Source organism: Oryzias latipes, chromosome 13 (assembly GCF_002234675.1).
Source record: "Oryzias latipes chromosome 13, ASM223467v1".
NCBI lineage: Eukaryota > Metazoa > Chordata > Actinopteri > Beloniformes > Adrianichthyidae > Oryzias > Oryzias latipes.
In genome coordinates this window covers 4,111,310-4,232,754 of record NC_019871.2, presented here as the reverse complement: position 1 = coordinate 4,232,754, position 121,445 = coordinate 4,111,310, and the positions used below count along the sequence as shown (strand labels likewise).

The 121,445-nt window shown below is 42.9% G+C and overlaps 5 protein-coding genes across 13 annotated transcripts; 2 read left to right on the top strand and 3 right to left on the bottom strand.

Moving 5' to 3' along the window:
• Positions 1 to 767: 767 nt before the first annotated feature.
• LOC101163264 (MAP/microtubule affinity-regulating kinase 4) lies at positions 768 to 63,675 on the top strand. Of its 3 annotated transcripts, none has more exons than XM_023961590.1 (18): positions 768 to 2,435; positions 25,904 to 26,101; positions 27,705 to 27,758; positions 39,720 to 39,768; positions 39,862 to 39,927; positions 41,144 to 41,214; positions 41,541 to 41,597; positions 41,715 to 41,951; positions 42,176 to 42,295; positions 42,478 to 42,577; positions 43,649 to 43,758; positions 45,353 to 45,536; positions 45,622 to 45,842; positions 46,138 to 46,235; positions 52,266 to 52,544; positions 54,093 to 54,175; positions 57,387 to 57,431; positions 60,556 to 60,732. In XM_023961590.1, the coding sequence occupies exons 1-18, from the start codon at positions 2,388 to 2,390 to the stop codon at positions 60,618 to 60,620; spliced, it is 2,085 nt and encodes a 694-aa protein (XP_023817358.1). In that variant the 5' UTR covers positions 768 to 2,387; the 3' UTR covers positions 60,621 to 60,732. The 3 variants fall into 3 exon arrangements, with proteins under 3 accessions (XP_023817358.1, XP_023817357.1, XP_023817359.1); XM_023961591.1 differs by having other exon boundaries at positions 769 to 2,435; positions 54,093 to 54,171; positions 60,556 to 60,667; XM_023961589.1 differs by lacking the exon at positions 54,093 to 54,175 and having other exon boundaries at positions 60,556 to 63,675.
• LOC101163677 (creatine kinase M-type) lies at positions 63,400 to 66,657 on the bottom strand. Its single transcript, XM_011482235.3, has 9 exons — positions 66,526 to 66,657; positions 65,470 to 65,582; positions 65,287 to 65,383; positions 65,054 to 65,208; positions 64,844 to 64,976; positions 64,597 to 64,768; positions 64,213 to 64,336; positions 63,955 to 64,144; positions 63,400 to 63,880 (listed from the first exon to the last, which is right to left on the bottom strand). The coding sequence occupies exons 2-9, from the start codon at positions 65,560 to 65,562 to the stop codon at positions 63,702 to 63,704; spliced, it is 1,143 nt and encodes a 380-aa protein (XP_011480537.1). The 5' UTR covers positions 65,563 to 65,582; positions 66,526 to 66,657; the 3' UTR covers positions 63,400 to 63,701.
• Positions 66,658 to 77,699: 11,042 nt separating this feature from the next.
• On the top strand, positions 77,700 to 87,390 carry LOC101163426 (kinesin light chain 1). Of its 3 annotated transcripts, XM_020708049.2 has the most exons (15): positions 77,731 to 77,973; positions 79,794 to 80,042; positions 80,299 to 80,364; positions 80,593 to 80,757; positions 80,870 to 80,945; positions 83,037 to 83,179; positions 83,255 to 83,337; positions 83,418 to 83,505; positions 83,608 to 83,709; positions 83,807 to 83,980; positions 84,731 to 84,830; positions 84,899 to 85,070; positions 85,151 to 85,217; positions 85,318 to 85,422; positions 85,509 to 87,390. In XM_020708049.2, the coding sequence occupies exons 2-14, from the start codon at positions 79,833 to 79,835 to the stop codon at positions 85,399 to 85,401; spliced, it is 1,530 nt and encodes a 509-aa protein (XP_020563708.1). In that variant the 5' UTR covers positions 77,731 to 77,973; positions 79,794 to 79,832; the 3' UTR covers positions 85,402 to 85,422; positions 85,509 to 87,390. The 3 variants fall into 3 exon arrangements, with proteins under 3 accessions (XP_020563707.1, XP_020563708.1, XP_004075296.1); XM_020708048.2 differs by having other exon boundaries at positions 77,700 to 77,791; positions 85,318 to 87,390; XM_004075248.4 differs by having other exon boundaries at positions 85,318 to 87,390.
• A 1,410-nt stretch (positions 87,391 to 88,800) lies between these two features.
• ercc2 (ERCC excision repair 2, TFIIH core complex helicase subunit) lies at positions 88,801 to 96,884 on the bottom strand. The gene is made up of 23 exons (XM_023961759.1): positions 96,709 to 96,884; positions 96,431 to 96,530; positions 96,236 to 96,313; positions 96,105 to 96,167; positions 95,920 to 96,033; positions 95,727 to 95,843; positions 95,523 to 95,639; positions 94,700 to 94,823; positions 94,527 to 94,623; positions 93,856 to 93,989; positions 93,622 to 93,790; positions 92,056 to 92,174; positions 91,898 to 91,967; positions 91,388 to 91,457; positions 91,004 to 91,105; positions 90,851 to 90,914; positions 90,655 to 90,776; positions 90,491 to 90,583; positions 90,354 to 90,426; positions 90,214 to 90,284; positions 89,318 to 89,461; positions 89,107 to 89,250; positions 88,801 to 89,038 (listed from the first exon to the last, which is right to left on the bottom strand). The coding sequence occupies exons 1-23, from the start codon at positions 96,711 to 96,713 to the stop codon at positions 88,946 to 88,948; spliced, it is 2,283 nt and encodes a 760-aa protein (XP_023817527.1). The 5' UTR covers positions 96,714 to 96,884; the 3' UTR covers positions 88,801 to 88,945.
• A 1,353-nt stretch (positions 96,885 to 98,237) lies between these two features.
• Positions 98,238 to 107,649, bottom strand: LOC101163019 (cdc42 effector protein 2). 5 transcript variants are annotated; one of them, XM_011482233.2, is made up of 3 exons: positions 107,335 to 107,649; positions 107,000 to 107,187; positions 98,238 to 99,704 (listed from the first exon to the last, which is right to left on the bottom strand). In XM_011482233.2, the coding sequence occupies exon 3, from the start codon at positions 99,511 to 99,513 to the stop codon at positions 98,686 to 98,688; it is 828 nt and encodes a 275-aa protein (XP_011480535.1). In that variant the 5' UTR covers positions 99,514 to 99,704; positions 107,000 to 107,187; positions 107,335 to 107,649; the 3' UTR covers positions 98,238 to 98,685. The 5 variants fall into 5 exon arrangements, with proteins under 5 accessions (XP_011480535.1, XP_004075295.1, XP_004075294.1 ...); XM_004075247.4 differs by lacking the exons at positions 107,000 to 107,187; positions 107,335 to 107,649 and adding an exon at positions 102,410 to 102,632; XM_004075246.4 differs by lacking the exons at positions 107,000 to 107,187; positions 107,335 to 107,649 and adding an exon at positions 102,469 to 102,632.
• Positions 107,650 to 121,445: the final 13,796 nt, after the last annotated feature.

The following is a 121,445-nucleotide window of genomic DNA, read 5'->3' as shown; positions in this document are numbered from 1 at the left end:
AAAACCAAATTAAAACATCGTAGAGACATAAATAAAAAAGACTAAAACGCATAAAACTAATAAAAGAGATGAAAACCAGGACAAGGCTGATGCTAAATCGCTAAAATGGAGGAACAATTCTTTTTTAAAGCTCTCTTATTGCCGGTGGCAACTGCTTCCATAGTTTAGGAGCCAACAGTCCGCCTGAAACTTACATTTTTTTCTGGGAGCCATCAACAAAAGCTGGTCGTTGGAACAAGAGGACTTTAGGGGGGGGTATCTTAAAAGCAGACTGGAGAGGTTAGAAGGTGCTGTACCTGCTCCACAAATGAATCTGGCAGCTGCATTTTGGACCATCTGCAGCCTGGCTATGGATGGCTTGGGTAAGCCAGCATATAAAGAACTGCAATCATGACGTTTAAAGTCTGCTGGGCTGCTAAAAGCTCCCTGCGCGATGCATCCATGTGTGGACGACTACAACCAGGAACGTCTTTGTTTTCCTCGTCTGAGCTGGAATCTGGATTCAAACTGTACGGCTGGACAGATCTGATATAGCTCAACATTTTTGATGCAATGCTAGCCTGGGGGTGTGTGAGGCTGTAAGCTAGTGGGAGAGAATGTGACAAAGGGATGATGGGAAATAAGGGCAGCCTTAATCCACGCCATCCACAACTCTGGGGCGAATTTCTTATGAGCTACTGCCGCTCTGCAGAAACTATGTCCTAGAAAATAACAGTTTTTATTTTTCCTTTATTTAGGTTAAAATCACAATTAAAAGCCCACTGGAACGCTTTAAAAATAGATGATTGGAGTGGGACTTGTATTCATAATCAATGAGTGCTTCAGCTTATATATGTCAAGGAAAGTGTTTGGCTGCCACAATCTCACAGTGTTGGAATTATGTTTTTCTTCGGTGGAGTTCCTGCACGCCTGACTGGCTCATCCATGTCTGTGGGGGCCTCCTTTGTGCACTGCTGAGCAGGGAGGGGCCCTTCCCAAACTGTTCTCATAGGTTATGGTTTTATCCACCTGTTAAAGTGATTGGAACACCTTGACGAGTGGGCATATCCCATTGGCAATATAGTATATATCTTTAGCAATAATGTTTTTGTGCTTTGATCCTGTTTCAAGGGTTATGTTTGCTGCAGTCAGTTTTAAAAAGCGGACCTAGATAAATCCAGGAAAAATCTCAAATGTTCTGATAACCTGTTGTCTGACATGACATGTAAAAAAGATTTTAGTTTTACGAAATATATTTATTTTGCATTATTTTACAGTTCTCTCAGAATGTGTTTAATGACACTCGTACGTCTTTTATCAACAGGAAGTGATCCGTGAAAAGGTTTTGAACATTTTGCTATAAATAATGTTTAAAATCAGGTTAACAAACTTTTTGAGACTGCGTGTGATAGGTCGAACACATTTCACTAAGTGGGGCTTTATTTTGTTCGCAGAAATCTATAAAACCTAAAAATGCGCCTTTCCTGTTGTGTCCGTGAACGCAGCAGCAGCAGAACAGAGAAAGGCGGTCAGAGACGCAGGCTGTTCTCGCCGCTGACGTCCCTCCCTGTCCCCGCCCTCTTTCTGTTGTCCCCGTGCGTCTCTGGAGGTGGAGATCCCGTTTTCTGACGTCCGCAATCGTTTTTGAAGAAAACATATGTTGTGTTTCCTCTGAGGGGAGGACGTCTGCGAGCTACGGGGACTTTTCGGTCACCGGCGGAGCGGGTGAAAAGATCCATGGGCGGACTGGAATGAGGAAAAAAGGGACGGGGTGGCTGCTAGCCCGCTGCTGCCTTTGATACAACCGCAGTTCGTTCGTCATTGATTTTTTATTCTGTATTTCTTTTCCACTTCTTCTGTGTTTTTGCCGCTGCTCGGTAATGCTGTCTCTGGCGGTTTCTAGTTCTTCGCGGAAGGTTTTTTTTTTGTTTTTTTTTTACTTCGATCACTCCAAAGATGTCCCACTAGCTAACTATCAAGAGTACACAAACCTCCGTTTTTCCTGATCTCTCAGAAAACCCCGCTTCTCCAAATAACCTTCATCGCTTTCCTCAGCGGGTTCTGGTCTTCTTCACCCGAACCTGGTGCAGCTCATCCGCCTTTCGAGCCCTCCGCCCGGCCGGCTTCTCTCAGGAATGAGGCGGTAGCATCAGAGAGGGGTTTGGGTGAAAGTGGAGAGGTGGGGGCCCGACCCGGACTGGTGTTCTCCGTGAAGGAGGTGGGAGACAAACGGTGGATGTGTCGGTGATGCTGCCTTCACGGACCGTAACGATGAGGAGGACAGACTGACCAACGTCGTGCCGGTGGGAGTGAGAGACAGGCCTATTCGCCTTTAGTTTTTTTTTTTAATTTAGTGGGACCCAAACGGACTTTAAGTGTCGGACGGCGACGCGCACTCAGGAACCACCATGTCTTTACGTACGGCCCTGCCTGGTAACGAACGCAACCCGGATCATGTGAGTAGCTTTTTTTTTACGGCCCTCTTGAATAAACTGATAATGACACATTGAAGCCGCAAGACTCCCAGATTAGTCTACCATGTGCAAAGAGCAGCTGCGGTCACCCTAATCTCCGAGCTCCTTTGCGACGAGCCGCACTTGAACGCACCGGTTGGCCAGGGTGGAAACAGGAGGCACGAGGGAAAATGACAGGGCGTTGATTTTAGTGTTTACTGCTCTCTGCAGCGGGAATCGAGGCGCCTCGTGCCATTTGTAACCCCTGCCCTCCTTCCCAGATTCTGACATTGTGCCATGTTTGTGTTCGAAAGCTGGTCAATTATTAATGCCCCCACACCCTCAGTCACCTCCTGTGAGTTCGGGCTCCGCCACACCGAACCTGTGAGACAGCAGCGCAATCTGCTGTGTCAGGTCTGTCCTGCTGCTGCAAAGGCTTCTGGGATATCAGTCTGGTCTCACCTTTAACGCATTTCTGCAAATGATGGAAATATTTGAGCAAACCTGGCAACTCCAGTCTGTTTAAAGTTCTAAAACCAAGGATTTCATCCAGATTCATCAAATAATGAATCTATTTTCCTGTTTTTATATTTTCTTTTTGCTTAAAATAAATTTGCAATTATTTACCGGTAGTTTTAATGTATAAAAAAACTATTTTAAAATGGTAAATCCCACCTTTGTTGGTCACTAGGTTTATTGAAATGATTTTTCACTTAAATAAAATGTAGATTTTTGTAAAAAGAAAAAAATTTGATCATGAATCAATAAGTTGTTCATGTAAATTGAACTTTGGTATTTTGTCAGTGCATTATTAGATTATTAGTTAAATAAAATGCTGACTACTTTCTACATTATTAATTCAAGAAAATTCTACGCTTTCATTTAAATATAAAAGTAATTTTATTTTTTGTGAAAATGTGAGGTAAATCAACATAAAACTATGACTCTGTACTTTTAAAATGATCCGTTTCAGTATTTTGTCAATGAATTATTAGCTAAAATACTAACTTTATTTTTAGTGCAGCTGCAGAATAACACCTTACATTTATTTTAGACTTTTTTGTATTTTCTCTCAGGCATAAAAGGGCTTTTAGTCATTTTAAATTTTTCTTGGATTTTTAGTAAAAAAAAAATGAAAATTTTCCAAGATGTTGCATTCTTAGTGCAATTAAAGCATAACACCTAGCATATCCAGTATGAACTGCTAGTTTATACAATTTAGCTATACCAACTATAGTAGCATAGCAGAAAAAATAACCCGCTTTTGTTAGAACTGTATGTGTAGAGATGATGCTCCGTGTCTCAAACCTCGGACAGTGGATTTCCCTTCTATATGGAGCCACATTTGTGGGATTTATTGGCTGAGTTTGTCGGATGTCCCAGATTTGCCACAACCGCCACGCAGCTCCCAGTGCCGTTGCTTTGGACTCTAGTCTGAAGCTTCTGGGAACTTCAGGTGAGCGTGGGTTCTGCCAAAGCGCTCCGGACCCGTCTGCTCCACTTTTGTCTGGTCGGGATACGTTGGCGGAATTCAAGCTGGTCTTCTGTAGAACCAAGGTGTTCTGGGCTTAACTCCGTCTCGATAATCTTTTGAAAGGTTTTTTTCAAACCGCTCCCAGTTTTTTTTTTATTATGATCATTCTGTTTATAGGCATAATAAAGAAAAAACTGTGTTGCTTTCTTGGACAGTTTTGCAGAGCGGCAGTAGTTTAAGTAAAGTTCCACATATTGGGAGGTGTCATCAAAATACCAAGAAGTGGACGTCCCAGGAAGAGGTTTTCCTCACTCAACTGTACATCTAAAGTCACAGCGCCACAAGCTCCCTGCTCTGCTCCATTCTGATGCTTCCACCTGCAGACAAATGGATCCGCGGACGTCTTTGTTTTCCTCCTCTGAGCTGGAATCTGGATCTAAACTGTAAGGCTGGATAGCTCTGACATTGCTTGCCATCTTGTTGCACCGCTAACGTGAGATTGGAGTTGTGAGTTGAAGCTAGCGCGAGAGAGTGTAAACAAAGGGATGATGGGAAATCAGTCTGCCAACTCTCTCGGTTTAGAGTTCTGATGAACTCCTGCCGCTCTGCAGATACGATGTCCTCGAAATCCAAATATTTTTGGCTAAAAAGCTCACAATCGTTATTAAAAGACCTCTGGGAACGCTTTGAAAATAGATCTAAAGACGATCAGAGTGGAGCTTTAAATTGATCGAACGAGTCAATTGACAGAAAAATGAAGGGAAGACTTGGTACAGTGTTCACATCACAAATGCACTTTTACTATTAATGTACGGATCAGTTTTAAAGGGTAACAGACTTCGCCACACTATAGGAATGCTAAGAAACATTTTTAATAATTAAAAAACAAAACCCAGCTCCTTTTGTGCTTTGCTTGGTGATCACTGGTATAAAGGGCAGAGTGGCCAATCTTTTAGTTTTCCATCATTTGGCTGTGAATTTATGATTTAAGGACATGCCAGTTTTATTTTAAGCGTTCCTCTTTAATTTTGTTTCAGATTACTGGTTTGAAGCTTCACTACAGCTGCATATTTTCATTCTTCTTCAGAGTTGCCATGGCAACCGCATGGTGTGATTCATCTGTTCGGTGTAACCTAAACGGTTAGCTAACAGCTCGCATTGGTGCACTTCCTCCGGCAGGCCGGAGTCACTTTTGTTCGCGGCATTGCTGTGATGACAGATTTTGGGGGGCGGGGGTCCTTCACCTCATCGTCGCTCTTCTTCCCACCCCCCCCCTCCACGCTCAGCCGTTTTTGCTCTCAGACAAAGAGGCCTAGTCTCTTGCCATCACGCCGCTTCACATAACAGAATGAGCTGATTTTGACGCAGGCAGGTTTCCCGCTGAGGAATCTGTAAATAAAGAAGAGCAGAAGAAAGGAAATAAAATCACAAGTCATGTCGGAGAATCCGTGAAGCGTTTCCAGATCTTTTCTTTTTTTTTTTTTTTTTTTTTTTTTTTTTTTTTTTTTTTTTAATATCTCTTTATTGAGTTTTTTACATATTTTACAAATAAACAACACCAACAACTTACAAGAACAGTTTGTGGAATGAAAAAATAAATAAATAAATAAAATAAAAATAAAACAAATTTAACTGTTTTTTACAAGGTCCTTAATAAAGGTGGACCAAACATTGAAAAATTTCTCTTCCCGTCCTTGCAGGGTGTACCTAATTTTTTCTAAATTTAGAAAACATAAAATGTCTCTAATCCACTGGATGTGTGTGGGAGGCTGCGTTTGCTTCCAATTTAAAAGTATTATTCGGCGTGCAAGTAAGCATGTGAACTGAATTAACCTACGCTCAGATTTCTTTTTAAAAGTTTGGGGGTCGGTGATTCCCAGAATACCGATGAGGGGGTCCAACTTGACTGTCTGGTTTAAAAGTTTTGACAGTGTCAGAGAAACATCAGACCAAAAGTTTGACAGCTTAGAGCAACCCCAAAACATGTGTGACAAAGATGCTGGAGCCTGTCTACAGCGTATACACAGAGGGTCAACGTCAGGGAATATCTTACTCAGCCTGAGCCTAGTCCAGTGGAGCCTGTGTATTATCTTAAACTGAATCAAACCATGCCTGGCACAGATTGAGGTTGTGTGTGTGGAGCCTAAAGCTAGATCCCATTGCTCTTCTGAAATATTTATCCCGAGCTCTTCCTGCCAGGCCTCCCTCAAGTGCTGCAAAGTGCTGTGGCCATTGAGGTGGCTCAGTTTGTTGTACAAATGTGATATTCCGCCTCTAATCTCAGGGTCTTTCAAAAATAATGAATCGGTAACAGATTCCTCTGGGAGTTGTGGGTAATTTGGAGAGTTGTGTCTAACAAAGTCTCTTACTTGCAAAAATTTAAAAAAGTGAGTGTTAGGCAAGTTATATTTGTCTTTCAACAGTTCAAATGATGGAAACAAACCATCAATATAGAGATCTTTGAAAACACGTAGTCCACGATCATACCAGTCAGCAAAATTATCATTTTTCAATGATGGAGAAAACAAATGGTTTTTAACAATAGGGCCTGATAATGGATTTGCCTGCAGGCCAAAATGACGCACAATCTGTTTCCATATTCTGACTGTGTGGGATACAACCAAATCCTTAATGTATTTTAGTGATATTGTAGTTATGTCTGCAAAAACAAATGCCTTAGGGGAAGAAGGGGTGCAATGGTTCTGTTCTATCTCCATCCAGTTTGGAGATTTCTCTGTGATCCAAAATGAAATATTTTTAAGATTACAAGCCCAATAATAAAGCTGAAAATTTGGTAAGCCCATCCCTCCTGAAGATTTTGGTCTTTGTAGAAACTCCCGTCTAATCCTAGCGACTTTCTTATTCCAAATGAATTCCAGTATTGTCTTGTCTAATTTTGTGAAGAAAGATTTGCTTAGGTGGAGAGGGATAGATTGAAACAAAAACAAAAATTTGGGCAGCACTGTCATTTTAATCACGCCCACACGACCGGCTAGAGAGAGTGGAAGAAAAGACCATCTCTCAAGGTCAATGATGGTTTGTTCAACTAGTTTGGCGAAATTTTGGTTGTAAAGTTCTTTTACCGATGATGTAACTGTAACTCCCAAGTATTTAAATTGGTATGAAATCTTGAGGGGAAGTCCAGATGTGTTGACACGGGTGTCCTTAATTGGAAAAATTATACTTTTATTTATATTTATCTTATAGCCAGATACGGATCCAAAGAATTCTAGTTTTTTCATTATGCTTGGAATAGAAATGCTAGGATTTGAGACGTATAACAGCAGATCGTCCGCATAAAGTGAAACTTTATGTTCGCATTTAGCTCTTAGAATGCCTGTATAGTCCTCCAAAGTGCGTAAAGAGATTGCAAGTGGCTCAATTGCAATAGCAAAAAGTAAAGGGGATAATGGGCAGCCCTGTCTTGTGGACCTGGCAAGTGGAAAGTACTCTGATCTATAGCCATTTGTTTGAATAGAGGCGACTGGAAAGGTATATAATAATTTGACCCAGGAGATGAAACTATCTCCAAAACCAAATTTTGCAAGGGTGAAGAAGAGGTAAGACCACTCCACCCTATCAAAGGCCTTCTCCGCATCCAATGAGATGAGTAATTCAGGTGTGGGCTTTTCACCTCTTGTAAAGATGATATTAAAGAGACGACGAAGATTATGAGATAGCTGTCTATTTTTAATGAAACCATTTTGATCGGCATGGATAATTGTAGGTAGCACTGATTCTAATCTGTTACTTAAAATTTTTGCCAGAATTTTAGTATCAACATTTAAAAGGCTTATAGGTCTGTATGAGGACACAGATGTAGGATCCTTGTCTTTTTTATGGATCACAGATATTGTTGCCTGATAAAAAGTTTGGGGGAGCCTACCAAGGCAGAGAGATTCATTATATACTTGCAACAACACCGGGGCCAGCCTATCAATAAAAGATTTATAAAATTCAACAGTATAGCCATCAGGTCCTGGAGCTTTTGAGCTCTGAAGGTCTTTAATGGCCTGTTTTACTTCCTCCAATGTAACTGAGCTCTCTAACTCTGTTTTATACTTTTGATTAATTAAAGGAATAGAAAGATCTTCAAAAAAATTGTTCACCAGGTTAGCATCTTCAACTTCAGATGAGTACAGATCTTTGTAAAACATTTTAAATTCTGTATTAATTGCTTGTTGGTCAGAGGCTTTAGTGCCCGATTTTGTTATTATTTCCTCAATTTGATTTCTTTCCGCCATTACTTTAATTTGATGAGCTAAAAGTCTACTTGGTTTTTCCCCATGTTCATAAAAATGTTGTTTTGTCTGTTTTATTAATTTCACAGCCTCATTTGTAGAGAGTAGACTAAACTTAGTCTGCAATGCTGTACGTTCCGCTAGGGTTTGAGGATTTGGATTACAGGAGTTTTGTTGATCTAGTTTCAAAATCTGCTGGGCAAGTGACTGCTTTTCTAATTTTTCTTTTTTACTCTTATAAACACTGTGCGAGATAATTTGGCCGCGCATATAGGCTTTCATTGCTTCCCACAGACACTGTTTAGAGATGTCAGGGGAGTCGTTTGTTTCAAAATAAAATGCTAAATGATAGTCAATGAATTCTTTGAAGGATTCATTTGTTAAAAAACTGTTGTTCATTTTCCATGTTCTTGGGCTTGGAAATTTTGGGAACCCGAGAAGTAATGTTACTGGACCGTGGTCTGACAGTACGATAGCTTCATATTGTACTCTTTTAATTATCGGTTTTAATTTGGAATCTACCAGAAACATATCAATTCTTGAATATGAATTATGACGCTGAGAGAAAAATGAGTATTCACGTTTAGAGGGGTTGTGATCTCTCCATAGGTCCACCAGATTGGCCGAATTTAAGAAATGTCTAATCAATTTGGCAGATTTGGTAAGTGTTTGTTGGCTATTGGAAGACCTATCAAGCAAAGGATCTAAAACACAATTGAAATCTCCACCAAGAAGCAGGCTGTGACTATGTATATTGGGAATAGATGAAATTATTTTCTGAAAAAATTGTTCATCATCGTGGTTGGGTGCATATATGTTTGCTAAAATAACTGGTGTGCCACAAAGTTTTCCAGTAACAATAATAAATCTTCCCTGTGGGTCAGAGATTGAGTCATTACAGATGAATGGAATATTTTTCCTGATTAAAATAGCCACGCCCCTTGATTTTAAATTAAATTTTGAGTGAAATAAGTGGCCAACCCAGGATTTGCGAAGGACAGTTTGACTACAAATCTTAAGGTGTGTTTCTTGCAAAAACATCACATCTGCTCCCATTGTGTTAACGTGAGACAGTATCTTATTACGCTTTACTGTACCATTTAGACCTTTACAATTCCAGGACATGATTCTTATCAAAGTTTCATTATCAGACATTATGAGTATTTAGAAAAAAGTCAGATGCAAAAGGTTCAAATGCACATAAGAAGCAAAAAGAAGAGAAAAATAAATAAATAAAATAAAAAAGGAAAAAAAGACCGCCACAAACGGTCAGAGCAAAATTTTTGTGAACATGAGAATCAGAACACGAAACAAAAACAACCCCTACCCCCGCTTTACCACCCCCCAACTGAACGCCAGGGAAAATTAAGGAAACGAAGATTCCGGACCAGCCCCACATCTATAACCCCAATCTTCTCTGACGGTCCGCAGCTCTTTATAATAACAATTATTTAAAACAAAATATGAGTTTAAGCAACAATAATAACAACAAAAGAAAAAAACCAAGACCAAGCAAAAGAGGGGATAATACCCCGAAAATATCAATGTTATGAATAAACCGAAATGGCAATCCCCTTAAATATTTACCTGCCACAATCTCAAAGGAAAAATCAAAAGTCCTACCCCTAGGGATATTCATATTTTTATGTAGAACCAGGAGGAAAGAAAAAAAAAAATAAATAAATAAATAAAAAGAGAAAAAAGGAAGAGAAGGGGTATTGGGCGGGTGAGCCCAATTAACACTGTTGTGATCAGTAAAATGACTACCAAATGAAAATGTCACAGCTTTTCTTCGCCTTCAATTCAAGTTCCATATTAGAATCACTGCAGTTTCTTTTCACTTTTTCCTCATTGACTTGTTTTGGGGAGCATGATATACTTGCACAGTTTAAACGAAAGGAAAGGTCTTACCCCCAATAACAGTCATGTTAGATAAACATCAGAAGTCCCATCCAGACAGCCACCATCACGGTGCCTGTGCAGCTCCAGAGGAGGGGGCCGGCCCGCCATCAGCCAGCCCATTCAGGAACTGTGCAGCCTCTTCTGGCCGCTCGAATGCCCTGCTTCGGCCCCCATGCCAGACTTTGAGTGTAGAAGGATATAGCATTGCGTATTGCAGGCCTCTCTCCCGAAGCCTGCGCTTCACAGCGGAAAACTCCTCACGTTTCTTGGAGACCGCAGCAGAAAAATCATCAAATATCATGATAGGGGCGTCGCCAAATTTTAACGCCTGCTTCTTCCTTGCTGCTTGCATGATCCGAACTTTGTCTTGAAAGTTGTGAAGTTTCACCAGAAATACCCGAGGTCTTTTTCCGGGGGTCCTCCCCCCAGCCGGCACTCGGTGACACCGATCCACTTTCACCGCTCCTCCTTTGAAGCTCACGTCCACCAACTTCGGGAGAAAGTTTCCCACAAAAAGAACCGGGTTAGATCCCTCGCTCCCTTCGGGAAGCCCCACGACTCTGATGTTGCAACGTCGACTTCGGTTCTCCAAGTCATCAATTTTGGCGAGCGCCGTTTCGAGTTTAGATTTGAAACCTGCAAGCTGCGCATCATGGCCGCTGCAGATGTCCTCATGATCGGACACCCGCTGCTCCACTGAGCTCACCCGAGTTCCCAAACCAGCAATCTCCGACGTGCAAGTCTGTAGTGCCCGCAGCACCGGTTCAATCCTTTTATCAAAAGCCTCCTCCACAGCTTTTAGCATAGCTTTGTGCACTTCAGTGGATATTCTCTCCACCAATTTCTCCACATCCAGAATCCCTGCTGGGGGGACAGCTGTAGCTTGCTCGTTAGCCGCCTTTAGCTCTTCTCCAATCATTGCGGTTTCATTGCCAGGCTTATTTCCAGTTTTGTCCGTCTTTGCAGCCAGGTCAGTGGTCTTATGTGGTCTAGGCATCTTCAGAGATACTTTGGGTCGTTTTTTGTCGTAGTTTTCTTCGTAAAATATACCAAACAGGATATTAAGCTGCGGGAGCCGTAGAAACACGTCCTACTCCGCCATTAACGCTGCCGGACCTTCCAGATCTTTTCTTGAGATTGAAGTTCTTCTAAAACAATGGAAGTGATCTGGGTTCGGTAAAACTGCAGCCGAAGATCGTCTGTTCCCGTGGAAACGGCAGGCAGCTCCTGCAGGTCAGAGGTGACGTCTGCAGGACAAGCGTGCTTAAACGTGAACAACGGGCCGGCCGGCCGTCCTTTTGGTGAGACTGGCCGTGTTCTTCAGGAAGGGCTGAAGTGCTAAAAGGCCTCTCAGTGCTGCTGGAGCGGACTTCCTTCTTAACTGTAGCTCCTAAACTGCTTTCGTTTAATCGAGTTGAACCTCAGTGATTGTCAAAAACGGCATTTCAAATCTTGTCCAAGGAGAGGACGTCCATCCGGCAGGAAGTCCCAGCGCGTCGTTTTCACGGAGACTTGCATAAACTCTAAGTAAACCAGTCGGATCAGAATTTCTGCCTGGTTCTAACATTTTTCGTTGAGTTTTATCATCTCCTGTGGAAACGAAGGGTTCTGCTCGTCGGCGGGTAATATTGATCCTCCTGCGCTTCTGAGATCTGTATCTCAGTGGATTATGAAGCCGTCACAGCTCCTGTGAGGAGACGGCAGCCGTCTGTCTTCCAGAGTTCACAACCTGCGCCTTCCTGCAGGTTTTTCATCCGTCCTCAGTGATCTTCAGCTCCAACCAGGCGACGTTCCTTCATTTGTTTTAAATGTTTCCATCCATCAGTCATTCGTATTCCTATTTCAGCGGGTGTCCTTCCTCTCGAGTTAAAACCTGCTCATCTTTAGGATCTTAAAGTGAACTTTATCTGCGACATCTTCCACTTATTTTGTCTGAACAGTTTGTCTCCTAAGGTGTCTCCACCTTCCTTCTTTGCCAAACAGAATTGACTTGAGTAAACCAGACAAACCTGCAGCCGAGCTCCTTATCTGCCCCGTCTGTTTCCAGTAAAAGAAAAATAGTTGTCATTTTTTTTACACTTCCTGTTTGGTGGACGGTGGTTGTTCTGCAGCAGCACTGTCATGTGGGATGACATGCTGTATGCAGCAGTAACCGTGGGCTCGGACAGTTCAGTCCGGAGGTTCGAGAGCAGGAAGTGGTGCAGCGGGCGGTTCAGCACTTTTACATCTGTGCGTTTTTAACACAAAAAAAAAGGGCCGGGTTGTGTGACTGTAGGGCAGAGTGGGGCTTTTGTGTTTGTTGGACAACAGGAGATTCATGAACTCACTGTCCTGACATGCGCCCCCGCCGTCTACCTTCATAAAGAGCGGCGGGCGCCTCATCATCAGGACCGAACTGTGGGGGTCGGGGGTAAAATCCTGAGGCAAGAGCGACTTTCTGGGGCATTCTGTGCCAGACCCAACAGAACCAGGAAGATGGGGATCCAGGAAGCGTCGCTTTGTCAGCCCCCCTCCTCGGTAGTTCCTGTGGTTTGGTGGTTGCTCACGGTAACGCTACTGCTGAGTCAGCTGTGCACACGCAAGACCAGAGCTCATCAGAACGTCCTGTAAAGGAATTGCTTAAGAGCACATTGGTAAGAAGTTTAAAGACCCACTTCAATAAAAGTTGTTCTTAACATGTTGTGGCATTTTTCTCATGATGGAGGACACGTATGAAGAAGACTAAAATTGCCTTTGAGTTTTTCTTTATTTAAATCATTGGAGCTGACGAACAAAAAGCTTGTAAGCTTTCTGCTCTGCTCCATCCTTTTCTTTTTCTTTTTCTTTTTACTCGTCCTGTCCAACAGCTAAGCAAACAGATAAGAGCTGAAGGCCTTTTGTGTTGGACATATTTTACTTTTACAACAGGGGTTATGAATCTTATGATACACCAGATGTATATTTAAATAAACCCCTTTTGCAATTTCAGCTAAACTTTATTCATATTAATTATAGTTGTAAATATTTTTTTGTTGGACCGGACGAAAAAGAAAAAGAGGAAAGAATAGAGAGGGATGAGAGATGGGGGGGTGGAGGGGTTGATTATAGTAGCGAGGGTAAGATCATGAAGCGTCAGGAAGCAACAAGTTCCTGGAGCTTTAGAATCACAACTAACAGGTTAAGATGCATGAAAAATCTAAAATGGGCGGGGCCTGTCCACACACACACTCGAACGTTTCAAACACACCTGTTGGCTCCAAAAGTGTTCACACACAAACAAGTCTACATGGACATACTACTACTAATATTCACACACGCATACTTAAAGCATGTGTGAAACACCTCATTCAGTCACGCAAACTGTTTGTGCAAAGGTGAGATCGCACCTGTGCTCGAGTGAGGGTTTCTGTTCTTCTGGGGAGGATGATGGAATGGAAAAAGAGGGAGAGAACCCAGCTACCCCCCCCCACCAGGGCCCCCACCGCAGCAGCAGCGGCAGCCGGGACCCCCCCCAACACCCGCACAGGAGTTAGAGAAAGACCGCCCACCGGGCAACCAAATCCGTCACCCCGGGCAGGGCCAGCAGGACTGCCACAGCGGCCCCCAACGCCAGAGAGCAGGGGGGCGCAGGGGGTAGAGAGTGCAAGCCCCAACCCGACCGTAAAGCAGCTTCCCCACCGCGTCCAGGGGGCCCAACGAGGGGCCCCGCCCCAGGGCGCTTCAGGCAGCCCCATTCCAGGCCAACGTCAGTCCAGGAGAGACCAAGGCAAGGGGCGGCCCCCCCGCCCAGGAAGAGGATGCCCGAGAGGAGCGAGGATCCCACATGGTGTTATAAATATGGCTGACCAGGCTCACTCCACTCTGCTCCATTCTGATGCGTCCATGCAGACAAACAGATCCATGCGCCCATGTTGCTCTCCACCAACACCTTTACCAACAACTCGGAGGCTATTTCCTACTGAGCTACTGTCGTTCTGCAAAAACGATCACCTCGAGCCCGACCTCAAATCAAGCAGGCCCTGGTTCGAATCCCAGCCGGATCCTCTGCTTGTTCTCCTCGTGCATGTGTGGGTTTTCTCCGGTTTCCTCCCACAGTCCAGAAATAGCTTCATAGGCTAATTTATGACTCCAAATTGTCCTTAGGTGTGCATGTTAGTGTGCAGCAGAGTGGTGACCTGCTCAGGATGAACCCCGCCTTTGCCCAAAACAAGTTAGGATAGGCTCCAGTAACCCTGCGACCCTGAAAGGGTTTCAGTGGATTGCTGGATGAGCTTTTTTCAGAACAGCTTTTGCTTTGGCCAGAGGAAGCAGACAACCTGGGAAAACATATCCGTGCCGGGCAAACAACGATGAACTTTTGGTTTTCTTTAAAAGTCAAACCCCTGTTTTTGAAATGAAGCTCCAGGATCTTCCCAGCATTCTCTGCTGCAGACGTTTGCTGCTCCTGAACAGAGACATCTGCCATGGAAGATGTTGGTTTGACCACAGAGGTGGAACCAGACTGCCCAATCTTTTCTTTTTTTTTTTGCGCACACACAGACACACACAGAGGCTTCTGCAGGGCAGTATATGGTCGACAGCAGACAGGCGTGACGGTCTGTCTCTGCTGCGTTTGTCCACTCAGGTCCAGACGGAGCTGCTGCTCCTCCTGTTGTGATGAAGCAGGTATCGGACGCTGACTGAAGGCGCAGGTTTTCTGCGTTTTCAGTGTCGTAAACAGCTCGTCTGACGCTGCGAAATGCTGATCGAGCAGGACGGTCCTGTCAGTCGAGCGGTCGGACACTCAAAAGCCGTGTCGTTTTTATCTGTTCCTGATTCGGTCTGTGGGCCCAGAACTTTGTTTTAATCCAACCTGTGCAGAGTTTCCTGCTAGAGACATGCAGACAATCCCTGAGGCTCTTGAAAGATTTGTTCGGGTGGTTTTGGTTTCTCACCACATGAATCGACATGCTGGGAAACCTCCGTTGTTGACTCTTCTGCAGCCAGGACCTTTATGAAGCTTCTTTAAGCAGTGCAGAGGGCTCAGCTGCTGCCGTGCAGACGTGACCACGCTGAGACGGAGGGTCGGCAGAGAAAGTTCAGATCTTTCCTCCTGCTGATGCGGAAAGTCACTTTTAACTGTTTTACATAAACTCTCCCTTTTATTTATTTTATTTCATGTTCTAAATGTTTACATTTTTATTATAAATGTAATGTATTGTTTCCTCCTAGCCAAGACTCCCTAGGAAAAGAGATTTTTAATCTCAGTGGGACATTTCCTGGGTAATTAAAGGTTAAAAAACAAAAAACTGCAGATTCATCAAAGAAAAGCCGGAAGCACCATGACGTAAAGCATCAAACTCAAACAGGTTTTTCCTGTCAGGAACTTTCTGGGATTATGGCGTCTTTTTCCTCCAGGAACATTCTCATTCATATTTTAAAATCAGACTGCACAAAAAAAGCGTTTCTACTTTTTCTGTGTATATTCTGCAAGAACTCGGAAGTTCAACAAATCTATAAAAATTCTAATCAAATGTACTTGATTGAAGTCATGATTATGTTTTTCTGGGATGATAACATCTATTTTAGACAGTCGGAATTTGGTGTAAACCACACATAAATAAACGTTGCATGGAGCCAACTTATTTAAATGCTATTTTTATTTTTTTTATTTAGTTCTATTGAAATAAATTTGTTATTACACATTTTTATTAACATCTTGTTCTACTGATAAACTCTTTTTCCCTTTATAAAACGGAAAATTTGTCACATTTAGGATTCATTTACTAAAACAGAACTTTTGCAGTGTAACATCAGGAGACTATCCGATTAAAAACAAATGCTAATAAACTAAGTAAAGGCAAAGCCCGATGAGGTGTGCATCAACAGAAATGAGCCTGAACTGTCTGATGCAAAGCGGAAGGCGGTCGTTTCTGTGAAGTCTGTTCATTTCTGCACAATATGTTGGGCATTAAGCTGCTTATACCATGTCAACTTGCAAATTAAATGTGTATTTAATCCATTTATAGCAATTTGTTCAGGTTTACATTTCTTCTTCGCAAAAAGCAGACTCTTTCTGATACGTTGTGCAGCGTGTTGTCATGGTGATGGGTGAGCCGGCAAAAGAAAGTGATACATATACATATACATACTTACAAATAAACAAATATGGCGGGCTGCACGGTGGCGCAGTGGTTAGCGCTCTTGCCTCACAGCAAGAAGGCCCCCGGTTCAAGTCCCGGCTGGGGGACATGAAAAACACAACATCAATGGGGGACCTTTCTGTGTGGAGTTTGCATGTTCTCCACGTGCATGCGTGGGTTTTCTCCGGGATCTCCGGCTTCCTCCCACCGTCCAAAAACATGCTTCATAGGTTGATTGGCAACTCTAAATTGTCCAAAGGTGTGAGTGTGAGAGTGAATGGATGTGTGATTGAGGATATTCCACCCTGTGACAGACTGGCGACCAGTCCAGGGTATCCCTTGCCTACGCCCAAGTGGCCGGGATAGGCTCCGGCAACCCCGTGACCCCGAAAGGGAATAAACGGTTAAGAAAAAGAAAAAGAAAAAAAAAAGAATAAACAAATATGAAGCTAAAGTTCATTTCAAAGTAGTCAGCCCGGACCATGACATAAATTCAAATCCAAATTAATTTACGGTAATCTTTATAGCACCTTTCACGTAAAAAAAAAAAAACAGCTCACAGTTCTGTACATAAAAACAAACAAAACTGCAGAAGACACCAATCCCCATTCATGCAATAAAATAATTAAATAAGCACCGCACAATAAAATACACAAAAACAGACACAATAATAATACATTTACATTATACATTTTAATTCTATTAAAAAAAGTGTTTTTGGTGTTTCTTTTGTTTTTTTTTAAATCATTGTAAATCATGAGCAGAAAAAAAAGATGCTGTTTGAAAAAGAGTTTGTTTGTGACATAAGAAATACACTGGGGGGCCACAAGCTCCCCGCTCCGCTCCGCAACGGGCGAGGTAAAGGGGGGATGGGGTTGCTTAGGGCCAACAGTTCCCGCCCACAACTCAGAGGTGAATTTCTAAATAACTCCAGCTGCTCTGTTGAGATTATGTCCTAGAAACGACATTTTATTTAAATTTGAGTTAGAAATGGCATAATCAGAATTTATAGACCACTGGGAATGATGTTAAAACACCTGAAATGATCAAAGTAGGATTTTATGTATTTAGATTTTAAATCTAAAACTGAAATAAGCATCAGGTTGTTTTATTTTTTATTTTGGGAGGTTTCTGTCACCTTAAATACTTTTTTGTCAGCTGATGTTTGCACAATTTCTGTCAAAGACTTAAAAAGGAAGTGGTCATATTTCCAACATTTTCTATGAGCGTGTAAAGTGTCCACGGTAAAAGGGCGAGGGGAAGGGCGCGCCTTTGTGTCAAAAGGAAGTGTGATGGTTTGACTCCGGAGATGAACCGAAGAGAGTCCAGCAAACAAAAGCCTAAAAAAAGATCAGAGCAGCGATTTGCTCTGGAAAGAAGTTATTTAAAATGAATCATGCAGAAAAAAATAGCCAAAGAAACAAATTTTTAGATTTTATCTGCGGTAAACTTCAGATGACCGGTTTGAGCGTCTGCTCTTCTCTGGTATTATTGTTCATTTGCATATTTTTGGTTATCCGGGGGCCGGTTGGAATCCCAGCCGGGATCTTTCTCTGTGGTGCTTGCATGTTGTCCCAGTGCATTGTGGGGTTTCTCCTTCCTAAAATGCTTCATAGGTTGATTGGTGTCTCTAAATTGTTTCTTAGGTGTGAATATGAGTTGCTTGTGTTGACTGATGAACCCCGCCTTTACCCAACAGTAGCAGGGATAGGCTCCAGCAACCCCGTGACCCCAGAAGGGATGGAACAGGTTTAGAAAAGACGGATGGATAGTTAGTTCACTTAGGAGTTCGTGTTCTCCACAAAACCTGCTGTTCTGTACAGATGCATCAAAGAAGAGCGTCGGCATTCATTTTACGCATTGAATCTTCATCGCGGCTTTAGTGCCAGATCTGCAGAAGGAGAATAATCTTCAATGCAGACAGGACTCATCTTTGTCTGTCCCGCCCTGGGACCAGTCGGATCGTCCCGGCGCCATTCTGAGTGATGCGGTCCAGACTGAATCCAGAAAAAGAACGATCTGGAGCTGCTTGTAGTCCACATTTTGGTGTCTGTCCCGGTCAGGAGCCAGTTCTGTGGCGCGTAAGCGTTTATTTACTCCCGCGAGCTCATGCTCTGCGGAGTTTCCTGAATCTACTCCAAAGTATCTGGACTCAAGTGGCCGTTGGGCTTCACAGCAGAACCTTTTGCTGGTTCCCGGTTAGGTTGATGTGAAGGTATCACCAGAGAATATTGCTTCAGAGTTTCCGAGTAATATCACCGTTCTCATACATCCCAGTCATGATTGGTTTTCTTTGAGTGAAATTGAAGAACTTTTCTGAGGTAATCAGACGGTTCTGCAATGGGGGAAATCTTCTTTCTCTCAGCTGTACAGCTGCTGCTGTGGAACGTTGGATAACGTTTCTGTTAAAAACGCCTCCGTCTGCCCCGTGGACAACTGAGCGCACGCCAAGCCCGCCTGACGCGACGGCGAGGTTTTGTCAGGAACGTGACGGAGTGTTGCCCGTCTTCACAGAACAGAAGCTGGGTTCTGTGGAGTGTTTTTGTGGAACAATGTTTTTTTTTCTTTTGTGGTTCAGATGGCCGCTCTGTCAGTCTGTCTGTCTGTTACAGGCATGTTCTGCTTCCTCCTTTGTTCCTGCCAGGAAGTGATCTGCGCAGCATGAAAGCTGTCTGCTGTCAGCTCCGACACTCGCTGCAGGACAGGAAGTGACGCTCTGAAATTTAGGCGTCTTTCTGTTCTTGTCACAAACGATGGCGGCCTCCAAAGCTGTTTGTGGTTTTCAAAAAAAAAGGGACGATTGTTACGAGACGAGGTGTTGGCTTTATCATCAGTGACACGTTTAGAGTCACTTTTACTTTGAGTTGATGTTTGTTGGATGTAAAGTTTAGAGTCCATGGTTTAGATTTGGGTTGAAATTGGTTGGATGAATGGATGGATGGATGGATGGATGGATGGATGGATGGATGGATGGACGGACGGACGGACGGACGGACGGATGGATCGATGGATGGATGGATGCATGGACGGACGGATGGATGGATGCATTTACGGACGGACGGATGGATGGATGGATGGAAGGACGGATGGACGGACGGATGGACGGACGGACGGATGGATGGATGCATTTACGGACGGACGGATGGATGGATGGATGGAAGGACGGATGGACGGACGGACGGATGGATGGATGCATTTACGGACGGACGGATGGATGGATGGATGGAAGGACGGATGGACGGACGGACGGATGGATGGACAGATGAATGGATAGATGGATGGACGGACGGATGGATGGACGGACGGACGGATGGATGGACGGACGGCGGATGGATGGATGGACGGACGGCGGATGGATGGATGGACGGACGGACGGCGGATGGATGGATGGACGGACGGACGGACGGACGGACGGACGGCGGATGGATGGATGGACGGACGGACGGATGGATGGATGCACGGACGGATGGACGGATTGATGGATGGACAGATTAATGGATGGACAGAGGGATGGAATATTTAGTCATGAATTCATTGGAAACTGAAAAGTAAGAGGATTGAGAAATGCCTTTAAGAAGAAGAACTTCCATAATCCGACCAGTTTCTGACCTTTTAGTTATCAGTGAGGCACAACAACTGTTTTCTTTTACTTTTTGGAACAACAACAAAATAAATAAATAAATAGCTGCTGATTTGTAAATGTGTCACAGATCATTCTTCTGACACGGTTTGTGTTTATTTAAAATCAAAATTTGAAAAAGTCATAAACGTGGAGAGAAATGGAGATAACAGGAGCTTCTCTTTACTGATCAGCAGTTCATTGAGGAAACACGGATGTACAAGATGTGATTGTCGTTTTAGCAAATGCCCGCAAGACAACAATCCTGACGCACAAATGAAACAAAATCAAATGTTTAGTCTTGTTTGACACTTTTTTTTCATTCTGTGGGTGCCAGAAACTATTCTTGTGATTGAATTTAGTGTTTAAATTTACAGATAAACTGACAATGGTCTCTTTTTTTTTTAAACTCAGCGGTCTAATGCAGTTTTACTCATATAAATGTTTCTGATGTTTGTCTTAATTTTGTGAATAATTTTCGAAACACTGAGACAAAGCAGGTCAAAGTTCACTTTGGTTTAAATCAAATATTTCACAACCAATTGTTGGCTTTGCTGATGTTTAAATGAAAATGTCTTCTTTTCTTTTTAACCCGTCCTAAGATGAATTTTTTTTATATTTTCGACCTTTTAAATAGTTTTTTTCTTTGAATAAAACGTTATTTTCTCTGGTGTGTTGGTGCAGAGAGTGAAGTGTGATGTTAGAGAACCGTGTTTGTGTTCATGATCTGCGTTATCAGCATCACTGATAAGTGACGGACGGTCTGCTTTATGATACAGGAAGTCTGTGTGTGTCAGGACATGAGACCAGGAAACAGAACTGCCACTCTGTGTGTGTGTGTTTGTGTGAGGATGTCATTTTGTGTTTGTCAGGTTTTTGTGTGTGATAGGAATGCGTGTGTTTTTTAGATTGTGTGTGTTAGGTTGAGGATGGCTGAAGGTTGTGTCATTCCTCTGTTGGGGGGGGAGCCAACGTCAAACATCCTGTCTTGACCTCAGAGGCACTTAGGCCCCTCCCCCAGGGGTGTGCTCCATTGTTTGGAAACATCTTTGTCTTCGTCACTTTGTGTGTCATTTTAAGGAAGTTTAGATCCGGCCTGTCAAGCACTTTGTCTTGTTGTTTTCATGGTGGTTTTTGTTCTAACCGTTTGGATCAGGTCTGTAAATTAACAGACCTTTTTAGAGCCAAGGTACTCTATTTCCTTGACAAAAATCCCGCGGCACACCAGCAACCAAACGGTTAAAGCCAAACTCTATAATCTGTGTTGATGTACAGTCTCTCCACGATCAGACTTTGTATTTTTTGTAAGAATTGAGACATGAAAAATGGCAAAATTAAACAGTTTTTTTTTAAAGACCATCTTTTTTAGGCCAGGTCCTGGAGATAAAAAGGAAGATTGTTCATAAGTCACAAACCTGAAGTTTTAAGTCAAGTCTCAAGCTTTTTGAGGTCCAGACTTAAGTCAGAGTCTTCATCTTTTTCAGCTCCTCCTTCCAATTGTGTGTTAATTCCATTGACTGTACCAGAGAAACGTGTGACGTCACCTATAGAAAATAGTTTGCATCTGATTTTGCATCCATTTTTTCGCGATGCAGACGCAGCCATGTTGGAGCCAGATGGGTCTGAGGCAACGTTTCTGTGGCAACCACTCTCACCAATCAGGAGTGAGCTAGTTAGAAGTCCACACCCCTACTGGAAAGCAGGCTACAGTGAATCTTTCAAACGTTTTGGACATTTGACATGAGACTACATATTTCTATTGGGGCATCTGATTAGTTATTCAAGTTATTTAAAACTTAAATAACTTTCACCACAAGAAAATATTTTTTTTAAATGTGGATTAGCCAAAACACGTTGAAAAAGGGATTAGAGCAAGAATGGTTCTTCTGACCATTAGAAAGAATGAGTAACAGCTGTTTATTTCTCAATAGAAGTCTGAGATTTTCCGACGCCGGCTGGTACTTCCTGTTTGGAATGCCAGGGAACATAGAAACATCATTTTACTTTTTGCTTCCTTAAGCTAAATTTTGCTAAAAGATTCAGTATTTTTCCAGGTTGAGCCAATCCCATTGTGTGTGTGTGTGTGTGTGTGTGGGGGGGGGGTGTTCATCCCTTTGCCGTCTCCGTCAGTAACTCTGTTAGATCAGTTCCAGCTACACCTTCCATGAATTGGACACGGCAGATCCATCCACTGCACACCCCCCTCCAGAACAGACCAGGTGCTGTGGGGGGGGGGGCGGCATCCGGGGGACGGAGCGCGGCTTCGTATGTGTGTGCGTTGGCTGAAAATGGAGGGAGCAGACAAAAGAGGGGGTGTGGGGGAGCAGGAGTTGAGGAAAATAGATTGGTCTGGGGGGGGGTGTGGAGGAGATGAAATTGAAGGTGTCTTCTATAGATCCTGAATAATTTAGGATCTACGATAATCTAGGATCTAGGATTTAGGATGTTTTTTTCTTTTACTTTGAAACGACGTCTGCGTTACAGAAATGACCAAAGGTCACCTCGGTGTTTGCCTGGAGAGTAGAGGGTTCCACGCTCACATGTCAATCAAAGCACACGAACACAAGATCTGATAGAAAATAATGGAGGTACATAAAATGTTTACTAAAGGAAACTGCTGAGGTGAAGATGCTGTTAATCCTGGAAATGATCTTGTAAATTTGGGCTGTTTCATGCCACTTCCCTGAAAAGTAGAGATCCAAATTACTTAACATCGATCCATCTTTAGTCAAAACTTTACCAGAGACAAATACCTGTCAGGCACTGAACAGAGCAGGTGAAGTTTTCCAGATTCCTTGTTTTTCTTCCAGATAATCAAGTGTAAACTAAATATGTGTACAAACAAACAAGTAAACAGGAATTTTTGGCAAATCCATTTACATTTTCAATTCCTAAAGTTCAGCCCACTGTTGTTTTTCCACATCCAAAGAATTCAAAGGGAACAACCTTAGAACATTCTAGACACTGGATGGTCACATGACTTTCCAAGTGTTTCCACACTTTGGACTGGGGTTGAGGGTTGATCAGTTTTTGCTGACATCATGGGTGTTGTCCGCTGTGATGGTCGTTTTTTTGTAAAATAAGCCTTTTTAACCTCAATCAAAATGGTATTTTCCATTATCGATATTATCGATTTCTCTAATTTTAAACAATTTTCTAAAGGTTTAAGTTGATTCAGTTAACAACTTACCTCAGACAGATTGATCTATTTAGATCATGGGAATATAAATCAATTCATTGATGAAGTTGATTAATTACTACACCCCCACTAAAAAAGTTCAAATGGTTGCTCCTCTGGTATGAATGAAGATAAAAACAATCCTCCCTCTCTGAGCTGTTTTTCTTTTCCCGATTTATTATTTTTCTTTATAATTAAATGCAAACATCAGAAAGCAAACGTCTATTTTCAGAATATTCACGGAGCCACATAGCTGCTGCTATAAAACTTGTAAAGGGCTGTTAAAGTGGCACCTAGCTTTGATTTGCTGCGTTATCATCGGTTAATTGTTAGCTTGGTTTGTGGGCGTGTTGTCTGCGTTAGAACTTTCTTTAAAGGCCATCAGGCGGACCAATCAGAAAAACATCTGGAAAATCTGGAGGATGTGGCGATCCGACAAGGAGACTCTGGTTTCAGACATGTTCATTTTCCTGGTAACTTTATCACGTTTGTCCAACAGAATTGAGATTAAAAATGATCTTATTTTGTTTTTGTAATTTATTTTTCATATGCAAGATCAACACAAGTTCAACAACTACATGACTGGCTAAAGTAATCGACAGGAACGTCTAGCATACAATAGTAGTATCTTGCAAAAGTACCAATAGAAAAGTACAAATATGATTATAAAAAACAATGACCGGGTTGGACCAAAATGGGTTTGGGGGCGTGTCTTTGCCCATGTGACAGTGGCATTGACATTGCTTTTCATTCAAATTCAATTGACTTGAGTATTAATTGGTCATATTAAAGGGAAACTGAAAGCGGGGCTCAGTTTTGGAGCTGGAAATGCTGACAGTTGTGTGGTCATCAAAAGGGCGGCGGGAGGAGACGATGCTGGATCAGGAGAACCCGTGTGGGGGAGGAAGCAGGAGTCATAGAAGGAGAGTTTGATTAACCAACTGGAAAATGAGCTGAGCTTCATTCCACAACGATCTGGGCTTTTGACGCTCTGATCCGTTGGGTTTGAACTACATGAAGTCCTTAAGGTCCTGGTCTGGATCCTCTGCAGGTTCTTGATAAACTGCTTTCTGCCACTCTGAATTAATTACAGTGACTAAACTAAACTTTATATTTGTACTAAATTATAAAATTAGAACAACTTTGTGGTTTGTTTGAATGGATTATTCCACAAACTCCTGCCATAATTCCAGTTTCTGAATGTTTTTCATTGTTTTTATCTGATGATGGAGGAAATGGTTGAACTTTATACTGAGCGCAGCTATCCTGTCAATCGTGGACTTCCTGGAACAGCCACAGATCTGTCAAACCCGTTTTTCATCAGAAAGTTGACAGAACATCTGCGGGAGATGTCATTTGGAGATTGGATCATGTCTTCGCCGGCCCACCCGATGTCGATCCAGAGTTTCAGCAGCGCCTCGGTTCTTGTTTTTGTGGCCTCGCTGTGCGTAACAGCGGCGTGTGAGGAGACCAGAGGAGGTCGGCGGCATCCGGCCACATGTGGCTTCACAGGCAGACAGAAATGTGAGGAATGCAGACCACGCGGCTCAGATGAGATGCAAACCTGCAGCTTTGTTGCTTTTCAGCTGTTTGGTTCCCGGCTGCCGTCACATGACCACGAGCTCCGTCAGTCGCTCACTTCATGGTGTTGCTCTAAGGCTTGAGCTCTGCAGGGTCAAGTAAGAACTGGCAGAAAAAACTCTGTCTGCAAAAACATTATAAGTTTGTTCCTTTTTCTTTCTCAAAACAATAAAGACTGGAATCAACAGAAATACCTTAAATATTTAAGGCAAAAATGTTAACAATAGTTAAAATCCTTTTTCAAGATTGCAATCCATCCATCCATCTTCTCCCACACATCGGGGACCGGGTTGCGGGGGCAGCAGTCTAAGCAAAGATGTCCAGACTTCCCTCCTTCAGGCCATATCCTCCAGCTTCTCTGGGGGGGGGGGGGGGGGGGGGACGTTCCCAGGCCAGCCAAGAGACGTAGTCCCTCTAGCATGTTCCTGAGTCTTCCCCGGAGTCTCCGCCCAGTGGGACATGCCCAGAACACCAGGGAGGCGTCCCGGAGGCATCCGAACCAGATGCCCAAGCCACCTCAACTTTTCCTCTCGATGTGGAGAAGGAGCGGCTCTACTCTGACCGAGCTTCTCACCCTATATCTAAGGGAGCGCCCAGCCACCCCATGGTGGAAGCTCATTTCAGCCGCTTGTATTCTGCCCCTGGTAGTGTCTCCCACGGCAGACAGGTCTTAAGGAGCTAGACAAAGAGCGGTCCAGAACCCCTTCATGAGAAGAAAAAAACGGAGATTCTGTGACGTCGCCCGGATTCGTGTCACCGGGGCCTCACTCTGGAGCCAGGCCTGGTGACCTGGGGTCCCAAAGAAACGACGTGGGATCAATTCAATTCAATTCAATTCAATTTTATTTGTATAGCCCAAAATCACAACAACAGTCGTCTCGATGGGCTTCGAAGTAAAACATGAACTTAAAAAGATCACGAATACAAAGAGTTCAATAGGAAAATACTAAAATGAACTAACAAACTGACTAAGCTATACTGGCATCCCTGCCCTTAGACCCCCCTTCGCGATCACTGTCCAGTGGGCCCCACCACCTGTAGGAGAGCTCAGAAGGGGCTGGTGCAATGTGGTTTGGGTGGCAGTCGGTCATGGAACATGGCTTTTGAGACTCGATTGAAAAGCAAACTATCAAATGCTTTGAGAATAAAACAGCTGTGTAATCTCTAATTTTATGCATTACTTGGCTATAAAGTAAAATAAGAAATTTTAAATAGTTTCGTTTTTTGTTTAATTGATTTTTAGTGATTTTTTTTCTTAGACCAAAACCAAATCTTTGTGCTTTCTGGTGTTATGTGTGTGGAAATGCTTGTTTTTCTTTGTTTAGGATGAACAGGTTGCCTCAGATTAAAGTTTATGTCCTCTGTGTCCCGCCAGCACGCCTCCCTGTCGGCCAGCCGCTCAGAGAAAGGTACCGGTTGGTCGAGCCGCACGCTTGGCGCCCGGTGTCGGAACTCCATCGCCTTTTGCTCCGACGAGCAGCCGCACATCGGGAACTATCGGCTCCTCAAAACCATCGGAAAAGGCAACTTCGCCAAAGTCAAGCTGGCCCGGCACATCCTGACCGGCAAGGAGGTGAGTTGAAAGGAAAATGTTCTGTTTGGTGGGAAAGAATCAGGGGGATTGTTCTAAACCCGTGAACACACAGAACAGAAGCAAACCCTACAGCAGAAAGGAGGCTTTAACCCCCAACCAAAGCTGGGTCTTCATACACTGCAGCCCTTCATCCCTGAAAAGCCCCTGACCTACATTGCTCCAGCTGATGTCTTCAGGCTCTAGAACTTTGGTTTGGTCATGTGGAAACTGGTTGTTCGTGCCACAATAAGAAGGAGACACTTCTAAAGCTCGATTCAGTCTTTGACCGGGTCACCTCGCGACGTTAAGCTCCTTATGGATCCTTCATGGTTTATCTGCTGGAGTGCAGCTTCTCTGCTCTTCATGTTCTGTAAAAGCAACCCTTTTTGTCCCGCTTGTCTTTTTTCAGTGATTGATCAGGCTGTGAAAACGCTTTTTAGTAGGGAACATTTGAGTTTGTTTATGACTCTGTAAACAAACTTATGTTAAAAAGCAATAAACTAAAGAGAAGAAGTTTTTATCAGACAAATCATGTTTGCTTTGGGATAAAAATGGACATAAAATACAGTGTTTAACACCCAGAAAGAAACAAAAAAATGGTGGAGTTTTGTTTTGTTTCCCTTGTGCCCTTTTTCATTGTGCGCCCTAAGTAGAAGGCTTTATCCAAATTCACTCACTACCGAATCAGAATGACGTCACCCATAGCAATTAGTTTACTTCCGGCTTTCAGCCTCTATTTTTTCGTGATACAAATGGCGCCCTGTTGGAGCCAGGCGTCATCAGTAAGAAGTGATTTTTCAGAATCAATGTTTCTATGGCAACCCCTCTTGCCAATCAGGAGTGAGCTTGTTAGAAGGCCACACCCCTCCCACTTGTAATCTGTCTAGCATTTCGAAGGTGGGACGTAAGAGGCCAGCAACTACTTTTATTGGGGCATCTGATTGGTAGATGGTAATCCAAATGAGGATCAGCAAGAACATGTTGAAAAAGGTATTGGAGCAAGAATGGTTATTCCGACCAATAGAACGTTCATTTCTTTGTAGAAGTCTATGGGACTTTGACTTCTTGGAACCAGCAGGTAATTTTGAGTTTTGAGGGGGAGGAGTCAGTCCAGTTCTCATATATCGTCAATGTGCACTAAGGCCTCACGCCATTTCTTTGGGGTGTCCGAATCTACAATTTAAAAAAAGAAGGTACCCTGGAAATTACCCAGAAGTGTTTGCAAAAATCAGGGTACATTGATGGTCTCTAGATTAGTGAGTATAGACTACAATGCATTGCGTTTGAACAATTTGTCATTAGTATAAAAAATGTATTTAAATGTTTTTTTTTTCAAATCATCCAAGTTTTTAACATCAGAATGCAGTGGGTTCATAAACAGTCTTCGTAAAATGTTCATAATTATTAGGATTTTATTTCGGCATATGAGTGACATCATTAAAAAAAAGTGCCGGAATCGCATTATTATCTAGAGCACTGGATAGTCCTACACTACATGGTTACAGAGTAATGTGGAGCAAAAGTTCTTCTGTGGGGAGTCAAGAGTGAAAAGATGGGGGGACTATTTATTTGTTTATTTATTTTTACTTTTACTTCTTCCCAGGTTGCAATAAAAATCATCGATAAAACTCAACTGAATCCAACCAGCCTACAAAAGGTGAGGATCTTCTCTGCATGTTGTCTGTTGTCCTCTAGTCTTTCACTGGATGAGTTTTCTTCCCACAGAGGTTCCTCATAGTCGTTCCTCTGGAGTTCTGAAAGGAGATCCGGTTCTTTACCTTCATGGTGTTTTAACAAGTACAGCCTCCTTCATTAGCCATTTAACTTAAAGGGTCACAACACAATGACTTACCACACAACACATTGAAACACAACACAATGACTTACCACACAACACATTGACTCACAACACAATGACTTACCACACAACACATTGAAACACAACACAATAACTTACCACACAGCACATTGACTCACAACACAACACAATGACTTACCACACAGCACATTGACTCACAACACAATAACTTACCACACAACACATTGACTCACAACACAACACAATAACTTACCACAAAACACATCAACACACAACACATTAACTCACAACACAATAACTTACCACACAGCACATTGACTCACAACACAATAACTTACCACACAACACATTGACTCACAACACAATAACTTACCACACAACACATTGACTCACAACACAACACAATAACTTACCACACAACACATTGACTCACAACACAATAACTTACCACACAACACATTGACTCACAACACAATGACTTACCACATAACACATTGACTCACAACACAATGACTTACCACACAACACATTGAAACACAACACAATGACTTACCACACAACACATTGAAACACAACACAATGACTTACCACATAACACATTGACTCACAACACAATGACTTACCACACAACACATTGAAACACAACACAATGACTTACCACACAACACATTGACTCACAACACAATGACTTACCAAACAACACATTGACTCACAACACAATGACTTACCACACAACACATTGAAACACAACACAATGACTTACCACACAACACATTGACTCACAACACAATGACTTACCACACAACACATTGAAACACAACACAATGACTTACCACACAACACATTGACTCACAACACAATGACTTACCACACAACACATTGACTCACAACACAATGACTTACCACACAACACATTGAAACACAACACAATGACTTACCACACAACACATTGACTCACAACACAATGACTTACCACACAACACATTGACTCACAACACAATGACTTACCACACAACACATTGAAACACAACACAATAACTTACCACACAGCACATTGACTCACAACACAACACAATGACTTACCACACAGCACATTGACTCACAACACAATAACTTACCACACAACACATTGACTCACAACACAACACAATAACTTACCACACAACACATTGACTCACAACACAATAACTTACCACACAACACATTAACACACAACACATTTACTCACAACACAACACAATAACTTACCACACAACACATCAACACACAACACATTAACTCACAACACAACACAATAACTTACCACACAACACATTGACTCACAACACAATAACTTACCACACAACACATTAACACACAACACATTGACTCACAACACAACACAATAACTTACCACACAACACATTGACTCACAACACAATAACTTACCACACAACACATTAACACACAACACATTAACTCACAACACAACACAATAACTTACCACACAACATTAACGTACCACACAATACATTAACTCAACACACTAATCACAACACAACACATTAACTTACCACACAACACATTAACTCACAACACAATACATTAACTCACAACGGAAGTAAAGCTGCATTTGAAATGTTTTTATTCTGAAATTTCCACTGGGCTGAGCGGCTAACTACCTAACAGAGAGTAACGTCACAGTGAGCTGTGGGGGGAGCCAGTTGGTGCAGCGGTAGAGCGGTCGACCCAAAATCGTAAGGTTGCAGGTTCGATTCCCGTCTTGCACGCCCATGAGTCGAAGTTTCCTTGGGCAAGACTCTGAACCCCACCTTGCCTCTGGTGGGAGGTTGGCTCCAGTGTTTGGCAGTGCTCCACCAGTGTGTGAATGGGTGTGTGAATATGTGTGTGACTGGGTGAATGTGTCTCTGACTGTAAAGCGCTTTGTCCATTATACGCCATTTGTGACCCTTCTGGGCCACCGTATAAAACCCTTTGTTTTCGACGTGGGCTACAACAAATTGACAGAATCTCGCGACCATTCAGTCCACCATGATTGCTCTGTGTGCGGCGGGGGGTGACCATCTTTTCACACAGATTTCAGTCGTGGAAAAGTTCTGTAGTCAGATTTGGCTGGTAGGGCTGTATCCAGGGTCATGTTTTAGCTGCACAGGTTGCATTCGAGGGCCTAATGAGATTAGGTTTTTCTCTGTCTAAGCTGTGTGTGTGTGTGTGTGTGTGGGTGTGTGTGCGTGTGTGTGTGCGTCAAAGTGCCAGAGCCTCTCAGATTGAACCAGGACGACGTGAAGAACGCCATTCTTGCCCCGTTTCTCCATCAAAGTGTCGAGGTCAAGTGAAACTGCGCTCTCCGGAGCTAACTTTCCTGCACGTTAGAATCACATTGGCACGGTTGGTGCTTTCTCGGGGACCGCTTCAGCCTCCATGCGGTCGGTGTGACACCGTTTCAGCAGCGGTTCTCACAGTTCATACAAGAGAGGCCTTGTTCTGCAGCAGCTCTGATGACTGAACTGTTGTTCTGATTTTGAGTTTGCTTTATCTCGACCTTCACTGCCAGAACGCCCTCACTAGCTGCAGATCGATGCTCTCTCACGCACATGCACAGTCAGCCTATTGACGAGCTGACCTGTCCAGGTCAGGTGGTGACTCCGCTGATAGAGCAGATCATGTCTGCGCGGTGTAGCAGCAGCCCCACCAGGCCCAGATGCTCAGGAAACATCTGTCAAGTTGCTTTGTATCTCTCAGTTTCTTGTTTTTGCTGCTACCAACCATTGACCGTGCATGAATGGATTTATTATTATTATTCGTGATATGTTGGAGCCAAACGTAATCAATAAGCAGTGATTGGTAAGATCCGTTTCTATGGTAACCACTCTCACCAATCAGGAGTGAGGCTATTGGACGGCCACACCCCTACCTCTTAAAAGCGGGCTCGGGAGAATCTGTCAATCAAATGTTTTGAAAGTTGGACATAAGAGGCCATGAGGCTCCACCTACTTTTATTCAGGCGTCTGATTGGCCAGTTTATAACTTGACTATAGTGGGGGGGGAAATTAGGACAATCAAGAACATATTTAAAAGAAAAGGCAGCAGAGCAATAATGATTATTCAAAAAAAAGATAAAACAATAGAAGTCTATGAAACGCCAGGGGGAGGAGTCACTCAGTCCAGTTCTCATATACAGTCTATGGTAACCACTTTCCCTTCCACCTTCTTTGACACGTGCCCTCAGTGCTACGTCATCCAGCTCAGGTAAGGCAAACAAACGTTATTTCCAGGAAGAAAGCAGCTTTTTATCCCTTAAAGGTTAAGTTTGAGCAGATCAAGTGGCTGAAAAATCCACCACTAAGCTCAGAAAACAACAAATTATTCCCAGAGGTTGAAGTTTGCTAAGCCTCCTGCAGCTTTCTTAATAAAGAGGAGGATTTGGAGAGGGGGGGTTGAACAGTTTGTTCTGTGAGAAACAATGCTGGGAGAAGGAGGGACGAACCAACCTGCTCCTTTGCAGGGAAAATACTGACTTTGTTTGGATTCCTTTTGCAGCGTGGAAGATTGGGATTATGGAAAGAAATGTCTCAAATTCAAGCATTTTTTGTGGAAAATTAACTTTTGCATTTTTTATGGTTAAAATGGTACAAAGTAACAATGAAATCATAACTTACTTAATAACTTACTATTATAAAAACGAATTAACTTCTTAATTTCTATTGAAGTGGATAGAAAAAGGTTTAATCCTGAAACACTTTGGTTTTGAACTAATCAGGGGAATGTTTACGTAGCAGATTTGTTTAAATAAGTGTGTATTTTGTTTTATTCTAGTGTTATAATTTGAGATTTTCTAGTTAACCTAGCTGCTGATCTATTATAAATATGACAATATTTCACATTTTTGATAAGAATATATTTTGAACTCTGAAGCGTTTTGCAGCTTACAAATGATATAAATCTTTAAATCCCTAAAATGTACAACATTTGTCACATTTTCTGCTTTACGTACTTTACTTTGTGCTTTTCTTATTTTTTGAAGCTGCTTGACAACTTTCCCAATGTGAGATCGAAACGTTTTTTTGTTTCTTTGAACTTAGCTCAAAGTGTTTTTCTTTTTTTCAGCCATTTCACATTTAGTCTGACTTAACAATTAGTCAGTCCGTTAAAAGATCATTCAGCATTATTCGCCTCCTTCTTTAGCTTTATTTTGTTTTGATCTTTGACCATCGTCACAATTATTCTATTTTATTCTTGTTTTTTGCAACCGTTTATCTACAGTTTTAGCATTTTGTTCAATTCTTTTATTAATCTTATTTGAAACGTTTTCATTTTTTTAATTGGTCAATTTTTTTCATATCTGAAACGGCGGATAAAATGTCATCGATTTCGAGTTAAAATCTAATTGTTATGAGCGTATTTTGATGATTATTTATGAGTCCACTGTCTTCTGAAGATGAAAACGTTGATGGTTTATTAAAAAGAAGTTTACATTTAAATTAGGCCCATTAAATTGCAAATTTATTGTTATTGTGAGATCAAGCTGTGCAACACGCACATCGCATTTTGACTGTTTGTTCACATACCATACAAAGTTATATCGTCATCACATTATTGATCACTAATATTGCATAATGCGAGTTTTCCTCACATCGTGCACCCCTACTGGTAATTTAAATACACAAAAATAGTTCAGACGCAATGCATTCTGGTCTATATTTGCCCATCTAGTGAGCGTCGATGCACACTGGTTTTTCGCAGAGACTTCTTGGAAATTTCTAGGGCACTCGATGTTGGAATTGTAGATTTGGAAAGGACTAGAAAATGGCGAACGCACTACATAGGGCACTATGTAGTGAGTAAAGAAGGAATTCGGACACAACCATGATCTTAATAATAATTCTACGTTGTGATGGTCATTTTAGGTATTTAGAAAGTTCTTAGGGATTCACTAAGTCTTTTTACTGTTTTTATTCTTCATTTTTTTAGCTTCTCATTGGCTGTCCTACATTTTCCTTAAACATTTTCTCATCATAAATGTGACTTTCTATCACGAGGACAATCCTGGTTTCTTTGTGGGTTTTTTGTGTACAACAGCTGCAGATTGAGGTGTTTCCATCAGTTCTAGCTGAACAATATTTTTGGGGGGGCTTTCCTGTATTTGATTCTCCTCTGGTGTCCTGGTTGTGTGCAGCACAGCTGTTTCAGAGCAGGGCTCGTCCTGCTGTCCTGTTTTATCAGCACAATAGACTTTAGCTTTTTCATTTAGTGCGGGACGCTGTCTCTGTCTATGTGTGTCTCTGCCGGTTACACATCCTTTCATTCACCGCCTCTTTTATTCATCTACCTTCACTTCCTCTGCAGACCACTGCTCCCCCTACAGTACGTCGATGGAATCTCTTCATTTAATCTTTAAAGCCAAGTTACTCATGGATAGAAGGCTTTTGTGTCAAAACTTTTGTTTTAATTATTAAAATCATTTCAACATCTAGTGGTAGACAATATTTTAATATATGGGAGCCGTCATGTGCTGTCTTATTTAAATAAACTTTATTAGGATAAACCTTTTAAACTTCCAAATCAAGAAAAACAGAAAACCTTAAATGCGTCTGTCTTTCTGCTTTGCATTGGGCCAATTGTAACCTGGATCCTCCACAATAGAAAAGGTGTTTGCTGCCATGTTTGATTTCCTGTGCAGCCGCCTTCGCAGTGTGAGGATGTGTGTGGATTTTTGTGTGTGTGTGAGGATGTGTGTGTGACCGTGTGCCTCGTCTGCGGTTGGATGCCACTGAAGTGCGTTTCGTCCCTCGCTCCGGCCCCGTTCTCCAGGAGCCGAATTCCAGACGAGCAAACAAAAGAAAGCCGCCGCTGCCGCCGTGTGGGGGACGCCCGGGTGGGGGGGGTGGGCCAGCACCGGAGAAAGACGGGATACTTCACAGAGCAGAACCAGCAGCCTGTTTTTGTGTGTGGGGTGGGGGGGTGGGGGGGCTTGGTTGATGAAAACAGACCCGTAAACTGAGCGCTGCGCCTCTCAGACGTTTGGGCCTCCCCCATTATCTGGATTGGTTTTGTCCCTCTGTGCTTTTCCTGCTTTGTTAGTTTTCTATCAGTCTCTCAACCTAATGGGGGGGCAGTGACCCCCCCCCCCCCCCCATACCTGCTTGGTTGTCCATAACGTTGCAACACAAAAAACATTTTCTGATCCTCTAAACATCTTAATCCATCGTGAAAAGAAAGCTGATGTGATTTATGTCATGAGGGCACCTTAAACCAACCCTACCACAGGTTTGCAGAGGGGTTAGCGGTCTGTCGGGGGCTTAAATCCCAGGCTAAACGGACTACGTGTCTTAGGGCAACAATTTTAATGCCACGGTGCGAAAGTAATCAGTCAGTGGAGTTCTTTGAATGTTTCCTGCTTTACAATGCAAACGCAGCAGGAGAACAGACGACACGCCTCCAGGGTGAAGGAAAAAGACATCAGAATATCTGCAACACTCCCAAAGCTGAGGGCAGACTCAAGTCCATCTTTATTTATGCAGATTAAAAGACTAAATGGAGATTAAAAGAATCCATCCATCTGGTTCTGTTTCAAATCTGCTGTTAAAAGGATTTTACACACTACCAGAGGTACAGTAGCTGCCAACAGAGTCTCACCTTTATGTTCCAGAATGTAACGCAAACTCCTAAAATCCAACTCTGATCACGTTTTGCTCTTTTCCCCCCAAAAGAATTAAGAATCGTCCTACTTCCGGGTAGGAAAATGAGCTGCGAAAATAACTAATTTTTAATAAAATAATCACTCTTTAGTGTGCCAAACCTAATATACACCGTACAGCATTATAAATAAGGGGGAAAAAATGGTTGTCCTCTGGACAACCTGCCAAGTTGTCCTCCCAAATTTTTGGTTGTCCTTCGATACCAATATTCAACAGCAACGAAACCTACTCAGATGTCAGTACTTACATCTTTATTTCTTTTATACATCTAATATCAACTGCCTCTTATGATGGACATTTAAAAAACTCTTTAAATATTAAAAACAAACATTTTACTAAATATTGAAGCATCTGGTTACACAAAGTATTGCCAAAAACTTGAAACTAAATCTTTTTGTGTGTTTTGGAGACCTCTAGCGGTCGCACCAGGTAGTGTTGTTCATCACATATTTGAATACTGGTAATCTTTATTGAAAAGTGCACATGGACAAATAGAAAGGATACGCTAGCATGCACGCACTTCGTCTGTCAGTGGAAAGAATTTGCTGCATACGTCTCAATTCAGAGGTTCCCAAAAACTAACACTTAAAACTTGAAAAATAGTCGAAAAATACCAAAAATGTTGAATAAAAGACCAGGTTGTCACACGGACAACCACCAGGTTCATTTTGGTTGTCCTCCGTGAAATCTGGTTGTCTCGGACAACAGGATAACCGCTTATGTCGAACGCTGCCGTATATATGGATATAGTTTACTAGGGGTGTAGGAAAAAATCGATTCGGCAAAATATCGCGATAGTTCATTTGGCGATACTCGTATCGATTCAAAATGCTGCCAGAACGATATTTGTTTAACTATTTCTGAGCGTCCTTCAGTGTCTGACTCTTGTTTTCCGCTTCACCCTCCGACCGCTAGTTGGCAGCAGAGGACACGGAGCCTCTTTGAGCAGCTCTACACGTGCAAAACAACAGAAAGACTGCAGCCATAGGCAGCTTGTTCTGTTGTTATGAGACATGAGCTACTTAGTTTTTCCTTGGGATGGATACCAAACAGAAACTCTGTGCCATGTTGCTCCCAGTAACATATAAAAACGCGGATTGCTGTACTTTTTAGCGGCTCAGATAAGAACGAGAGAAGCAGTGCAGCAGCTAATGCACTTAGCATCGGCTAAAATGCTGTCGGCAAAGCGGGCCAAAGTGCTGTAGAACCTCACAGTATTAGATTCTAGTTTTTCTGATGGATCAGAGGGATGTGAACAACGCTCTGAAAAAAGGCCAACGTCGTGGCGATGAGCGTTACCAGTTTACTTCCACGTGTGAAAAAGCGTGGCTGCACAATGGTGCAGAGCAGACTGTGATGTAAAAAAAAGCCTCTTTGTCACATTAAAACAACTTTCCTTCATTGTCATGGAACATTCGTTAAGGAAAATTCATTCTTTGTCTTTTCTCATTTTGAAAAATATTTTGTTGTGAAAATCAGACAATGTTGACCGTTCCCTTTCTATATTTTTTCTTACCAAAATAAAAGCACTATGAATGTGTTTGGGTAAAAGCAATCTATATATGAGATACAGTTGCAGTGCTTAACATTGTGAACATTAAATAAACTGAATTTGACAATTTTATTACAATGGAAGACGTATTGAAATTCAGGTAGAGTTTTTTCAAAGTCATATTTAGAAAAAAGGAAAGAAAATATGTAAATATATAAATATCGGGTATGTATCGTATCGCCAGACTCTTGCTAATACACACCCCTATAGTTTACTCTGAAAGGTTTTAGTCACAAAGACGACAGATATTTGTAGACGACAACAGTTCCTCCTTGAACAGAATGAGGAATTCAGGAAACCTGGTTGAAAAACACATTTCTCCTGTCTTCACATTAGCCTTAATGAAAAGAAAAACAATAAAAATCCAAATCTTGAAAGATTTTTTTATTTCTGAATCAAAGTATGTTAAATTTGAACCAAATTGAGACATTTGGGGGCAGAAGACCATGAAAGTTTGATGCATCAAGATTTATTTATATATTAATGCATGTTTGCCAAAACCCATTAATATCACAAATCACTGAGTTTTCAAATAAAATATACAAAACATTAGTAATAAAACAGAGAAATTCATTATTTCAAATGGTCACATACCTTTGATTAATGTTAAAAGACAAACATTCAAAGTCCAGGTAAGCACACCTGAAGCTGCTTGGAATCGAAAAAGGTCTTTAGATTATTCGTTTTGTTAAATGAATCCTTTAATAAAGGTCATGGACTTTGTTCTTCTTCATCTATATTCTTTAGCGATGAGAAGAGAAGGAAATGGTTTTAAAATAGAACACGTTCATGGTTTATTTTAAACCTGCATTCCATTTGAACATTTTTAAAACCTGCAAAATATTGAAATCAATGGGGGGAAAAAGTTATGTCTTATTTTTTTTGTCTTATTTTTTTTCTGACAAAAAAATGGAATTATCTCTGAAATAAAAAGCCAAATTTTCTAATAAAGCTGACAGCAAAGCCTTTCAGTTTCCTTTACTGGGATATCAAGATGACGGCCTGAGTCAGCGTAGCATAAAATAGCATACAATAAAACAACTTAATTTCTAAAGCACTTTTCACAGAAAGACATTTCAAAGGACTTTACCAAAAGATGGTATAAAATTGAAACCAAAACACAGAGAGGTAGTAAAATCTAATAACTGTTCAAACTCAAGAAAACAATGTGTAAAATCAACTAAAAGCTCTCCTGAATAAAATCGTCATGACCTCTCAAAGCTAGTTTTTGGAATAGAGCGATGAAGAAGACAGTTTTTGGTCCTTCAATAGAGAAGAATGGAACATGTTTGGACCAGAGGTCTCACCGGGTCATGCTCTTCTGGACCCAACGGAAGTCCAAACCCAGCTGTTAGGCGCTGATGTACAAACATAATTCTATCAATAATTAAAAGAAGTGAAGAACAGTTGGTTTATGTTACATTGGGGGGGGGGGGGGGGGGGGGTCTCATCTCCTAGACTTTGAGCCAAACGTAGAACCTTCAACAGCTTAAGTTGCAGTTCTAGTGCTTATATTTCTATTTCCAAAAGGTTTTCCATTGGAGTGTGAACAGAGTTTAACCGTACAGAGACGTGAAGGAAGGAAAGGCTGAGGGCTGAAGCTCATCTCCACAGCTGGGCCTCAGATGGGTCCATGACACCCCCCCCCCTCCCCAAAACCCCCACCCACCCCTAGGGAGCCGTAGATCCCGGGGATTAATACCTGGGGGAGCACCAACTGTGACGGAGCTGATCCCGTGGGAGGGAAGCGGGATAACGTGTGGAAAAACGGTGCATTCAAGTACAATCTGGGAAAAATGTTCCCCTTTTCCTTTTTAATCATCCATTTGCAACAGAAATGAGTATTTTTGCTCCACGATTCAAAATAGAAACCACAAAGAGAGCGGGGTTTTTTTTTAGATCTCCTATCAATGTTAAACCTTGAGAATATTTTTTTAATGGTTTTTCTTTTTTTTTTTATCAACATCCAGACTCAATAACATCACATCAGACTTTTTTTAAAAGAAGAAATTCCTCCTGAATGTTTTTGAATCTTTAAGTTTAATCTTTAAGCAAGACCTGGAAAATGTGTTAAAAAAAAACAAAACGAGGCAGAAATAGAGAAGCAGGAGATGTGATGGATTATGTGCTAATTCTTCCTAAACTCTGATGACCAGCTGATGCCCCACACCGTCCCCGTGGACGCATGCTTCTGTTGACGGATGGACAGGGTCACCGTTCGGGAGCACCGAAAAGAAACATAAACGAGGAAACGCAGTCCTTTCTGCCAAAAATAATCCAGTGTTTCTACACAGAAACGCCTCTGATCTCTGAAGTTTACTGACTCTCCTGCCGGTTCCGTCTCAGCCCTCCAAACATGTTCTGCTTCAAAATCTTTCATCTTTTTCTTTTTTAACACCTCAATTGCACATTTATAACTCCATTCTTATGAAATTGCCCCCTTTTTCAGTCAGTAAATTCCAGAAAATGATAGCTCAAATCATGATCCCTCCACCACCGTGCTTGACAACTGTGCAGATGATGACTTAAAGAGAGATAGAAACTAATTTATGATCAATTTCCCAAGCTCAACAAGACACTCCAAAACTCTTGCCTCTTTGGAAATGTGGACAGACGCTGGAGGAAAACTGCTGTGTTTGGCTGAAGGCGATAAAACGTTGATCAACTGTTAAACTTGCAATTCTAAACTCGATTAGCTAATTAAAATCCAGTTCCTGTTTTTGAAAATAAAGAAAAATGTCTAATTTATTCAATCACATTTACTCTTTTTATTTATTTTTTTAAGTACCAAGATAAACATTTATATAAAGTGATTATCGGCTGAATTGTTGAAATTTTTCTGGATTTTCTTTTGTCCTCAGAGTTCTTGAAGTCCCACCCCGATCATGTTTTGATCTATTTTTAAAGCTATTTATGAAATGATGATAATGTGGTTTTTAAGGCCAAACACCCTGTGCCGTTTTCTATTGAAACTGTATGGCAACAATTAGAGTTCGAAAAACTCAGAAATGCCTCTTTTCTGACGCCCCTCCTTTGTCTGTTGCTGCATGGAGGTGTCGTCTGTCCTCCAGGGTCAATATGTGTCACGGCGTCGATGATGAGCAAACGCTGGATCCAGTTTGTGTTTAAACGGGGTGGGGGGTCGGTTGATTGATCCTGAGCTGCGGTTCATTTGAGTTTCCACAGGAAGGCATCACTTTAATCAGAGAGATGGGAGGCGGAGGATGAGGCAGCACTTTAAAAGCACATTGATGGATGGGGAGGGGGGGTCAGAGGAGAAGCTCGCCCTGGGGAGGGGCTTTTGTTGTCAGCATCAGCACGGCGCTCTGACAAGAGCCCAGGTCTGGATCTCATGGGTGGGTGTGGGGGGGGGCATACATGGTTCGATCCACCACTTCTTGTGTGGTCCAAACCAACTTTTTCTGAAAAGTGCAAATGCTTTTTCTCGTTTCTATGTATGTCTCCCCTGTTTTACTTGTTATTTGTCGTTGTTGTGTTGCTATTTTGTGTACTATTGTGACTTTATCTGATTTGTTTTTTTTTTTTCAGCTGTTTCGAGAGGTCCGCATCATGAAGACTCTGAACCATCCAAACATCGGTGGGTCGCGCTGCAGAAAGCTTCCTCTGGTTCTCCTGCTGGTGGTTTTTGTGTTTTTGTGACGCTCGGTTTGCTTGTCATTTTGTCACACAGTCCAGCTGTTTGAGGTGATCGAGACGGAGAAGACCCTTTACCTGGTCATGGAGTACGCCAGCGGAGGTGAGCCCAATCAGCCGTCGGGGTTGAAGTAGTGGAAGCTAACGGGCTTCCTCCTGGTCTCTCTCTGTGTTCCCCTTCGTCTTCTGCTGCAGCTGCTCTTTGTTTGCTGTGCGATCTCTGACGTCCATTACCTAATAAGGCTGCGGCGCCTCACCAGCTGACTCGCTGCTTTAGGGAAAAAAAAAAAAAGCCTCATCAGCATTTTTTCGCTGCTCAGCACCTCAACGGTTAAGATGATTGGCCGGAAGAGCTGCGCCTAAAAGCCATTAAAGCTGCTGGAAATGCATTCACATGTTCTGAAATCCTCCCACGATTCATGCTGTGGGTTTTTGTTTCAGGCAATGAAATCAAAAGAAAACATTCATTATTGAGGCAAAAATTGAGCTGAGTTTTACACACAAGGTTCAACTCTAAGTAAAACTGCCGTTAATCACAAATTAACATTCTGTGTAAAAGCACGGTGGTGGCAGTATCATGGCACGGTGCTGGTTTTACTACCTGTAGGCCATCACACTGGTTTAACTGTCACTATAAGTGAATTAAAAGAACAAATGAGACTCGAATGAGAACGATTTGACCTTCAGTACAGCTGCCTTTGAAAAAAATGATCAACCGATTTGATTTGATCGGATTCTATCCATCAAATCTGAATTTACTGGTGGGTGTTTTTTAGGATAAAATTTGCGTGTGTTTTTTTTTTTAGTTTGTCATGCAAGAATTTATAGTTTTATTGAAAAAAGTTTCCTCAGGAATATGTTTAGTCTCTAACAGTCAAATAAAAGCAGTTAATTGAATGGATATTTGGAAATTAAATCAATAGAATCTTTAATTAGTTTGATCGTGAGCTTCTGATTGGCTCTGCAACAGATCGACTACCTGTCCAGGGTAAACCCCGCCTTCGTCAACTGTATAGGGATAGGCCCCAGCATCCCCAATAACCCAGGAAAAAAACGATAACATTATGTTAAAACTTTTATTTTTTTAAATATACTTTTTTTTAAATTAAAACCAGACTGTTTATTTTTAGTAAAAACCTTTTTTTTTAAATATACTTGGAAACAGGTTTGAAAATCAAAGGAGAAAATGCCCAGAAAAGACTTCTGCTTCTTTTAGCTAAAGGAAGGTGTCAGAAGATTTAAAAAAAAAAAAAGACCACCTCTCAGACCAAACTAAAACACAACAAGCTTTAATTCTCTCTTGGTTTTTTTCTCTTCAGGTGAAGTGTTTGACTACCTCGTGGCTCACGGCAGAATGAAGGAGAAAGAAGCCAGAGCCAAGTTCCGACAGGTCAGAAGAACCTTTTGATCTCTGAACCGGAGCTCTGCCCGCTCAGTCGGCCAAACGTCTGCGTCTTCCAAGCTGCAGATCAATCAACAGTTTGCTGCAGCATGAAAGTCGACTGTAAAATATCGCTTGAACAGGAGGGAAGTTTTAAGGGTTCGAACGTTGAAGCTGACGGACGGGATTTCTCTGTTTGAGACCCAGAAGGCGTTTCTGCAGAGCAAAGAGCTGCTGAGATTTCATTCAGGAAGTTTAGTCCTCCTTCCATTGGAGGATGTTGAACGCTCCCGCCTCAGAAAGTCTCTCTCTAACGGTCTGCTCCTCCTCCTCAGATCGTCTCAGCCGTTTACTACTGTCACCAGAAGAACATCGTTCACAGAGACTTGAAGGTCAGTTTGCTTTGCAGCCCAAACATCATTTTCTATGGGGGGAAAAACAGCAACAACGGAGGAGGAATTCTGAGTGCCAACTGCATTTTTGAAGGTAGACGTTCTTCTGCTCTGCAGGCGGAGAACTTGCTATTAGACGCCGACTCCAACATCAAAATAGCTGACTTTGGATTCAGCAATGAATTCACCGAAGGCAGTAAGCTGGACACCTTCTGCGGCTCGCCGCCTTACGCAGCTCCAGAGCTCTTCCAGGGGAAGAAGTACGACGGTCCAGAGGTGGACATCTGGAGTCTGGGCGTCATCCTGTACACGCTGGTCAGCGGCTCGCTGCCCTTTGACGGGCAGAACCTGAAGGTAGGAGCCATAAATCAGACAAAACCTCATGAAAATATTGGTTCAACACCAAAAGTGTTGAAGCTGAAGGCCCACAGAACCCAAACTTTCAGCACAGAAAGGTTTCCAAATCGCACTCTAAATACTTTTTTCTCATGTCTTAGGCTTAAAAATGTGTGTTTTCAAGTTTCTGCAGTGACGTTTGTCTTGAAATTTTGAGGATGTTTCCGCTCGTTTGTCTGCAGGAGCTGCGGGAGCGGGTCCTGAGGGGGAAATACCGCGTGCCGTTTTACATGTCCACGGACTGTGAGGGGATCCTGCGCCGCTTCCTGGTCCTCAACCCCGCCAAGCGCTGCTCGCTGGAGGTGAGAAGGAGAGGATTTTCAGAATAAGATTACAGAAATGCGGCTGTCGCTCTGCTAGGAAAAATGATTTTTTTATCAACTATGAACTGACAAATGTTTATCAAGTGTAAAAAGTTTTGTGTAGAACATGAAATCATATTTAGTTGGATTTGTTTGTCATCTGTTTTCTCTCTTATTACCAGCAAATAATGAAAGATAAGTGGATAAACGTCGGCTATGAGAGTGACGAGTTAAAGCCGCACACCGAGCCTGCAGAGGACTTCACGGATACGAGCCGCATCGGTGAGAATTTAGCTCAACCTGTAGCAGAAACTCTGCCGGTTTCTGCTTTGTCCTCTGACAGAGTCCTACAGTTCTGTCTTTTTTAACCTCCAATTAAAGTTAAAATCCCATCAGCTGTCTCACCCCTGGGTGTGTAAATTTAGTGTGACCCATCCCCTGGGAGAGGTGCAATCAAATCCACTTTAGGAAACCACTTAGTGGTTTAACCCTTCGAGTCCAACCCCTTAATGCTAAATGTCAATAAGGAAGGCATTGGGATCCCATTTGTAGTTTTTGTAGGACCCAATTGTGTTTCTGAACCTCTCAGTCTTAAGGAGGACACTCTACCACTTGGCCACTATCTATATCATATTAGTACAAATAATATTTGTTTGTTGTTACATAAAAAGTGTCCAAACCTGCGTGTTTTGGTCTAAAAAAAAAAAGGAAACCAGCCTCCCACCAGTCCATCAAAAACCTCCCCTTGAGTGTAAGATCGCTGAACAGACAAACATGGTGGGGGTAGAGTGATGGTGTGGGTTTGTCAGTAGTTGTGAGTGTGATTTGCTAAATAAATTCTGTTTACTGTTGGGTAGGTGGGATGTTTGCCGTCAGGTCCTTTGACTGACAACATAATTCATTGGCACCGCCTTAAACAGACTCAACTAGATGAAGCTTTTATTATTGTTTCAAAGGCCCTGCTTGCATTTTGCTGCTCTTACCTGAAGACCTGCTTCTGTGGAGATTTCTAAATGTAAATTATAGACACATTATTGTAATTTAGCTTTTAAATGTCTCATTTAATCAACTTATTTTTGGATTTGTTGGGCTTTTAAGTACTTCCTGGCTTTTATGGTTCATCATTTGTCCTTGCATCTATGCAGTGCCTCCTTAAATTCTAGCCACAGTGTGTCTTTCCTTCCTTTTTACATCTATATTTTAGTGTTTTTTTTTTCTTTTATCTAATGTGCATTATGACTCAATTGTTTTTAACTTATAGTTATATACACCTTTGTTGTTAGTTACTTTGTGTTTGACAGTAAAGCGATTGATTGATCGATTGAGATGCTGAACAGAAACTCTCCCTTACAGATGTGATGGTGGGGATGGGATTTGGCAGGGATGAGATCCGAGACTCGTTGGTCAGTCATAAGTACAATGAGATCACTGCCACATACCTGCTGCTGGGACGCAAAAATGAGGTGAGTCCAAAAGGCTCCATTCTCTTTACATTCCTTTAAAACATGCGTTTATTTAAAGACTCAAGCTCTTAGGAAGGTAGGCTTTAAGGTAGACTTAAACATTTAAAGGAAATATTCAACTTAAGGCCGGTTTCTACTTCCCAGCGATCAGCCATCGCATCAGTCCTGTCCAGAATCGCGCGGTCTAGTGCGTGCTAATGTAGGCTGGTTTTGCTAATGACTGTCCGCAATAACTGCGGAGAACTTCTGAGTGGTGTTTATACTTCTCAAGTCAAATCAAACCAAATCAAATAAAAACAAATCAAATCAAAACTTTATTTATGAAAAGCTCTTCTCATACTTTGCTCAGCTCGAAGTGCTTTACATTTAAACACAAAAACATGCACAGGTATTGCAATAATGTGTCTGTGTGTGAAGTCAGTATTTCCTAACATCTTCAAATAAGCTCCGTGATCCTGTGCTGCAATCGCTTGAAATAAAGATAATGACTTGATTTGCATGCGATTGCGCCACGGGAGTTAAATTCCAGGCGCAGTTGATGATGTCATCAGCAGGCGTCACATTTGCCAGCGATCGATCAACGCCATTCCAGATCGCTGCGAAGCTTTTATTGACCACGTTTTCTTTAGGATTTCTCACAAGGTTTTCCAGAAGGTTAAAGTAAACAATGTTTACATCATTTACATATTTAAAATAGAATATTTGATGCTCAGATTTTTTTTCAAAATTGGAAAACGCTTGAATGAACACAGAAGTAGCCGAGCCAATTTACTAAATTACCACTAGGTGGTCGCTACACAAGCAAGTCAAAAGTACCGCAAAATAAAACAAGTCCGTTATTAGACTTGTTGTAGGTGAGATGCCTTTTTGCTCACTGTTTGAAAGTTGTGTGACTTTTCCAACCAAGAGGAGTCTTCCACAAAGGTGAATACCACAAATCCTTCCCAGGTCAAACCAATGGGACTGGACCTTTTTTCTGTCGGTGGGTTTGTTTACTGACACACCAGTGGAACTGTGGTTGAACGCTCATGACGCTGCTAGTTTGTAATTCAGATTCTGCTTCGAAACATGAGTTTAAGATAGATTAAGCCCCTTTAGTATGTGAATTAAACCTGTTTTATTTGGGGTTTTTTTGGGGGGGAGGGTGTCTGGGTGTCGTGGAGAGCTGCTGTGTTCACTCACAACGTCCAGCTTGTCCTAACCTCCCATGCAGCCTCCTCATTTAGACCTTAGTGAATATAGTGCCCAGTGTAATATACCCCCTTATTATAAACATTTAACTGCAATGTTGTGGTTCTCTTGCCTCCAGAATTCTGAAAGATTATGGATGGATGGATGGATGTGAAAGATTTAATAGTATTCAGAGGAAATCAAGCTGCGTTGATAAAAATATTTGTTGATAAAAAGCCCTGCTCCCATTTAGCCTCCACCAGCATCCACTGATCTCCCCTCCTGCCAGCGAAACTGTCCTGGTTACAACCTCTGACACATGATGCTGAGTTGGTCTGCCCGGTTGCCATGGCAATGATGTGGTTCCAACAGATTTGTGTCGTGTTTTCTTGGTTCATGTTCTTCATTTGCATTTGTCTGTCAGGCGGAGGGTTCAGAGTCTCGCTCAGCCAGCAGCCTGAGTCTGGCTCGGGTCCGGCCCGGCACCATTTCCAACGGGACAAGCAAGCACTCCACGTCCTCCACGTCCTCCGGTGCGGCCTCATCGGCGCACAAGCCGCAGCGCAGCGCCTCAACGTACCATCGCCAGAGACGGCACTCTGACTTCTGTGAGTCCAGACACAGAGACCACCCTGACAGAGACCGTTTACACCCATCCCGGAGGTTTCAACACCACTTTTCTTCCTCCGCCAGGTGGTCCTGCTGCTCCGGGGTCAGTGCTCCCCAAGCGAAGCCCCAGCGGCGCCAGCGAGGCGGTGGCGCATAAAGAAGAGCGGCTGTCCATACGTAAGCCGAGCACCACCACCGTGGGCTCCCGCAGCATCCCCACGCCCTCCAGTCCCATGGTCAGCTCCGCACACAACCCAAATAAGGCCGAAATCCCCGACCGGCGCAAGGAGGCCATCCCAACCACGGTACGACTGAAAGAGCCCCTGACCATCACTGTGACGCATGGAGGCCGATGACAAACCTGTTAGCATACAAAAGAACTAACTCCTTCCATGAGAGTTCAATAAAGAAAGGATTATTTAACACCTTACAGACAATTTTACCTGAGATTAACATTCAGATCTTCATCATCAAAGACAGTAAATTTAATCTGATCAAATCAGAATCTTAAGTTTGCTTTTTTCATGTTCACCCACCACCTTATCTCAATACAGCAGATCGACAGAGCAATAAATTAAATGTATCCACATTTATTCCCAGAATAACATCCCTGCCAGTGCCATGACCCGAAGAAACACGTATGTGTGTACGGACCGGTCCAACACAGACAGAACGCTGCAAAACGGCAAAGAAAACAGGTGAGTCGCCACTATCTTTACCTTCGTTATTCACTGACAACTAGGGGCGTTGGAATTAATCGATTCATCGATGAACTGATTTCTATTCTAAGGATCGAACCGGATAGATTCAGCCTGAGGCAGAATCGATATAAGCCATTAAAAAATCGTTTCAAAATGAGATAAATTTTATTGTGACCATCCAGTCTGCTAGAATGTTCTAATAATGTTCCCTTTGGATTATTTGGATGTGGAAAAACAACAGTGGGCTGAACTTTAGGAAACTAAAATGTGAATGGATTGGACATTCATTCTTGTTTGTTTGGACACATTGTTAACTTGTTCAGTCATGACGCTGCAGTGTGTAGCCTGCTAGCTCGGTAGCAGAGTGTTGCAGCCAGGTCTCCAGGATGAGCAGAGCTCAAACATCCTTGTCGTTTTTTGCGCTTTGCAGCCTCAGTTCGTCCATTTTATCAGTGAGGGATCTGGCGTTTAAGCTGGGGAGCGGTGGTTTGAACAGTTCCCTCCGTAGCCTGGTTAACACGCCAGCTCTGCTGCCCTCAGGTGTGATCAGCCCGACCGAGTGTGCACAAAACATACATGGAAATCATCCAAACACAACACCGACCATTCCAGCACCAGGCTGCTGCAACTGTGAAAGAGAAGATTCACCAGATTTGCACCACTTTGACATTTTGCACCAAGCCTCTTCCAACTATAGGTGGCGGACATGCATTAGTAAACTGTAGTAAAAGAGGAAGAAGCCCCTCCCTGCTTGTCCAGTGTGAACACTAGGGCTGCACGATATGAGCAAAACAGCCAAAAACATCATTTCCATTTCACTGCAACAGTTTAATTCAAATAAAAGTCAAAATAACTTTAATTCAATTCTCGGAAGTTTGGTATGTGCACAGAAGGAGTCAAGGTGGCGGTATTTAACGCATTTTGTACTCCTCTGTATACAGCTCATCTTTGGACAAACTATAAAAGTGCCAGTATGAGAAAGCTGTCTGTCTGTCCGTCCGTCCCCCTAAATGACCCTCGTCCACCTAGTAGGCAGACATCTAACATAGCAATGTGATAATTTGCGGTTTATTGTGCAGGCCTAGAGAAGAGTCGGAGAATGTGCACTCTTTCCATTTTGTGCTTTTCTGTTTTCTTTGGCATCGAGATGTCAAATCACACTCGGCCACGCTGAGCACAGTAACAGTGATAATCCTGCGAACATCAGTTCTGATCTCTTTCCTGAGCGAAGAGGGAAGCCCTGCTGTCTTCAACAGGATCTGTAGCGTTGTGATGAAAGACGTTACACCTGGAAAAACATTTGCTTCTGGGACACTTTTGGGATTCTCTGTGTCCCGACCAAAAAAGATAAACGTGTTTTCGATCTGCATAGCCTTTCATCTGCTGTCAGTGGAACCTCAGATGATGCTTCACTTGATTTTTCCTGTAGCTTCTAAACAAAGCAACACATTATGTAGCCTTTAGGTGGTAGGTTTTAGCTTTGTTTGCTGATTTTAATGCAGAATCATTGAAATTTTACCACTTATCGAGATTGTTCTGATCAGCTTTGACTCTGTTTTTTTTTTTTATTCAGTACTGACCCCACAGGTGAGTCAAGCGCAGCTTTCATCCAGAATGCATTAGAGGAATTTAAAAAAATGAAAGTAAAATTGACCTTTTGCGATCTTTTAAAGCTAAAAGGCCTTTAAAGCTTCATAAAGATGTGTGAAAGAAAGAGAAGGACTGGAGAACCCTCCACCTGCTGCCACTCCAACCGTAAAACCGTTCTAAGGACGGCTGTCATGAAAACACTCTGACTTTCTCTGTTCACGCCGCCTGGAGCAAATTCCTTAATCTCTGCACTAAGAATGTGATTTTTGTTTATTACAAGTCTAAATGATGGGTTGTTTATTAAAAACCAACAACAGATTCAACTTTAAATATGAGACAACACAAAAAAATGTGAATTTAAATCTATCTGGAATTAGATTTACGTCAAACAGAAAACCTTAGGTCTGCTTATGGAGACTGGTCTGACTGGTAGAGCTGGTGTGTTTTTGCAGAGCCTGGTGTTTGCCTCACATGTTGTAGGATAAAGGTCGTCATCTGTGCATGAGTGGGTCTTTCTGCGAGCTGCTGTCATGACAGACGCTCCTCTGCTGAAGCCTCTGAAGGTGGCAGGAACCTTCCCCGTCTGGCTCTCCTTCTCTTTCCCCGAGGTTGTTTTCTTATTTTTTTTTTCACGCTGGCAGCTCTGGTTTCTGTCTTTTCCTTCCTTACGGAGATCTCCTTGTTGGCTCGTAAGATGATTTTAAAGCTCCAAGCAGCACGGAGAGGCCTTCACCTCTGCTGATGCCGCTGAAGTCACATCCCAGCAGGCCGTCTGGACCTCCGGCCTCTGCGGCCGTTGCCGTACATGATGCACTTTAACGAGATCGTGTTGTTCTTGGTACAAAAATGGCCGGAAAGAATCGTTTTTAATCAAAGTTGAGGCTTCCACTGAGATGTCCCGTGATCGTTTTCATGTCTGATGAATATGTTCAGGAGGGTTTTGTGCCTCCAAGTCTAAGGAAATGTTTAAGGTTTCCATAGAAACCAAAGACAGTCCTTGCCACACACTAATGCAATCACTTTCAATAGCTTGTGGAAGTTCAGCGACCAACATTTTCTGTTGTTTTGATGATGAGTGTCCAAGTTGTGATCGTTTCTGACCATCACATTTTTTTAAGGCTGCCACAAGAAAACCGATCGCTACAACTTTTCAGGGTAACGCCACCTGACCAGGTTGAGCTAACGGTCAGGCTCCAGATACGACTAGAATGGGGTAGTTGAACTGCTGTCCTGGGGGGGCTGGTGTCAGGTGTGTTTTACAAATAAAAAAGAAAAAGCAGGGTTTGTTGGAAAACACGTCGGACACTTAGATCCTTAGATCCTAGAGATGAGGACTGTCACAAAATTCTTAAGCCTTGTTTCCACTGAATGGTACGGTCCAGAATTTTGAGTGTTTCCATATTAAAACGGACCCATTATGGTGGACTGAACCATAACGTTTTTGGGCCCCCGCTGGTTGTAGGTGCATAGACATACGGAACGGTTAGGGCGGCGCTAAACCCGTTGATTGGCTGAAGGTCATCAGGAGAAAAGAAAACTCCAACAGAACGTCTTCATTCCTCTTCGTCGCCCAGCAGTCTTCTCTTAAACAACATCAAATGCTTTGTAGACGAAAAGCCAAGCGGGAAAAAATGAGCTGGTAGTTGAGCTCCATTGTTGTTGTTGTTGTTAGCTTCACCCCGCTTGCACCATGATGGTCCAACTTTGAGTGAAAACGCTGCCTAGACCACTCTCAACGGTGCCGTACCGCTCAGTGGAAACAAGGCTCTAGCGGTTACTTGGTGCACTGACTTTCCTTTTTAAATGTGCTTCAGTCTGGAAGTCAACAGGCTGCTCTTTTTCAAAAAATCAACATTAGAAACCTCAGCGCAGCATTATTTGGTGTTTTCTTTGCCTACAGAAATACATGGCTGCCATGGCAAAGTGATTTAGGTGGTCTCCTTATTCATGAAATAGCATTTCGTCTGAGTTCTGGTCGTGGCCAAAAAAGGTGGTTAAAGAAACGTAAATTTAGGAGGCAAATGGAAGAATAGAAGCTGAAGTTTTTAAGGCATTTGTTCCTGGCGCGCCCCCCTGTGGTCGAGCCGGCGAGCAGCCGGCGAAAAACGATTTTTGCTGTGCTGCGGCTGCTCTTTAGCTTAACTCCTCTAATGGTTCTGCCCCACTTTAACCCTGTGCGGGGGTGTTATCTGGAGCGTTATGAAAAGCAGCCTCCAGCCCCCCAGGCAGCCACGCAGTTAGTGCTGGGGCGGCGAGTGTGTGCGTCCATGTGACGGCGTGTTGAGAGACGAGCGAAGAGGAGGTAGTCGGAGAGGAATCCATCACGTCTTCCTGAGCGATAACGACGTTTCAGTTTCAGCTAGCATATCGGAACCGGATGAACTTTGCTGAACGTTTTCGTCCTGATGTTGACCTCCTGTGATGAACTGCAGAGCGTGTGAAGCTGCAGAGAGAAGATAAATCTCAAGTGTTGTCCCTTCGTTTGCTCCAAACACGCCCCTGAACGTTTCCACACAGCAGTTATCCGTGTCCGTGCGCACGCTGAGATTCTCTGCTGTGAAACGTCTACGACCTTAGATTTAAACCTGTGTGAAACTTTAAGTTGTTTTTTTTGTTTGTTTTTTTACGTACATAAAATATAAACAGTTTGAAAAATGTCATTTCTGCTCTATGGCTGAAACGACCCAATTCCGATTTTTTTGCCCCTATGCGACCTGTATCTGATCTTTTCAAGACGGTCTGAACGACACAGATCCGATCTTTTCAAATGCGTCCACCGTCTGAATGGCCAGGCCACATTTATCCGACCCGTACGTCATCGATACGCTATGCGTTGAAGTAGGCTGGAACGAGAACATAAACATCAACCATGGCGGATGATGCTGCTGAGACCAGTCATTGGAAGGGAAGCGAGGTCACCGATTGGATTAATATTTGGGGTGACAGCTCTATTCAGGCCAAACTCCAGGGCTCTTATCGCAACCGGGCGGGTTTTGAAGAAATTTCCAGCTAAATGGCTGAGCGTGGTGTTGAACCTTTCCCGCGATGACTTTTTTTTCCTTTCCGACCGTGGTCAGAAGCGCGGGGGAAACCTTCTCCAGGGCCGAAGGCGGATCCTCCTTCGTGGTTCACTTCCCCGTTCGGCCCTCAGATTCTCCAGAGCGGGTTACTAAAGAGTTAATATTAGTTCTGCTGGGGGAAGCCTTCTTTTATTACCGTTCTCCTTCCTCCGTAACACACAACATGCGCGCCCCCAACACACTTTCTTCAGCGCCCCCCACTCCCTCCTGCACTGCATGCGCTCTCTCCTCTCTCTTACACACACGCGCACGGCCCCAGCACATACACATTCCCATTCCACAACAGTGGGTGCAGAGGATCCTGGCTCTAATGCCTTCTTAAAATGAGAAGATTGTAATTGTGCTGGCTCCTTTGTGAAAATGAATGTAATAATGCAAAAAGAGCTCCGCTGTTGACAACACTGTTGTTGACATCCATTGTTAACGTTAGCTACTTCCACAAACAACGAGGGATGTAGTTCCCCGTTGAGTACTCTTCTGCGCATGCGGGTCATTTCTGGGTCATTTCACGGTCACACAGGAGATCACAAAAGTTAGCATTTAATTGGAAATGTGAACGGCCTTGCAAAAAAAAAAATCGAATTTTTTCAAAAATCGGAATTGAGCATTAAGCCCTGCAGTGTGAACGTAGCTGTTTTTTGAAATGTACGAAGATGAGTTTTTACATTTACTTTGCAGTAGTTTAGTTTCTGTAGTTTCTCATAGTTTATAGGGGAAAAAAACTCTGAGTTGTGGGTGGGACTGTTGGCGAAGAGTAGGCCTGCCCCCTTCCCCATCATCCATCTGTTTACACGCTCTCCCACTCGCTTACAACCCCAACCTAACATTAGCGGTCCAACAAAAATGTTGAGCAATATCAGAACTTTCCAGCCGTACAGTTATGATCCAGATTCCAGCTCAGACAAGGAAAACAAAGATGTTCATGGATCTATTCGTCTGACAGAGGATGCATCAGAATGGAGCAGAGCAGGGAGCTCACCCATTGTAGCTTCTTTGGAACTAGCTTATTCAAACTGCATCTTTTCTTGGTATTCACAACCGTTTGAATAAAGTAATTGTCAGAAATGCTATAAAGGGACAGAATTCTGGCTTATTTTAGTAGCTAAATTATTCTTTTCTTCACTATTATACAACTAAATTCATTAAAAATCCACTAATGTCCAAAGCAAAGACATTACAAAGAATATTTTTATAAAAGAAAATCAGATAAAGGAATAAAGAAATGAAATCCTTTGTGCTCTTTGATATTGTGGCTCTGCCTCTTTTTTTTCCAACAACAAACATGTTATTTATGACGGAGATGTTTTGTACATAATTCTCAAAACTGTAATGACCTACTCTCTCTCTCTCTCTGCAGCACGCTGTCCCACCGCCTGCCCCCTGCCTCCCCCTCCAGCCACAGCATCGCAGGCGCCTCCGGCGTCTCCTCCTCCTCCTCCACACCTTCGTCCCGCCTCACCAGAGGATCCACGGTCAGGAGCACCTTCCACGGAGGGCAGATCAGAGACCGCCGCCCCGCCTCCCACGCGCCCCCGGCGTCCCCCACGCTGTCCCACGACTCCAGCCCGCTGCCCCACAGCAGAACCCGGGCCACCACCAACCTCCTGAGCAAGCTCACCTCCAAGCTGACCCGCAGGTAAGAGGAGCAGCCGCAGAATGAGAGGCGAGACACAGCACCTCATGTCTGATGCCACACAGCAACTTTAACATAACCGCGCTGCCTCTCACCGTTCCTCCTTAACCAGTACTAACCCACCAGCCTTTACCAGTTTGGAGTTAGCTGCTTCACTGATCAGACCTGGGTCTAATAGTTATCCAACTGTTTTTTAACTCAAACACCACCACAAGTGATTTGGTGTCTTTCTGAGACCGGAATGAAACTCTAGAATTCTGCAACTAAAATACAAAAGTACAAAAGACAAAATCCTTTAGCTGTTTCTGTGCAAACTTCTCCTCATGTTTGACCACAAATTATTATTACTTTAAGCTCAACAGGCGCTCAGACCCTGACCCCATGACCCTGTACAGGGGTTGACTGCAGGTGCTTCCTGTAGATCCCTTGAGGGTCGTACGCCCACCTCAAGGGGACGTCAAGAACCTACCATTGTTGTTCACAGCACTTTGCGTTATGCTTTTATAGTTTGATAGGTTAAAGGATAATGTAAGTTACACACAATTCTGACGTACAGATGATGTTGTCATACGGTGTCCAAACGCCGTATCCCAGTCGTCAGCAAAATGCAAACTGGAAGTTAAAGATGCCGTACCCACTTTCCCCATTTCTGAACGTCAGGCTGCACGCAAGAAGTGTGCAATTATCGCGTGAGCAGCAGCATTGAGCTCCTCGGATTTGAGGGGGTTAGAAAAATTAAAAATCCATACGACACGCCTCCACACGTCTCACCGTGCCGTATAGGCGTTCACTATGACCAGTCGACTGCAGCAGGGTCATAGAAATAAAAAAATGTACATTAAGAAGCGGCCTACGACCTTAAAATGTGGCGTGGGCCTCCTGTGTGCGTGTCAAAAACTGAAAAAACATGACTTTCATCAGAAAAAACATTCTAAGATTCTGATTTGAGATGGTTTGGTTATAAATTCATGAAATATTTTGGGTCATTTGAAAAAAAAAAGAAATAAATTTATCCTCAAAAATGTAACATTTTAAAGATGAACAGAAGTTTCAGATGGTTGGAGTTAAACTGGTGAGGAAACCGCCGCCTGAGTGGCGTTTTCTGCAGCCAAATATTAAAGATTTCTCTGAACGTCTTTGGGGAAACGCACAGTTGCAGGAACACATTTGTGTTATTTCCTGTGCTGTTCTTCGCCTCGACAGAGAAAAGTCAGACGCAGTCTGTCATCCTCATGAAACGTTGTCAGATCAGCTGTTGGACCCAGGTCTGCTGCTCAGATGGTCACACTGTTTGTCTTTGATGATCTTCTCTTCTTTGCTGCTTTTCGTTGCTTCATCTGTTTTGTTTTTTCTCCGATTCTTTCACCGGCTCGTCCTCCTTTGCCTCCGTTTGTTCTCTTCTTCCTGCCTCACTCTGATCTCTCCCTTCACTTTGCTTTACTGTTTGTTTTCTTTTCCTTTTGGTCGATGTCTCTCTGACTCAATTTTTTTTCCTATTCCATTCCTCTCATCTCTTCTTCACGTCCCTCTCTTCTTCCTCTTTCCTCCTAGGGTCACTCTTGACCCTTCTAAACGTCAGAGCTCAAACAAGTCCGTGTCGGGCTGCACCCTCCCACAGGGGACAAAAACAGTTAGTAAGTCTTCCTTTCCCATGTTTTCTGGCTGCATCTGCCTGTCTGCCTGCCTGCCTGTCTGTCCGTCACCCCCCCCCCCCCATCCCTCCATCCATCAGCTGTCTGCCGCAGGTTGGAGTTTAAACCTTTACCTGAAGCAGAGCTGCTCTGCAGAAGAGTTTATTCTGATTCACACGTCACCTGAAAGAGAATCAGCGCCTTTCTTTACCGTTTCTGAAGACGATGATCTATGTGGATGAAGGGTTCCCGTCAAAAATGAACAAGTTAAGGAGATTCTCATCTTTTCTGACCTTTCAACCTGAAGTTTAGAGAAGGTCAGTTTCAAAATAAACATCAAAATAAACTCTTGTGTGCAGCAGCTTCTCCTCAAAGCCTTAGTTTGTTTTTGTCCTAAACTCTGATCAGCAGCTGTCTGTGTGTGTGTGTGTCTGTGTGTGTCTGTGTGTGTGTGTGTCTGTCTGTGTGTGTATTGCAGATGTCCAGTCATGTGATCATCTCTATATGTTTCTGCGCTGTTGACACATTCCATCCTTCAGTGCGTCTGAGGGGCCGTCCCTCTTTGACGGGAGGGTTGGGGGCGGGGCTTAACTTTTATATCATTAGAAGACGTGGAAGTCGGTCAGAATTCTGTAGAGGCAGGATATTCTACTTTTTCCATTTTTGTATTAGACACAAAAAAGAGGAGAGAAATATCAGTTATTGGAGAAGAAATCAGTTCACTGGAGAAAAAACAAACGTTGGATTCTTCTATTTGCGAAATAACAACTTTTTACCTCTGATTTAATTTGTTAAAGGTAAAACAACAAACTTGCTCCTATTTTAGAAATCATAAAGAGTGTATACTTTTCTTATCAACCGTATTTAGTAAAATAACAATATTTTAGAGTTTAATGAAAGTGTTTCAATCAAGCTCCGCCTTCTGAGGTCGAGTTGACACCATTAAGGGAATGTTGCAGTTCTTTAAAAGACCACTAGAGGCTGGTTGCAAAAGCAATTTCCCACTGACTCCTGAGAAAGAAAGAGAAAAAAAAACAGATTTTACACCAAAAACAAAGGTAATGACGGCACGATTTCAGAAATCTTATCAAAGTTTATCATTTTGTTGTGACAACTGTGGGGTCCTTCTTTAAATCTGCTTTTTGGGGGGGGATTTTAAATCTAAAATTTGTTTGTTCATAATTTGCTTATTGTGGCTTTTAGGCAGGGGGTTGGACCAACGGGCTGACTCTTGGGGGGCCGTTTGTCCACGTTTTAAAATCAGGAAAGCAGAACAACACGGACAACAGCTATCAGCGGTGATATTTGTTCTGGTTTCAGAGCTGTCAATACTAACCTGACTGCAGAGATCTGGACTGTCTGAATCAGAGCTGGCGCTCACCCGGGATGAAAATGTAAACAAACCTGAACCCGTGTTGCCACGGCGTTTGTTTAGGCGCTCCGCTGGAACGAATGCCTGTCTGCGAGAAGCATGTCATCCTGAATGACTCACGCTGCTTTAAATCAGGATTACTTATGTAACCAGGATTTGGGCTTCTCCTTAACAGCTCAGTGTTAAGTTACATGAAGATTATCCTGTTATTCCTCTGCAATCCTTCCTCCAGTTTCGCGTTCCTCTGTTCCTCGTTCCTTCTGCAGATTAACCCACTCCGGTCGCCTTCTGATCTATTTTCAGAGCATTCCCAGCGCTCGTTTTTAGCCAAAATACAAAAAAAAAAGTTCCTTTTCTAGGACATTGTTTCTGCAGAGCAGCAGTAGTGTGGCCAGGGCTGTTAGCGTAGAGAGAGCTTTTTTGTTTAAACACTCTCCCACTAGCTTACAGCCTCTCACATCCCAGCCTAACATTACTGCGCAACAAAAATGTCGAGCAATATAAGAGCTGTACAACTGTATAATTTTAAGCCAGATTCCAGCTCAAACGTGGAAAACAAAGTCGTACATGGATCTGTTTGTCTACAAGTGGATGCATCAGAATAGAGCAGAGCTTTTGTCTTGCTGTTGTAGATCCTATGTCACAGCTACAAGCCTTTTCTAACGCCACCTTTTAATAATTTGAATAAAGAAATACTTAGAAATGCAGTTTTAAACTTAATTTTCATTAAAATTGATTAAAGAAATGATTAAAATGTCATTTAAAAAAAACTCAACTTTCATTGAAGTAGGCCTTAAAGAAAAGGGAATTGTGGGACCTGGGATGGTCTGGCTGAACGATGCAGCAGCTGCAGGGATGAGGATGTAAGGAAAACTCTACGGCCAAAGCTGTGAATGAGAACCAACAGAATGAGACTGTAAAAAAAACATCAGGGAGTGTCTTTGAGTTATTCTTTCGAAATAAGTGGGATGTGGTTAAGAAGTTATCGTCTCTGGGCTGATTTGGGAACGCCTCTGCGTCTCATCGGAAGCAGCTGGGAAGCAGGAAAGCCAGCTCTTTGGACTGACTGCATGTTCATGAATCCAGAGGAGTTCTGCTGTGTTTCTGCTCTGCAAGTGGAGTCAGAGTCCTTTTATTTTGAGAGAATGTTCACTCTAGTTGCTGAACAATAATCTTGTTTGTGCAACAGGAGCCTCTAGTGGCCACTTATAAAACTGCATTCATCTGAAAAGACATTCAGCTCATAATAAAGTTTGTATAAAGTGATATTTATGCCAACATCGTTGCAAATGAAAATATTCAATATTTGCTTTTAAAATTTTTTTTTTGCTTTTAATTTTTTTTCCTTTTGCTCTTAAAATGTGTTTGGTTAGAATCTAGACCAATCAGCAGCTGTTTGATGGCGGCTTTGTCACGTTAAACTGAAACATGTGAGCAAAATCAAAGATAGGAAAAAAGCGAGATGAGACACAACGCATGCGAAAACATTTGTGTTGCAAACGCAAAAACATTTTTTTAAAAGCAAAAATGTTTGAAAGCAAATATTTAATATATTCATTCTTTGAAATAAATTGAAACCATATGGGGCATAATTTGAATAAAATAAGAATTAAACAACACATGTGTCTGCGTCATGTCAGGCCTCCACCGTATCACGCGCCGTCTGTGTAAATCATCTTCTTTCTCCTCCTCCCTAACTTTGTGGTGATCTTCATGGTGTTTTGTTGCTCCACCTCCACTCAGTGTAGTGAGCGCAGGCCTCTGGTTGGCTACCCAGACAGGAAGGAGGGAGGATTTTAGATGGGATTGAATACTTACAGATGTGTTTGTTTTCCTCTTGAGGGTCACAGACGAACCTGAGAGAATCAGCAGATCTCCGGTCACAAGGTGAGTTCTTCTTCTGAATAAGCTCAACATATTTTAAAATTTGATTTATTTTTACTTTTCTTATTTTTTTGTGATTTAGAGTTAATTGCTGATGAATTTCTGTGTTTACAGCATCCAAAGGGTTTCGCAACAGCTGACTAGCAAAATGACAATAAAGCCTCTAAAGAGGAAGTTCAGTCATTATATATTGAAATAAAAACTATTGAAGTCATTTCATTTACAGTTTTTATGTCAAACTTTATTAGAAAATAACATTCAAGTTCTCCTTTTTACCCATGGTCCAACCAAACCTCTTTAAAAAGGTCAAACTAAATCTGTAAAGTGATAAATAAAATGGATCCAGTTCATCTTTAGCCAAACTTCAACCAGTGTGACTCAGAGATAAATACCTGCTACTGAACAGTGAAGCTGAAGTTTTCCAGATTCCTTGGATTTCTTGAAAGATACCGTATTTTCACGACCATAGGGCACACCGGGTTATAGGGATTTTGCCGTATTGGACACATGCAAAAGGCGCACCGGGTTTTAAAGTGCGGCCACGTTAACACATACCGGTAAAACATGCATGCTAGTGTGTGTTTAGAAACGGCAGCGGGAGCAAAACTGAGTTGGTTGTCATTTTTTTTTTTCCTTTTTTCAGTCATCAATCAGCATCCTGAAATCCATCAAAGTCCTCTTCTTCTGTATCTGAAATGAACATGGGCTACATTTCTATCAAACACGCCAGGTTCCCTTTCGTCATCGTCAGAGTCCGTCTCGTTTCATAAAACGAAAGCACCAAGACAGACCTCCATGAAAATGTTCACTTTTCATGTCCTCTGCAAGCGTTACCGCCTCCAGTCGAATGGTGACTGTAGAGACGCTTCTCCCAGCTGTCCTCATGGTTAATCCATCGCTCCAGTCGCCTTGTTTCCGCGGAAACTCAGCTGCGTCTTCTCGTCTTGTCAGAGTTCGTTTTCCAGCTTCCTCCACTTGCGAACCATAGATTCATTCAACTTGAATCCTCTGGCAGCTGTTCGATTCCCATGTTCCTCCGTGTAGCTGATAGCTTGCAGTTTAAACTGTGCTTCATAAGCGTGCCTATTTGCATTTTCAGAGTTTCCTAGACTTTTAAGCGGCTTATGGTCGTGAAAATATGGTAATCAAGTGTAAATGAAATATGTGTCCAAGTAAACAAGAAAGAATGTCAAATCCATTCACATTTTAGTTTCCTAAAGTTCAGCCCACTGTTGTTTTTCCACACAGTCTTTCTTCTTCCCTTCCTTGTGAGAATCATCTGCCTCCATCTAATCCTCTCCTCTTCATCCTCTTCATTCACACCAACCACCCTCATGCCCTCCTTTTCCACATCCATTAACCTCCTCTTTGGTCTTCCTCTTTCCTGGTAGCTCCAGCCTCAGCATCCTTTTACCAACATCATCCCTGTTCCTGCATCTCCATCTGCCTCTCTGCATTTATCTCCAGAACATCCACCACGATCTGTTCCTCTGATGGATTCATTCCTGATCATTCTGCTCAGAGAACCTCAACCACTTCATCTCTACCTCCTGTCTCTTTCTCAGAGTTTATCTCTGCCGCTACGATTCAGAGTGTCCGAATTCCCACCCAAACCCCTAACCACTAAAACCTATATAGTGCTACTATGTAGTGCTCTGAATTTTAACAGCAATTCAACACCGTGCTCTCTACTTTTTTTTATTAAACAGCGGATATGACATCATCGATTTCACAAAGTCAAAATCTAATAATAATGAGCATTTTGCGACGATTATCTATGCGTCTACTGCCTCCTGAAGATTAAAACGTTGATGGTTTATTAAAAAAATACATTTAAATACATTTTATTGGCAAAAATTGTTCCGACGCAATGCATTGTGGTCTATATTTGCTGATCTAGTGAGCATCAATGCACATTGGTTTTTCGCAGAGACTTCTGGGTAATTTCTAGGGCACTGAATTTTGGAATTGTAGATTTGGACAGCACTACAAAATGAAGAACGCACTATAGAGTGGACTATGTAGTGAGTAGAGAAGGAATTCAGACACAACCTAAGATTTTGGTCTTCCTCTTTCCTGGTAGCTCCAACCTCAGCATCCTTTTACCAACATCATCCCTGTTCCTGCATCTCCATCTGCTCAACATCTTAATTTCTGCTAAAAGAAAAGTCACATCTTTGTCCTTGTCCTCCGTTCTTCTCTTTGACCAAGTTGGAGGCGGATTCAACACAATCTTTTTGTGTCAGAAACAACAAAAGTTCAGTCAAATATGAGCTACAACATATTTGTCAGAATAAATATTCTTGCTCTGCTACCTTTTTTTTTAATGTTCTTGATAATTCCCTTTTTTTAAAATTAGATTTTTTCTGTAGAGCAAATTTTTACATGTATAGACCGACCAATTAGATGCCTTAAAAAAAAGTTGTCGGTCTTGCATTGAACGTTCAAAACGTGTGACAGATGTGTAGCCCCCCATTTAAGTGATAGGGGTGTGGCCCTCCAACAAGCTCACTCCTGATTGGCGAGAGTGGTTGCCATAGCAACAACGACTCAGACTAGCTCAGACCGAACACCGCTCACTGACGTCGTCTGGCCCCAACGTGGCGGCGTCCGTATGTGGGAGTGGGTGACGTCACACTCGCTCACTGCGGTTCTCGGGTACAGTCGGTGGGCTGACGCGCGTTTGCGTTTGTGTTGTGGGTCGGGGTTGAGTGTGTGGTTCTGAAGGTTGTGTTTGCTCCCTCTCAGCCGCGGCCGCTCCACTTCAGTGTCAGGTTAAAAGCAGCAGGTGAAGCCCCGTTAGCTCCTGTGGTAGATGACAGTAGATCAGTGACTCCACCTGCAGGGTTTGTGTCTGCGTGGCGTGTTAGTTCATCTTGTAGAAGAAGTGATTTGTAAAAGACAATGTTTTGGTAAGCATATGTTGTTTTCTTTACTAAACGTGATTAAAAACAAAATAAAAACTCAGATTGGTATTTTTTGGGGGGGGGTTAACGTCTGTTCGATGATTTTTTTTGTGTGATACTAATCGTTTTTTCTTTTCTCCTCTTCTAAACATCCTCTTCTTTACAAACTCTCCACCTCGACCTTTCTCTTTGCTCCGCCCATCTCCTCTCGCTCTGTGCAGTCGCCATCTACCTGGGCATCAGAAAGCGGCCGAGCCCCGGACCCCCCGATGCGGCTGGGATGTGAGGGTGCGGAGCGTCCGCGACCCGGCCGAGGTGGTGCTGGCGTTGCGCGAGGCGGCGCAGGGCTGCGGCTGCCAGGTCCACCTGGCCGGGCCTTTCCTCCTGTCCTGCACGCACGGAGCGGCCGGCGCCCGCGTGGCCTTCGAGGCCGAGGTCTGCCAGCTGCCCGGCGGCCAGGGCCACTGCAGCGGCGTGAGGTTCAGGCGCCTGTGGGGGGCACCGTTAGCCTTTAGGGACATCGCCACCAAAGTGTCCAAGGAGCTGGAGCTCTGAGGGCAGCCGGGGGTGGGGTAGACAGACAGCAGACAGGAAAGAGGTGAAGGAAGAGCAGGAAGTGCTCCCTCTTCTCCTTCCCTGTGCTCCACCTCTCCTGATATGGCTATCGATGCCTCACCTCCACCAAAAAACACCTCCTGCCTCTTAATCCTCCGGTCACTGCCCGACAAACCGAAGCGCACACGCAGACATGCTGCCGAGATGACCTAAGGTGACCTGTGACCCCCGCTTTGCACTTGCCACCCCCTCCTGAAAGGAGCCCACAGAGCCGGACCGCTGTCCTTAGAACGATGAGGAGCGACTCGTTGTTTTCCCTGTTGTACTTTACGTTAGTCATCATTCCTTTTTTTTAAAGCTGCTATTTAAGGTTTTTATTTTTTGTGTTTACGTTTGGTTTCTTTAGTGCTTTTAAAATGAACGGACTTTCGCGACTGTTGGTGCAGATGCCACATCCGGCCACTAGAGGGAGACATGCAGAAATGCAGGCAACTTAGTGCCGGACTCAGAAGGAGCATCAAGCCAAATTTGTAAAAACGGAGAATCTGGTACTTGGAAGCCATCCAATGTGTCGGTAGCTGGAAGGTGAGCCGCTCACAGACCGGAAGAGCTGCAGAGAACCTCAGAGCTGGTCCACATCTTCTCCGAGACATGATGTCAGCTGACTGGAAGGGGTTGAACGTGACGCCAAGGTGGAGGTCCTTGCTGTTAGCTGCTCAACTCCCACATGTTCTATCAAATAGGTATGAAGCCGCAGAAAGGCTGTCTTGTGCGCCTGTTTTCTAAATTCACCATTTTAATATTGGCTAAAACAAACTGCCTACTTTATACCCATCATCTTCATGAAGGCCATTGTTTTCAAGTTACATGAACTTTTCTCCAGATCTACTTGTTGTAAAAAGATATTTCTCTAAAATCTGCCCCCAGCTAAGATCTTATTAAAAAAAATTGTAAATTATCACCACGGTAACCTCCAAACTTTAGGTTAAAAAAAATCCAAAATAACAAATTTACCCACAAATCATTGACTCGGCTTGAAAAGTCATATTTCTCGTAATGTTTGCATCGCTTAGAATGTTTCCATGCAGAGATGGAGCCCTTAGGCTGAAGTAAAGACCTTCTAACTTTTGTTTTGAAAGGCACGAAACCACAAACATTTAAAAACGGTTCCACCCTAAATCCATCCAGAAGTCTGTGTTGTTGTTTTTTTATACTAACAACGCAGGTGAGAAAAGCAGCGGAGATGAGACAGTAGTGCCGATGAAAACCCCTCAAAGATGAGGGGAAAAAATGTAGTGGTTGTTATGGACACAGGACCTTCACAGAGGCTGCCATTCTGAATCAAAACGGGACTGCAAACATTTTTGTATTGAGAATATGATGCCAAACTGGTTTTAACCGTGGTTTGCACTGCATGCGGCCTGCAGGGGGCGCTGGAGGCGGCAGCCACTCCATGCTTTAAGGATTGTTTTGGTGATTTGCAACAGTAGTTCTTCTCCATCACCACAGGAAGCCATCGTGCTCGCTTGCAGCACTTCTGGTGCAACACATCCACCAAGCCAAGAATCCCCAGTTGACCTGATAATAGGGCTCCTTGTGTGGGTTTCTCTTTTTATTTTGATAACGTTCTTTTCAAAAATAATAGCTCAGCACTTTTTTATGTGTTTGTAATTTGAATTTTTTTTTTAAAATATTGACCACTCTAAATGCCTTCTTTGCTTGGCTGAAGCAGCTTCTTGGTGAAACCAGCTGTGATCACAAAGAAAAATCTTTTCACAAAGATTCTCTTTTTAATAGATAACCCCCCCAGTTTCCTCCTGTTGACCAAGTTAATATCTGTTGACCAGGTTGATGACTGTTAATTAAGTCGATGACTGTTGACACATTAATGACTAGTGACCTGATTGATGGCTGTTGATTAGGTAGATGACTGGTGACCAGGTTAATGATCGTGACGAGGTTGATGACTGTAGAACAGGTAGATGAATACTGACCAGGTTGAGGAATGTTGACCTTTTCAATAACTGTTGACCAGGTCGATGACCACTGGCCACTCCTTCCGTTTCAGAGGGGATTTTTTCTTAAAACACACGGACTCCAACCACACACAACCCTGATCCAAAACAAAGATGTCTTCTGCAGGTTGTCCATGGAAGACCTCCAGATGTTCACCACTGTCTGAAAATGTGAAGCTGTGATTTAGGAATAGTTATGCAATTATTTTGTGTGTAAACTGAGACCCCCACCCCCCGTCCCTGAGGCTGCTCTGTCTGTCTGGAGCCAGACCGTAAAGCTGCAGTTCTATGGTGTCGTGTCTTTGAAGCTGTCACTGTTAATCAATGAGACCTTCTGTTTGGGCTGAAATAACAGGAACGATCGAGCTGCAATCCTGCATGTCTCCTTGGAAACGATGACCAGAAATAAAGACTTTCAAATCTCCTGCAGAGTTTTTTTTGTGAAAAAAGTTTCAAAATAAACGTTTGATGAAAAGAAAAAAAGGAAAACAGTCATGGTGTTACATGGGGCTTTGTTTAATAGTCCAGTTGCGTTTTACAACGGAAAGTGTTTTCTTTCTTCGGTGCGTTTCCATAGCCACGACCGGACTGTGCACCGATTGATCCCAGGATGTTACAGAGGAGATGATTTAAGGAGATCAGAGGAAAGTTGGAAAGTTAGAGGTTAGAAAGGGAAGAAAGGTGGAGTGTCTTTGGACCGAAAGAAGCCAAAACCAGTAAGAAGTTTACAACAAGGCTACATGTTCATTTCTTTATAAAATAAAAAAAAAACAACAGACAAGTCACTCAGTTGTCCACTACTTCTGGGCGGGGATCATGCCGTCGATGGACTCTCCCTTTTCCAGCTTCTTCTCCATCTCCACCATCAGCTTGACACCGTCGACCACCAGCTGCACCTGGTCCACCTCAGAGGAGCCCAGACGGTCAGCATTGGAGATGTCAAAGACTCCACCCACAGAGGCGGTGTCCACGCCACCTAGGAGAGAAAGGCGGAGTACGTATCACTGCTCCATCATCCTCGGGGATTTCCTCATGCGCGGACTGTCGTACCTGTGCCGCGCTTCTGCAGGCGCAGCCTGGTCAGGATCTCCTCAAACTTGGGGTGTGTGCTGAGCTTGGGCAGCTTGACGTGCACGCCACCACGCAGGCCAGTTCCCAGGTTGGAGGGGCAGGTCAGGATGTAGCCCAGATGCTCGTTCCACATGAAGCCGTGGTTGTGCTTCTTGAAGATCTCCTCAATCTGAGCAGATGCATCTATGTGAGCTGCTGGCTCCGACGCGCCGGCTCACAGAGACGGGCCGTGCTTACCTTCTGCAGACCAACGCAGAAGCGTCTGAAGACCTCCTTCATGTTGCCCCCCTTCTGCATGGAGATGACGCGCAGGTGATCCTCCTCGTTCACCCACACCAGGAAGGTCTTGTTGTCGTTGTGCCTGGAGAACAAAAGAATTATTGTTGCACCAAACCTTGGATCTGCACAGCTGTGGATCTACAAGTGTAAAACAAAAACAAGCTGGATAGTGTTTTTTTAGAGGAGCTGTTCGCTTGTTTGATTTGTTTTTGCACAAATACGCAAACGCTCACTGCTGACCCATTGCAGACGGTGTCCCCCTACAGCCCTCTGTACACCAGCAGGTTTCCATGGCAACCATTATATATCTAAAACCATGACGGACTGGGCTGGGTTTCTCACCAGATGCCTCTGCCGTCGGGCCAGTCACGGGCCATGCCGGAGCAGGTCAGCAGGGGAGACACGGGCTTGTCAAACAGGAAGTGGTCAGCAATGAGCTGCTCCTGCTCGGCATCAGTCATGCCATTGAGGGGGTAGTACTTCCCCTTGAACTCTCCATCCAGGCTTGACAGGGCTGAGAGGGAACAAACATTTTTTAAATACGATCTCCCTTTCTTCTCTGGGGCAGATATTTAAATGAGATGCTCACCCTCAATGGACAGCTTCTCAATGCCTCTGCGCTCCCCACGGCTGTTGTGGGGGGGCAGGGTGAATCCCTTGATGCTGCGGCCTGTACGTACACGGCTGGACAGCACGTAGTTGGGGTCCAGGTCATCACCACCCTGAGTCATGGCAGAAAAACCCTCATGAAGACCTCGACTTTAAAATCATTGTACCAAACTGGTTCTGGATTTGGCACCTTCAGGTTCTCGAAGTTCAGGTCGGTCTTGTGCTTGTCTGTGGGCTTGTATCCACCATGACGGTCGGAGATGATTGGGTCCAGCAGGTCCTTGAAGACCTCATAGGACTCCTCATCACCAGCAACACAGCCCACAGTCATGATGAAGGGATGACCTGTTGGATGACAATAATCAGTCAGTCTAGGGGTGTTTCCTGTGTTTGTCTGTATGCTGACGATTCACTGCTCTTTACCAGGGTTGTCAACACCAGTCTGGATCACATCGTCCAGTGTGAAACCACTGGGGGTGGATTTTCCCCTCAGCTTGCCGTAGATCTCCTTGGTCAGCACCTACAGAAGGAACACCCCTTTGTGAAACTGTCTCAGGTGTGTGATGTTTTCAGTAAAAAGGGTCAAAGTTGGTGCCGGTTTTGTACCTTGGCCATGTGGTTGTTGTGCTGGGAGAGATCGGGGTACTCCTCATCCACTGAGAACTTCATTTTGTAGTCGTTGTGGCAGTTCTTCGTCATGGCTGCTGCTTGTAGACCGTCTGAGAAGAACAGGAGACCGAGAAGGGTTCTAAACGTGCATCAATGAGTTACTAAAGTTCGTCCTGATGACATCGCTTTCCTTTATCAACCTATTTTGCAAATCCATTTCATGTTGATTCACAAATGTCTTTAAAAATATTGCTTATAAAAAATAATCACAACGGATTATTTCAAATGAAAACACTGAGTTTTTTTTCCAGTCATTCCAGAAGTTGACTAAGATGAACTTGGAGTTCATTCAGTCATAACTTTATTGGTTTTGTGTTTTATTCAAATTAGGAAAATCTTTCTTTACTATGAGTTTTGCAACCTAAAGTTATCCAATCATTCTGAAGCATTACACCCAAAATGTTCCCATTAATGTTTTGGTCACTTCTACAATCTATAATAAATATCACTCTTTAATCACTGTAATTACTTGGATTAAAATGATCTAAAACCTTGGTTTTGCATTCAGGTTTTAAATGGATTGAATTGGGTTGTTGAGTTGGAATTCAGAACTCCAGATTTGTTCTGGTCTGACTCTGTGTCTCTTTCCCTTAAGCAGAGCTCGGTTGGGTCGAAACGTGGTACACCCAAAGGTCAAAGTGTGCATGCCTTCGAGATGGCTGCACAAGTTCCACGGCTAAATCCAGCCCGGCTGAACTATTCTGCAGGCCTCAGCAGCTGACAGCCTGCTCAAGTGACACCACCCTTAACTGCACACCTTATAAAGGAGGAGCCATGACGTTGATGGAGCAGATTTTTATCGTCATTGTTCAGGAACGATTCAGAACAAAACTGAAAAAAATCATCATCGATTTTACCAAACAAACTCAACCTGATTTTTTCTTTTTTCTCTTTTTTGGAGGGTTTAAATTGTTCAATTTAGTGTTGATTAAACTAAAACATTTTTTATGACGTTATAAGAAGGTTAACTGAAGCCGGAGTTGCTTCTTTTACCTGCTTAGGAGAAAGAAAGAGGTAACAGATCCTGGGATCAGATCCTGTCCACCAAATGTAGGGGTCGCCCAGCTTTGACACTGATGCACTTAAGCATTTATACCAGGGTCTGTGTGCCCATTGGTTTGCTGTGCACGGGATCCCCTGCTGTGATTGGTCACGGAGGGGTTCTGTGTTTCCAAATGGCAACAGCAAACGTCACAAAACTCTTGAAGAGAGACGAGGCGACAGCTGCTGCCGGCTGGTCCAACCTTTCAGCGTGTTCCTGCCAGCAGGTGCTTGATAAAAGCTGCAGGCAGGAACTCTGTGGAGGAGCGCTCGTTTTCTTTGTCATGTTCACCTGTCTGTCTGTCAAATCCAGTCTTTCTTAGCATCGTTCTTCATCAAGCGTCTTTCCGATTAAGCTCGCTAAGCGTGCAGCTCCTCTCAAGAATCACTTCATAATGAAGATGGTGCTTTGCCAGGAATTAACTCCAAAACAATTTCCAGTGTGTCTTTGACCTCCATAGGTTTCAGAGACGTTAAGCAAGGGTTAACCCTTGTGCTCTCTTAGATGACCCCCCCCCTTACATTGACGTGTTCTCCCTATCATGACAAAGGTGGATAAAGGTGGAAAGATTTCATGTAATCCATGGACACCAGTGAGGTTCACAAATCATTGAAGAAAAAAGGTTCAGAGCACTGTCTAGTGGGTCTAGATGACCCAACTCCCAATGTTAAAGTGCCTAGGATAGCACAAGGGTTAAGTTGGTGTTGTCATTACTACACACACCTGATGGAATTAAACCTCACGAGTCACACATCATGTGACCCAAACAGCTGCATAAATTCCAGGTGATCCCAAAAAAAAGCTTGACTGAGACCAGCATCATTCCCTCTCAGATGTTTGCTCCACATAATCATCCAACTCTTTTGATCAACACACTGGATTCTCATAAAATGTCTCAAAAGATCTTGCAGATTTTAGAAGAAAAAATGAAATATTTACTTTCAAACTTCAATAAATCAAAGTATTTGTTTATGATCCATAACAGTACCACATTTAGAGGACATACACTTGCAGAATGAGCATCAGTCTCCTGGTCTTTCTATTGACTTCACTCCCAGTGGATGCAGTCTTTGGTAAATCTGCTTTGTGACCCGAAGAGTTGTTATCTTTGAGAGTGAAATTCAGTATCGGACAGAGATGTTTCTCCATGTTTTCCTTTTCAGTTTGCAATAATGTTGCCTTTAACCCTTGTGCCATCCTAGGCACTTTAACGTTGGGAGATGGGTCATCTAGACCCACTAGACAGTGCTCTGAACCTTTTTTTTCAATGATTTGTGATCTTCACTGGTGTCCATGGATTACATGAAATCTTTCCACCTTCATCCACCTTTGTCATGGTAGGGAGAACACGTCAAAGTAAGGGTCGGGTCATATAAGATAGCACAAGGGTTAAGTTCATCAGTGCACATGTCTCAACGTCTCCTTCTCAACGTTGAAGCTTTGGCAACATTTCAATTAGGACATTTTCCTTCACCTCCAGCTTGTGTTAAGTCACTCTACATGCCACTCATGATAATGCCCTCATTAAGAACTTCCTCTCGTCAATTACAACAGGGTTTTCTCATTTCAATTCATGGAGGTGGAATTCTCATCATTCCAGATGGTTTCTCTAGCCTTTCTCCACCTTTGTTGTCCACCTAGAGCAGGGGTGGGCAATTCCAGGCCTCGAGGGCCGGTGTGTCTGCATGATTTCAAGATAGCCTTTCCCTACTCATGGCTGATTACCTGGTTCAGGTGTGTCCAGCCAATAATCTTGCCCTACTCATGACTGATTACCTGGTTCAGGTGTGTCCAGCCAATTAGAACATGCCAGAGCAGGGTATGCTGGAAAACATGCAGGAATGCGGCCCTCAGTGCCCACCTCTGACCTAGAGCAATGCTTTGCCATGGTATGACCCTTAAGCACCATCAGCATCGACGTTTCAGGGTTTAACTTTCACAGTTGGAGCTCATCCCAAAGATGTTAGCACTCCAGAACCGGACCGCCAACAATTATAGACTGATTGGATTCTGCACATCTTTCTTTTACACAAATCAATCTTTACTTATATTCCTAAGAGCCATCGATATTAAAATAAATTATTATTTAAGAAGTATTTCGGTCAACAAAGAACAAATATACTAAATCTAAATTTCCTTACTTTCATTGCTTAGTTTACACAAATAGCATACATATGCATTTCCGGATCAAACTTTACGCTGATGACATTCTGCTTTATATACTAGATACTAGGAGTGTAACGATTGATTTAAGAAAAATTTAATTCATATCATAATTTGAGGTTGCTGATAAATTAAGTATGCTGTAAATTTATATGTGTACAAACAAGTAAACAAGAATGAATCTCAAATCCATTCACATTTTCATTTCCTTAAGTTCAGCCCACAGTTGTTTTTCCACATCCAAATAATCCAAAGGGAATATTATTAGAACATTCTAGCACACTGTATGGTCACATTTCTTTGCTAAATTCAAAGTGTTTCCACACATTGGACTGAATTGATGGACTGATCAGTTTTGTTGCATCACTTGTGTGTTTCCCGCTGTGATGTACTTATTTTTATGTCATAGTCAAATAAACCTACCATACCTCAATCCAAATGGTATTATCTTAACTTGATATTTTCCCTTTTTTTCATTTTGAAAGGATTTCACAATGGTATAGGTAAATTTATTTGATTAATAACTTTCCTCAGACAGATCAATCTGGTTGGATCGTAGGGAAAAAAAATCAATTAATCGTTACACCCCATACTAGATACCTAATGTATAGAATTAAACCTTGTGTCCTTTAAGATTCAGTTGGTTGCACTAAATGTCTTCTTTCTATTTATTCCCTTTTTTCATTAACATACATTTGTTAAAGTTCTCCCGTTTTTCTCTTGAAGTGTTGAGTTTGTGAGAGCCGGTTCTCTTCTTCTCTGCTCTAATTCAACACTTGGACTCCAGTTTCACAGCTGCCGGCCTGACCATCCACACGCATGACTTTCCAAATAAGTCTTTGAGCACGTCGCTTCATGAGGCTGGGAACACAGGCTCGTGTAAATGAATCCAGAAATGTCCATCAGGACCACATGACGCCTCAAAATAATAAACATTACGGTGAAGGCCGGGTGGCAGGAAGATGTCCTGCAGGCACATCTCCCTCTGAGTGTATCTGTCGATAAAAAAGATTGGGAAAAAGCTCATATTAGAGCTCAGAAAATATTAAAGTTTGTTTATGGATGCTTTCCAACTTCTGCTCTACCAATGACAGAGCAGCACATAAATAAACAATATTAACCCAACGAGGCATTATTTATTTGCCTTCTACGTCCCCTACCGTTGACCTCATGAGGCTCACTGAAATGTTCATCTCCCGCCTATTCAGACCACTTTCTTCTGTAGCTCATATGCCAACGTGGCCAAGGTCCAGTATCCCAGTTTAGACCGTCACTCTATCTCACCCCCCCAGGACTCACACACACCTACAACAACCCCTCCCAAACAGACCTGGACTGTCGGCTGGTGGAAACAGACACTCGGGAACTCTTACGTAAACCAGAAAAACGTGAATCCTCACTCTAAGGGTTCTCTGACGGTGAAGAATTCCTCCTAAAACAGAGCGGCGGTGTCATTAAATGAATGTTTCTGTTAGGAGGAGAAAACTTTAGCCGTCTAAGCTGACTTTGCAAACGTTTTTTTTTTTTTTATTCTTGTAGAACATTTTTAATGAGCTTTGATCTGCAAAAAACATTTCTAGGCTGAAGTGTTGCACTCAGTTTTAGTTGGCGTTCTGTCTGATATTTGATAGCAGGGGCAGGAGCTGAGGGTTACATGCATTAACAGGTTCACACGGCGGCTGCCAGAAACAACAGGCAGCTCGAGGCCTGTTAGCATCCTCCAACGTTTCGCTTTTTCCTAAATTATCGGTCATCCTTCGTCTCCATAAGCATAACTTCAGACAAACTGGATGTTTCTTTCTTGACTTGATTTATCTCCTGATCTCACGTTTCACTTCTTGCAGACCAGCTTCTCATTTCTGGAGATTCTCTAAATCTGTCCTCTGTGAACAGTTTGGGACGCACATGCCCTGACCCCGGGCAGCAAAAGTTATGTGAGCAGCTGGAGGAACCTGCAAATAGACTGCAGCATTTGCAGGACATCTGGGTGGACACTCAGATTGAAGCTACTAGAACTGAACCTGGAGTGATCCTGGTTTAACCCTTGTGCTATCCTATGACCCCACCCTTACATTGACCTGTTATCCCTACCACGAAAAAGGTGGATAGAGGTGGAGAGGATTTCATGTAAGCCATGGACACCAGTGAAGATCACAAATCATTGAAGAAAAAAAGGTTCAGCGCACTGTATAGTGGGTCTAGCCCTTGTGCTATCCTAGGCACTTTAACATTGGGAGTTGGGTCATCTAGACCCACTAGACAGTGCTCTGAACCTTTTTTCTTCAGTGATTTGTGATCTTCACTGGTGTCCATGGATTACATGAAATCTTTCCACCTTTATCCACCTTTGTCATGGTAGGGAGAACACGTCAATGTAAGGGGGGGGGTCATCTAAGATAGCACAAGGGTTCCATGACCCAACTCCCAATGTTAAAGTGCCTAGGATAGCAGAAGGTTTTTAGCCTTAAAACATCCATCCATCTTCTTCCACTCATCTGGGACTGGGCTGCGGGAGCAGCAGTTCAAGCAAAGAGGCCCAGACTTCCCTTGCCCCGGTCACTTCCTCCGGCTCCGAATCGTATCCAGGCCAGCTGAGAGACTACATCTCTCCAGCATGTCCTGGGTCTCCGGGGCCTCTGCCCAGAACATGCCCAGAACACCTTCCCAGGGAGGTCCCCAGGCCATCCAAACCTGGCCCTTCTCGATGTGGAGGAGAAGCGGTTCTACTCCAAGCTCTCCATGGATGACCGAGCTTCTCACCCTATCTGTAAGGGAATGCTCAGCCACCCTACGGAGGAAGCTTATTTCAGCCACTTGTATCCTTACAACACAACATCTATAATGTAAAGAAAAAAAAGATGACTTCTTCACTGATTTTGCCATAGTGGGCTATTTTTTAGAACAAACGGCTGATTTCATGTTTTCATTAGTAACTCTGATGATCTGCAGAATCAGGTCTTTAAAATTTTCAGGAAGGGAAATTTTGTGCTGTTCAACTTTTCCTCACATGTTGGCAACCAGCCCCCCCCCCCCCCCCCCCCTCCATCCATCTGTGTCTCTGTGCTGGGGGGTAAGTTGGCCACGCCTCTAAACATTAGGCCAATCAAACGTTGGAACCCCCAGAAGGTAACTCCTATGGTGGGCCGGGTCAAAACAGATAGGGTGGGGGCTTGTGAAACACAGGAGGATCAGTTTACGATCAGAATTATGTAAAGTAAACATTTAAACTGGTGTGAAGATTAAGCTTTTATTTGTTTTTAAGTATTTCTCTAAAACCTGTTCAGAAAAACTTTGTGATCCTGAAAAATCCAAAAAATTCCCCGCTTGATGCCCAACAACAATGATTTATGACATCGTTAAAAACCAGTGAACTGCCACTGAATGAACTCAAAAGAGTAAAAAAACAAACAAAAAAACAATACACTATTTCCTGCACATGCATTTGAAGATCCTTGCTGACTCATGAGGCGTTTTCCTGTCAGAGTTGTGGGTTTCTGTGATCTTAATGTGTGTCTGTGATGGAAGGAGGGGTCACGGTGAAACCTGAGCTGGATTTCTATCTTTAGCTTCGCCTTACCGCCTCCTCCAACAGCGTCTGATTGAATAACATCGACTCAGCTGTCAGTCCATCAGTTGCTTCGTCCGTTCATTCAAACTCACTATAGCGCTTTGAGGAAGTCAACTTTCTTTTGTTTTTCTCATTTATCAGATTTGACTTGTGGAGTTCCACAAGGCTCCTTTATGGATCCTCTACTTTTAAAAGTCTATGACATTTATTAACACAAAGAAAATTGGGTCATTCCCCCCTCCAGTCTTCAGACTTAAAAAAACTCTTTTTAGCTTCTAAAGTGCATCATTTTTTATTTAGGGAATTGCAAATAAACCAGCATGCAGAACACCATCATGTCAAGTTTCCAAACTGTTTAACCCTTGTGCTGTCCTAAGCACTTTAACGTTGGGAGTTGGGTCATCCAGACCCACTAGACAGTGCTCTGAACCTTTCTTCTTCAATGATTTGTGATCTTCACTGGTGTCCATGAATTACATGAAATCTTTCCACCTTTATCCACCTTTGTCATGGTAGGGAGAACACGTCAATGTAAGGGTGGGGTCATCTAAGATCGCACAAGGGTTAAGGTCCCACTCCAATCATCTTCTCATCTATTTTCAAAATGTTCTCAGTGGTTTTTTTTGTTTTGTTTTTTTAAGATGATGCAGTTTTTAGCCAAAATCAAAGAACCTGTATCGTTTTCTTAGACATAGTTTCCGCAGAGCAGCAGTACTTCTTCAGAATTTCTCCCCTGAGTTTCGGGCGGCTACAGTTGGCACAGAGTGAGCCTGCCCTCATTTCCCATCAACCGTTTGTTTATACTCTCCTGCAAGCTTACACTCCCAATGTTAAAGTGCCTTGGATAACACAAGGTTTACCATCAGAGGGATGTTTTTTCTCAGGACAACAGTAATGGGAATCCTTCAGCATGTGTTACATAATACTGTAACACTGTGTGTGTGTGTGTGTGTGTGTGTGTGTGTAGGTTTGTCCATGTGAGGCGTTCCTGTGGTACCAGTGTGAAGTCCAGCAGGTCTTCCTGATCTCAGTGGTGACCCTGCTCCCGATCGGGTTCTGTGCCTCACAGCTCCTCGCCCAAAGAGGAAGTAAAGCCACATTGTTCCTTTCTAACGCCCCTGTTGGGACACTTCTGTTTTTTTTGGGCTAAATGATCAGAGGTAATGAGTAAATAACCACAAATATGACTGTGTCACTTTTGGCTTCGTGTTTTCGTCGTTAACTCTGCCACCAAGAGGCGACAGGAAACTGAAACAGCGTGAAACATTTGATCATGAAAGTCAGCTGCCTCATTTGAAGCGAGCACGTTCAGAGTCGGTGTGAATGTTTAAGACGGAAACTCGTTGGCAAGAAATGGTAAATGTTTTAGCGCTTTCATATCTCAATAAAGACCCAAAGGGCTTTAGGGTCACAGTCACACACTGCTGACATGCAAGGTGCTACCGTCCACGTGGACCAACGTGGGGTTCAGTGTCTTGAGGTCCTAGGTTTTCAGAGGTTCCCCGTTTTACCTTTGACCCACAGCTGCCAGGGCTGGATTATTAAATGGCTTTATAAACCAAAACAAACCTGTAAACACTAAGAGAAATAAGGATTTATTTGTCCAACTGTCGTAAAGGTAGCAGTCTCAACAAAAATGCCCCGCCTTTCCTCTCACCCCTCCAGCTCCTCTGAGGGGACCCTGAGGCGCTCACAGGCCTTGGGACGTCCAGGGTCCTTCTCAAGGCCTCTGCCCTGTGGGACATGCCTGGAAAACCTCTTTGCGGAGGCGTCCAGGAGCCATCCAGAGCAGATGTTCGAGCACCTTAACTGGCTCCTCTCGATGTGGAGGAGCAGCAGCCCCTCTGTGAACCGCCACCTTCACGGTTTAGAAGAGTCTGAGAGACCAAGGGATCCCAGGAGCTAAGCTGTGCAGGGCCCCTGGTAGGGTCTCCCATGGCATGCAGGTCCTAGATGCCAAGTCGGTTCGGAAACCCCCCTTTATGGGAAGAAACCAACAAGATTAGGTCACGTCGACTGGATTGGTGTCACCAGGGCCCCACGGGTCCTGATGTCATGGGATCCTTTCCCTGTGGGCCCTCCACCTGCAGTAGAGCTCAAAAGGGACCGGTCCAAAGTGGTTTGGGTGACAGTCAAAGGTGAGGGACTTGGCTGCCCCACCCACAGTCACGGAACTTTTCTTTTTAGGATTTATATAATTTATTACACTCACCAAAATCCATTTTAAGCCCATTAGATCACCATGACAACCACGTATTGACAATGAACAATTTGCTTAAACCTTGTGCTATCTTAGAAGACCCCCCCCCTTACATTGACGTATTCTCCCTACCATGACAAAGGTGGATAAAGGTAGAAAGATTTCATGTAATCCATGGACACCAGTGAAGATCACAAATCATTGAAGAAAAAAGGTTCAGAGCACTGTCTAGTGGGTCTAGATGACCCAACTCCCAACGTTAAAGTGCCTAGGATAGCACAAGGGTTACACACCGGCATTTGATCTACAGAAAAACTTTGTATGATATTTTTAAACTTATAAAATGACTTTTATGGAGAGTGCCTCCCTGAGTCTGATATAAAACACTTTTATGTCTCCCATCCTCAAGCGTTGTTTTTTGCTAAATGCTGCAAACATAACCATATACCTTACAGATATATGGAAAATCCAAAAAACTGCGTGAGCTTGAAGCTCATCTCGGGATGAACAAGTGTAAATGTCATTTATGTGTTGTCATAGCAACAATGTGGGAGTGGCAAATGTAAACACTGCTAGTTTTAAGCTATATTATTTTTAAAACTCAAGCGCGTACCTACTATCACATCAAAAAAATAGAGTGTGGTTTCTGTGGACTGAAAAAGTCACACATTTTATTTTCAAAGAATGATTTGTAAAATGTGGGGTTATACTTATGTTCTTGTGTTATTGTGGTGCCAAAAAAGCTTTGTTTTTTAGCACAAAATAAAAAACAAAAGCATCAATGTTTGGTTAAGAAATATGCATTTATTAAACCAAACTTACATACTGTCTCACATTTATGGACAGCAAAGCACAGAACTTATTTTGACAAATAAAATTCCATCCACAGCAACACAGACAGCATTCTCATGTTTTTTCATTGTGTTCTCATGTTTGTTTTTGGATTTTTTTTGCCACAATATAAACCGAATGTTTTCAGGAAACAAAATTCTGACATATATAGAGTTTTTTTTTTTTTTAAAGAAATGACAGAAAGTCAAGATCTGGCAATTATTTTCAACCTTTTTACTTGTAACCATTTGATTTGTTCTAGTTTTTTTTCTAATCTAAAAACTGTTAAACACCACTAAAATAGGATACAACAAAATATTAAAAATTGTATTAATGACGTTCCATGTTAAATATAGTTTACGGTTTGTTTTTAATGCATAAACCTTTGATAACTCAACAGTTGTGATGTCACTTTGTGCTCATCCTTGAAGCTTCTAAATTACACTCTAAACGACAAAATAAAGCTTTATTTTTGAAATGATCACACTCCCTAATGTGTTTTAACTCAGCTCTTTAATATTCAAACCAAAGTCTATCTTCTCAAAAGCTTAACGTGGATGAAGAATTATGGAAAAATAGTTTTATTCTTAGTATAAAATTATTCTGTGTCTTTAAATTAAATGTGTTGTAAACAGTTGTTCTTTTGCTTGCTATAAATGTTAAGTTCTCCAAACATTTAAAAATAAATTTAATTGAAATAAAAAACAGTTGTGGCAGTTTTCTGAAGTGTTTCCAGGTCAACACGCCGACAGAGTGCTGCCCTCTCCTGGGCAGGACAGCGCAGCCGAGCCGGACCCCGCAGTGCATGCTGGGAAGTATGGTATCAGGTAAAGCGCTCCGCCTCGACATGTGACGTAAAAACAATGCAGCAAATCCGGAAATGTGGACATTGGCTTCAAAATAACAGCATTTATTTGTTTGTTGAAGAATCAGAAAATTGCAAACCGTGGCTTGACATGTTAAATTGGACAAAATCTTTGAGTGATTTCAAACAGAGGCAACAAATGTGGAGTGAAAAAAACAAAACTAATAAAATTAGATAAAACTGAGCAGAGAAAAAACAACGTTTTTTCATTCTTTAACCCTTATGCTATCTTAGATGACCCCACCCTTCCATTGACGTGTTCTCCCTACCATGACAAAGGTGGATAAAGGTGGAAAGATTTCATGTAATCCATGGACACCAGTGAAGATCACAAATCATTGAAGAAAAAAGGTTCAGAGCACTGTCTAGTGGGTCTAGATGACCCAACTCCCAATGGTAAAGTGCATAGGATAGCACAAGGGTCAAGACAAACATTCAATTCTTAGTGAACAATTTGTTAATTTTAAAAAACTTTTGTATTCACATTTTAAAAATAAGAACTATTTTTTAAAATACCTTTAATCTAGTTTTTAAAATTTCTTCAGATATCAGAAAGTGATAAAAACCATACTACTCTTAGATTGTTTATTCATTCATTTTCTATTCCGTTTTTCCCTTTCGGGGTCACGGGGCTGCTGGAGCCTATCCCGGCCACTTGTCGGCGAAGGCAGGGGATGCTCTGGACAGGTTGTCAGTCTGTCGCAGGGTAGAATATCCACAAACACACACCCATTCACTCTCACACTCACACCTAGGGACAATTTAGAGTTGCCAATCAACCTATGAAGCATGTTTTTGGACGGTGGGAGGAAGCCGGAGATCCCGGAGAAAACCCACACATACATGGGGAGAACATGCAAACTCCACACAGAAAGGTCCCCCATTGATGTTCTGGTTCATGTCCCCCAGCCGGGACTTGAACCGAGGGCCTTCTTGCTGTGAGGCAAGAGCGCTAACCACTAACTAATTCATTTATTCTTTTGTATTATATTTTAGTCTTTTATTTATTTATTGTATCAGTTAAGTTTTATTTTCATTTTTTTGTCTATTATTACTTGTTTTTTTCTTTTATTACTTTTTAAAAATTCATTTAGATTCGGATGTCTGCTGCTTGGTCTTTATCCAGTTTTGTATTTTTGAGGGATTTCACAGAGCTGGTTATTGTGAGTGACTACACGTTCTGTGACTTTTGATTTGCCAATTAAAAAAAAAAGAAAGACATATTTTTCTGAAAGTTTTAGGTAAAAGATAAACCCATTTATCTGTCTGTATATCTATGGGACGTATCCAATCTAGTCTTCACTGGCATATTGTGAAGCCCATTTAGTATAGTAAAATAAATACATTTTTTATCCTAATTGTAATTCGTGACAACAACAAAAAATGTCTAAACATTTGTAATAAGTTTATTGTCTTTGAAACAAACATACTAAAGTAGCCTATATACCAGAGATGTGAGGTTTCTAACGTTTGGCTTCTTCTAGTCTCTTATTTTGAAGGGCTGCAGCGGAAGTGAAGCTTCTTCGGCACTACAGCTTGACTGTGTTGGTCCTGAGATGACAGGAGGAGCTGAAGCCAAAGGAGCGACAGGTGAATGATCTACCGCTGCAGCTTTTCATCACTTTAGCGCCTCAGTTCTCGGTAAACTGTGTCACCGTGAACAGAAATGTCTAAACTTACATGACACGCGCGACCGAGCCAACAAAGCTCGAATTGAACTTCAAAGTGTCGCAAAAACAGGGAACCACGCTGCGGGAGCTCGGACTTAGCAGGTGGGCTATAAATAACTTTTAATTGCTGTTGTTGTCTGAAGGTAAATCTTTGTGTTTGTGCGTCCTTTATTCTGTCCAGGTGAGTAAATATCAGTAAGCCGTGTCAGCTGTTTTTCACACCCGAACGCGACGAAGTTAACGTCATTCCTGTTGGATTTAATGGACATTTATTCCCCAGAGATGAGGCCTTTAGCTCCGCCCACCGTAAACAAAGCCCGCAGAGACCTCCCGGGGGAGGGGGGGGGGGGTGTTCGCGCCCGCCCGCGTGCGCTCTGTTTGTATTCGACCACTTGACGTCATCAAAATATTTCTTTGCTGATGACTGTCACTTAGAAAACTACATTTTTAAACGGGTTGGGAGTCAGAAAAGATGCAAAAAAGGAGATAAACGTTAGTTTTAGAATATTTTTGTACGGTTGGATTAAAACAAAGTATTTGTGAATGCAGTCCGACAAGTTTATGCACATTACTTTACAATGAAATGAAGATAATAAGTCGTAGCTGGTTTGTGGCTGATGTCTGGTTATTTACAATCTGTCTCTTTGTGGTCATTTCGAGACATATTTTGTTTTTTCTCCTAAATGTACGAAATAAAACCTATAAGAAATAAATGTAAATATTAAAAAAGGAGTAAAAAGAAGTCCAAACATTTATTTTCACCACTTTTCTGTAGTAATAATAAATAAGCCAAAATAATAATTTGAAAAAGGCAGTCGTGTAAATAAATACAAATATGTACATAAAAAGCTACACATCTACAAACACACACTCATGTAGCTACAAGGACCTATGTTCACATCTTGTAGTTATTTTTAGCATCATTATTTTAAATATTTACAGGAATTTGGTCTTTATGTATAAGAATCTGTTTAAAATGATACTTTATTTCCTTCTTTACGGAGATTCTGGTCGGATTCTGACTCCACGCTGTTCCATTCTTCTGCTTTACATACAGAAACACAGAATATTTCTTTGTCTGTTTTTGCATATATTAGATGATTATACTTCCCCCTTCACGCTTGTTTCTCACGCGTTCATCGGTTCTTTTTGCCTTTCTCCTTTACCTTCAGAGGTTCGCCCATTGCCTGTTTTTCTTTAGTTTTTCTAATTCCCTGTTAAAATTTCACAAGTTGCTTCACGCCTGAGTTACCGGACCACCAAGTCCCCCGAAACGTTGTTGCCACGGCAACGAGAGCATCACAGGAGTCTTCTGAGACGGTGGTCTGTCTGTAGTCTTAGTCTGTCGTGGAATCACGCAAAGAAGCGGTTTTATCTTCATAGCTGTTGGACCGGCTGCATTTCCTGAATTAACAGCAGCCTTATAAGCGGACCTGGCTGCAGAACTGGAAGTCCTCATCTGGAATCGGAAGTCCCCTGCTCCCGCTCGAAAAAAAACTTTATTTTTACTGGTGACCCCAAGAGTTACGGTTTGTCCTGTTTTAAGTGTCAGTAAAAAAACCAAAAAAAAGTTCTACAATTTTTAACGCTTTTGGGTTAGAGTTAAAGTAAGCTGTATGATTTCTGCTTCCAGCTGATGATGTCAGGCGCCATCTTGTCTGCAGCCAGGCCTCAATAAAGCAAATACACCTAAAAGCTGAGAAGTTTGGCTCTTTTTCAGCTTTTAGTTTGACTGAAAAACGTTTGTTGGCTGAAGAACAAAACCTTTTTAACCTACAAGAAGTCCAGATGAGCTCACAGTTTATAACTAAAACAGATATTTTATGTTGGTCGTTTCTGGCTATTAATCATTTTGTTTTCATTCAAACGGTGTTTTAATTTCTCCTAAATCCATTTTTGCATCTTCCTCCTGCTGCTGTCAGCTCACTTTCTCTGAGGGGAGGAGGCTCAGAGCAGGAGAGATGTTGTCGACGGAGGAGATCCTGTGCAGCACGCAGCAGGTGATAGCGGGGCTGGAGGCGCTGAGGGGAGAGAACCACAGCCTGCTGGAGAGCCTGCAGGGGGCGCTGGAGAGCCGGGTGGAGTCGTCCAGCGGCAGCGTGGAGCAGGAGAAGAGCGGCATCGTCCAGCAGTCCTTGGAGAGGATCGAGCTGGGTCTGAGCGAGGCACAGGTACCAAAGTTCAAAGGCCCTGGAGGCCATGTCCAAGTGAACGCTCAACCACAGCACCATCAGGAATGCAAACAGGACAGACGCTAGTGATCTGACCTGAGGACGAGGAAACCACTTGAAGTTGTGACGGCAGATGATCTCAATTTGATTTTCCTCTTGCAAATAAAACTGAATCTTGAAGCCCAGATGAAGCCAGATTCCAGGGCAGGGAGGTGTGGGCTCACGCTGAATGCGTTCGATTTCTTCTTCTCCTCAGGTGATGATGGCGCTGTCGGCTCATCTCGGGTCTCTGGAGGCAGAGAAGCAAAAGCTGCGAGCTCAGGTGAGTTCCTGCAGAAAACCCTCAGGTGTTTATTAAATTCACAGGAGGCTGTCTTTGAGGACGGACTCCAGGGAAGATGGTGTTTTTAACACATTTCTTTAAGATGGAGGTTAAAAGTAGAGGGGGAAAAAAGGCTAAAAATTGCATTTTAGATAGGTTTTGTTATGTTTTTGTCCTCCTCTTTTCTTTCATCCCAACTCCTCCGTGACGTCGCTCCGTCCTCCTCAGGTGCGTCGGCTCTGCCAGGAGAACCAGTGGCTGAGGGACGAGCTGGCCAACGCCCAGCAGCGGCTGCAGGACACCGAGCAGCAGGTGGTCACCCTGGAGGAGCAGAACAGACACCTGCAGTTCATGTCCTCCATGCGCAAATACGACCAGGACGAGCCGCCTGTGGTGAGGAAGGAAATCCCACTCGCCGGGTTTCCATAGCGATGGCTTTTATCTCCTGAAACTAAACATCTCCTGCAGAAATACCCGAGAATTAAAACTTTTTCTTCTTCTGCAGGACGACAAACAGAACTTTTCTAACAAGGGTTCTCTGGATGATCTGTTTCCTGCAGACGATGAGGAGCCGTCTCAGAGTAAGAGACCCCCCCCCCAGGTCCATCACAGACTTCAATGAAGGAAAACACTTCCTGTTTTTGACACCAAGAAGCTTCACTTAAAACACATAAAAAAAACTTTAGATCAGGCAGATCCTACGGGTCAAATGTGGCCCACGATCAAAATTTCCCCAAACCGCAGGCTCCTTTCATAAAAACAATAATGTGTGCCCCCCCCCACACAGCATTTTTTTTAAACTTTGTTCATAATTTCTTGATTTCAGTTTGTTTAATTGTGTTTTCACATTCACACTACCAGATGAAACATCCGCAACAAGCTAACAGGGAATATAAAGTGCAGTGAAATGACAAATAGACAGTGTTTTGGTAAAAACGTGATTAGGTTTATTTGTTTGATAGAAAGAAATACAAAGCATGACATTGCAATAAAATGCTCATTAAATAAGTAAGGTAAAAGTAAGTAAATATTTATTTACATAGCACTTTTCTCAGAGAGCGACTCACAAAGTGCTTCACAATGTTAAAACAATATAAAATCATTAGCGAAGCCCAATAAACACACACAGGCATAGAAGTAAACAAACAAACACGCAGAAGTGAACACAAGTAAAAGTCAGCTAAAAGCTGTCCTATAAAAAAACGTCCTAACTTGAGCTTTAAACACATTTTTGGAACACATAAAAGATTTTTATCAGAGGAACGTGCAGGAGTTTAGGGAGTTAAAAGGTCAGAAATATAGTTCGGGGTTTGTCCGTGCAAGGCTCTAAAAACTAAAATCAAAATCTTAAAATCTGTTCTAAATTTAACAAGAAGCCAATGTAGAGATAGAAGCAGAGGGGGGGCATGAGTGAGCTCATTGGTTCCAGTTAAAAGCCTTGCAGCAGAGTTCTAGACCAGTTGGAGACGTTTAAGAGACTTTTAGTTAAAACAAGTTAAAAGAGAACTGCAGTAGTCTGACCGAGAGGAGATGAAAGCATGGATGATCAGCTCAAGGTTAGATATGGTTACCATCGTCTTCAGTTTAGCCACATTCCTCAGGTGATAAAACCAGTTTTTGACCAAGAGCTTCGAGTGAGAGTCTAGAGACACAGATTTGTCAAACATGACACCAAGATTCCTGAGATTCCTGAGACTGGGCTGGACAGAAGAGCTCAGTGAACCAAGGTGTCTTTTGATGGAGGGAATTTTGTCATCAGAAGCAAAAATTATTGTCTCCGTCTTATTAGGGTTCAGGAGTAAATGGTTGTCATTTAACCAAACTCTAATGCTGGCCAAGCAGTCTAGTAGATTTGTGTAATCATTTTTTCCAAAGGAGCACTAAAGTTGAATGTCATCAGCGTAAAAGAGGATGCGAAATATTTGAAAATTTGATGAGAAGTCTCCCAATGGGAATCATGAAAAGAGTAAATAGAATGGGTCCCAATACAGAACCTTGGGGAACACCACAAGACAGGATTTTTGCTTCTGAAGATAGAGTCAACTGAAATACGAGACAAACCAGCTTAGGACGAAACCAGATAAAAGCCGGATTGGAAAACGTCTCTAAAAGTTCATTTAAAGGTAATGTTATTAAAACTGTCAGGCCGATTGTTTGGCCCTCATACTTTCTCACCTCACCAAATCAGCCCCCATTGGACACCCCTGCTTCAGATGGATAAATACCTTCCTGCTAAAAATTCTTACTTGTGTGCGACTTTTATACGTTCTAATGTTATTTATCTGAGTTAGAAATATTAAATCCACAGACATGAGTGAAATACTGTAATCTAGAGGAATAACTGACTTGTTGGAAACCTTTTAGGAGATTGTTATTCAGTCATTATTATTATTAGTGTTTTTTTTGGGTGAAATTTTCATTCTAAACCAGCAGATTTCACAGGAACAAAGCAGATTTCGGTTTCATGGCGCCTCATGACATCCTTGGTTGTTGTTGTAAGCAAACTTTATTCAACTTTAATGCATTTAATGTTGAATTCTTTTGATAAAACAAACAGAAACCCCTTTTTTTGTGTTGTGAATACGAGTTAAAGCGTTAGAAGAACTTTGATCCACGGATTCAACGAATGGATATCGCGTTTTCGTCATTTTTACAGACTTTTCGTGTTTCAGTGTCGCAGCCTCACAGCAGCGCAGCAGCTGCAGCGCAGCAGGGAGGTTACGAGATTCCCGCCCGCCTTCGAACGCTGCACAACCTGGTCATCCAGTACGCATCGCAAGGCCGCTACGAGGTCGCCGTGCCCCTCTGCAAACAGGTGAGACGCTTTAAAAAAATGTCTTTATTAACCTGCTGGAGGCAAAACGTTTGTCTGATGGTCGTCTCTCAACAGGCTTTGGAAGACTTGGAGAAATCTTCAGGCCACACCCACCCAGATGTAGCCACCATGCTGAATATCCTGGCGCTGGTGTACAGGTGAGAGCAGTTACCATGACGACGTCCGTCTCCTCCTCCGATTGAGGCTGTTGTTTTGACCCCCGGGACTATCTTTCCAGAGATCAGAACAAATACAAAGAGGCAGCGAACCTTCTGAACGATGCCTTGGCGATCCGAGAGAAGACTCTGGGGATGGACCATCCTGCTGTGACTAACTTTCTTCTGTTAAACCGCATGAGGACCTCAATGAAAAAAAACCTCAAATGCAGAATTTTGATTCCATTTTAAGTTCTGTTTTGTTGTGTTCAGGTGGCGGCGACGCTCAACAACCTGGCAGTGCTTTATGGGAAGAGGGGGAAGTACAAAGAAGCAGAACCTCTATGCAAAAGAGCCCTGGAGATCAGAGAGAAGGTAAGAGAGTCAACTCAAAGCTTTCATTCAGTACTGTCATCATTTTTTTTTGTTGTTGTTGTTGTTGTGAACATTCTTGGTTTTCATGGGATTCCAGGTTTTGGGAACAGATCATCCAGACGTGGCGAAGCAGCTGAACAACCTGGCTCTGCTCTGTCAGAACCAAGGCAAGTACCAGGAAGTGGAGCAGTACTATGAGCGCGCTCTGCACATCTACCAGAGCAAACTGGGGCCTGATGACGCCAACGTGGCCAAAACCAAGAACAACCTGGTGAGACTCGCCGATCACACACAAATGCAGTCAAGACTGTTTCCACTTGGACTCATGTTGTTGCAGCATACTTCATATGTCTCATAGTCTTTTTGTTGATGCTAAAATAGCATCTTTGATAGTTTGACCCACAAATCTCTGAAAGCAAATATCCAAAAAACTGGAGTATATCGACGTCAGATCAGCGTGAGTCCAGCCACATCCTTCACTGCAGTGATTGAATCATTTAATGCAGTCCAACAAGGAGTAACTAAGCACTCCTGTTTCTGTTTAGTTATATGGAAAGTTGTTAGGCACCCAAAAAAAGAGGGGCGTAAAGCTTTGACACAAATTCATGATCCCGGACAAGCCCCCGGTTTGTTCATTTCTAGGCTTAACATAGAAAAAAAGGAAAAACTCAAAACAAATAGTTTAAAAAAACAACCTTCTTCAAACTATTAAACAACAATATATATCAGACAGTCAAAATTCATAAAATAGTGAAATAAACAAATATAACAGGAAACAGTTAAAAACTATGCTTGAGGAGGTCATGTGATGATCAAACAAGTGTGTCCAGAGTTTAGTGTGTTTTTATTCTAATTCCACTGGACATTTCCAGAGAATTAACCTGGTCAAGACCTAGATGCCGTTGATTTGTTTGCCGCACAGCTAGTTAACGTTACTAACAGTCTAAAGCACGAGGTAAGGCAGGTTACCGATGTGAACACTTTGCATCGTTAAAACAAATGTTATTGGTCTCCCATTCAGGCATCATGCTATCTGAAACAGGGGAAATACAGACAAGCTGAAGCTCTCTACAAAGAGATTCTGACCAGAGCTCACGAGAAGGAATTTGGATCAGTGGAAGGTAGGGTAACATGGTACCTATATGCGGTCTCTCTTGTTCCTGCATGAACGCAGCTCCTTTTCCTCCAGGTGACGGTCATCCCAGCTGGTCAGGAGCCGAGGATGGCGGTTCTGTGCCGGAGGGACTGAGGCGCAGCGGCTCCTTTACCAAACTCCGGGAGTCGATACGCAGAAGCAGCGAGAAACTGGTCCGCAAGCTCAAAGGGGTAGGAATAGAGGAAAGCACCCCAAGGCATGCTGGGTAAATACTCTGTTAGGCAATGTTTTGTCTCATATACCAGCAACTCTGTAAAGTATCTTTGACTTGTGGGGCTTTTCTAGGATGAAGAGGGCAAACTCCCTCAATGTGCTGAACGTTGGGACCAGAGACGGTCAGAACAGCACGCAGGTTATTGCATTTTTTTTTTAAACGCAATCGAATTTTCAGGAACCTTCAGTTCACATTTACACATATTTATTTAAACGTTTGTTTTTGTTTTTCCCCTCAGTCGAAGCATCTGGCAGACAGTCGAGTCCAAAGCTCCAGCACACAGAGTCTGACCAGAAGGAGCTCGTTGGGTGGGATCAGCTAACACTGAAAACACTTCCTTCAGGTTTCTGGAGTTTTAAATCAGAGACTGAACCAGATCCATGTTCTTCTCCAGATTCAGCTCATTTATTCCTTTCTGTTTGTATGTAGGTCAACACGAAAGGTAAAGAAAAAACATCCATGAATTTGCGTTTTAATTTCTAAACTACATCAAAGAAACAGAAAAAATAGAAATATATTTATTTATTTAAACTTCCAGAAGACAAACACGTAAAAAAACTTCAATCATGTTTGCTTTTTGCCTTTTTCAGGACATTTTTCCAACTTTCACCAGCATCTTTTGTCAATGTAAAGTTAAGAGCTGGAGTAGTTTGACTTATTATCTTACTATGTTAGGTTGAGATGTTAGAGGATCACTAAAATAATGTATTTACTTTAGGCACAAATGTGAAAAGGTGTGGCAACAAATACTGAAATATATCAATCATGCAGTCATATTTCGTCCTGATCACTTGAAACACTCAGTAAATCAATGCATTCGATGTGAAAATTAGGCAAACGAGTCTTTTAAACAACACAATGTCATCTGCATAACAACTGACATTTTTGGAAATTGCTAATCTTACATTTTGACTTAACTTGCTGCTGTCTTTTAGGCCAGTGGTTCCCAACCTTTTAAGGCGCCACGGAGCGCTTTGATGTCAGACAATATTTTCAAGGACTGGGCTGCACTAGGCTGAAGTTGGACTTCGTTTTATTTGGCTTCTAATTAAGTTAGAAGCTGAGCGGAATTTTCACATGAAAACCATCCTACATGAAATCTAATATAAAATAGACATTTTGAAAATGTCTGTTGGCGTTTTATAGATGGGAAAGCTTAAAGCGTTAAAGCGGAAACTAAAATAAAAAATAAAATAAAAAAATCTTACACCAACTTGTATTGTCTGAATTTTAAAGTGTGGCAGACTAATGCCTCCTTAATAAAATGAGAAAACCAATGATAGACGGAAAAACAACTTTTTTAGCAGTAACTTTGTAATATTATGCAAATTATGCAGAGTAAATCCAATATTTTAGTTTTTGTCTGTTAAATACGTATGTTTTTTCTTTTTTTTTAAGTTAAAGACTCTTCTGTTTCCTCTTTAAGTCTTTTCTGTGAGAAGAAACTTTTTTATTTTAACTAACTTTGCTTAGCTACTTTATAAAATTAGTACGGTAGATGGATTCATAACACATGACAGCGACTTCAAAAGCGTCAAGAATGAGTCATAGACGGAAGAGAAACCGACAGTTTAACAAAATACAACTTCCTTCAAAATAATATGAAAAAACAAATGTAATCTAAGTACTTTTGTCTTGGCAGGTGGGTACCGGTCTGCGACTTGGGGGCCACTGGTTTAGGCAACATTTCTTTTAATATTAGAGAAATAACTTTGCACGTTTTCTACTTGTTATTCTTGTAAATAGACATTTAGTCTATTTGTTAAACACAAAACTTGGAGACAAACAAATGGTGGATTTACCTTTTCTAACCTGACAGAATGTAAAACCATTTCAGCTCGGTTCAGCATCAGGCCTTTAAGGATGAAGATCACGTCCTAATGTTGTCAGACGTGGATCGTTTTTCTCTTGCTTGGACTTTCCTGAACATTGATGAGTTGGAACTAAGATGATGGAGCTGCAGCAGATGTGACTGTGGACTAGAATGTTTCTGCACATTCCAAACATGCAAACATCAAATGTTCTGTAGAACTTTCCTTGTATTTAAGTATTTTTATATTTCTGACATAATCTGGGGGCAAGAAATGTTTTTAAATGAGTCGTTTCTGTGTGAAAGTAGCTTTTTTTCCCACAAATATGAGCTAAACTGAAGGATTAGCATTAAAATGTGTTTGTATTTTGTTTGTATTTTGTGTTTTTGATGAGTTTAAAGAAGATGAATGTTTGACCGTCAGTAAAACGGTGGACCCCCATATCATAGACAAGTGAAACCTTTACTGTTACGCAATAATACAAAGAAAATGTGAACAAACTGGACTCTTTACTTTTAATCCTTTTGTGAAATTGTCTTTTCGTTTTAGCTCTAAATAGTTGCTGAAAATGTATTTTATCTGTTTAAGACTTTAGACTAGAGCCAAACAACTACAAAAAGGTATGCACAGTAACCCTTGTGCTATCCTAGGCACTTTACCATTGGGAGTTGGGTCATCTAGACCAGCGTTTTTCAACCAGTGTGCCGCGGCACACTAGTTTGCCGTGAGAGATGGTCAGGTGTGCCGTGGGAAATTGCCCTCATTAACTGATCTAAAAACATTTCCCATTTCCAGGATTTCAGCTCTCTGTTCATCCAAACAGGCCCTGATAAAACACTGAGGAGTTAGGAATATAAAAGATCGTAAAATACTTTTTCTTTGTTTTTATTTGATTCTATTAAAGACATTTTGATAAGAATGACGGCACCGCAATTCAGCTGCAGCTCCGGCTGTATTTTGGAAAAGTCCCGTCTCCACCAATCATTCTTGAAGGCTTAATCACATGTCATCAGTCTGACCAATCAGAAGTGGTTAAAGTATTCACTTCCTTGTTCCGATTCTGCTGATAATGTCGCTCAGTTCCACCAAAAATAGCAGCTAAAGCTCGTTTTTAGCGGTGTAGCTTTCCACAGAATCCGGTGTCAGACCGTGGAACAAGTGAACAAAACCATGAAGCTCAGAGACGCGATCTCCGCCGGCCGTTTAATGCACTACATCTCCCATGATGCATTGGGTTGTGAGAGTGACAACGCACAAGGAGATCTGTTGTTAAACGTCTTGTAACCAACGAACACACTTCAAACTTTTTTTAAATCTTCTAACTTAACTTTTATTGCACCTTTTAGAAAAACAGCTGCAGTTTCCAGCTTTTTCTGCAACAATTATCTCTTTGAAATGCATGTGAGATTGTGGAGGGAGGGGCTGTAGATCAATACAGACTATGAGTTTCTCCTTTTTTTTTTTCATTTTTGGATGCTGGTGTGCCGCTGGATTTTTTTTAAGGTTAAAGTGTGCCGTGGCTCAGAAAAGGTTGAAAAACACTGATCTAGACCCACTAGACAGTCCTCTGAACCTTTTTTCTTCAATGATTTGTGATCTTCACTGGTGTCCATGGATTACATGAAATCTTTCCATCTTCATCCACCTTTGTCATGGTAGGGAGAACATGTCAATGTAAGGGGGGGAGGGTCATCTAAGATATTACAAGGGCTAGTGGGTCTAGATGACCCAACTCCCAACATTAAAGTGCCTAGGATAGCACAAGGGTTAATGCTAAGTGTCAGGCAGGGCAGTTTTGATTCTTTGGGATGACTTGTGGATTTGAACCCACAACATTCCAGTTTCAGGGCAGACACTCTTCCACACGGCCACTGAATGGGGTCAACAGCCCTAGAAACCCTGTCAAATCGTTTTATGAAGAATACAAAGTTTATTTCTTCAACAAACATATCAAAAATGTTTTATTTACAGTCTGTATGACAGACAGAATGGTTTAAAGAGGGTTTTTTTTTTTAAGCAGCCTGGTCCATCAGGGCGTTGCTATGGCGACCACCTTCACGCCTGGTGAGCAATCTGGGCAATTTTCTTCAGCATGTCCTCCGACTGCAGCTGCTCCAGCGTCAGCAGAGACAGACCCAGCTGGTCCTCCTGCAGAGGGACAGCAGACGCGGTGACGTAACCCGCAGAGAAACACGCCGGCGGTCCGGCGGCTTTACCTGGCGGAAGGGCTGGGCCATCTGCCGCAGGAAATGCTTGGACAGCTGGACGGTCTCGTCCACCGTGAGGTTCAGACTGCCGTCGCTGATGTGCTCCTGGATCCAGCGGGGCAGCTTCCCTCGCTTATCGGCTCGGGCGTATCGCTGCGGGCCGCAGAGCTTTTAGGCAGGACTGCAAACGCCTCGCGCCTCGCCGACGACCGTCACTCACCTTGTCGGCGAAGATCATGAGGCCGTAGTCGGTCTTCCCGCGGATGGCCCGGCCAACACACTGAGCGGCGTGGCGCATGGCGTCAAACGTCAGGAAGTCGTTCTCTCTGATCTGGAACTGGTCCCTGAGGTACTCCAGTCGCGCCTGGAGCCAAAAAACGCAGGAATGTCACATTTTAAGTTGAACGAAAAATGTTGGAATTTTTTTCTGAAGGAGATTTTTCTGTTTAAAAAAAAAGATGATTTTATTTTGAAGGATTTTGTCTAAAGGGATTTTTTTTTTGTTTCTTGATTCTTTTTTTTTTCCATTTAATGATGAAAATATTTCAACAGAATTGCTAGTTATTATTCATTTTTGGGGGGAAAGATGCATCAACTTGATCTGAGAGATTTATTTTAGTTATTTGTTTTCAACCTAAATAAATGCAGACAAACATTCTCACTGGGGGTCGTTTAGTTTTAGGAGCTGTTTATATATATATATATATATATATATATATATATATATATATATATATATATATATATTTTTTTTTTTTGGTTTTTGATTTTATAAAAAGTTCCATTTTAATTCCAGGAGGTTGTTTTTTTACTTTTATTGCAGTAATATTTTAATCCTTTTTTAAACATTTTCTGTTCTTTTGTTGTTTTCTTTTGAACGTTTTCTTTTCTGTCATCAAAGTGACTTAACAATAATTTGAAACCCGGTTGAAGGTTTATGACCTTTTTGATGTTTAATTTTTGGGAACTGAAAGAATTCACAAACTTTGCTTCAGGTTCACTTTTTGAGTTTTGGCATAAATCCTAGAAACGGCACATTTTTTATTTATTTATTTTATCGGCGTCTTTCTCCAAACTGTGAAAAAGGGTGGTTCCGACCGGATTCTGCGTTCTGACCTTCAGGATGCGGCTCTGCGTGTAAACATAAGGAACTCCGAACATGATGACGGCGCGGCCAAAGTGATGCACTGGAAAAAAATAAAAAACACGGATTCACCATGAAAGCCTAAAAACCGGAACCTCTGTGGAGGATTTACCGAAATCGATTCCCTCGGAGACCTTCCCCCTCGCCACCGACAGCAGGATGGCGCCTCTGCCGTTCTCGCAGGCCTGCAGAGGAACTCGGGAAGTTCAAGCGGAAACGTGGGAGCTGCGTTCGGCAGGAGAAGCTCACCTCCTGGTATTTCTCCAGAGCCATGCTGGTCTCCGCTGCATCCTGAGTCTCGATGAAGATCAGCTTGTTCCTCTGGATGTTCTCCAGGATTCCCTGCGAAGCCACCAAAGGCGTGGAGGAAAAGGTTCTCCGCCGAGGCGCCGCTCAGACCACGGTTCCCTTACCTGCTCGTACCACGACGCCACGATGTTCTCCATGTAGACGTAGCTGGTGAAGAACGCCACGATCCCGTCGGGGACGATCGCCGACATCTCCAGGAGCAGGTTGCCATAGTTACGAATCACAGCTATGAAGCAAAAAACAAACTCCTGAATGTTCCCTCCATCTTCTGCGGGAAAAACCATGAAGTTCTGGACCCACCGAAGTCCTCCCTGGTCTCAAACTTGGAGCTGAGCGCCACCTGGTCGTTCCCTCTGCCCACGATCTGAGCCAGACGACAGAGGTGAGTGAGGAAGAGGAGGAGGAGGAGGAGGAGGAGGAGCGACCGCCAGCGCCACAACAGCACATACGCACCAGCGGACACAGGCAGGTCCGCGCCAGCGTCATGGTGAAGGACGCCATGGTAACGGGACGGAAGTCCAGGATTTTAGGATAGATGTCCAGAGGGGAGAGGGTCTGAGGGGAGGAGGAAAACTCCATGAAAACCCCAAACATGGGGGGAAAAAAACGACAATTATAGTGAAATTAAGAATTTATGATGAAAAATAAATAAATAAACAGTAAAATCAGGAACATAAACAAGCAGAAAGTCTCAGGTTGATTAAATTAGTATATCTCAAACATTTGACTTTTTTCTGATCTAATCAACTGAACAGAAAATATGAAAATGGAAAGATCATGAAGTTTATTGAAATATTCCATTTAGTCGTTTCCTGATGTGCAGACGGACGGACGTACCCCGGACGTGATGACCACGGACTGAAACCTCTGGAAAACGGGTTTGATGGCGATAGACGGGTCCATGCAGCTGTGAGGGCAGAGAACCGGATCAGAACCGGAGCAGCGGCTTTGAGCACTTCACACTTCCTGTCATGAGTTTGCAATGTTGAACTGGGACCAACATTTATTCAGATTTCTGAGGTTTTCATCATGTTTGTCCCAAAAATGATGAAAACCTCATGATTCCATGTAAAAGCTTCTTTATCCTTGATGCTGAAACTGGTTTGTGGATCTTTTAATCAAAAATTTGAAATTTGACTTTTTTTCTTTGGGTTTTTGTGCTGAAAACTTATTTTTACCTGCAACTTGTTGAAGGTTAAAAAGGCTCAGAGTTGACACTTTCTGCTGGAGTTTCTCATCTATTATACATCTTTTATAAATTATATTCTATATAGCATCTATATTCTATAAAAACGTAAACAGCCGGGAGTCCAGAGGGAAACGTGCAGAAAAACGAAGCATTTCTACCTGAAGTGGAGGACGGGGTTGGCGATGGTGGGAGTTCTGTCGTCGAACGGCTCGATGATGATGGTGAAACCTTCAGGGAGAGGAAGACAGAGCACAGTCTGCGGTGAAAAGCCCATCCGGACCTCCGGCTTCCTGCGGGGATCTGAGGCGAGCAGAACCTAAGCTGTAGGTGCTGACGAGAGTCGCAAAGTTGGAGATGAGGGTGACGGCGGAGAAGTCTGCGATGTCTGCGATCTCCAGAGTTCGCAGCAGCGACTGAAGCCTTTCTGCGCAAAACCTGAGCAGGCGAAGGAAAGAAATAAATAAAGGTGAGTGGTGAAGGAGGAGAAACGGAGCTCCCTAGAGGTTTTCACAGAACGGTCTGATGTCCGTTTGTGGAAAATAAACACGAAAGAATAACTTCAAGATTCTGAGGGCGAGAAAAACATCATCACAGGATGAGACGAGTCGGTTCTTCTGCTGCTTTGGATTTCTGTATAGACAGGATTAAAAAGTCTGTCACACAGCAACTACATACATTTTGTGCATATTGCACAGATGAAAATTGGTCATATGTGTGGAAAAAGTGAGAGAAGTTTGAGTCTTTAGGTGACATTTGCACAGATGTATCAGGAATGAACCACGCTAATCAACGTAGAGCATGAACCGTGTGATTATTGAGCTGTTTAGATGCAATTCGTTAGTGAATTGTGGGTCAATTACGCTATTTTAATGAGATTTGTGCGCCGTATACCTGATATATATATATATATATACTGAAAAGTCCGTTAGACATACGTGGAACGGTCGCGGAAAGCAACAAATCTGTGAATCTCGCAAAAATCACGCACAGTTGTGTAAGATTTATGTAATAATTTAAGATACGTAGAAACTGTGTAATTCTCATCCAGCTCAAAACCAAACTCTGGTAAAAATCCATCGGCTGAAATCCTTGACTGACGTCTGCGCGCGTCGACAAATGAGGAACACGAGAAACTCCCATCACGTATGAACCACGAAAACGTCCACAGCGGCTGTGAGACACGGCCGATATTAGATGGACAGGACAGACAGATTGAGCTCCAGAACGTTTCCACAAATCGATTCTCACAAACAGCAGCAGCAGAAACGCATGCAGGTTTTTTTTAAACCTTTTCACAGCTGAGCGTTAGCTCCAATCTTTACATTTCTTTGACTACCTTAACTCTTCAACCGTTTACGCAATGATCGTAATTCCAGCGGATTCTGGTGCGGTGAACAGAAGTCTTGTGCTGACATGCAACACTTTATACAAAAAGGTCGGCTCTTTGTGGGCGCCGCCTATGTGATGATGTCATCCGAGACGCCTCGGCAGAACTTTTGCAAAGATGGACGTGCATATGTTCATAAAAAAGGAAAGCGTTTAGACGATCACCGCTAGCTCCACGGAGAAAGTGGGCGTGTGTGTTAGCCTGGGGGCGGGGCTGGCACTGCAGACTCTTCCTGGAAGGGGCTGGTCCTCACTTTGTGATGTCACAATGCGAAGACCCGCCCGTTTTCGTTGGTTGGGAGGAGCTGCAGGTTTTTAGAGGAATGCTCAGAAATGCGTAAACGGACCAACATACTGTTTATTGTGAGGAATGAACATTAAAATACACCTAAAAGTTGGTTTTGAATGATACCGACGCTCTAAATGGTGAAACAGAAAATCCGTGTTTCCTGAGAAAACTGCGGCCCCTCCCCCGTGTGACCTGAAGCCGACTGACCTGAGAGGTTTGCGGTCGATGCAGACCTTCTCGAAGATGTCTTTAAGGAACTGGGGAGCGCTCTCCTGAACCACATGATGGACCCGCAGGCGGGACTTCAGGTACTCCAGGAATCGCCGCAGGAAGCCCAGGAAGTGCTCGGCGGTGCGAATGGAGCCGGGGACGGCCTCTGGCGGGGAGAAGCGTTAGTCTGAGTTCTGAAACCAGAACCCCACGGCCAGACCGAGCTCCAACCTTGCAGGATTTCATCAGGTAAAACCGGATTTGCCAGGTAGACGTCCGTCTCCCTGGCAACGTTGGCCTCCTTCAGCCCTTCCACCAGCCGCCGGTACTCCTCCCTCAGCTTGGCGGCATCCGTGTCCTTGATCCTGCAGATGAGAACGAATCGGATGAGAGGAGCTGGAATGAAGCACACATGACCGATTCCTGAAATTATTTAACAGAAATTCTCAGATTATGGTAATAAAAACACGCCTATTTGCTTTTATTTCTCCATATGGAGGACCAGCTGATTAACCGACACTTCCAGGATGAAGAAAAAATCCTTGAACCTAGAGGCAGGAAACTTCAGGATTTTTCTCTTTAATTCAGTTTGGATCAAACAGAAGCGTCTTATTTTTCCACCCAAAGATGTTTATAGAAATAAGAAAAAAAACAGTTTTGACTCCAAGCTCTGATGTTTTCAGAATCAACATTTGAATTTGATTTCCTTTCATAATTGAGCTTTTTTTTTTTTTTAATATGGATGAGTCTGATTTATGGTTAATGACAAACAGAAACTCCATTACCCACAATTCCTGGTGCCATTAGGGTTTTACAGCTCAAATTTTTGGGGGTTTTAACGCAGAAAACTCCAGATGTTTTTCGTCCTGGTGTGGATAAAAGCAGACTGGGCTGCGTCTCACTTCTGGATGGTGTGCTGAAGTGTTTCCACGTTGCTCTGACAGCGGTCCAGAGTCCTCCTGGTGATGTTCACGCTCATGGAGTCGATGCAAACGTTGTCTGAGGAACGAAGCGGACAAAAAAAGATGAAGGGGAAGAAAAGAAAAATGAAACAAACTAAAGAGAGACGGTTTACCGATGTTATGAGCTTCATCGAACACGACCACCGATTTCTTGGCGAGCTCTTTGGACACCAGATCTGCGATCTTTGGGTCTAGGAGGTAGTGGTAGCTGTACACCACAATGTTGGCGTGAAGAATCTTAGGACAGAAAAATGAGATTTTAAATAGAAAAAAAAAACATGAAGTTAATGCCAACAGTCATTAAAAATCACAAACTAAACATGAGTTTGGATTATTTTCTTTGGTAAATAGTGACGTTTTTAACTTTCTCAAGAACACAGCCATATAGAAGCAGAAGGCAGAGAGAAGGTCACATGACTTGGTTCAGGTCAGAGGTCATGACTCTTTGTCATGACGTTTCTTGGAAGCTGTGGTCAAACTAAGGACATCAGAAGAGAAGTCAAGCATGGGGGTGGTTGTGTGATGGTCAGGGGCAGCTTTTCATCTTCACCGACTACTTCATAAATTTTAACTTCTTCAGGGAAAATCTCGAAGAAGAAAGTCCATCTGAAGCTCCAGAGCTCTGCGGCAGCATGAGGTTTGCTGAATGGATCAAACATCAAGTTTCTGTGACGACCACGTCAAAGTTTGGACTTAGATCGAACAGATTAACAGTCGTTGATGAAAAATCCTCCAGTCCTTTACAGAAACGGACTGACAGGTGTCTGAGCAACCTGACTGCAGCTGCAGCTGCAGCTGCGCAGTTGGGCTGCTTTGATCTGGATTTTAATTGGAATTGGTTAAATGGACACAAAGGAAAACATTCTCCAGATCCATTCAGTCCCTGAAAGGGTTAAAGGTCAGGCACGTGCTGAGCGCCTCTGCTTGGTTACATACCGAATACCGAGCCAGGTAATAAGGACACCAGCCTTTTCGTCTGCCAAAGTCCTTCAGGTCGTCCAGGTTGTAGATGCCGGCAGGAAGGGGAACCTGCCGACCGACGGCGTCAAACTCCTGAGACACAAACCCAACATTCGCAGAGCTTCAGCCACGTTGACGTTCATGCGGTCCGATTTCCCGTAAGCTGAGGCGATTTTCTACCTCGTAGAAGCGGCAGACAGGCTGGTCGGGGTTGCTGTGGCGCTGAGCCCGGATGTAGGACGCCGTCAGGCTGTGGCACTTCCCGTCTACCTCCTTCCCAAAGCGCAGAGAGCTCACCTGATGGACGAGGGAGCTTCCTGTTTGATCAACATTTCCAGAAAGCACGGAAACCCTCAGCTTTCAGGGTTTTTACCTCAGGATGGATGCAGAGATTTTTCCTGGAAGACAGCGCCAGAGCCAGGAAGTTGTTGACTTCTCCGGTTTCTTTAGCGTAAAACTCCATCAGCTTCCTCAGCTCCTCCACGACCTAGATGAGCGGAGGACTTGAAAAGCTCCTGGAGATTTGCTCGTCGTTGGCTGCGGAGGGGTCAGACTCACCTTCTCGATCTCAGGAACTGTCCTGGAGCAGTAGATTAACTTGGTCACATCCAGCGGGAACGCCTGAGAATCAAATAAAGCTTAGAGCAGCTGTCGCCATGAAGGCTCAGAAGGTGCAGAGCTGGACTCACCTTCTGATAGGCCACAATGAGGGACAGCAGGGAGATGGTCTTCCCTGTTCCTGAAGGCATCTCCAGTACTCCATGACCCTGAAACGCAGACACAACACAGTCACTTCACCGTCTCCAGTGAGTTTTCCTGGTTTATGAAATTACCGCACTACATTTCCCAGAAACCCATCTAACACCCGAGTGAAAGAAGCCCACCTTTGCGTCCAGGGTCCTCTTCAGCTCCAGCATGTAGGAGTACTGCTCCGGATAGATGTAATCATACGGAAAATACACCAGCAGACCTTCTATGTTCAACCTGCGACCAAACAGCAAACAGACTGAATAAAACAGCCCAATGCAGACACACGCAAACACTTTAACAGACGAAAAACTTTTCTTTGCTAGCTCTGTCAACACAAACCAAACATTAGCATTAGCATCAACACGTGCTGGTTTAGACTTTTTGTTTACGTCACAGTAACAAAAGAACTCACTTCATCTTCTAAAGAGAAACTTTCCAAAAACTTTCGTCTTTGATTTACGACAGATTGGTCCTTTTAAAGTGAACAGATTTAGGATAACTACACAGAGAACACCAAAATGTTAACGACTTCTTCTTCTTCTACTGTTGTTGTTGTTGCCGGCGTTTCTAAACGCTCTACCACCTGCAGGCAGGAAGAAGAACTGCAGGAACATTAAGAAGAGTCACATGCAAAAGGCATTCTTTTATGGAAGCATTTCTGTTGCACAATTCAAAAACAAAAGTCAAAACCAGAAATGCTTTTATTTTTGAATTATGCAACAGAAATGCTTCCATACTAAATAAAGCCCCTCTGTGAAACATACGAAAAAAAGTCTCTTTGCCTGTAATGTGCATTTTCCCCAGCAGAGGGCAACAATGTTCAGCTCCTGCTCAAACTTCAACCAGCGTTAGAAAATGTGACGTCAGACCCCTCAATGTTTTGATTTTTTCTTTTAATTTCAGAATTTCATTCTTTTTCAAATATTAGTCTTGTATTTTAATCGACAAATATAAGTCGAAAAATTGTGTTAAAAATCTAAAATACGAAGATGATTACAGGAGATTATTTGGTTCTAATGTTCTGTTTTTAAATTGAAAAAGAAGTTTCTCTTTTTTTGTCATCTTTCCTTAAATGAAAAAAATAAGCACGCCATTGAATTCAGAATTCAAAGTTAGGCATCAGTTTTTAACTCTGATGAATATTTTTACACTAATGTGGGGATGGGTGCTGTTTTTACACCCCTGTTCAACAATTTTGGTTATGCAAGTCTTGTGTGCGCCTGTCTGTGTGCATTTGAGATAAATCTATCGAGCCATTTTTATGCACCCGTGCCGGTCTACCACGTAATACATTCATTTATTCTAATACATTTTCGCAACTTCTGAGACGTGTGCAAAAATTGGTTAGTTTTTTAAGCCTCAAATAGGCGAGTCTTTACTCGGAATAATAATAAACATTTTAAAAACCATAGAGTCCTTGCAATCCCTCTGCTCGGGCCCTAATGTGTTTATTTCACTGCTTTTTATTTCAAAACTGCAGCTTTACACTACGGCCATCAGAGGGCGGTATTTCATCAGCATTAAAGTCCATTTCTTATATTAATCCCATTTTGTTGCAAAAACCAAAATGTAAATAAAATAAAGTGTGATTCTGTTAATCTAATAAAAGCGATTTACAGAGCAACTACTGACACCTTTTCTATTATTTTCCAAGAATTTAAATGAACATTTAACAAAGTCATGAAGATTTGTGCTCAACTTCCACATGTTTATGACATCCTTTGTCCATAAAATGTGCACCGATTGGTTTTAGTTGGAAAAATAGCTGAAACTCACCTCAATTAGGCTGACTGGTCCTATTGCAGGATTTCAAAATAAAGTCACAGACTATATTTAGATTTTCACTGCATGAACATTTTACTGCTGTTGTTGATTCTGATGCTGCTGTTATTTTTTTTTTGTTCTTAATGTTTTGTTATGCGTGAAACTCGTCACACCGTGTTGTTTTCATCAGAATCCTTTAATTCAAAGATTTACAGAGATATATTTACAGCATTTCAATGTTGGGAACATGGATATTTAAACACAGAATTTTCTCTTTTTTTTTCTAAAAAAAAGTTCCGTATTTGAGTCTAAAAGCAGCAAGTTTCTCACAAGTAAAGCTTCTTCATCATCAGTCTGAATAAAATGTCCTGAGGTTTTTTTTTCCAAAAACAACCAAAACAAAAAGGTGCTGCTGCTGCTTGAGGATCCGAGTGTCGTGATGGAACCGAAGAACAAACCCAACAGAACCTTCATCGTTTCTCTGAAGGCTTTCGTGGAAGAGACCTGCAGCAGAATTGTCTGAGGAAAGCCATCAGTCTGGAGATTAGCAGGAGGTTCTCAGGCAGAGGAGAGTCCAAACAGAGGGGAGGGAGTGTTCTGATGATGGGGATGTTCTGGAGGAACCTCACAGCTCGCAGCGGTTCTCCAGACTCTTGTAGCGCTCCATGATGCTGAGGACGTCCTCCAGGATGGACGGGCCCAGATCCAGGTCTAACCCGGAGATGGAGTTGGATCTGGAGACGTGGTTGGAGGCCGTGAGTCCGGCGGGATGGAAGGCGGCGCTGGGCGACTCGCTGCGCTCGCTCCGCAGGTCCTCGTTGCTCAGGCCGGCGTCGGAGTCCAGACTGAGGCCCCGCCGGACGTCCGGGGGCCCGCCGCTCTCCGACATGGAGTCCTCGGAGGAGGCCTCCGAGAAGGACCCAGAGGACGGGACGAGTCTGCGGATGGCGTGCGACACCGATACGTCACGGCAGGGATCCGGCGCCGTGCCGTTCCCGCACAAGGATTCCTGCTGGGGAGGCAACGATGTGGGGGAGGAGTCGTCCAGGTGCAGGCGGGGCGGTTTGGGTGGAGCCTGTTCGTGGGCGATGAAGACGGGCATGGAGATGGTGGTCTTCAGCAGGCCGCTGGAGGAGTGCTGGTAGTGGTAGCCGTTGTAGGCGTAGCTGTGCGCCTCCTCCTTGTCGGGGAGGTCATCGCCCGCGTGGCGCTCCGCACTGTGCGAGCGCCCGTTCGGCCCGCGGCTCAGGGACGGGAGCATGTCCATCTTCCCCCGCAGGAAGCCCACGTCACCAAACATGTCACCCTCGCCGTCGGGCCCCACGTGGGCGCTGTGGCGAACGTCGCCCAGCGGCGGGCTGATCATGTCACCGGACAGGACGTCCCGGAGCTTCACTCTCTTCCCCTTCTTAGGGGTGGTGGTTTTCAGGTACATGGGCGTCTTTGCAGGCATGTCGGGTCAGACTAAAAACGATCCCAGGCTGTGGAAGAGTCTGCGCCTCAGAGCGGCCTCAGGCTGACATGTGACTCCAGGCAGGAAGGTCGTGACCTTTGATCAGCTGCTTCCCTCTAAAAATCCATATCTGAGAAAAATCTTGGAGGCGGGAAGATCTGCGGCTTCAGGAATGCGTCTTCAAAACAGATCTGTGGGGAGAAACCAGAGAGAGGAGGGAGTCAACGGTCGGCCAAAGGAGACGAAGAGGAGGCGCTCGGGGGCGGAGGAGGGGTCAGATCTTCCGCAGAGCGGCGGGACGTGTGATGGAAGAGTCCGCCTGTCTCCAAAACCAAGCGCATGACTCCCAGCAGAAAACTGGAGCCAAACGCTTTCCGTTATCAGCGCCCGATCCGGCGCCATCGCCGCAGCGACGCCCGAAGCAGAGCTTGTGATCAGATCATCCCTCCTGCCTCGTTTTTAACTCCTCAAACACAACGAGGAGTTTTCTCCTCGTCTCCAGAAAAGAACCTTCAGATTCTACCGGATGCTTACAAATCGGAAAAGTTTAGCGGTTACGTGAATTTTAATGCTCCTCACTAAAAACAACCCCAAAGCGACATTTCGATCCGTTCCTCTAACAACCTGCTCTCTGAGCACCAGCCCCTCCCAACCCACGAAAACGAGCGGGTTCTCACATTGTGACATCACAAAGTGAGGAACCGCCCCTTCCAAGAAGAGTCTGCGCTGCCAGCTCCGCCCCCATGCTGACAGACACGCCCACTTTCTCCATGGAGCTAGCGGTGATCGGCTAAACCTTGGCTGAACGCCTTTTCAGCCACAATATGCACATCCATCTTTGCAAAGTTTGGATGTTGTTTGTTTTCGTGGGAGAAACGCAAACCGAGGCCGACTCTAGGATGACGTCATAAAATGGGCGGCACCCACAAGGAGAGAAAGGCGGAGCCTCAGAGATCGAGTCGTCTTGCTTCCAGGTAGAAAAAAATAGTTGCAAAAATAACTTATTTCATAAAAACTAGCTCTTTAGTGTGCTAAAGGTCATATATTATCATACATATGGATATAATTTACTCTGAAAGGCTCATTAACAGCATGACATAGACCCCCTTAACCAATAATTTAATATGTTTAAAGACGCAGAATCCAACTTGTTTTAAGTTCCACATTTAAACTTTCAGGAAAGAAAAACAGTGAAATTTAAACGGCGGCGATGATTTAGATCTAAACAATAAATCTCAGCCGCATCCATTTTTATGTCTGAATAAAGTTTCTCTGAAAACTGAACTGAATGTTTAGAAAAAGCTTCACTTTGTGAGTCCTTCATCCATCAAATCCCTTCTGTGTGTAAACATAGAAGAGGATCCAGAGCCGTCGGTGCTGCTTTATCAGCGTGACGTTGGTGTTCAGAAGCTGCATCCCACCGATCGGCCGCTTAAATGACCGTAGAGGGGCTGGATGAGCTGGTCGGTCTGCGCTGTCCTTCACTTTGAAGGCCAGGGAGGAGCCGGACGGATGCGTCTCCGCCTCAAACCAGGGAGGCTTCCAGAGCGCCGGCTCTGTTTACAGAGCGCCTGTTGGTCTGCAGGTCATGTCAACCCTTCATGGATTCAGATAAACGCTGTATCGCTTCTGCTGGTGACAACGACTAAACACCAACCTCCAGATCCATCGCAGCGCTTTTATTTTGACGGGACTTCTCAACAAAACGAATTATGAGGAATCTAAAAAATATATTTGGCTCCAACTGACTGTCCAGAGTGAAAACCCAAACTGGTGAGAACAAATCAGCTGCATTAACAAACTACCCACCCCACCCCCCAGCAGTAATCTGACCTCAAACTCAGGGAAGAATCAGACTTTAGGTTCATTTCGGTTCCATCCTCTGACCTTCAACACCTCCTCCAGGAGCAGCTGGAGGAGTCAGAAGGGAGGAAACTTTCTGAGCAGCTGATGATGCAATCAAACACAGAGGAGGCCACATCTGTTTCTGCTCTCAGCCCCCCCCGCGCGAGGCCTGTCATCCAGCAAAAATACGCACGGTGGCACCGTTCTCCTGCGTAATTGCGCACGTGGGGAAGATGATTTTATGTCCGAAAAGCAGCTTTTGAGACTTGTTTATATCTCTTTTCTATGAGTATAAGTGAGTGACCCCATCACCCCCACCCCTCCCAGAAGACATTACACTGATCTGATGCGCTTTTGAGTCAGCCCGAGCTGTGATTCACTTCACATCTCTCAGTTTTCCTGGGACTTGGAGTCGGAATCATTTCTGTTTTCCGTCTCGTGGCTCCAGAGTTTATCTTAAGATGAGCAGAGGAACAAAGTGGAGCTTTAACTCTGTTATGTAACCTCTCAGGCTAGAGCTTCTCCTCCCCGATGACCGGCTGATTTCAGCGGACGACAAAAAGAAAAAAGTCTTGGAGTCCATAAAGTCTGTCTGGATCTGCTCTTACTCAGGTGTGAGTCACGCCTGATGAGGCTAAGAATCGTTTCTTCATTCATGCGTCTTTATCCAACATCCTCAAAAACCTGTAAATCCAGAAGTTTGTTTGGTCTCCTGGATCCAGAACTGCCCCTCGGGGTGACTTGCAGGTCTGACAGGCGGGGAAAACTCCGTGCTAAAAAGAATCCAAACGTAAACGGTTCTAAATAGATCTGACCCGTTCTATACTTGAGGCTGTAATCACATTAAAGCGGCGAACGGCGGGTTTCTGCGCCTTTCTTGTTGGTGCCAAAGTGCGCACAGCTGAATTCAAAGGGAGGGTCGGCGCGCGCGCGCGGCGCTCAGCAAGGACAAACAAACGCCCCCCTGCCCCCGGGTCACTTTGGCCCCCTTTTTTTGTCAAACAGATGAAAGGAAACAAAAGGTTTGTTTATAGCGGGACAAGCGGCGCACCTCGGGTAACACAAAAACAGCAGCCGGGTGGGGTCCAATTCAGGAGAGAAACAACTCACGCGCACAGCCGGGGCTCCGTCATCTCCACCCCCCCGCAGAGAAACCCCTCCAACCTTCAGGCCCGAGCTCCGGCCAGTTACACCTCCTCTCACCGACGGCGTGTCGCGGATCTGGAGCGCTGTGGACGCGCAGAGGCGTGAGAGCCGCCAGATCAGACCAGCCAGAGGGACACTTCCGGCGATGGATGTCAAAATAAAAGCCTCATCTGGGAATTCCTGACATTTTTCTAAGGTGGAAGTTTTTTTGTTTGTACTAAATCACCAACCTGAGTTCTCTTTTTAGTGTTCACCTAATAATGATAATAAAAAACAAATGTTTCCATTCTGTCTTGCGTAAACTTATTTTGTATATTTAATTGTCAAAAAAAAAATGTGAAAAATATTATGCAATATTTTATTAGGGAAAAACTACCCAATTTTTCTACTCTCAGCCCACCTTTCTCTGTCTTACAATTATAAGTGGCCACCGCCGCAGCACAGGCAACATCAGTGCTGTACGAGATTCTGCCTGTGTTGCACTTGTAGGTGTTAAATTGTTGTTTGTGCGCAGATGACTTACCTGGAGTTTGGTGTTACTTTGACCCGAGCAAAACATTGTGAGGTTAAAAAAGTTAATTCTGCTCCTGAATTTTCTTGATGTTTATCAATATTTAACCCGGTGGTCTTACATTAAACCAGCAAAGCATTCTTCTACCTTCACCCAACACTGGCTGGGATAGGCTCCAGCAACCCCAACATAGATCAAGTAGGTTCGGAAGATGGATGGATTTAACTTCTTCTTTTAAACTAGTTTATTTTTTTACATGTTATATTTACACGTAATATTATACACGTTCTGCCAAAGCATAGTACTGTTTGTTTGGTCAATTTCTATGTTTTATACGTTCTGTATTACTTGCTTGTTTACATTTTATCCCTGTACAACTTACTGTCTGACTGTAGGAAATAATTGAAAATTAATGTAAGGAGAATATTTTAAAACCAATTGAAGTCATTATTTTTTACAAGAGAATTGGATTAAGTATTCACAAAGAACACCTTAGATTATTTTACACTAATGACTCTAAGGAAGTGGCTAATTGAAGAGCAAAAATTGAAAAGATGAATTTTATTTTGAAAGTATCGAGACCTCACTTCCGGTATGACTTCAGCTGTCAGTAAATGACACGACACACCCCTTCTGATGATTCCATCAGACTGGATTTGATGCCAAGAAAATTGTGAAAAACATCACGTCAGTTCATTAAAAGCTGTAGATTTCAATTCCAATCAAGAAAACTGAAGAAAATAAAGTTTGTTTTTAAAACCTTGGTGTAGGTCTGCCTAAAACAACATTTATTGTGTCTGTTTTTATTGTTTACATCACAGTTGTGTTAATGATTGCTTTCCTTCTCCTATAAATGAAACCTCTGATCTGCGTTTTGTTGCCTTTGGCTGCAGCTGCTGACAGAACCTGAGCAGGTTTGGGATTTTCAGTGTGAACAGAACCAGAATTAGACCAGATTCTCTATATATTCTCATGTTTTCTGTCATTTTGCCTTCTCAAAACTGCAGTAATTCAGTAAATGTTGTTCGTTTTGCATTCAAGTGAAGCATTCCCAACAACACAACCGCAGACTCACAAAGTCTGAGATTTACGGGGAACAATTACGCACTTAAATGCACCGTCAAGTGCTGACTGCTGGCTCGGTTGCAGCCTGTTGGAGCGTTAAGGAACCCGCTCCATTACAGCCCGGTAATGAGGACTCAACGAATGGAGAATGCAGACGTTAGCAGGTCAAGCTGCAGACGCGTCTTGTTTGCATCTCTGAAGGCCCCGTTGCTGAATCAACAACACTTTCTTTGCTGCTTCGGCGGAGCACTAAAGTCTTCCTCTGAAGGTGCCTCCTCTGCAGGCCGAGCAGAACAACAACTTTCATTGTCGTTGGCCTTCACCGGGATCGTTGCGCAATCTGTGCTTCTGATGTTCTTTGCTTTTTATCCTCAAAGTCAGACAAACGACAGCAGAGAGGAGCGTTGGAACCGCCCAGCAGGGACTGTTGTGTCCTCAGTGATATGACATAAGTGAATTAAGATAATCAGAGCGGGGGGGGGGGGGGGGGGTATGGGGGGCACATGAAGTTCTGTGAGGCAGCAATCAAACATTTGGAGCCCTCAAACTGCAGGCCTCCAGCTGCTTCCCCATGCAGAGACCCCCGGACGGCTTGGTGTTCCTCCAGCTCGCAAAACAAAAGCGAGAGGTTGTGCAGGCAGGTTGTGCTGCAGGGTGTTTTCAGAGACACGCATGAAACTCTGCTGACTTCTGCTGAAGGTTTTGGTCGCAGGAAGGCGAGAAAAAGGGCAAAAGAAGATCCAGTCTAACTTTAACTGGAGACCACTTTTCCACACAAAAGTAGGTCAAAGTGCTTCACATCAAACATTTACCAAATTTCAAAACCAGCAAGCAGAAAAAAACAACAACAAAGTACACACACACACACACACACAACAAAGCCTAAAATCAGACTAAAATAAGATGCCAATTACATATCTGGCTTCATACTAAGAGCGATGACACGATGCATCGTAGAGGACGCTACCAAAGGACACCGCTCCCCCGAGAAGGAATCACAGTTTGAGTCTGTCAGCTGAGAATTTCACGAGCTGTCCTTCACATCTCCTGTTCTGTGAGACGGTAAAGTGTTAAATAAAATCATGATGTCAACCCTCAACAAGCCCATCTGCTTTCAAACAGAAGAAACACAGATGGGGAAATCCAATTTCTTAGGCAAAAAAGAAAAAAAGTAGTGATTATATAACATATTCTCCATAACAAACACACAACTTTTGTTTCATTTGTGGCACAGCTGAGTACACGTCCCAGTTTTCATGTTTTAAAGTTGAGATAAAACTGTAACTGCTTTGACATTATGACGCAGAAGCATGATTCCATGTTCATCTGATCTTTGTGATTATCTTGGAAAACGTTTACTTTTATGGTCTGTGACACTGAATTTAGCCGAAAGTATTCTGGGAGCAACGTTTGAGGCTGGTGAAATGCTTTTTTTTGAGGCGATGTTTCAACTTTCTTGTGTTTTAATATAAAAACAACGAGCTTCAGGTTCCGTCACACTGGCGGGTTTTGGGTTGTCCTGATCCGTGGAGGGACGTGGGGAGGAGTGGCTCCATCCTAAGGGGAGCTCAGGTGTGTCTTGAAGTTCCCTTGAGCCTCTGAAGGTCGTAAAAATGGAATGTGCCATTATCGTGTGTGTGGTCAGTGTACCATGAAGTGTACCGTGAAGTATTCATGAGGATAATGGAAGTTGTGGGGACTTATGACGTACGGGTGATGCTGTCGTACGCTGTCCCTACTGCATTCTCGCTGATAGTAAGGTACAAGTATTGGCCCCTTGCTGACTGCGTAAATACACGCAAAGGGGTGTACAAGTGACACGCAAGTACCCCTTGGATGAACATGGGATGCCCAAACGATTTGTATAACTTCCTAAGAAGCTCCCGTTTATCACGTGAACATAATGGTCTCCTTGTGCAGTGTGCTGGGTTTGGGTGGAGGGAAGAAAAAATGAAAAATCTGTACAATACGCCTGCGTCTCACCTACTTCCCCCTCAGTTACCCTTTGTGTGGCTTAAAGGGCCTAAAATAAAGAGCAGTTTTTGATCACGAAATATGAGTTATTTTTGCAGCTAATTTTCCCTGAAGCACCCCCTTTCATCCCGCCCATTTCATGACGTCATCCTAAAGTCATCCTTGACTCCGTTTTCTGCATTTCACCCACAAAAACAAACAACATGCAAACTTTTGCAAAGATGGACACGCATTTTGTGCAGATAAAATGAAAGCGTTTAGCTCTACAGAGAAAGTGCGTGTGTGTAGGGGGTGGGACTGGCAGCATAGACTCTTCCTGGAAGGGGCGGTTCCTCACTTTGTGATGTCACAGTGTGAGGTCCCGCTCATTTTCGTGGATCGGGAGGGCTGGTGTTTAGAGTGAAGGTCTTAGAGTCGTCTTACTTCTGGGTTGGAAAATGAGCTGCGAAAATAACTCGTATTTCATAATAAAAGCCAGCCTAGAGGCCTTGTGGTAGAGTGTCCGCCTTGTGACTGGAAGGTCAAGTGTTCAAATCCAGACCGAGTCATACCAAAGACTCTAAAAATGGGACCCAATGCCTCCCTGCTTGACACTCAGCATTAAGGGGTTGGATTGGGGGGTTAAATCCACCAAATGGTTCCAGAGCGCGGCTGTGTCTGCAGCTCACCGCTCCCCCAGGGGAGGGGTCAAATGCGGAGAACAAATTTCACACACCTAGGTGTGTGACATCTATTGGTACTTTAACTTTAGAGGAATACTCAGAAATACCACTTTGAGGTTGTTTTTAGTGAGGAATAAATATTATAATACACTTCAAAAACTTGATTTTGCATGAAATAGACCCTTTAAATGTTCACTAATACTTGTTGCCTGCAGCATGCCCATTGTAAAAAAGGTACTTGGAATTCTGGGCAGAGTTTCTGACTCACAGCCCATCCACTCACTGTAGTTAAGACCAGACACTCCAGCTGCGACCTGCCAGTCCCTGAGCAGATGGTGCGTTGGGTTGGGTCAAACCTTTAACCGATGCTCTGTGGTTCAGCAGTTGGGATTCCTCCAACAACCATCAACCGTTCATTGGATTGTGTCAGCTTCAAGTGTGCGCCGACATCAGGTTGGGCCGTCATTTAGCCTGTAAGGACAGACGACTGAATACAACACGGTTCATGACCGTCCAGACTGCTGTTACGAAACTGTGGTTGAAAAGTCAGACACTCAGACTGGCTGTGTGAGCGCCTCCACATTACAGGAAAGCGATGTGAACAACAGCCTGACTCACCCAGGATGAATTCATCCGTCCCCACAGCTCCTGGTTTCATCAGGAAAAGTCTCTGGATTACGCAAGACGTCTCCCTCCTGAATGTTTTCCAGTCTCCTTCTGCAGGCGTTGCCAAACCCGAGCGGTAAATAAGGCAGAGTGTTTGAAACTTTAACTCCTCACTACAGAAACGCAGCAAAAAGCAAAAGCTGGTGGACCTTTTCTCGTGGGTATTTTTGGCCTCTCAGAAACTCTGATGCCTGATCTGAATGTCCTTCTGCTGTTTTGTGGTTCACGCTGCCCAGGCTGGGTTTCCTTTTCCAAGTTGTAAGAGTTTTGAAGGACACACAACTGAGCGGGAGTGACCTCACAGGCAGGAATTCTGGGAATCTGTGAGTAACTGAGGCTCCACGTGTTTCCATTTAGTTTTCTCTGATTGAAGCAAACTGCCAGGCCTCGGGGGGGGGGGGGGGGGGGTGTGTTACAATCTCTGTATGATGGATGCAGAAAGATTAAAAGTTTTAAACATTTTCAAACAAATCATGAAGTCTTTAGGAGGTTAGACGGATGTATTTGAAGGCTGAGTTTGGAAGGAAGTTGGTGTCAAAAATGCATGTCAGACATAACAAACCAATGGATTTCAAAGACTTCAGACAAGATGAGAAACTCTAGAAAAACAGACACAGGAGGTTCAAAGACCTCCTTCCCTGACCTTTCCAGACAGAATGTCTGTTGAGGGCTGCTCTTCTTCTCAGGGGCGGCCATATGTTTGCCGTTCCCATATGTTGTCTGTTGTTTCCAGATGCCACCAGATTTCAGCCAAAAGTCACAGCCTTCAGTCGACAGTTTGGAGGAATTGTTGACTCCAGCGTCAACCCGTCAGACATCAGGACTTATGGAACACAGGAACGCTGCTCTAATTAAATTTATTCTGTAAGTTCTTAAAAAAGAATATAACAAACCCGTGAATTTCAATGAGAACCGACAAGAATATTCATGTTAATGTGTTTATTCTTGATGTTAAGCAATTAGGAACCTAGTGAGGCTTTTTCTTTATCAGCAACAATTCTCTTACATGTCAGCAAAATAAGTTTTGTTTATTATATTTGCTTATTTACAAACGTTATTTTGCATCCGTCCATGAACCCATACAAACAAATTAGCATGTGTGCATTTGACAGACAGACAGACAGACAGACAGACAGACAGACAGACAGACAGACAGACAGACAGACAGACAGACAGACAGACAGACAGACAGACAGACAGACAGACAGACAGACAGACAGACAGACAGACAGACAGACAGACATACTGATACATAGGTACTGATCAGTACCTGTTATTTGATTCAAACCACCCTTAACAGTACAAAGTAGGCGTGATCAGGACACTACAACACAGAGCCCAGGAGGTGCCCACTAGCTCTGACGGAAAGAAGAAAGAAGAGCAACATATCCGTCAAGCCCTCCGAACCTGTGGATATCCCAACTGGGCATTCACCAAATCCCAACATATAAGATAACAAGACAAGAAAGAACAAGAGCCGAAAGGGAACAGTATTTCCATCCCTGATATCTCAGGCATGTCTGAAAAACTAAAAAGGATTTTCAGACAACATAACATCCCAGTTCATCTCAAACCAGTTAATACTCTCAGACAAGAACTGGTTCATCCTAAGGACAAAATTCCTAGCTCCAAAAAGAGCAACGTTGTGTTCTCTATCCACTGCAAAGAGACCAGCAATGACCAATACACAGGAGAAACCAAACAACCTCTACACAAGCGGCTTTACCAACATCGCAGAGCCAACCCAAGTGGACCTGAGTCTGCAGAAACCTCCACCTGAAGGCCACAAACCACTCGTTTGAGGACAGTGAAGTCCAAATTCTAGCCAGAGAGAAAGGATGGTTTGAGCGAGGAGTGAAAGAAGCCATCTTTGTCAAGAAGGATAAACCTTCACTTAATAAGAATGGTGGTCTCAGGTTTATTCTTCCATCCATCTACAGCAGTGTTCTGAAACCCAAACAAACCGGACCGGTTCCACCTGGGTCGTTAACAGCTGAAAGAGATGACCAGGTTTGGGAGGGTAGCTACTGTCTCCCCCAACCCCAGCTGAGGACAAAGGACTCTTAACGACCCCGAAAACATGTAGTCTAAGTAGACAATACCATCCTGTTTTAGGTCTGACTCCTCCCCCATGAGCGCTTATATACCAGCTCTTTTACCAGCTAATTCAGAATTGACAAAGCCTTTAGGATAAGAGGTGAAACGTCTTCAACTTTAAAAAACAAGTCCAGATGACAACCTTTAAACCTACTACTATGCTTTTGTACACTGCTCAATAGCAAAGGGCTTCAGTGATGAGTCCACATGTTCCTGTTTGGTTTTTGAAGCTTTTGGATTCACAAACATTTACAAACGAGTGTTTTCATCACACCTTGTGAACAACCTCAACATCAAATGTTAACATTTGTGACACATAAATCTTCGCAACACAAATGAGTCATGGAGGAAAGTCGGCGTCTCTCATCAGTCAAAGGGTGTCACCACTTTATGAGGCAGAGAATACTTTACAGTTTTCCTGCAGTACTTTGTGAGGAATGAGCTGGCGGTGGAAAATAATCAATGATGTCAGGGACTGGTGGGGGGGGGGGGGGGGGGGGAGCAGAGAACACTATAAATGTGTTATTTCAGCCTTAAAACATAAAACTTTTATCACCCTTCAGAGCAGCACATGTACACAAACGCAGTTCCAGCACAGAGGAGCTCAATTACACTTAAAAAAAACAACAACATACATGTAGAGTTTACCTCCTGCTCTCATCTTCTTATCATGACCATCTGCATATTAACTTTCTGACTGTAACTATCCCCTCAATCCCACTTCTTCCGTTCCCACAATAATCCCTATCGTGGCTTTCCCTCCTCTGTTCCCCCTCCTCTGCGTAAAGGCGGAGAGGTCATCTGGAGAGCCGGGCCCCTCGCTGGCCTGGAACAAACACACAGAAATAGAAAAGAAGGGAAGTGGCCGGATGGTCGGCGTTGTACTTACCACGGGTCTGGATGGAGGAAGGACACTGTTTGTATGTCCGACCTACACGCTGATAAATATGCTTATCCACTTAAAACTTTGGGACTGAGGACACATTCCTGAAGATTTTCCTATGACTCTTTGATTTCTGACTGTTAATACAAAAAAAAACGTCATGGATTCTATTACTTTTTTTAAGCCGCTGTTTAAACTGCACCCTAAAAGTTAAAAGAACAAAAAAAAAAAAAAATCAATAGGACCTACTTGTAGCTGTCATTTTTTCTATCATCTTACACAAAACATGTTCAATTCCCAAATTCCCTAGTAAAAGTAGGTGGTGCCCACTGACCCGCACTTCAAACCTTCGACATGTTTGATTGACACATTCTCCCGAGCCCGTTTTCAGCGATAGGGACGTGGCCCTTCCTACAAATTCACTCAACAGTTGCCATAGAAACGATGACTCGGACCAATCGCTGTTTACTAAGCAGCGGACATTTTGCTGGAGTCGGAAGAGAGGCGTTCTCTATGAGTGATGTCATACTCGCTCTGTCCAGGTCTCTGATACGGTCGATGGTTAGAATGTTGCCAGCGCGAGAAGTGCGGCCGAGCGCTAAAACTTTAAATATCGTCAAGCTGCAATGTAAAAAAAGGCTGCATTTTACAAAATGGCCAAGAAAATAAGCCTATAAAGGAACCTGATAATAGGGGGCGGGCATGGTGCAGCGGTATGGTGTCAATTCAGCGCCTAAAGAATTGCGCATCAAAACCCCAAATCTGTGAATCAAAATGCATATATTGAGAACCAAAACCTATAATTTGCGACCAAAAGCTATAACCCAAAGCACAATCATATTTCTCAGTTGCCGATTTGTTTTGTCACCGTTCTGAAATCGTCGTTTTGAGTTGCGCTTTTATTCTGTAATCGTCTTTTTGAGTTGCGCTTTTACTTTTTCGCCGGTTTTGATTCTAAAACCTGTCAACACGTAAAAACGGCGTCAAGTCAGTGAAGGGGAGGGGAGGCGGGGAATCCTCGTCATCCAGTAGCTCATTGGCTACCGAATAACTCAGAGTCTTACGTCAACATACCAGTTTCAGAAGGTACCGGTAAGTTTTTCACGCTTTTCAAATCTTTTACTATATTAAACGATCAAACATGTACTTTATGTAACCGGAGGACGCCAGCACAGTCAGATAAGGAGCTCCACCAGTAGCTGCTAGTAAAAAAATAAAAAGATGTTAGAAAGTAAGATGTTGCATGTCGCCGGTTCGATTCTCGCCTTGCCCGCCCAAATGTCAAAGTGTCCTTGGGCAAGACACTGATCCCCCACCCTGCCTGTGGTGGGAGGTTGGCGCCAGTGCTCTGCAGCGGAGCTGCCACTAGTGTGTGGATGTGTGGGAGGGGCAGTGATTGCAAAGCAAGTGTACGTCATTTAACATTTACCAATCGGATGAGACGAGAAAATTTGATTTAAAAAAAAAAGGAAAGCATAGTAAAGCTGAAAAGGGCAGAGCAAAAGAGGTGTAAAACTAACAAGCAAAACTATTACTAGTCTAAACTAGTTTAGTCTAGCCTGACTTAATTTACTTAAATACTGCTTAAGGATGCACTTTTACGGGCTGCTTCTAAGAAATTATTTTACTACGGGGGAAAAAGTGAGATTTTTTTCCCAAATGGAATCCACACTGCACCTTCTTTTTATAAATTAAAGAGACTAGACATGTATGAGATTCATTTGCTCCCTAACCCTAACCTAAACCACAATTACCTCTGTAGAAAAGGACACGGGAACAATTCTCCATATGATTTCATGGACCCAAATCATGGAATACTCACACTTACCTCCTTTTCACGGCAAACTCCTCGTCAATTAATCGAATTAAAAAGTAGACTGTTCGCCAAACACGAATTATTCTATGCAAATAGATGTCATTTTATTCATTTGTCTTTTCTCTTTCATTCATTGTTGTGTTTTGTTTATCCGGGGTGGTCTCAACATAAACCTTTCTGGCTTCTTCCACCTCCCTGCACGCTTTACTGTTCCTTCCTATGTAAATGCTCTAGTTTATCTGTTATATTTTCTTGTCATTTCTGAATAAATAAATAACTATGAAATGCTAACAAACAACAAGGAGGATGAAACAAACGGGCAACATTCGCGACTCATTTAAGGACTGGTTTCTCTCAATTAATTTAAAATGTTAGCAGCACAAAGCGTGCAGTCCATGCCGGCTTTTTGTATGTGATTGTGAAAAAAAACATAATTTTTAACACATGAAGACAGCAGTATCAAGTTTGAGTGTTTTTATACAAATGAAGTAAAAAGAGTCAATTTTCAGGTCAAAAGTTGCATTTTAGACACGGTTGAAGGATTCCAGGATTATGGTTGTTTTGGGCGAGTAGTCTTGTTTACGGTGCAGGCGCATGTGTTTGAATGCATGTGACTGACAGACGGAACAGACTTGGGAACCTTCATGGGTAAAAGCTGAACAAACAAACATGCAGCTCGCGCCTTGCAGCTGGAGAACTTCCACGAGGCGTTTTACTCGGACAGAAAGGAGAATCTCTTTACAGCCTCGGGTCCACGATCCTGTGCCAGTGTTCACTGATGTTCAGAAGAATGTGTGTGTTCCAGAACCACCGTCAGTTTTAAATTTGCTCCGAGGCCCAGCTCGGTCCGGCCTGCAGCAGGAAGTCCAGATGTTGATGTTGGATTTTCTGGGAAAGGGGAACGAAGAAGCCGGACGGACCACAACAAACCGAGAGCGGCGCGCCGTGTGAAATTGCTTCCTTTGGTTCCATGAAAGCCCTGCACGGCCATGGATGACCTGCAGCTCAGCTAAACAACACGGAGACCCGGGTTTAGGAAAAACCTCACCTTCCTGTTTGTTGTTGACAAGCTGCTGTCATCTGGACTAACGACAGCTGATGGAAAGACTTTTAATGGTATATTTAGAAGTAAAAGCATAAAGTAGGAACTATTTTCCAACTCCATAAATGTGTTCTCGCACCCTGAGAATGCATGTTAACTAAAAATGTAGGCCTGAAATGATTGACCTGCCTCGCCGGACAGCGCGGCCTTCCGGCCATCCTCTCGGCCGTCCTCCGGACTCATCTTCTCGGCCTCGCTGGTGTGCCCAGTCCGGCCTCCTAGAACTCTGTTGCCCGTTAAATTTTGAGAGAGAGAGAAAGAAAGGGAAAGGGGGATAAAGAGAAAAAAGAAAAAAAAAAAAGGAAGGAAGGTGGGGATGATGAAGGAGGAGGGAGAAGGAAAAGACAAAAGAACATGTGTTTATATATGCTAACTTGTGTTGTTGGTATGTTTTGGTTTGTTCTTGTTCCTTTTTCAGCTGAGGTTTTCTGTTTCTTTCTTCCCTTTTTATCTTCTCTTTTACGTGGGTGTGGTCGGAGTGTTTGGGCATGTTTGTCTGTCTTTGTTTGTCTATGTAGTGTGTTAACGTTATAATGTTAAATGTTTAATTTTGTTGTTGTCGGTTAGGAGTGGTGTTGAGTGGGGGATTTGATTCCTATAAGCATACGCTTCTTCCAATCCCCTTTCAAATCTAATTTTCAAAGTCTTGTATTGACTTATTTTATTTTATGTAATTTTTGTTTTGATTTGAAATAAACAATTGAATTAAATAAAAAATCCTCCGGGCCCCCTCCTCCTTGATTGACTTTTGGAACCACGGTGCGGTTCCTTGAGGGGGGGGTACTGTCATGGTTTGGGTTTCTTTCTCTTGGTTTTTGCTTACGGTTTTGTTTGTCCTGTTTGAGTTCTGTTTCCTGTTTTATTTTGAAAGGTTTCCTGTTTTGTCATGCTCTTGAGTTTTACTTCCTTAGTCCCAATCTCTCCTGATCATCTTCACCTGTGTCTTGTCTGTTCTGTCTGTATTTAAGTCTTGTCTCTGCCTTCCTCTTGTGATGGTCCATTAACGTCTCTTCCCCGACTCCCTTCTGCCTTGTGTTCATGCTATGCCCACAGTAAGTTTAGTTTTGTGTTCCTGCTCTGCAGCGCTTTTTGTTAGTTGAATAAATCCCTTGTCCTGGAACCGTGTGCCTCCCGTCTCTGCATTCTGGGTCCTTCAGGGTGCTCCCCAGCCCTCCCCACCTGATATATACAGTTAATTATACTTGTGTTGATGCTTACAAAATAGGAGGTTGTAAATCCTTCAAAGTGTTGGAGGAATACTTTTTGAAATCCCAGTTATAGGAGAGAAAAAAAAGAATAAAACTGAAACTCAGAGAGATCTCTTTACAATAACATGTTTGTTATAAATTAGTATGAGCTCAATGACAATATCCACAAATTATTAAAAGAATACAGATAGAATCTCAAAAAGCTTTCTTTGTTTTACCCTTTTAATCAAATTTAAATTAATTGATAGTCAGTTTTGTTACCGTCAGAGGTTGATGGTTTGTAAAAAGCCTTTGGGTCATTTGACCTGAAGATTTCTTCAATATATTCTTCAATTGTTTCAGTCCCACTTCAACTATAATTTTATCAATTGTAATTATATCATACCATTCCCACTGGTCATTTAATTAACCAAAATCAAAAAACACCTTTATTGTTTTTTAAGACATATTTTCTGCAGGGCGACAGGGGTTCATTAGAAATCCGCCTTTGGGTTCTGTTGGTGTAGAAGTAGCCCCATGTTGTTATCCCAGCATTCCTTTGTTTACGCTCTTAAAGACCTACATAAGCCCAAGTTAACAGTAGCGTAGCAAAAAAAGATAAAAATAAAAAAACGGCGAGCAATATCTGAGCTATCCAGATAGTAGAATTTTGAACCGAATGGAAGCTCAGACGAGGACGTACACGGATCGGTTTGTCTTCAGATGGAGGCTTTAGAATTGGAGAATAGCAGTGACATCCTCCCATGATGGTTGCTGTGTCACAAACCTGAGCTTTTTCAAACCGCTGGTTTTTATCTGCTCCTGATCCATCACGATTTCAATAAAGAAATACTCAGAAACACAGTTTTAATATTACATTTTTTTTATATTTGTCCTCCATCATGAGAAAAATGCTACAAGAACTTGTTAAAAACACAATTTTAATCTAAACTCAGACACGCTGATTGAGGTTCCTTGCAGTTTTGATTTGTTTTCCAAAGTCCTGAACTGTGGCTCTTATTTTGAAGAGTCTTAAGAGGCAGCTATTGGATGTGGTCAATTAATCAGGTTTGTATAGAAAACAAATTGATTTGAAGAGATTATAGCTTTTAGATATTTTGTGTGAAAATAAATCTTTTCAAAATTTTGAAAAAGTATTAAAAAAATGTTTACTATTTTAGCACACATCATCTAACAAAAGCCATTCTAGAACTAAGGATCTGAGGGTCACATGACAACCAGTTTGTTTTTAGTATTCAAGATGAATTAACTTTTGAAAACTTATAGAAAAGGTGTCTTAAACAACCCTAAAAATGTGGCAAACTAAACTGTAAGGGCGTTTATTCCTATTGTGAAGCTGATTATCTAACAGTCCCCTAGTGGTTACATATTGAACTGCACCTGGCTCCAGTTACTTTGGTTTGCAGGTACGCTTCAATCAGGAAATCATTGGGTTCCCGTCGCACAAGGAAAGTGTGAAGCAGGAGAGTGAAAAATTGAAAAGAAAGAAAAAAAATGTATAATTTTGTAATTACATAATGCATCCTGCACAATACACACATGCATGCTGCACACATGCAAGCTACAGGTTTCTGTTTTTTCTTTTGCATTTGAAGTTCTCTAGTCAAAAATGGGAAAAACTGGCAGGACTTCCTGAGCCAGAGCTCCTCAAAGCGTGAACGTCACATGTTCGGCTGTTGGACGTCAGACACTCGCTTTGATCCTAACATCAGCTGCTCATGCTGCGCCTCCGGGTCGCTTTCAGAGGGAAGTTTAGTCAGGAAAGGAGTTTACGCCAGCTGAAGCTGGAGTTTTTTTTCCTGCAAAAGCTGCCTCTTTTTTTTGTCCCGTCAAAATGTTCTGAACATCTTCTGCTAAACGTTCCTGTGCAAAAACAAACAAAGAAGGCCAAGCAGCTGTGTCACATCCTGATGAATCTCCCAGAAAAACACTCCCACATGTTGGAGACACTGAACACACCACGAGAGGTTTACTGAATAAAATAAAATATGAGAGTAGCAGAACATCCCAGACACAGCACTCCAGTGATGGTTTCACTTTTCAGAATAAAAGACAGAGACTGAGTCAGAATGTTATGTTCCCTTTTGGCCTGACAGGAAAAGCTCTGCATTGTTTAGTTTACGAGCGATCCATCAAGAAACGCAGCTCCAAGAGGAAAACAGGCAGAGAGACGGAAAGAGCTTGAAGACAGTGACAGAGTGACCTTCAGCGACCTGCAGTAACCCGTGTCTGAGCAGAGGAGGAGGAGCGAACATCTCTGGGTGGACGTATGGGAACTGCAGAGATCTGAGCCTGACAGAGGGAGAAGCCTCTATTCCTCCCCATTTCTAACCTGATGTTTGCTAATGTTTAGATCAGAGAACATTAGTGGATTCCAAAAAAAAAAGCTCCAAGCTGCGACATCGTCGAGTGAAAGCTACGGAAACAGGAATCAACGTTCCCCAAACGTGGAGTTCTACTCAGACTCCTGCTACTTACAATTTGGTGTGACTTATACTCCAGAAAATACGGTAGTCAAGTTTAGAAAGTGGGCAAATCCATCTGTTTGACTGATTTTCTGTCATTCACAACCTTGGTTTAAGTTTGACATTGTTTCAACCACTGTAACTCTTCAACCATTTACGCATTTAACGTAATTGCAGTGGATTCTGATGCAGAGGAAAGCGGCTTTGCCCCAACATGCAACACTTTGGATTAGTAAGGTGTTTCAAGGTGTGTCTACTACATTGTTGGTGTTAATTGGTTAAAGCTTTTGAAGCATTTTTCTGTAGGTCAATCCTGAAACGCTTCGTTGAGAATTGGCCTTCTGAAGGAAACGTTCTTCTCAAATGCAGCGTCCATCTGTCGGTCGGGTTCTTCTTCATCGGATGTAGAGAAGATAATTCCGAGTTGGGTTTCAAACCCCTGGTTGGGTTGTAATCCTGCCTGCAGTCCTCGGTCTGTTGTAAAACAGATGACCTCATGGAGGACTCGCTCAGGGCTTCACCAAACAAGCGTCCGCACTGAGTTGCAGATGTGGCGGATCGCTCTCTCGCACACAACACAAGGATGCGGTGACCATAAGGGCCGCTGTCACATGTTGAGTAGATACATACCAACTCCCTGACGTCAGCCGGTTCATCAGTGAGCTGCAGCAGAGGGCCTCAGAGAACAGACGCTCCTTCTTCCTGAGGTCAGTCCTTCTCTGGACCTTCGTCACTCGGGCCACACATGAAGAAACCAGCAGTCGTCTTCAAACTTCCTGATTTATGTGTGATTTTCAAAGAATGCTGCCTGTTTTTCACCCCCAGCATCATGAATCTTTTAGCAAAGTTAGATGCTGAAAACAATCAAATATGAACTTACATTTAGTCAATTATCACATTTTTATTCTGGTTTCCCACAACTAAAGATAGTATGAACTCTGGTGTTTCACCCAATGACACAATAAATGTAGGACCTGCAGCTTTTAGTTAATGCTTTTTTTGTGTGTGTTGAGCTTTGAGAAACTAATTAAATTTAACGACTTTTTTCAGAAAACACTGCTGCTAATGAAAGATGCCAACATGCGAAATGTGCTTTTTGTCCAGGTACAGTTCAACCCTTTAACAGCCGATCTGTCGTCGGCGACGGAAAACAAACAAACAAACACTTTTTGACATACAGTAACTCTTAAATGAGCTGATTTGAAGCAGAGAATATCATAAAAGTCTGGATTCACTGTCATGAAGTTTGGATTCATGCCTCCTATTAGCTCAATATGTAAGATGTGCTAGCTACAGAACTAACTCATCTAATGTGAGCTAACTTAGCTAACATGAGTTAACTGAACTACGTGAGCTAACCAAGCTAGGTAAGCTAAAGGATCTAATGTGAGCCAACTAACCTATGAGAGGTATTGAAGCTAATGTTAGCTAACTGAGCTAATCGAACTAATGTGAGCCAACTGTGCTAATGCGAGCAAACTGAGCTAATGTGAGCTAACTGCAGTAATTTGAATTAACTATGCCTAAGTGAGTCAATCTCAGCTTATATTGGCTAATTGGTGTAATGTGAACAAATATGAGCTCTCTGAGTTAGTGTGAGTTAACTGAGCTATTTGAGCTAATTATGCAAATGTCAGCGCACATCAACCAAATCAGCTAACACTTATGATCTTCTGTTAAGAGACAGGAACTATAAAATCAAATCCAAAGGAATTAAATGTTTACCGTATTTTCCGGACTATAAGTCGCCCTTTTTTTCATAGTTTGGCAAGGGGTGCGACTTATACTCCGCAGCGACTTATATTAGAAATAAATTGAAATAAATACATTGTTAACCCTCCTGTTATGTTCATTTGTGAGGAACAGAGATGATGTTTCTGGGTCAATTTGATGGATGAGGTATGTTTAGTGTTAAGAGTATGTTAAGTGACTCAGAGAATCAGCAAACTTTTTTTTACAGTAAGATCTTGAAGGCTAACAACATAATATTCTATTTTCCAATGATTTCATAGATTCAGAAATGCAATAAAAGTGAAAACTTTTTCTACAAATACAGGATGAATACAGAGTATTAGTTGGCCAATGATGCTTCATGAAAGGAATAAATAAATAAAGTTAAAAGTTAAAATGCGACTTATAGTCCAGTGCGACTTATCTGTGTTTTTTTCTACTTTATAATGCATTTTTGGGCTGGTGCGACTTATACTCCGGTGCGACTTATAGTCCGGAAAATACGGTATTTTTCTCTTCACCTCTCTGCTCCTATGTCACTGTAATTTTGTTGTTTCTGTGGTTTGTGAAAAATTTTAAAGCCATTCTAGTAAATGAGCAAGCAAAGAAAGTAACCAACTCAACGGCAATTCTACATGGTTTTACTGTTTTGATATAAATACAATAATGGGTCATTAATGCTATTATTTTGCAATATGAAGCTGATGTTTTATTTCAAACTGGATCAGCAGCACTGAGGTCATTATTGAGATAAAAGCAAAAAAGTCACGACATTCTTTCTATTAAACTTCACAGACAAAACAATTAAAAGCAGATTTGGCTGACAAACCCACGAGTCTATAAATCCACAGCTGCTGCAGACAAATTAGATCTGGAAAATCAGCAGCTGCTCTAAAATAATCCCGACCTGTTCTGCGTCTGACGAACACAAAAGAAACTGAAACATTTTACCTTTAGGCTTCAGATGAGATTTCAGCCCATCTGCATGGATGGAACGCAGCGTCATTAGGGTTCAAACGTGTCCCTCTAGTTAAGAGCAGCCGGAGGAAACTAAAGGTCAAACTTATTAGCTCCTTTTAAAAGACATGTGAAAAACCATTACCATTTCCATGTGAAAGAGGATACATATATAGACCGTTTCTACAGGACATTTGATGTCGAAAGGTCATCAATTATAGTTGGAATGTGTTGGGAGAAACCATAATTCCACAGAAAACGCTTCCAGCACGGACAACTGAGATCTGAAGGATCCCGTTTTTCTTCTTTCCTCCACATATTTCAGCCACTTGAACCGCTTGTGTTTTTGACGCTTTTATAATAAATGATTTAAAATCAAAAATCAGTCAAATCTTTTCAACCAGCTGACTTGTCCATCAGCATCATGCTTCCACCACCATGCTTTACTGCATAAGCTTCTTTCTCTTTTTCCTGTCAGGGTTAGAGGGTACAGAGATCGAAAAAAATAGAAGTAATGGGATGAAACTGAAACACAGAATATACTTCTGATCCAACATATTGGGTTATTTACTTGAAGTCCTGCTCCTGGCTTAAAAATAAGAGGTTCTTAAGGGCAAAAACAGGTGAGCAAGGAGGATTATGAAAGGAAAAGGACCCTCTTTAGGACCAAATAAACTCCTCTCAGTTTGCGGTGTCACCCTAGTGGTTCTTCTTATCAACGCGCCACACTCGAGTTGATGAACGCGCATTTAGACGGTGGTGTTCACACACCAGACAAGCAGGTAGCGGCAGGGTGGGGCTGCTTCTTCTTTTATTTTTCCACTGTTTACTAGCACGTCCGCCACCTCCAATTGGTAAGAGTCTTGACCCGAAATGTCTAAGCGGTGCAAATATTTCGCTTTACTCTGATACATAAAAGACTTCATATCAATCCGGCCGAGCACAAAACGAAAATGGTAATTTCTCCTTCGTAAACATGTTTGCGACAATTGGCACTCCCGTGTTTTGAAAGGACGCAACCTACTACCAAATCTGAGTCTCTGATTGGTCAAAGTTCTGCGCTGTTGCAATATTATTCATGTCTTCCATCATGTGGCAAGGAAGGAAGTCCAGAAAAACTGTGGCCGTTGTTTCGCGGCCGGGGCAGTAAATTTGACGTGCGAATGGTGTGAATGTTATATTATTATTTTGAACTTTTATGTAAAGCCATTAAAATATTATTTAAAGGGGTGAACTAGCAAGCACACGTCGAAAATACAAATATGCATTTATCCCTTGTGCTATCTTGTGGGGTCCAGATGACCCCACCCTTACATTGACGTGTTCTCCCTACCATTACAAAGGTGCATAAAGGTAGAAAGATTTCATGTAATCCACGGACACCAGTGAAGATCAAGAATCATTGAAGAAAAAAGGTTCAGCGCACTGTCTTGTGGGGTCTAGATGACCCGACTCCCAACCTTATCGTTGGGAGAGGGGTCATCTGGACCCCACAAGATAGCACAAGGGTGAAGCAGAAATTATGTTCTCCTTGTTGGTTGTTTGAAGATCCTTTTTCTCATCTTTTGTGTTTAAAAGAAAATAAAATGTTGTTTTGACCTCAACTGTATGACGTCGTGTCTCCGATGACAGAAACTATCAAAAAGAGACAAAACACGTCCTCCAAACGGAATCCGAAGGTTTGCCGTTCTCAGAAATGCTCTTCGGGCCTTCCAGTCTGTAAGAGGATCACACCTTCTATAATTATCCACAGGTAGCGTCTCTGGACTAAGAAGATTACCGTCAAAGAAACGGGGAAAGCACT

Bases quoted from the DNA above. Each gene is read 5' to 3' on its own strand.
- LOC101163264 (XM_023961589.1), top strand. From the start codon at position 2,388: ATGTCTTTACGTACGGCCCTGCCTGGTAACGAACGCAACCCGGATCAT. The intron at 39,769-39,861 runs GTGGGTCGCGCT...TTTGTCACACAG, and splicing joins TCTGAACCATCCAAACATCG to TCCAGCTGTTTGAGGTGATC. The intron at 41,215-41,540 runs GTCAGAAGAACC...CCTCCTCCTCAG, and splicing joins CCAGAGCCAAGTTCCGACAG to ATCGTCTCAGCCGTTTACTA.
- LOC101163677 (XM_011482235.3), bottom strand. From the start codon at position 65,562: ATGACGAAGAACTGCCACAACGACTACAAAATGAAGTTCTCAGTGGAT. The intron at 65,209-65,286 runs GTAAAGAGCAGT...GTCATCCAACAG, and splicing joins GACTGGTGTTGACAACCCTG to GTCATCCCTTCATCATGACT. The intron at 64,337-64,596 runs GTGAGAAACCCA...TTTGTTCTCCAG, and splicing joins CCCGACGGCAGAGGCATCTG to GCACAACGACAACAAGACCT.
- LOC101163426 (XM_020708048.2), top strand. From the start codon at position 79,833: ATGTTGTCGACGGAGGAGATCCTGTGCAGCACGCAGCAGGTGATAGCG. The intron at 83,506-83,607 runs GTGACTAACTTT...TGTTGTGTTCAG, and splicing joins TGGGGATGGACCATCCTGCT to GTGGCGGCGACGCTCAACAA. The intron at 84,831-84,898 runs GTAGGGTAACAT...CTTTTCCTCCAG, and splicing joins GGAATTTGGATCAGTGGAAG to GTGACGGTCATCCCAGCTGG.
- ercc2 (XM_023961759.1), bottom strand. The intron at 91,106-91,387 runs GTACGTCCGTCC...TCCTCCCCTCAG, and splicing joins CCGTGGTCATCACGTCCGGG to ACCCTCTCCCCTCTGGACAT. The intron at 90,427-90,490 runs GTGAGCTTCTCC...GTTCCTCTGCAG, and splicing joins CTCTGGAGAAATACCAGGAG to GCCTGCGAGAACGGCAGAGG.
- LOC101163019 (XM_011482233.2), bottom strand. From the start codon at position 99,513: ATGCCTGCAAAGACGCCCATGTACCTGAAAACCACCACCCCTAAGAAG.